At 57.1% G+C, this 103,653-nt stretch overlaps 1 protein-coding gene and 1 long non-coding RNA gene across 12 annotated transcripts; one reads left to right on the plus strand and one right to left on the minus strand.

The window, feature by feature from the left end:
• Positions 1–44,131: 44,131 nt before the first annotated feature.
• LOC103247479 (uncharacterized) lies at positions 44,132–59,023 on the minus strand. Of its 6 annotated transcripts, none has more exons than XR_012092434.1 (3): positions 58,918–59,023; positions 47,898–48,043; positions 44,132–47,376 (listed from the first exon to the last, which is right to left on the minus strand). It is a non-coding gene; the product is annotated as an uncharacterized lncRNA (long non-coding RNA). The 6 variants fall into 6 exon arrangements; XR_012092433.1 differs by having other exon boundaries at positions 47,898–48,051; XR_012092435.1 differs by having other exon boundaries at positions 47,898–48,035; positions 58,918–59,018.
• PPP2R3B (protein phosphatase 2 regulatory subunit B''beta) lies at positions 58,880–99,463 on the plus strand. Of its 6 annotated transcripts, none has more exons than XM_037986279.2 (13): positions 58,882–59,839; positions 80,927–81,112; positions 90,913–91,016; positions 91,253–91,355; positions 92,315–92,389; positions 92,804–92,890; positions 93,401–93,557; positions 94,956–95,004; positions 95,464–95,553; positions 95,708–95,883; positions 97,066–97,184; positions 97,252–97,364; positions 99,184–99,463. In XM_037986279.2, exons 1-13 carry the CDS (start codon positions 58,910–58,912, stop codon positions 99,332–99,334), a joined length of 2,340 nt encoding a protein of 779 aa, XP_037842207.2. In that variant the 5' UTR covers positions 58,882–58,909; the 3' UTR covers positions 99,335–99,463. The 6 variants fall into 6 exon arrangements, with proteins under 6 accessions (XP_072870321.1, XP_037842207.2, XP_037842211.2 ...); XM_037986283.2 differs by having other exon boundaries at positions 59,825–59,920; XM_037986282.2 differs by lacking the exon at positions 58,882–59,839 and adding an exon at positions 60,907–61,007.
• The last annotated feature ends 4,190 nt before the right edge of the window (positions 99,464–103,653 follow it).

Here is a 103,653-nt window from a genome sequence, read left to right on the forward strand (position 1 = left end):
GGAAGTTACCCGGTATGGCCTAAAAACAGGAGGCATGAGGCCATGGGCAGTGGCTCACGCCCGTCATCCCAGCACTTTGGGAGGCCGAGGCGGGCGGATCACGAGGTCTGGAGTTCGAGACCATCCTGGCCAACACGGTGAAACCCCGTCTTTACTAAAAATACAAATAAGTAGCCGGGCTTGGTGGCAGGTGCCTGCAATCGCAGCTACTCGGGAGGCTGAGGCAGGAGAATCGTCTGAACCCGGGAGGCAGAGGTTGCGGTGAGCTGAGATGGCGCCCCTGCACTCCAGCCTGGGCGACAGAGCGAGACTCCGACTCAAAAAACAAAAACGAACAAACTGAAAAAAACAGGAGGTATGAATGATCCAACCCTTGTTTAGCACGTCATCAAGAAATCATCATAAAAATGGGTAATCAGCAGGTCTCCGGGCTGCTCTGTCTATGGAGTGGACATCCTTTTATTTCTCTTTCTTTTTTCTTTCTTCTTTTTTTTTTTTTTTTTTTTTTTTTTTTTGAGGCGGAGTTTTTGCTCTTGTTACCCAGGCTGGAGTGCAGTGGCACGATCTCGGCTCCCTGCAACCTCTCCGCCTCCCTCTTTCAAGCGATCCTCCTGCCTCAGCCTCCCGAGTAGCTGGGACTACAGGCACCTGCCACCACGGCCGGCTAATGCTTGTATTTTTAGTAGAGACGGGTTTTCACCATGTTGGCCAGGCTGGTCTCGAACTCCTGACCTCAGGTGATCCGCCCGCCTCGGCCTCCCAAAGTGCTGGGATGACAGGCGTGAGCCACCGCGCCCGGCCACTCTACTTTCTTAATAAACCTTCTTTCTCTTTGCACCGTGGACTCACCCTGAATTCTTTTACGTGAGATCCAAGAACCCTCTGTTGGGGTCTGGACTGGGAGACGCGTCCGGTAACAGAAGGATATCGGTGTCCTGGCTCCAAATGAAACCGCACAGAGAACGAATCAAGCTGAAACCCAGATCCTGACACTCCCACGGCGGCTTCCCCGAGGACAAGCACACCCTGACCGGCAGATGCTCTCGCTCCTTCCCCGCTGGAAATAATGGAAGAGGGAAGAGACCTTCCCCCTGCCCCCCTTTTTCTTTCAGAGTTCCTTTCTCCGTCCTTTTCAAATGCATGTTAAGTCTCTTAAACGGATGAGTGAGCCTTTGCCTGTCGGGCGGCCGGGAAGGTCTCCTCTGGGACCTGGGAACCAGCTCTTTGAAATGTGATCTTTAAGGAGAAAAAAAAAAAAACACACAAAACAATGCTTCGCCTCCCTGTTTCTAGGAAGGATCAGGGTCAAACCTCAGCCAGTTTTGCAAATTCGCATCCAGAGTCCCCTAGATACGAGAAATTCTGTTTGTCTTGAGAACACGAATGGGTCAGGTTTTGTTTTTCTTGTTGTTTTGTGTGTGTGTGTGCGCTCAGCGCCACAAAAAGGCAACCTCCTCTCTGTGTTTGCACCTCTTCCCGGCTCAGCCGTGATGTACCTCTCCTCTCTTTTTGGTTTCATAATATTTAAATAACAAAACTGGGGCCAGGCGCAGGGGCTCACGCCTGTCATCCCAGCACTTTGGGAGGCCGAGGCGGGCGGATCTCCTGAGGTCAAGAGCTCGAGACCAGCCTGGCCAACATGGTGAAACCCCGTCTCTACTAAAAATACAAAAAATTAGCCGGGCGTGGTGGTGAGCGCCTGTCATCCCAGCTAGTCAAGAGACTGAGGCAGGAGAATCGCTTGAACACGGGAAGCGGAGGTTACAACGACCTGAGATGGAGCCACTGCAGTCCAGCCTGGGCGACAGAGCAAGACTCCGTCTCAAATAATAATAATAGTAATAATAATAATAAAAATAAAACTGTATAAATGAATAAACCAAAGCTTCCCTTTTCCCTGCCTCCCATCCTATTCCTAAAAAAGACAGCTACTAAGACCAAAAAAAAAAAAAAAAGCTACGTACCTCCCTCACGATGAATTTCCTTATGGGCAAAGGACACACAGCACTGAAAGGCATATCCCTGCGCTCACTGAGATAAATGCATATCTGATTGTCTCCTTTGGAGACGCTAACCACAAACTCAAAAGATGGTCAGGTGCGGTGGCTCACACCTGTCATCCCAGCACTTTGGGAGGCTGAGGTGGGAGGGTCACCTGAGGTCAGGAGTTTGAGACCAGCCTGGCCGATATGGTGAAACCTCATCTCTACTAAAAATACAAAAATTAGCCAGGCGTGGTGGTGTGCACCTGTCATCCCAGCTACTTGGGGGACTGAGGCATGAGAATTGCCTGAGGTCAGGAGTTCGAGACCAGCCTGGCCAACGTGGTGAAACCCCATCTCTACTAAAAATACAAAAATTAGCCAGGCGTGGTGGCAGGTGCCTGTAATCCCAGCTACTCAGGAGGCTGAGGCAGGAGAATCGCTTGAACCCGGGAGGCGGAGCTTGCAGTGAGCCGAGATCGCACCATTGTACTCCAGCCTGGGCGACAGAGCGAGACTCCATCTCAAAGGAAAACAAATAAATAAAATAAATAATAATAATAAAGACTAATGGAGACTCCCAAGGATCAGGACAAGAATAAATCCCTTGGAATATTAATATCCATTTCACGAAGCCTGAGTGTAAATGCCCCTTTTCAAACAAAACAATACCGGCTGGGCGCGGTGGCTCATGTCTGTCATCTCAGCCGTTTGGGAGGCCGAGGCAGGTGGATCATGAGGTCAGGAGTTCGAGACCAGCCCGGCCAACGTGGTGAAACCCCGTCTCTGCTAAAAATACAAAAATTAGCCGGGCGTGGTGGCAGGTGCCTGTTATTCCAGCTACTCGGGAGGCTGAGGCAGGAGAATGGCTTGAACCCGGGAGGCTGAGCTTGCAGTGAGCCGAGATTGTGCCACCGTACTCCAGCCTGGGGGACAAAGCAAGACTCCGTCTCAAAACAAAATAAAAAAGAAACCCAAAAGAATGCAACTATTTACGTTGCTCCTACCTATAACCTATAGCCAGACGTGGTGGCACGATCTCGGCTCACTGCAACCTCTGCCTCCCCGGTTCAAGTGATTCTCCCGCCTCAGCCTCCCGAGTAGCTGGGACTACAGGTGCGCGCCACCACGTCTGGCTAATTTTTTGTATTTTTAGTAGAGACGAGGGTTTCACCGTGTTGGCCAGGCTGGTCTTGATCTCTTGACCTCATGATGTACCCGCCTCGGCCTCCCAAACGGCTGAGACGACAGACGTGAGCCTCCTGACGCCTGAAATTCCCCTTCCTTCTTTCTTTCCTCCCGCGTGTGGCCCAGAAATCGCCACAAAGCTGCGACCCGTGTACGAAAACAAACACGTTTTCTTTGGAGGCCACGCCGGGTGCGTTTCAACCGACCCCACTGCCTTCTTTCCAAAGGGGCATCTGGAAGGAATATCCGGATACTTCGTTATTTAGGATACTATGAATTTTTCTTCCTTTTTTTTTTTTTTGGCTCTCTTTCCTTCTAAGATGACAGGGAGGCGGGTGTCAAGCCTAACAATGGTCCGTGAACGACTGAGTCTCATTGTTCCCCCGGGTTCTGCCTTCGAGGCAGGCTCCTCGCTCTGCCCCCACGCAGAGGTCAGGGGTCACCTGCTAAATCCTACGGCACATCCCGGATCCCAGGTGAACGACGCGGTTGACAAACGGCTGCTAATGATTCAACCATAAACTGCAATTACGGGAATGATGGATGGCGTGTCTAACGAGCGCGTTATTGCCACCGGTGACCTTCCGGGCTGAAGACCGTGTCAATATAAGCCACATCTCTCAGGCGGCCGGTGTGACGGCCACGTGCCTGTGCACGTGTGTGTGGTGTGTGCACAGGTGCGTGCCCACGTGTGCACCTGTGTGTGTGCATCTGCGATGCGTGCACCTGCCTGTGTCCTCTCTCTCTCCAGACCTTGCCTCGGATTCTTTGAACCACCGCATGGGTCATCTCAGGAACACCCTTAATTAGAGCATTTTCATCCACCGGTGCTGAAAATGCCCCACGCATAAAATACACACAGGGTTAAAGTTGAGTTCCAGGGCATGCGTGTCTTCGTCCTCCGTGGTGGGGAAAAAGCAAAAGGGACAGGAGACAAAGCGGGTGTGTCTCCGGGATGCCCTTCTGGTGGCTGAAGCCGGGGCTGAAAGACGAACTCAGGGGAGGGTCTCTGGAATGAAAAGAAGCTTTCTGCACCCGGGGAAGGATGGGTGGTCTCCGGGATGGCCGCGGTGCAGACCAACAAGAATAAGATTCCCCACGCCACCCAGCCCGGTGACCCCCACAGACCGACGGCTCAGCTGGACTTCGACACAGGGCCCTGCACCACGGCTGTTCCAGATATAGGACCCACGGGGGTTTTTGTGTCCTACAAGATCGAGACGTGGCCCGTCACAGCCACACCCAGGTTAGGCTGGACAGGGTGGGACACAGAAGCCGTCTGCGCGGGCGAGAGCCACGGCGGGTCCCCATCCAGGACACACGGGCACTTCTGGGGGTTGGGATGTGCTGGTCTGGCTGAAACGAAACGTCTGATTCGAGCCAACCAGCTTCCAAGAAACAGCAGGAGTCCCTGGCCGTCAGTGGACGTCTCTGCAGCAGTTCCACGTCAGACCCAGACCCAGCCCTTCCCACCTGTCCAGGCTCCAGGTCCCCGGAGGGAGCAGACGACCTAGGAGATGCTGAGACAGCACTCGGAGTCACATTCCAGAACGATGCTGTTTCTGCAGGCTCTAGGGGAGGCTCCTTCCTGCCTCTCCCAGGTCCTGGGGGCTCCAGGCGTCCCTGGGCTTGTGGCCACATCACTCCAGTCTCTGCCTCCGTCTCCACGTGGCCTCCTCCTCTGTGTCTGTGTCTCCTCTTCTGTCTCTTAGAAGGACTGTGAGTATCATGTCTGCTTCTTACGAAGACACCAGAAGAGAATGGAAAAAATAGAATGGAATGGAATGAAAAGGAATGGAATGGAATAGAAAACAACATAATTGAATGGAATAGAAAAGAATGAGTGGAATGGAGTCGAATAAAAAATAATGAATGGAATAGAACAGGAAATAATTAGTGGAATAAAGTGGAATAGAAAGTACTGAATAGAATGGAATGAAGTGAAATGGAATAGAATAGAATAGAATAGAAAACAATGAATGGAACAAAATGGAATAGAATGCAATGGAATGAAATAGAATAGAAAACAATGAGGCCAGGCACGGTGGCTCACACCTGTAATCCCAGCACTTTAGGAGGCCAAGGCGAGTGGATCACGAGGTCAGGAGTTCGAGACCAGCCTGGCCAACATAGTGAAACCCCCTCTCTACTAAAAATACAAAAATTAGCTGCGTGTGGTGGCAGGTGCCTGTAGTCCCAGCTACTCAGGAGGGTGAGGCGAGAAAATTGTGTGAACCCGGGAGGGAGAGGTTGCAGTAAGCTGAGACCATGCCACTGCAGCCTGGGTGACAGAGTGAGACTCCATCTCCAAAAAAAAAGAAAGAAAGAAAGAGAAAAAGAAAAAGAAAAAAATGGAAAACAGTGAGTGGAATAGAGCAGAATAGAAAATAATAGAACGGAATGAAATGCAATGGATGGGAGAGAATGGAATAGAAAATGGAATAGATGTGTGCCAGTATGAATGCTGGATAACATAGGTAAAAACAGGATAGAGAAGAATAGAATGGGAGAAACAGAATAGAATGAAATTGAAGGCAATGGAATGGAATGGAATAGAAAATAATGGAGTAGAATGGAATGGAATAGAAAATAATGATTGGAATGGAATGGGATGGAAAAAAAATAATGAGTGGAATAGAACAGAAAATAATGAATGGAATGGAATCGAATCGAAAATAATGAATGGAATGGAATGAAACAGAAAACAATGAATTGAATAGAATGGAATGGAATAGAAAATAATGAATGGAATAGAACAGAATATAATGAATGGAATGGAATCAAATCGAAAATAATGAATGGAATGGAATCAAATCGAAAATAATGAATGGAATGGAATCAAATCGAAAATAATGAATGGAATGAAACAGAAAATAATGAATGGAATAGAATGGACAGGAATGGAATAGAATAGAAAATAATGAATGGAATAGAACAGAAAATAAAAAAGGGAATTGAATCGAATTGAAAACAATGAATCAAATGGAATGAAATGAAACAGAAAATAATGAATGGAATGGAATAGAATAGAATAGAATAGAATATAGTGAATGGAAAAGAACAGAAAATAATAAATGGAATTGAATGGAATCGAATTGAAAACAATGAATGGAATTGAATGAAACAGAAAATAATGAATGGAATGGAATACAATAGAATAGAAAATAATGAATGAGATGGAATGGAATGGACATAAAATAATAGAACGGAATGGAACGGAAGAGAATAGAATGAAGTAGAATGGAATGGAATAGAAGATAGTGGAGTGGAATGGAATGGAATAAAATGGAATGGAATAGAATAGAATAGAATGAAATAGAATAGAAAATAATGAATGCAATGGAATGAAATGAAAAGAGATAGAATAGAATAGAAGGAATGGAATGGAAAGGAATAGAATAGAAGGAATGGAAAGGAATAAAATGGAATAGAAAATAATGAATGGAAATGGAATAGAGAAGAACAGAAAATAATAGAATGGAACGGAAACGGATGGATGAGAGAGAATGGAATGGATAGAAAATAGAATGGAATCGAATGACAATGGGAGGGATCGAACCTAATAGAATGGAATGGAATGGAACAGAATGCAGTAGAATGCAATGGAATAGAATCCAACACCACACAATAGAATGAGGGAAGGATACTCACCCAGGTTTTCCCGTCACAAACAGAACGAAGAGAGAACTGGGGTGACCCCAGAGAGCAGGACGGAATGCATCTATTCTGTCTGTCGCCCAAGATCCTTCCGGCAGGTTGAGATCCTGTTGCCTCCCAAAGAAATCCCAGGTAGATTGGAGGACCCTGCACCTGCAGGAGGGCCCGACTCACAGACACCTGCACCTGCGCTTCTCCCAGGTTCATTGTGTTTTGTTTTGTTTTGTTTTGTTTTGTTTTGTTTTAGAGATGGGGTCTTGCTCTGTTGCCCAGGCTGGAGTGCAGTGGTGCAATTATGGCTCACTGCAGCCTCAACCTCCCGGCCTCAAGCGATCCTCCTCCCATCTCAGCCTCCTGAGTAGCTGGGACGACAGCCGTGTGCCACCACACACAGTTAATTTTTGTATTTATTTTTTTGTAGCGATGGGGTCTTGCTGTATTGCCCCGTCTGGTTTCAAACTCCTGAGCTCAAGTGATCCTCCTGCCTCCTCCTCCCCAGGTGCTGGGGTTCCAGGAGTGAGCCAGTGCAGCCAGCCTGTTTGTGGTGGTCTGAATCACAACCCAGCTCCAGGGAATAAAGTTAACTTCTGTCTCTTGATCCTTGTTTTTCTCTCTCCCATTTAAGCAGTGAATACGTTCTCTGGAATAAACGATGTAAAGCCACACACTGGTTTACATATCTAAAAGTCAAAACCAACACCAGGGATGGAAGGATAACAAGAAAACAAGCAGGGACCAGACCCAGTTCAGACATTAAGGCTGCCACGTTCTTCCTGTGTGGCCACGGCCAAGCTCTCGACCTCTCTGGGCCTCAGCAACTCATGAACCTGAGACCGTAGCAGCGTCTCCGTCGTGACCCAGTTGAGAACCAAGTTCGCTGGAGGTGTCAGGTGCTTGGAGTAAAACCTCACGTCTACGGGGACTCGTGAAATACAAATACCTCCCAAGGCCGACTCGGAGAGACGCCTTAAAGAAGAGGTGGGTACATCACCTGAGGTCGGGAGTTCAAGACCAGCCTGGTCAACATGGAGAAACCCCGTCTCTACTAAAAATACAAACATTAGCCGGGCGTGGTGGCAGGTGCCTGTAATCCCAGCTTTGTAGAAAAAAATTAGATTTTCCCACCTTGCATATAGATATACATATATTCTATCCTCCAGGATAGTGACCGTATTACACATTACCATATATTATGTGTTATGTATAAAGTATGATATGGTATATGTTTAAATAGCCAATAGTGCAATTTGTAGAAAATATAAGGTTTTCCCAGTTTGCAATATAGATGTATGTGTATCTTTCTATATATTATATTGTCTACAATAGTTACATGTGCATAATAGTATATATAATATACATTATACACATAATGCATCATATATGTACACTTGACGATATGATAGAATATATAATAGTGGGCCAGGCGTGGTGGCTCACGTCTGTCATCCCAGCACTTTGGGAGACCGAGGCGGGTGGATCACCTGAGGTCAGGAGTTCGAGACCAGCCTGGTCAACATGGAGAAACCCCATCTCTACTAAAAATACAAACATTAGCCGGGCGTGGTGGCAGGTGCCTGTCATCCCAGCACTTTTGGAGGCTGAGGTGGGTGGATCACCTGAGGTCAGGAGATCGAGACCAGCCTGGCCAACATCGTGAAATCCCGTCTCTTTTAAAAATACAAAAAATTAGCCAGGCGAGGTGGTGGGCACCTGTCATCCCAGCTACTCGGGAGGCTGAGGCAGGAGAATGGCGGGAACCCGGGAGGCGGAGCTTGCAGTGAGCTGAGATCCGGCCACTGCACTCCAGCCTGGGTGACAGAGCGAGACTCCGTCTCAAAAAAAAAAAAAAAAAAAAAAAAAAGTAATTTTTTGTATGCGTTATGTACATTTTACTACAATTTGAAAAACACTGGGGGCCGGACACGGCGGCTCACACCTGTCATCCCAGCACTTTGGGAGGCTGAAGCAGGTGGATCGCCTGAGGTCAGGAGTTCGAGACCAGCCTCAGCAACCGGGGGAAACTCCATCTCTACTAAAAATACAATAAAATTAGCCAGGTGTCGTGGTGTGCACCTGTCATCCCAGCTACTCAGGAGGCTGAGGCAGGAGAATGGCGGGAACCCGGGAGGCGGAGGTTGCTGTGAGCTGAGATCCAGCCAGTGCACTCCAGCCTGGGTGACAGAGCGAGACTCCGTCTCAAAAAATAATAATAATAATTATTATTATTTTTTGCGTGCGTGATGTACATTTTACTACAATTTGAAAAACACTGGGGGCCGGACACCATGTTTCACGCCAGTCATCCCAGCACTTTGTGAGGCTGAAGCAGGTGGATCACTTGAAGCCAGGCCCTGAAGACCAGCCTGGCCAACACGGCGAAACCCCATCTCCACTAAAACACGGGGGGAAACGTGTCAGGACGTGGCAGATTCAGGAAAGGAAATGAGACGATTTTGTGGCTGGAAACGGGGAACCTCCACCCAGGACTCCCGGAATGGAGACGTCAGTGCCGACGGCCACATGGTCACCATCATCTCTGCGTAAACAGCTCCTGACACGTGTTCGATAGGGTTACGTTAAAACAACTGGGGCGTGATTGATAACGTAATATCCCGACCCCGTGGGTCATCTATCACCGGGAGTATATTAATTATTCAAAGGAACTCCCTTCTGTAAGAATCGATGTGGGAAACGGAGCCACAGGACGTCCAATCCTCTGCGGACTCCAACAACATCATAAAATACGAACGCGAAATCCCCTCCACCCGTCATCAGCGGTGTAATAACACCCATTTATTTGCCTGTCAAAGCCCGGGCACGATTTCATTTTGCAGAAGCATAATTGAATACATTTTCCAGTCCTTATTTTATCGTTGCACAAAACGACTTTGTGCGTGTTTTAAAGGAGTCGTGGACGCCGAGATGTGAAACCGACGTTTACGGGTCGACAGCTCCGTCCAGGGTGAAGAGCAGAATCTAATACAGGTCCTCGCCCACACGGCAGGGCCTTAAAGATGGTCACTGGGGTGCAGTCCAGCTGGGAGAACCCCGAATCTCTGAGAACTCAAAAACCGTGTTCAGAGTCATCATCTTTGCTTGACTTATTATAATGTTTTGTATTTTGTATTTTTTTGGTAGAGATGGGGTCTTGCTATGTTGCCCAGTCTCAAGAGATTCTTCCAATCAGGCTCCCGGTTAGCTGGGATTATGTGCCCAGGCCACCTCACCCACCTCATTTTATTTTATTTTATTTTATTTTATTTTATTTTATTTTATTTTGGGACACAGAGTCTCTCTGTGTCGCCAGCCTGGAGGGCAGTGGCGTGATCTCGGCTCACTGCAACCCCCACCTCTCAGGTTCAAGAGATTCTCCTGCCTCAGCCTCTCCCGAGTAGCTGGGACTACAGGTGCCCGCCACGACACCCAGTTAATTTTTGTATTTTTTGTAGAGACGGGGTTTCATCATGTTGGCCAGGATGGATCTCCTGACCTCGTGATCCACCCGCCTCGGCCTCCCGAAGTGCTGGGATGACAGGTGTGAACCACCGCGCCCGGTTCCACATTTCATTCCACGTCACCCCCTCGAATCCCAGAACAATGAGGCATTTGTCCATCGATCCCTGCAGTGTGGGAAACAGGCCACTCCCAAAGCAAAGATCTGTGGAACGCGTCTCCCAGCCGTCTCAGAGCCCCGGCCGCTTTGCTGCACACCTGGTTAGTGAAACCTATTCCTCCTCATCTTCCAGATTACCCCAGTTTGGATCAGAAAATAGAGCAACCCCCTCTCTCTCTGGGCTTGAGGGAAAAAAAATGATCCTCAAAATCCCATGTTTGTAATAAGCAGTAACCGATGTATTTTAACACGCTACAGGGAAAACTGTGTTAAACACAGTTTACTTCTTCAAACAAATTTTATAAGTTCTGGGATGCACGGGCAGAACGTGCAGGTTTGTTACGTGGGTAGACACGTGCCGTGGTGGTTCGCTGCACCCGTCAACCCGTCATCTAGGTGTTAAACCCCACATGGATTAGGTATTGGTTAGCATTACAATAGCATCCTAATGTTCTCCCTTCCCCAGCCCCCCACCCCACGACAGGCCCCGGTGTGTGATGCTCCCCTCCCTGTGTCCGTGTGTTCTCATTGTTTAATTCCCACTGATGAGAACATGCGGTGTTTGGTTTTCTGTTCTTGTGTGAGTTTGCTGAGAATGATGGTTTCCAGCTTCACCCATGTCCCTGCAAACGACACGAACTCATCCTTTTTCATGGCTGCGTAGTATTCCATGGTGTCTGTGCCACATTTTCTTTATCCAGTCTCTCATTTATGGGCATTTGGGTTGGTTCCAAGTCTAGGTTTTAAGCCCCACATGCACGTGTCCTAATGCTGTCCCTCCCCTAGCCCCCACCCGCCAACACGCCCCAGTGTGTGATGTTCCCCTCCCTGTGTCCATGTGTTCTCATTGTTCAGCTCCCACTGATGAGTGAGAACATGCGGTGTTTGGTTTTCTGTTCCTGTGTGAGTTTGCTGAGAAGGATGGTTTCCAGCTTCACCCATGTCCCTGCAAAGGACACGAACTCATCCTTTTTCATGGCTGCGTAGTATTCCATGGTGTCTCTGTGCCACATTTTCTTTATCCAGTCTATCACTGATGGACATTTGGGTTGGTTCCAAGTCTAGGTGTTAAGCCCCACGTGCATTAGGTATGTGTCCTAAGGCTCTCCCTCCCCTAGCCCTCACCCCCATGGCAGGCCCCAATGTGTGATGTTCCCCTCCCTGTGTCCATGTGTTCTCATTGTTTAACTCCCACTGATGAGTGAGAACATGCGGTGTTTGGTTTTCTGTTCCTGTGTGAGTTTGCTGAGAATGATGGTTTCCAGCTTCACCCATGTTCCTGCAAAGGACATGAACTCATCCTTTTTCATGGCTGCATAGTATTCCATGGTGTCTGTGCCACATTTTCTTTATCCAGTCTATCACTGATGGGCATTTGGGTTGGTTCCAAGTCTTTGCTATGGTGAATAATGCCTCAGTAAATATACGTGTGTGTGTGTCTTTATAGTAGAATGATTTATAATCCTTTGAGTATATACCCGGTCATGAGATGGCTGGGTCAAATGGCATTTCTAGTTCTAGATCCTTGAGGAATCGCCACACTGTCTTCCACGACGGTTGAACTAATTGACACTTACACCGATTCACCTCACATAATTGCTACAGAAGAGCCAGGCAGGAAAAAGCACATACAGTCAGCCGGGAAGGATTTGTCTAGCTCGTTTGTATGTTAAACAAAGCGAAAAAATAATCATAATAAAATCAAAATAATAAAGGACACAGACTTTAGGGTTGCAAATCTGTTTGAATGTGTCTTTGGGTTTTGTTGCTAGTTTGTTTTTTTTTTTTTTTCTCCCCACGTCCAATTTATGGCTGAAATCAGCCGGTTAAATGGTGACTCAAGAAGTCTGCCACGCAATTATCTCTTCCTTTCCTAACCAGAAACAACAGGTGTCCACCAAGTCTGCAGAGAGCATAGAAAAAAATACATATATATATATATATATATCCGGTCGTTTAAAAATTGTAAATCTAGGCCGTATGAATTTCAACCAGGCGTGCTTCAGCCGAGGGGCAGAGGCTGGTCGAGTACCAGGCAACGGTTTGCAACAATAAGGGCAAGAAATAGCTCTCATTACATTTCCTTAGCAGACCGTTCTCCCAGGAAATCTCCTCGCTTTAACGTGCGGGTTGCCCGTTAATGACAGTTGCCTTCCCCAAAGCCAAAGCGATTTTGCGAAAAGGACTGTGTGATAGTGTTTGCTCATTATTTTGGATCCGAGTTATCTTCCATGGCAACGACAAAAAACACACACACACACACACACACACTCACAATTATTAAAGCAACCTTTTAGGGATGGTTTGTCTGTGATTCATTTCAATTTTTTTTTTTTTTTTCCAGCCTCCTTTCTTTTCCTTAAAATCTCACAGACGCTCAGAGCCCTGGATAGACGCCGGCTTGCGGTCGGTGCACGGTACCTTAGTTGCATTTGACATGATTTATTTTCCGTGAAAGCCTGGCGCTTTCCACACAGTTCACCGAAGATGTCAAGAAGGACAAAGACCAGAGACAGCAAACAGGGCCAGTTTACCCAGCTCTCCTCATTCATCGCATCCACTGCCACTGTTTTTATCCTAGTTTTTGAGAATATTAAAATGAATGCAAAAACTTCTCTGCCCTCCCCAGACTGCAGACGTGTCAGACCCACAGAGGTACAAATGACATTAAAATGTTATGTATATATAACATTAAAACTATGTGTGTATTATACACATATATATACACATATATTTTAGGAGAGTTGTTATTTCAAACCCTGTCTCAGAAAGAAAAAACAGGGCTGAGTGTGGTGCCTCACGCCTGTAATCCCAGCACTTTGAAAGGCCAAGGCAGGTGGATCCCTTGAGGTCAGGACTTCGAGACCAGCCTGGCCAACATAGTGAAACCCCGTCTCTACTAAAAATACAAAAATTAGCCGGGCGTGGTAGCACGCACCTGCAGTCTCAGCTGCTCTGGAGGCTGAGGCAGGAGAATTGCTTGAACCCGGGAGGTAGAGTTTGCAGTGAGCTCAGACCGCGCCACGGCACTCCAGCCTGGGTGACAGAGCGAGACTCTGTCTCAGAAGAAAAAGAGAGAGAGTAACTGCAGGCCAAGCACAGGGGCTCACACCTGCAATCCCAGCACTTTGGGAGGCTGATGTGGGAGGATCACTTGAGTCCAGGAGTTTGAAAGCAGCCTGGGCAACGTAGTGAGGCCTCATGTCTACAAAAGTTTAAAAAATTAGCCACAATGGTGGCACGCACATGCGTTTGAGACCAGCCTGGGCAACATAGTGAGACCCCATCTCTACAAAACTGTTTAAAAAAAAATAACCAGGTATGGGCCGGGCACGGTGGCTCAGGCCTGTCATCCCAGCGCTTTGGGAGGCCGAGGCGGGCGGATCACCTGAGGTCAAGAGTTCGAGACCAGCCTGGCCAACTTGGTGAAACCCCATCTCTACTAAAAATACAAAGACTAGCCAGGCACGGTGGCGGGCACGTAGAATCCCAGATACTCGGGAGGCTGAGGCAGGAGAATCGCTTGAACCCGGGAGGCGGAGGTTGCAGTGAGCCGAGATCCCACCACTGCCCTCCAGCCTGGGGGACAGAGCATGACGTTGTCTCAAATAAATAAAATAATAAAATGAAAATAACTATTGCGCATACACAACGCAAGCGCCCACGACATCGCCAGCCTGCGGATTTTGAGTGGAACAACTTCTGTTTGTTCTCAGAACCTCACACGTGAACACACACCGCTCCCTGCTCCCGGCCTGTGTGTCCCTCCGTCTCTCTCACACACACACACACACACACACACACACAAAGGATGTGGTACTTTCTCCCGTCAATCCCCGGGCACTCCAATGAGACCATAGGAAACGTGAACACGTACGTGATCGATTCTGACAGTTCTTGGCAGCCGGGCAGCTGAGCCCTGGCGAGCTTCTCTCTCTCCCCATCCAAGATTGAGTTTGGACGGAAACACGGTCCTCATTGAAGCAGCAATTAAAGGGCCTCCTAGACTGCTGGAGAAATTGTGATTAATGCAAAGAGCCTTGTTTAATGGGGATATTAAGTAAACGGCGGCTTAAAACGTCCATTTATCATCCACCGGTTCCTAATTGCCTCCCTGTTCGGCCGGCACGAGCGTTTTCAGGACGCACGACGTTCGTTGAACGCGGCCGTTGCAAAGGCCATCAATCAAGCCGGAGGATTTTTAGCTAATTCTGAGGGAGGCTACATAGAACCCACAGCAAGCCCAGGGGGGTGGCCGTGAGCTCTCATGACAACCTGGGGATGCAGAACAAGGGACGTCGGGAAGGGAGTCCGGCCCCAGCTGTCCCCCGGGGAACACGGGGATGTCCAGAGCCAGGCCGAGGCGCTACTCCCCAGGCACCGTGAGGACCCAGACGGGCGGCTGCAGCAGCACGAGCCCCTGGTGTGTTCAGGACACAGCTGTTGTCCCTCACTCACAACGGCAGGGACGTTTGATTTCACCCCGGGGAAATAGGGAGCCACGGAAGGTTCTTGAGCAGGTGACAACGACAAGCAAGAAGGGTGTCTGTTCTCACACAGCAAGTCGCACCTGAACAAGGCAAAGAGAAACGTTGATTTTCTGTGAGGAAGGGCGACCCCCAAGATTTGTAGGTTGCAGCTGTCATCCCCCGGGGCCTTAGCATGTAACTGGATTTGGAGATAGATCTTAAAAGAGGTGATGAAGGTGTCCTTAGAGGAAGAGGGATTAAGACAGAGACACACACAGAGGGACGAGCCTGTGAGGACACAGGGAGAAGACGGCGTCTCCCAGCCCAGGAGAGAGGCCTCAGGAGGAACCAGCCCTGCCCACACCTGGATCTCAGACCTCCAGCCCCCAGGACGGTGGGAGAATGAAGCTCTGTTGCTTAAGTTCCCCGGTGCATGTGATTTCATTATGACAGGTGCACCAGAGACTCATCCACACACGTAACTATTTGAACGTCTCTGGAACATGTTCCAACTCTTTACACCACGGATTCGTATTTGCAACGCCGCCCTGTCACGCTTTTTAAAACTCCTCCGAGTCCGTCGTAACACTCAACTTGGATCTGAATTCTACACATGGAGGCGTTTCCAACTCACTCCATTTTCAAGTGTGTCCCCCTCAGACCTTTCTGGAGTTTTAGAATCCTTGGGGGTTGACGGCCTTCCCGAGTCTGAGTCTATCATTCACGGAGGAGTCACAGGGCCTTCCAACAACAGAAACTAGAGATGGGGTCAGGCGCGGTGGCTCACGCCTGTAATCCCAGCACTTTGGGAGGCCGAGGCGGGCGGATCACGAGGTCAGGAGATCGAGACCATCCTGGCTAACACGGTGAAACCCCGTCTCTACTAAAAAATACAAAAAACTAGCCGGGCGAGGTGGCGGGCGCCTGTAGTCCCAGCTACTCGGGAGGCTGAGGCAGGAGAATGACGTAAACCCGGGAGGCGGAGCTTGCAGTGAGCTGAGATCCGGCCACTGCGCTCCAGCCTGGGCCACAGAGCGAGACTCCGTCTCAAAAAAAAAAAAAAGAAACTAGAGATGAAGGGCCAGGAAGGACTCCCAGGATCATTCTCTACTTTCTGAGGGACAGACAGGCAGTTGTTATCATTATGTATTTGGTCAAGCACCTGCTAATTGTGAAAACGGCCTGAATGTTGGCCGGGCACGGTGGCTCACGTCCGCGATCCCAGCACTTTGGGAGGCCGAGGCAGGTGGATCACCTGAGGTCAGGAGTTGGAGACCAGCCTGATCAACATGGTGAAACCCTGTCTGTACTGAAAATACAAAATATATTAGCCGGGCGAGGTGGCAGGTGCCTGTCATCCCAGCTGCTCGGGAGGCTGAGGCAGGAGAATCGCTTGAACCCGGGAGGTGGAGGTTGCCGTGAGCCAAGATCGCGCCACCGCACTCCAGCCTGGGGGACAGAGTGAGACTCAGTCTCAAAAAAAAAAAGGCCGGGCACAGTGGCTCACACCTGTCATCCCAGCACTTTGGGAGGCCGAGGCGGGGGAATCACAAGGTCAGGAGTTTGAGACCAGCCTGGCCAACATGATGAAACCTCATCCTACTAAAAGTACAAAAATTAGCCAGGCGTGGTGGCAGGTGCCTGTCGTCCCAGCTACTCGGGAGGCTGAGGCAGGAGAATCGCTTGAACCCGGGAGGCGGAGGTTGCAGTGAGCCAAGGTGGCACCACTGCTCTCCAGCCTGGACGACCGAGCGAGACTCTGTCTCAAAAAATAAAAACACATATTTCAATCGTCGTCTTTATTTATTTTTTAAATCATGGCAACTTTTATTTGGGATTCAGGAGGTGCCTGTGCACGTGAGTGACGTGAGTATATCGTGTGACGCTGAAGTTTGGGGCATGAAGGATGCTGCCACCCGGGTACTGAGCGTGTAGCACCTGATAGGTTACTTTTCCACCCTGGCCTCCATCCCTCCCTCCCCCGTCTAGCAGAGCCCAGTGTCTGTTCTTCCCGTTTTTACGACGATTCGTACCCAATTTTAGCTCCCTCCCATAAGACCAAGTAGCGTTGGGTTTTCTCTTTTTGCTTAGAATAAGGGCCTCCAGCTGCATCCGTATTTCTGCAGAGGACACGATGTCATCCTTTTTCATGGCTGTGTAGTATTCCATGGTATAGATGGACCTTTTTTTTTTTTTTTGAGACGGAGTCTGGCTTTGTCGCCCAGGCTGGAGTGCAGTGGCCGGATCTCAGCTCACTGCAAGCTCCGCCTCCCGGGTTCCCGCCATTCTCCTGCCTCAGCCTCCGGAGTAGCTGGGACTACAGGCACCGCCACCGCACCCGGCTAATTTTTTTGTATTTTTTAGTAGAGACGGGGTTTCACCGTGTTGGCCAGGATGGTCTCGATCTCCTGACCTCGTGATCCGCCCGTCTCAGCCTCCCAAAGTGCTGGGATGACAGGTGTGAGCCACCGCGCCCAGCCTTTTTTTTTTTTTTTGAGACCTTTTTTTTTTTTTTCTTCTCTGTTGTCCAGGCTGGAGTGCAGTGGCACAATCTCGGTTCACTGCAACCTCCATATCTCGGATTTAAGTGATTCTCCTGCCTCAGCCTCCGGAGTAGCTGGGATGACAGGCACCTGCCACCACATCCAGCTAGTTTTAGTATTTTTAGTAGAAATGGGGCTTCACCATGTTGACCAGGCTGGTCTCGAACTCCTGACCTCAGGTGATCCACCCGCCTCGGCCTCCCAAAGTGCTGGGATGACAGACGTGAGCCACTGTGCCCGGCTAGTATTTATATTTATACTAGAGACGGGGTTTCCCCATGTTGACCAGGCTGGTCTTTAACTCCCGACCTCAGGTGATCCGCCCGCCTCGGTCTCCCCAAGTGCTGGGATGACAGGTGTGAGCCACCGCGCCCGGCCCCTGAGGGATCAGGTTTTTTAAGAGCCCCTTGGTGCGTGGTGGGTACGTCAGTGAGCGGAAGTGCTGACTGGTGAGAGGTGAAATCTTCTCACACTGAGTTCCTGGGTGCCGACGGCACGATCAGATGCATCACTTTATTCATCTGGGTGGGGTCAGGTGATCCATCAAGTCCATTCTCTGACAAATATGTCAAGCACCGAGATCTTAGCAGCTGTGTAGGGAGGATCAGAGTCTTGTCGCCAAAACCATCATTTCTAATCTTGGGGTTAACCTGTGGGTCTTGTAAAGGCAAAATCTCGTCCCCAGGGAAGAAGGAGGTCTGTTGTGGGAAAAGGTTGTTATCCTCTCGGTTTTAACCGCGATAAACTAAGGTCCTAAAGTTGGTTCATCCTATGCCCAGGACGAATCAGGACACCTTGGCCGTCAGAAGCAAGATCGCGTTGTCCATGTTGGCCAGGCTGGTCTCGAACTCCTGACCTCGTGATCCAACCTCCTCGGCCTCCCAAAGGGCCGGGATGACAGGCGGGAGCCACCGCGCCCGGCCTCAAGACTCCTTCTCATCCCCACCTCTTCCTAAAGCACCGTGCATCTTACACGGAACCAAAAAACCCCCAGGTTTCCGAAGGAAGTTGCTTGAGGTGTAACTTCTACCAAACGAAATAAGAGTGTGGCAGACGGTGACCCAGAACTGCGCATAAGCATATACGTCTCAGCACGGCGGGCACGTCCCTCGCCCTCCCTCCCCCGTTATTCCTCCTTTGGCCCCACTCCCGGGGTGTCCTGGGGAAGTCACCACGCCAGGGCCGGGGCTGGAGACGGCAGGTACCACAGTGTCAGAAGGAGAGAGCAGTGACGGCCCACAGGTGCCCGAGGGTTAGTCTCCAACAGAGCCTCCTCCTCCGGGAATGGACTTGGAGGAGCAGGTGCAAAGGTGAATACGGCCCACCACGGCGTGTCTGCTTCTGACAGACTCACCCCGCAAGCCTAGGAAGGGCAAGGATGGGAGGACCGGGCAGTGACGTCACACCCCAGACGCAAAAGAAAGCAAAGGGGGGCTGGGGGTGGCACTTCCTTCAGGCGAGAGGGGCCCTGAGGAAGGGCCTCCAACATACACGGACGTGCATGCACGCAGACACACACGCAGGCGTTTGCACACACAGGTGCACAGACACACAGAAACGTGTACACACATATGTACACAGGCATAGCTACACTCACACAGACACACATATACGGACAGGTGTGCACACACACACAGGCATACACACACACACAGAAGCATGTACACACATATGTCCACGGGCACACCCACACTCACACACTCTCAGGTGCACACACAGGCATATGCACACACAGATACACAGAAACACACACACATGTGCCTACGCACGCCCACACTCACACAGACACGTACACTCACATGCAGGCACACACACATACAGCCATATGCACGCACAGACACAGAAACACACACACACACGTGCACAGGCATGCCAACACTCACACACACACGTACACTCACATGCATGCACACAGATGCACATACAGGCATATGCACACACAGATACACAGAAACACGCACATATGCATGCATAGGCATGCCCAGATTCACATGCATGCACACACACACGTGTATGCACAGACACACAGAAATGTGTACACACATCAATGCATAGGCATGTTCACACTCACAGACACACATACACTCACATGCAGGCACACACACAGGCATGTATGCACAGACACATAGAAACATGTACACACATCAACGCAAAGGCATGTTCATACTCACACAGACACACATACAGGTGTACGCGCAGAGACACAGAAACGCGTATGCACATCAATGCACAGGCATGTTCACAGTCACAGACACACATACAGTCACATGCACACAGACACACAGACGTGTATGCACAGACACACAGAAACGTGTATGCACATCAATGCATAGGCATGTTCACACTCACAGACACACATACACTCACATGCAGGCACACACACAGGCATGTATGCACAGACACATAGAAACATGTACACACATCAACGCAAAGGCATGTTCATACTCACACAGACACACATATAGGTGTATGCACAGAGACACAGAAACATGTACGCACATCAATGCACAGGTGTGTTCACAGTCACAGACACACATACAGTCACATGCACACAGACACACAGACGTGTATGCACAGACACACAGAAACGTGTATGCGCATCAATGCATAGGCATGTTCACACTCACACACAGACCTACACTCACATGCATGCCCTGAGACACACACAGGCATATGCACGCACAGACACACATACACACACACACACGGACACACGCATAGAGACACATGCAGATGCCACACACAGATGCGCACACACGGGCACGTGTGCACACACGGACCCACATACAGGCAGACACCACACACACCTGCGAACACGTGTGCACACACACTCACAGACACACATACACTCACATGCATGCACACAGACACACACAGACATGTATGCACAGACACATAGAAACATGTACACACATCAACGCAAAGGCATGTTCATACTCACACAGACACACATACAGGTGTACGTGCAGAGACACAGAAACGCGTATGCACATCAATGCACAGGCATGTTCACACTCACACACAGACCTACACTCACATGCATGCCCTGAGACACACACAGGTATATACACGCACAGACACACATACACACACACACACGGACACATGCATAGAGACACATGCAGACGCCACACACGGATGCACACACACGGGCACGTGTGCACACACGGACCCACATAGACACACGCAGACACCACGCACACCTGCGAACACGTGCGCACACGCACATAGGGACACACCCACGCACCCTCACGCTGCACGGCGGCAGAACTCCGGCCTGCCCTTCCTGCAAACACCTGACACGCTGTTGCCGGAGTGAAAAAACACACACGCAAATGACTCTTAAAGTGGGGTTAGCGCGTCGTTTCTCCGCACTCTTTGCTGGAGTGAAAAACGCACACGCGCAAATGACTTTTAAAGTGGGGTTAGCGCATCGTTTCTCCACGCTGTTGCCAGAGTGAAAACCACACACGCAAATGGCTCTTAAAGTGGGGTTAGCGCGTCGTTTCTCCACACTCTTGCTGGAGTGAAAAACGCACACGCAAATGACTCTTAAAGTGGGGTTAGCGCGTCGTTTCTCCCCACTTTTGCTGGAGTGAAAAACACACGCAAATGACTCTTAAAGTGGGGTTAGCGCGTCGTTTCTCCACGCTGTTGCCGGAGTGAAAAACACACACGCAAATGACTCTTAAAGTGGGGTTAGTACGTCGTTTCTCCGCACTCTGCACCTGGCGTGGGGTTAGAACCCGGGAAGCCACGCGTGTGACGGGGCAGAGGGCGGCTGCCGGGGGCCGGAGGAGATGACGGTCGGCTGGGACAGAGCGAGGAGCCGTCGCAGGGTCGGGGGGCCGCGTGTGCCGGGTGAACCAGGGCCTCCCCCACCCACCGCAACCTCCGTGTGGGTTGACTGTCGATGTAATGTGTCATAATTTGGCCTCCGATTCTGACAGGCCTGGCTGACTGGGGTATTAAATCATCGCCTCGAGGGACTCTCAGTCTCGCAACACGGACTGGTACAGCTGTCATCTCCTCCCACACAGTACCTATCACTTTTGACATGATTGGATCAAAATTAGTCAGTGCATTTAGATGTAAATTATAGACATCCAAGAATAGTAATATGAGCGCACACACACACACACACACACAAATGCAGGCCCCTCTAGAGCCGACATGAGCCACGGCTTCCCCCCGCCCCGCCCCGCCCCGCGTCCCCACGGCTGATGAAGCAAAGCCTGATCACGAAAGTCGCGTGTCAAACAAAGTGAGGAAACTTTTTCGAGGGGGCGTATTTCACGACGCCTTCAATCCCCAGATAAGTCTGTCATGGGAGCTCACCCTGAAGTTCTCGGCGACCGCACGGCTCCCAACACCGACAGAGACGTACGTGTGGCCTCTCCTGCAGCCCGGCTGGGTCCCCGCACGGCTTTGCCTCTGTTCATGTATCTAAGATTCTTTTATTCGCCATCGCTTTTGGATTCCTTCCTCGTGCAGAATCCTCCTCCGAGGGACAAGGAGACGTTGTCCACGGGGGCGACTGACCCGGGCATTCTTGGGGTCAGGTTTGCCGGGATAGGACAAGTGGCCACTGCTTTCGTTCTCGGCAGGTGAACTCCTTCACTGGGGCAGGTGGGATGATCTCCTCGGTCCCTCCTTCCTCCTGGGATTCGCACTCAGCTGCCACAAAGCCTTCCCTAAGGAGCGCCTCGAACGCTGTCTGAATACCTTCCAGGCACTGAACAGGGCTCTGCCCCTCCAGCCTCATACTCCAGGCCGGACGTGTGCCACCTGCTGCAGATACAAACAGGTTTGGGGTCAGGACCTGGTAGAAAACCAGCATCTGCATTCTTTAAGCCGGCTTGTCCGCGATGACGGCATTATTCCGGCCCCAAACTGGCCCACTTTGCCAGCGACTGGTTTTAAATTTTGGTTTTTAATCTAGCCACACACACACACACACACACACACACACACACAGGCAAAAGAAGGAGGGGAACGCTTCTCACTGTGTGCCTCTTTAAATATTCCTTCATCAGACACGGTCGATAAAACTGACAAGGCTGTCCAGAGGGCAGGTGCGAAACGGTTTCTCCTGCAAAACCGTGGAAATCTCGGCGCGCGCAGGAGAAACGGCTCCTCCGGCTCGGGCGGACAAGACCTGATTTCCATTTGACATCCGGAGGTGACGACGGGGCACCTGTGTTCATCCCCGGCTCAGCCTTTCCACAGGCCCGGGCGGGCTGGAATTCAATTAGGTAATTAGTGTGTGTTGGGCCTGTCACCAGCGTTTAGGGCCATAGCCCAGTGCATGAAGCCGTCATTAAACATCACGGGCTGCGGTGACCGGGTGTGTGGGGGAGGTCTGGGGAGCACAGACCCGGGGCGGGAGCGGGGGGGGTGTCCCAAGGCAGGCCAGGGCTAGGGGAAAATAAACCAGTGTAGCATCCACAGGCTCCAGGAGCTCCCCGAGGTCTCCGCGACAAGGTGCTCACCAGAGCCGGAAGGTTAAATGGTCGTCACACTCCCCCCAGCAGGTTCACAGCATAAGGTAACATATGGGATATGCAGACAGAGCCCCCACGATCCAGGGTTTCACGGCAACATAAAGCAATTCTGGAATAAAGCAAACACATACCTGAGCGGTTTTTTCTTTATTTCTTTTTCTTTTTTTTGTTGAGACGGAGTTTCGCTCTTCTTGCCCAGGCTGCAGTGCAATGGCACAGTCTCGGCTCACTGCAACCTCCGCCTCCCAGATTGAAGCCATTCCCCTGCCTCAGCCTCCCGAGTAACTGGGATCACAGGCACCTGCCACCGCACCCGGCTAATTTTTGTGTTATTAGTAGAGACGGGGTTTCCCCATGTTGAACAGGCTGGTCTCGATCTCCTGACCTCAGGTGATCCACCCGCCTCGGCCTCCCAAAGTGCTGGGATGACAGGTGTGAGTCAACACATCTGACCTATTTTTTTATTATTATTTTATTTTTTTAAGACGGGGTCTTGCTCTGTTGCCCAGGCTGGAGTGCAAATGGCACAGTCTCAGCTCACTGCAACCTCTGCCTCCCAGATTCAAGCCGTTCCCCTGCCTCAGCCTCCTGAGTAGCTGGAATGACAGGCACCTGCCACCACGCCCGGCTAATTTTACTATTTTTAGCAGAGACGGGGCTTCACCTTGCTGGCCAGGCTGGTCTTGAACTCTCGATCTCAGGTGATCCACCCGCCTCGGCCTCCCAAAGTGCTGGGATGACAGGTGTGGGTCAACGCACCTGGCCTATTTTTTTTATTATCATTTTATTTTTTTAAGATGGAGTCTTGCTGTGTTGCCCAGGCTGCAGTGCAATGGCACAGTCTCAGCTCACTGCAACCTCTGCCTCCCAGATTCAAGCCATTGCCCTGCCTCAGCCTCCTGAGTAGCTGGGATGACAGGCACCTGCCACCGCGCCTGGCTAATTTTAGTATTTTTAGCAGAGACAGGGCTTCACCTTGCTGGCCAGGCTGGTTTCGATCTCAGGTGATCCACCCGCCTCGGCCTCCCAAAGTGCTGGGATGACAGGTGTGAGTCAACGCACCTGGCCTATCTTTTTATTATTATTTCATTTTTTTAAGACGGGGTCTTGCTCTGTTGCCCGGGCTGCAGTGCAGCAGCTCAGTCATGCCTCACTGCAGCCTTGAACGCCTGGGCTCACATGATCCTCCCTCTTCAGTCTTCCCGGTAGCTGGGACTACAGGCATGAGCTACCACACCTTTTTTTGTGTGTGTGTGTGTGTGTGTGTGTGTAAATGTGGGGTCTTGCTATGTTGCCCAGGCTGGTCTTGAACTCCTGGCCTCAAGCGATCCTCCCACCTTGGCTTCTCAAAATGCTGGGATTGCATGATTGCAGGCGTGAGCCACCAACCCTGCCGCGCTTGGCCATTTCTGACCTCCTGAGCTGAAAGAACTTTGGGAGCCTGACATGGGCAGATCCCCTGAGGTCAGGAGTTTGAGACCAGCCTGACCAGCACGGGGCACAGGTACGGCGGGCACCTGTAACCCCAGCTACTCAGGAGGCTGAGGCACGAGAATCGCTTGAACCCGGGAGGCGGAGGTTGCAGTGAGCTGAGATTGTACCATTGCACTCCGGCCTGGGGGACTAGAGCGAGACTCCATCTCGACAAAAGAAAACACAAAGCAAAACCAATGTGTTATTTTTCTCCATGAAGGGTCCTGTCCTTCCCGTATCACTGCTAAACGCATAATGGGCTTAAACCCATTGATGCCTAGTGTTCCATTATTGGAACGCTAAGCATGTGGGAGTCATTTAGCTCCTCCTGCTCAAGGTCATGGCCAAGGTCTGGGTTTTCACATGTATCTGCAAGGCCCTTCAGTTTCAACTCAGGACAAAACGAAGGTTTTATTTTTTATGTATTTATTTTTATTTTATTTTATTTATTTATTTATTTATTTTTATTTATTTTTGAGATCAAGTTTCACTCTTGTCGCCCAGGCTGGAGTGCAAAATCTCAGCTCACTGCAACCTCCGCCTCCCCGGTTCAAGCTATTTTCCTGCCTCGGCCTCCCGAGTAGCTGGGATGACAGGCATCTGCCACCACGCCCGGCTAATTTTTATATTTTTAGTAGAGACGGGGTTTCACCATGTTGGCCAGGCTGGTCTCGAACTCTCGACCTCAGGTGATCTGCCCGCCTCGGCCTCTCAAAGTGCTAGGATGACAGGTGTGAGTCAACCTGCCTGGCCTATTTTTTTATTATTATTTTTAAGACAGGGTCTTGCTCTGTCGCCCAGACTGGAGTGCAGTGGCACAGTCTGGGCTCACTGCAACCTCCGCCTCCCAGATTCAAGCGATTCCCCTGCCTCAGCCCCCCGAGGAGCTGGGATGACAGGCACCTGCCACCACGCCTGGCTAATTTTTATATTTTTAGTAGAGACGGGGTTTCATCATGTTGGCCAGGCTGGTCTCAAACTCCCGACCTCAGGTGATCCGCCCGCCTCGGCCTCCGAAAGTGCTGGGATGACAGGCGTGAGCCACCGCGACCGGCCCAAACCAAAGTTTTGAGGTGAGCAGAGGTCAAATGCGACCCTTAGACACGGTCCCTAAACTGTGTCGCTCCTACAGAAACTGTCACAGACTTAAGTTCTAGGGGTGCATGTGCACAACGTGCAGGTTTGTTCCATATGTATCCATGTGCCACGTTGGTCCAGCCACACACGTTTTTGCATCCGATCCAAGACAAACCCTCCAGGGTGCCCCCGACAGTGGGTTGACCAGGAACAAAAGCCCTCAGGAGGTTTTGCTGAAAGACGGAGGCGGGTGTGGAACTGAGTGATCTGGGGGCTTCTCGGGAATGCAGCCATCGGTGGTGGTGACGGTGTCGGTGAACCATGACACGTCACTGGAGAAGGCGGAAGGCGGGTCCCCGAAACTCACGTCTGTCTGGGACGGATGGTATTTGGAAATAAGATCTCTGCGGATGTAATTAGTTAAGAAGGTGGAGGTGAGATCGTCTTGGATCATCTCGGAGTAGGGTGGGACTCTGAATGCAATACCAGGTGTCCTTGTAAGAGACAAAAGAGGAGACACAGACACAGAGGAGAAGGCCACGTGGAGACGGAGGCAGAGACTGGAGTGATGGGGCCACAAGTCCGGGGACGCCGGGAGCCCCCGGGAGCTGGGAGAGGCAGGAAGGAGCCTCCCCTAAAGGCTCTGGAGGGAGAGTGGTCCTGAGACACTTTGATCTCAGACTCCTGGTCTCCAGGACTGGGAGAGAGTAAATTTCTGGGGCATAAGCCCCTCCAGTCTGTGGTGTTTGCAATGGCTTTCCTAGGAAACCAACCATCTATTACATTAAAATCATCTTTCTTCCATGCTAGTATTTATTAAAATAGATATTTCTAATCGCCTTTCCCCAACATTGACCCTTCTTCACGCTCTTCAGAAGCACAGGATAGAGGGGGCTGTCTTTGTTCCCTGGGACCACGTTTTGGCTCCAAATCTGTACGCCACGGAGAGACCAGAGTGCCAGCCCTTCCCACAAGTGGTAACGGCGTCCACGCAGCCCGTGATGTGTCTGACACACGAGACACGCGTGAACAGGAAACTATTTCAAAGCTTCCCTCAGCCGAGGTCCTCAGAGAGCTGCAGGCAGGCGTCAGACCAGGAGAAAGAGTCTATCATCGATGGGTTTGCTGCTGAGAATAACTTCCCGGTTGCCAAACACTGAGTGATGAAGAAAAACCCTGGGACTCATCTAGAAAGACGGCGAATTCAGAGAGCCGACATCATGGCGTGTGCTAAGCAAAGACGACGGGCTTTGAAAACCTGCTGGGAATAGCAAAGACTTGGAACCAACCCAAATGCCAATCAGTGATAGACTGGATAAAGAAAATCTGGTACAGACACCATGGAATACTATGCAGCCATGAAAAAGGATGAGTTCGTGTCCTTTGCAGGGACATGGGTGAAGCTGGAAACCATCATTCTCAGCAAACTCACACAGGAACAGAAAACCAAACACCGCATGTTCTCACTCATAGGTGGGAGTTGAACAAGGAGATCACATGGACACAGGGAGGGGAACATCACACACATAGATGATGGATGGATGGATAAATACATACAGGATAGATAGATGGGTGAATAGAGAGATACATAGGAGATAGATAGATAGATCGATCGATCGATAGATATTGATAGATAGAATAGATGATGGATGGATGAGAGAGAGATAGATGAGTGACAGATGATAGGTGGATAAATATTAGTTAACGGATAGACAGACGATTGATTGATTGATTGACAGATGGTCGATAGACAGGTCCCTCAGTCAGTGTCTCAGCCTCAGTTCTGCTGACATTCGGGGCTGGATGATGCCCTGTGGTCACACAGACCCCAGCGTGGTGTGTGGTGTGGTGCCGGCTTCCGTTGGTGCTCTGTGGACCCTCCGCAGGCCTGTATTTAGTCCCACATGGAGATCACGCCTGTCACATTGAAGTAACTTGTTCACGTCACGGCTCCCTGCCCTTTGGAAGGAACCCGAGGCCCACCTTCGACCCATGGTGGGTGCAATGTGAACCCCATGTGCCTTGGGCCACCTTATGGGCTGCGGTTGACGTGCACCTGTCATCCCAGCTACTCGGGAGGCTGAGGCAGGAGAATCCCTTGAACCCGGGAGGCGGAAGGTTGCAGCGAGCCGAGATCACGCCACCGCACTCCAGCCTGGGCGACAGAGCGAGACTCTGTCTCAGAAAGATGAAAATAAAATAAATGAAAATAAAAATAAAATAAAATGTCTATGGTAAATGAAATTTGCTATGAGTGCGGTGGGTACAACTTGGGAAGATGTTCGGTGAAAACGGAGCAGTTTCTCCTTTCTCTTGGCTGAGTGAAATTGAAGAGGTAAATAGCTTTTCTTTTTTCTTTTTTTTTTCCTTTTTCTTTTTTTTTTTTTTTTTTTTTTTTTTTTTTTTTTTTTTTGAGACGGAGTCTCGCTCTGTCACCCAGGCTGGAGTGCAATGGTGCGATCTCGGCTCACTCTGTCTCCCAGATTCACGCCATTCTCCTGCCTCAGCCTCCCGAGTACCTGGGACTACAGGCACCTGCCACCACGCCCGGCTAATTATTTTATTTTTTATTTTTCTAGAAACGAGGTATCTCTGTGTCACTCAGACTGGTCTCCAACTCCTGGTCTCAAACAATCCTCCAGCCTCAGCCTCCCTAAGTCGTAGGATTACAGGCGTGAGCCGCCGTGTCCAGCCAAATGTGCGTGCGTTTTCTTTTCCAGCCAGTCTGCGAAGGGCAATTTGTTACACCCACGGAAACAGCTTCGTAACGGTGAGGCTCGTATTTCCAGAACCGTTTACAGATACGCTGGGGGAGTGCCGTGGCTCACACCCACAATCCTAGCACTTTAGGAGGCTGAGGTGTGAGGATCACTTGAGCCCGGGATTTCGCGGCTGGATAAGCTACGACGATACTGCTGAACTTTGGCCTGGAAGACATAGTAAGACCCCGTCTCTACCAAAAAAAAAAAAAAAAAAATCACTTAAAAAAAATTAGCCGGGCGAGGTGGCAGGTGCCTGTTGTCCCAGCTACTCGGGAGGCTGAGGCAGGAGAACGGCGTGAACCCAGGAGGCGGAGGTTGCGGTGAGCCGAGATCGTACCACTGCCCTCCAGGCTGGGGGAGAGAGTCGGACTCTGTCTCAAAACAATACGATGCAAGGAACCTGATCACGTCACTGCACTTCAGCCTGGGCAACAGAGCCAGGCCCCATCTGTACGAAAAATAAAATAACGGGCCGGGCGCGGTGGCTCAGGTCTGTCATCCCAGCACTTTGGGAGGCCGGGGCAGGTGGATCACGAGGTCAGGAGATCGAGACCATCCTGGCTAACACGGTGAAACCCCGTCTCTACTAAAAATAAAAAATAAAAAAAATAGCCGGGTGCGGTGGCGGGCGCCTGTTGTCCCAGTTTCTTGGGAGGCTGAGGCAGGAGAATGGCGGGAACCCGGGAGGCGGAGGTTGCAGTGAGCCGAGATCGCGCCTCCGCAGTCCAGCCTGGGCCACAGAGCGAGACTCCGTCTCAAAAATAAAATTAAAAAAAATAAATAAATAAAAGCAAACCCACCCAGACCAAGCCCAGCTTGACCGAGGTGGCCCCTGTGGGAATGCAGGGGCTCAGGTGCCCCCCACCGTCCGTCCCCAGCCTCCTGGCCGGCCCCGGGGACCCCCCGCCGCTCCCTTTCTTGGGGACGGTTATGGGGACCGGGCGCTTTGGCTGTCATGAGCCTGCAAGTCTGTGTTCAAGCTGCCACCAGGATGCCAACGGCTCCGTCCCAGCGCACGGACCACACGTGTGTCCACCCAGGCTCTGCAAGCCCATCGGTGCCCCCGGGAAATGTACCAGCCACCGACCTTTGCTCCTCATCCAGGACCCCAGAGCGATGTCTGTGGGGTGTGTCGCCCTGCCAGGAGGATATACCCGGCCGGTGCCACCTGCACGGGCAGCCGAGGCCTCCTCCGTCCTCCTCCTCCCGTGTCCGCCTCGTCTGCACCCTCAGGAACCCACGTTTCGGATGCGACATCCCTCGATTTGCCAGTCCTGGGGTCATCCCTCGTCTCGTCGCACAGACACCCGGGCTTTGCGGTTCAATCATGAATGAAGGTCGATGTCAACACACACAGTCACCTGCAGGGAACCGGCTCTGATGGGGGACGACGGTGAGAGACGCCGGCCGCCTGTCACGGCCACAGCCGGGGCATGTGCTGCGCGTGGGGGTCCCCCGTGCCGCGGCGTGTTCTACAAAAGACGGTCGCCGTCTCCCAGGACGCAGCTCCGATCCCTGCACCCAGGGGACGCGCCTCTCTTGAAAGGCGTCCGCCCCACCTTGTGTCTGGGACCTGTCAGCTTCGCCTGCGGAGCGATGTCAGAAATCAAACGGCCGAGGCGGCGACGGGGCCGGGGACGCTGCACATGTCATGTCCTGACTTGTCGTTGGCGACGTTCTAAAGGAAGACGGTGTCAGGAGAAGGCGGGCGGCGAACACGGCGCTGAGCCGTGTCTCTCTCTTTTTTTTTTTTTTTTTTCTCTGCCTTTTAAAAAGAATAAAAGACAGACGCTCGACACGACGGGCTGGGAGGGTTTTGTGTGAAACGTGGGGCCACGTTCGGAAAAGCCGCCCCCGGCCTGGTGGTGAAGGAGGCAGGGAGCGCGGGGCTGGATACGGGGCGTCTCCGGGGGGCGGCGGCGGCCGGGGGGGTGCAGGACCCGCCGGGGAACCAGGGGGCTGGAGGCCGGGGCTTCGTCTGGATTCTCGGGGTTTTTCTTCTTTCCTTTCTGTCTTTTCTTTCCTGTCTTCCCCCCTCCCGCCCTTCGTCCCTCGCTTCCTTCTGTCTCTCTGTGTCTCTCTGTCTCTCTCCATCTCTCTCTTTTGGGATCTCTGTCTCTCTGTCTCTCTCTGTCTCTCTTTGTCTCTCTCTGTCTCTGTCCCTCTGTATTTGTCTCTCTGTCTCTCTGTCTCTCTTTGTCTCTCTGTCTCTGCCTCTCTCTGTGTCTTTCTGTCTCTCTGTCTCTTTCTGTCTCTATCTCTGTCCGTCTCTGTCTCTCTTTGTCTCTGTCTCTGTCTCTGTCTCTGTTTCTCTCTCTGTCTCTCTGTCTCTGCCTCTCTCTGTGTCTTTCTGTGTCTCTGTCAGTCTCTGTCTCTGTCTCTCTCTGTCTCTCGCTATATCTCTCTGTCTCTCTCTCCATCTCTCTCTTTGTATCTCTGTGTCTCTGTCTGTCTCTATCTGTCTCTGTCTGTCTGTATCTCTTTGTCTCTCCATATTTGTCTCTCTCTGTCTCTCTCTCTGTGTATCTCTGTCTCTCTCTCCATCTTTGTCTCTCTGTATCTCTCTATCTCTCTCTGTGTCTCTGTCTCTGTCTCTCTCTCCGTCTTTGTCTCTCTGTATCTCGCTCTGTGTCTCTCTGTCTCTACTTCTCTCTGTGTCTCTGTCTCTGCCTCTCTGTGTCTCTCTGTCTCTCTCTCCATCTTTGTCTCTCTCCGTGTCTCTGTCTCTCTGTCTGTCTCTTTGTCTCTGTGCCAGTTCATCTTCCTTTTCCCCTGATCCCTCTAGTTTTAGGGGACTTTGAGCAGAAGAAAAACTGACTCCCGGCCGGACGCGGTGACGGACACCCGTCACCCCAGCCCTTTGGGAGGCCGAGGTGGGCGGATCCTGAGCTCATGAGTTCGAGACCAGCCTGGGCAACACGGAGAAACCCGTCTCTACTAAAAACACAAAACACTAGCCGGGCGTGGCCGTGTGCACCTGTCGTCCCAGCTACTCGGGAGGCTGAGGCAGGAGAATGGCGTGAACCCGGGAGGCAGAGGTTGCAGTCAGCTGAGATCGCACCACCGCACTCCAGCCTGGGCGACGGAGCGAGACTCAGTCTCAAAAAATAAAATAAAATAAAATAAAATAAAAACAAAGGAAAAAAAACCTTATTCCTCCAAGACCATCATGTTCAGGTCTGTGTGTCTCGCTGGACCTCATTGAAACAAGTGGTCCTGAGGAGCCCGTGGCCCCAGCGTGGACTCCGGACACTCCGTCGACCCTCAGCCCAACTCAGCACCTGTAGAGGCCGGAAAACACCAGCTCTGCCTGCTGCAGACGGGAGTCCGGCCGCCCTCGTGGGCTCCGGCAGGATCCCGGGCACCGTCCGGACGCCCCTCGCCGTGGGTGCCCTGAGCGCGTTGTCCGCGTCGGCTTCGGAAGGGACTGGCCGGGCACCTGTGAAGGGAGCCGGCTCCATCGGCCACAGGAATCATCCCTGACGTCCAGGCCTCACGAACACCTGCAGGCCGCCCTCCGCGTCACCTCCCGTCACACCGGCGGCTGCACCCGGAGCCCACGCCCGGCGGGCCCCACGCTGCCAAATACTAACGAGGGATCATGAGGGCACCCGAGCTAGAAGCCGAGGCTCCCGGGCCTCCTGCTGCTGGTCACCGCCCCGGGGCAGTCCGGACACCTGCCAGTCCCTCCCGGCTCAAGCCGTCCTCCTGCCTCAGCCCCTCGGGGAGCCGGGACCACAGGCGCCCACCACCGCGCCCTGCTGGTTTCTGTGTGTCTGGCAGAGACGGGGTCTGGCTGTGTTGACAAGCTGGTCTCGGACTCCCAGCCTCAAGCCCTCCTCCCACGGGGTCTGGCTATGTTGTCCAGGCTGGGCTTCAACTCCTGGCCTCAAGCAATTCTCCCAAAGTGCTGGGATTGCAGGAGTGAGCCACCGTATCCAGCTATTTTTTTTTGTATTTGCTATAGAGATGGGATCTGGCTATGTTGCTCAGGCTGGGCTTGAACTCCTGGCCTCAAGCAATCCTCTTAAAATGCTGGAATTGCAGGTGTCAGCCACCGTATCCAGCTATTGGTTTGTGTTTGCTGTAGAGACGGGGTCTGGCTATATTGTCCAGGCTGGTCCTGAACTCCCGGCCTCAAGCAACCCTCCCACCTCAGCCTCCCAAAGTGCTGGGATTACAGGCTGCACTGCAGGGGTGAACCACCTTATCCAGCTATTTTTTGTGTGTGTTTGCTGTAGAGACAGGGTCTGGCCATGTTGCCCAGGCTGGTCCTGAACTCCCGGCCTCAAGCAACCCTCCCACCTCAGCCTCCCAAAGTGCTGGGATTACAGGCTGGATTGCAGGTGTGAGTCACCGTATCTGGCCTTTTTTTTTTTTTTTTTGCTATAGAGATGGGGTCTGGCTATGTTGTCCAGGCTGGGCTTCAACTCCTGGCCTCAAGCAACCCTCCCAAAGTGCTGGGATTGCAGGAGTGAGCCACCGTATCCAGCTATTTTTTTTTTTGTATTTGCTATAGAGATGGGGTCTGGCTATGTTGTCCAGGCTGGGCTTCAACTCCTGGCCTCAAGCAATTCTCCCAAAGTGCTGGGATTGCAGGTGTGAGCTACTGTATCCAGCTAATTTTTTGTATTTGCTGTAGAGACAGGGTCTGGCCATGTTGCCCAGGCTGGGCTTGAACTCCTGGCCTCAAGCAATCCTCTCAAAGTGCTGGGATTGCAGGTGTGAGCTACTGTATCCAGCTATTATTTTTATTATTTGCCATAGAGACGGGGTCTGGCTATGTTGCCCAGGCTGGTCCTGAACTCCCAGCCTCAAGCCAACCTCCCACCACAGCCTCCCAAAGTGCTGGGATTACAGGCGTGAACCACCATATCCAGCTTTTTTTTTTTTTTTTTTTTTTCTGTAGAGATGGGGTCTGGCTATGTTGCCCAGGCTGGTCTTGAACTCCCAGCCTCAAGCAACCCTCCCACCTCAGCCTCCCAAAGTGCTGGGATTACAGGCTGCACTGCAGGGGTGAACCACCTTATCCAGCTATTTTTTTTTGTATTTGCTGTAGAGACAGGGTCTGGCCATGTTGCTCAGGCTGGTCTTGAACTCCTGGCCTCAAGCAATCCTCTCAAAGTGCTGGGATTGCAGGAGTGAGCCACTGTGTCCAGCTATTTCTTTTTTAATTTGCTGTAGAGACGGGGTCTGGCTATATTGCCCAGGCTGGTCCTGAACTCCTGGCCTCAAGCCATCCTCCCACCACAGCCTCCCAAAGTGCTGGGATTACAGGCTGGACTGCAGGTGTGAGTCACCATATCTGACCTTTTTTTTTTTTTTTTTTTTTATTAATCTGCTGTAGAGACGGGGTCTGGCGACGTTGCCCAGGCTGGTCTCACACTCCATATATCGCCCCTTCCTGACGGCTGCCCACCGTGGCCCAGGGAGACCGTGAGCTTCCAGGGGGTGAATATACCCAGGGAGGTCCGCCCAGGCGTCCCCTCCTTCCTGGCCTGGGAGCCGTCAACCCCTGTGGGCTTCTGTAAGCCCATCGCAGACAAGCCTGGTCACCGTCTCTCAACCTCGCTGCGAGAGAAAAGAGGCTACACCTGCTTCTAATGGCCACAGATTCGATGCTCCAGTTTCCACGGCCCAGAGAAACAAGGAGGTAGCCCCTTGCGCTGAGATGGGGGCTGTGTCTGGTGGCCCCCAAAGGGCTGCTGTTTGCAATTTTTTTTTTTTTTTTTTGAGACGGAGTCTTGCTCTGTCCCCCAGGCTGCAGTGCGGTGGCCGGATCTTAGCTCACTGCAACCTCCGCCTCCCGGGTTCCAGCGATTCTCCTGCCTCAGCCTCCCGAGTAGCTGGGATGACAGACACCTGCCACCACGCCCGGCTAATTTTTGTATTTTTAGTAGAGACGGGGTTTCTCCCTGTTGGCCAGGCTGGTCTCGATCTCCTGACCTCAGGCGATCCGCCCGCCTCGGCCTCCCAAAGTGCTGGGATAACAGGTGTGAGCCACTGTGCCCGGCGGCTGCTTGCATTTTAATCCTTCAGTCCAAAGAAAATCCTTAACCACTGCCTGCACCTGTGACAGACTCAGTTCTTTTTTTTTCCCTTCCAGGTGACTTTTATTTTTATTTTTTATTTCCATAGTTTACTGGGGAACAGGTGGTGTTTGGTTCCGTGAGTTCTTCAGTGGTGATTGCTGAGACTTGGGCGCACCTGTCCCTGGAGCAGCGCACACTGTCCGCGAATCTCGAGCCGTCTTTCCCCCCCTCACCCCCCTTGCACCCTCTCGCCCCCTCCACGCTCTTCCCCCACGTCCCCGAAGTTCATTATATCATTCTTATGCCTTTGGTGATGGGCTGAGTCCTGTCCCTTACAAATGCACAGGTGGACGCGCTAACCCCAGACCCTCAGAATGTGACCGTGTTTGAAAACGGGGTCTTTAACGAGGCCATTCGGGGAAAATGAGGTCACTAGGGTGGGCCCTGATCCAAAGGGACTGGGATCCTCAGAAGAGAAGAGGAGATGAGGACACAGACACACACAGAGGGACGAGCCTGTGAGGACACAGGGAGAAGACGGCGTCTCCAAGCCCAGGAGAGAGGCCTCAGGAGGAACCAGCCCTGCCCACACCTGGATCTCAGACGTCCAGCCTCCAGGACTGTGGGAGAATCAATGTCTGTTGTTTCTAAGCCGCCCAGTCTATGCTATTCTGTCACCGCAGCCTGAGATGGACCAAGACATCCCCTAAGAAGTGAATTTTTCCCTTTCCTGAGGCCTCACCCAGACCTGGGACCTGGGGCCACAGTCCTGCCCATCCCGGCACCAGCCCCGACGTCTGTCCCTTCCCTGGCAAAGGAAGCGGTTTTTTTTTTTTTTTTTTCCTTCCCCCAGTTCATTTATTTATCTTAAGGCAGACGAGACACGCCCGTCACTGCACAAGAAAGCGCCTCCAATCCCAGCGACGCGATCCGGAGGGGTAATTAACACAAAGATCGCTGAATTAAAGATGTGAGTCTCCACAATCCGGCGAGGGGCCCGGGGACCTCGTCTCCCAGGCCCAAATTATGCCGGAGACGGACCAATTAACACGGCGTCACCGGCTTTTATGTTCACTTCAATTAGGACCTTCTCACCGTTTGGAAAGTTATTTTCTTCTTCGCCGTCTCGGAGGGTCAGGGCCCGGGAACCCCCCCCACGGATCACCGTAGGGTCCGCCTCGGGGAGCTGAGACCTGCAGGGAAAGGGCCCTTCCGAGGGGAAAATCCTGCTCCGGTGTCTGCGGGTTTCTGTCCAGACGCCAACCAGGCTCCGGCCGGCGGGAGACACGGTCACGTTCATTCGCTGCAGGTTTGGCTTGTTTTAGGAAATCTGGGTTTCTAGGGGGGCCAAAGCCACAAACAGACGGGGAGAAAACCATCTACGTCGTCTCCCGGGGGTGGAGAACAGAGGTCCGAGGGGCAGGTGTGTGAGGACGGGGCTCCCTCGGGAGGCCCCAGGAGAACAGAGGTCTGAGGGGCAGGTGTGTGAGGACGGGGATCCCTCCAGGGGCCCCAGGAGAACAGAACCCTGAGGGGCAGGTGTGTGAGGACGGGGATCCCTCCGGAGGCCCCAGGGGAACAGAGGTCCAAGGTGCAGGTGTGTGAGGACGGGGCTCCCTCGGGAGCCCCCAGGGGAGGACCCTTCCTGCCTCTCCCAGCTCCTGGTGAGAAGAGAAGCCGTTCCTCCTACTGTCTCCTGTCTCTGAGGAGGAAGAGGAGGAAGTAAAAGTTGAAAAACAACAGGAATGAAGTCAGTGGCAAGAGGGGCCAGCGCCACCGATGACCAGGCCTGAGGTTAAAACACTAACCCCCGACCGTGACCCCATGTGGTCTCCATCCATCGCCACCCCTTTCACGTGGAACCCCTGAGAGCTGTAAGCCCCTCGAAGGGCCGGGAACTCTGTCTCCGGGGAGCTCCGCTCTCAAGACGCGACTCCCGGCCGAATAAAAAGCTCTTCCTCCTTTAATCTGGCGTCTGAGGAGTTCTGAGGGCTCCAGGCGTCCCCGGGCTTGTGGCTGTGGTCGCATCACTCCGGTCCCCGCCTCCGTCTCCATGTGGCCGCCTCCTCGGTGTCTGTGTCTCGTCTTCTGTCTCCTCGAAGGGCACCTGCCATTGCGTTTAGGACCCACCCCAACAGCCAGGATGGTTTCACCTTGAGATCCTTCACCTAATTGTCTCTGGAAAGACCCCGTTTCCGAATGAGGTTCCATTCGCAGGTTCTGGGAGTTAGGAATGGAACAGCTCTTTGGGGGAAACGAGGGAGGGAGGGAGGGAGGGAGGGAAGGAGGGAAGGAGGAAGGAAGGAAGGAAGGAAGGGAAGGAAGGAAAGAAAGGAGGAAGGAAGGAAGGGAAGGAAGGAAGGAAAGGAAGGAAGGAAGGGAAGGAAGGAAAGAAGGAAGGAAGGAAGGAAAGAAAGGAGGAAGGAAGGAAGGGAAGGAAGGGAAGGAAGGAAAGAAGGAAGGAAGGAAGGAAAGAAAGGAGGAAGGAAGGAAGGGAAGGAAGGAAGGAAAGAAGGAAGGAAGGGAAGGAAGGAAGGAAGGAAGGGAAGGAAGGAAGGAAAGAAGGAAGGAAGGAAGGAAGGAAGGAAAGAAAGGAAGGAAGGAAGGGAAGGAAGGAAGGAAGGAAGGGAAGGAAGGAAGGAAAGAAGGAAGGAAGGAAGGAAGGAAGGAAAGAAAGGAAGGAAGGAAGGAAGGAAAGAAGGAAGGAAGGGAAGGAAGGAAGGAAGGAAAGGAAGGAAGGAAGGAAAGAAGGAAGGAAGGGAAGGAAGGAAGGAAGGAAGGAAGGAAAGGAGGAAGGAAGGAAGGAAGGAAAGAAGGAAGGAAGGGAAGGAAGGAAGGAAGGAAGGAAGGAAAGGAGGAAGGAAGGAAGGAAGGAAAGAAGGAAGGAAGGGAAGGAAGGAAGGAAGGAAGGAAGGAAGGAAGGAAAGAAAAGAGGAAGGAAGGAAGGAAGGAAGGAAAGAAGGAAGGAAGGGAAGGAAGGAAGGAAGGAAGGGAAGGAAGGAAGGAAAGAAGGAAGGAAGGGAAGGAAGGAAGGAAGGAAGGGAAGGAAGGAAGGAAAGAAGGAAGGATGGAAGGAAGGAAGGAAGGGAAAGGGAAGGAAAAGAGAAGGAAGGAAGGAAGGGCCGGGCACGGTGGCTCACGCCTGTAATCCTAGCACTTTGGGAGGCCGAGGTGGGCAGGTCACCTGAGGTCAGGAGTTGGAGACCATCCTGGCTAACACGGTGAAACCCTGTCTCTACTAAAAATACAAAAATTAGCCGGGCGTGGTGGCGGCACCTGTAGTCCCAGCTACTCGGGAGGCTGAGGCAGGAGAATGGCGTGAACCCGGGAGGCGGAGCTTGCAGTGAGCTGAGATCCGGCCACTGCACTCCAGCCCGGGCGACAGAGCCAGACTCCGTCTCAAAAAAAAAAAAAAAAAAAAAAAAAAAAAGACACAACTTTTGTAGAGATGGGGTCTCACTGTGTTGTCCAGGCGGGTCTTGAACTCTTAACCTCAAGAAATCCTCCCGCGTCAGCCTTCCAGAGCGTCTCAATGACGGGCATGAGCCGCTGTGCCTGGCCTATTTTTTATTGCTGTTGTTTTTGTAGAAATCATTTAAGAAGTAGCCGGGCACGGTGGCTCACGCCTGTCATCCCAGCCCTTTGGGAGGCCGAGGCAGGTGAATCACGAGGTCAGGAGTTGGAGACCAGCCTGGCCAACATGGTGAAACCCCGTCTCTAATAAAAATACAAAAATTAGCCGGGCGAGGTGGCGGCGCCTGTAATCCCAGCTACTCAGGACGCTGAGGCAGGAGAATCGCTTGAACCCGGGAGGTGGAGGTTGCAGTGAGCCGAGATCGCGCCATTGCACTCCAGCCTGGACGACAGAGCGAGACTGCGTCTCAGACAAAAGAAATCCTTTAAGAAGTGTCAGCAAAACCCCACAAAAACCCTGTAATTGTCTCTTCAGTTCGCCCTTTGTGGGCCCAAAAGCACATCCCGATCTGGACGTGAACGTTTTTCTGTTTTTAAACTGAGACGGAGTCTCACCTTGTGGCCCAGGCTGGAGTGCGGTGGCCCGATCCAGAGACAGAGACAGGAGGGCCGATCCAGAGACGGGACGGACACTTCAGAGACAAGACGGACACCCCAGAGACAGGACAGCCACCCCAGAGTCTCTGTGATGAGGCCGTCCTGGACACTGTGGGGTGTTGAGTCTGAGTCTGTGATGGGACCGTCCTGGGCCCTGTAGGGTGTTGAGTCTGAGTCTCTGTGATGGGACCGTCCTGGGCCCTGTAGGGTGTTGAGTCTGAGTCTGTGATGAGGACCGTCCTGGGCCCTGTAGGGTGTTGAGTCTCCGTCATGAGGCCGTCCTGGACACTGTGGGGTGTTGAGTCTGTCTCTGTGATGAGACCGTCCTGGGCCCTGTAGGGTGTTGAGTCTGAGTCTCTGTGATGGGACCGTCCTGGGCCCTGTAGGGTGTTGAGTCTCTGTGATGGGACCGTCCTGGGCCCTGTAGGGTGTTGAGTCTCCGTGATGAGGCCGTCCTGGGCCCTGTAGGGTGTTGAGTCTGAGTCTGTGATGGGACCGTCCTGGGCCCTGTAGGGTGTTGAGTCTGAGTCTGTGATGGGACCGTCCTGGGCCCTGTAGGGTGTTGAGTCTGAGTCTGTGATGGGACCGTCCTGGGCCCTGTAGGGTGTTGAGTCTGAGTCTGTGATGGGACCGTCCTGGGCCCTGTAGGGTGTTGAGTCTGAGTCTGTGATGGGACCGTCCTGGGCCCTGTAGGGTGTTGAGTCTGAGTCTGTGATGGGACCGTCCTGGGCCCTGGAGGGTGTTGAGTCTGAGTCTGTGATGAGGCCGTCCTGGGCCCTGTAGGGTGTTGAGTCTCCGTGATGCGGCCGTCCTGGGCCCTGGAGGGTGTTGAGTCTGAGTCTCTGTGATGAGGCCGTCCTGGGCCCTGTAGGGTGTTGAGTCTGAGTCTGTGATGGGACCGTCCTGGGCCCTGGAGGGTGTTGAGTCTGAGTCTCTGTGATGACGCCGTCCTGGGCCGGTAGGTGTTGACTCTGTGTCATGGGGCCGTCCTGGGTGGTGTAAGGTGCTGATCCGCGTCCGTGGGCTCCACCCAGCACATGCCAGATGCACCCCCACTTGTGACACACAAACCTGCCCCCTGATGTTGCCGAGTGTGTCCGGGGAGGGGGCCTGGATCTTCCCTGGCTGAGAACCACCCTGCACTAAGGCATTCAACAGAGGACGGCCGCACTTAGAGACACAGGTGCAGATAAGCTCACACCGGCTTCTCCAAGCAGGTCACTCCGAAATCCTATGGTTTTTTTTTTTTTTTTTTGAGACGGAGTCTCGCTCTGTCGCCCAGGCTGGAGTGCAGTGGCCGGATCTCAGCTCACTGCAAGCTCCGCCTCCCGGGTTTACGCCATTCTCCTGCCTCAGACTCCCCAGTAGCTGGGACCACAGGCGCCGCCACCTCGCCCGGCTAGTTTTTTGTATTTTTTAGTAGAGACGGGGTTTCACCGTTGTAGCCAGGATGGTCTCAATCTCCTGACCTCGTGATCCACCCGTCTCAGCCTCCCAAAGTGCTGGGATTACAGGCTTGAGCCACCGCGCCCGGCCCAAAAGTTTAAAACTGAGCTCAGCGCGGTGGCAGCACCTGTGGTCCCAGCTCCTCGGGAGGCTGAGGCAGGTGAATGGCTTGAACCCAGGAGGTGGAGGCTGCGGTGAGCTGAGATCAAATCAACAACAACAGAGCAAGACGCTGGACTCGAAAGTGTCCAGACACTGAGCCACGTACACGGAGAGTGGAGACCGTTCCGGTCGGCGGCACGGCGTCCTGCGCGCCCACAAGGACCGTTTTTCTCAGGGAGAATGACAGGAACGATTTTTGGGGAACTTTTGTGGCCACTGAAAGGATTTCTACAAAAACAAATAGAAACAAAACATAGACCCGGGGTGCGGGGGTTCACACCTGTCGTCCCAGCACGTTGGGAGGCCGAGGTGGTGGACGGCTGGATCCCAGGAGTTCCAGACCAGCCCAGGCAACGTGGTGAACCCCCATCTGTACAAAAAAATGAGTTGCGTGTGGTGACACGTGCTTGGGAGCCTGAGGCAGGAGGATCACCTGAGATCAGGAGTTCAAGACCAGCCCAGGCAACCTGGTGAAACCCCGTGTCTACAAAAAAAATACAAAAAAATTAGTTCGGTGCGGGGGCAGGTGCCTGTGGTCGCAGCTACTCAGGAGGCTGAGGTGGGTGGATCATCTCAGGTTAGGAGTTCAAGACCAGACCAGGCAACGTGGTGGACCCCCGCTCTACAAAAAATACCAAAAAAATTACATAGGCCTGGTGCGGTGGCAGGTGCCTGTGGTCCCAGCTACTCAGGAGGCTGAGGTGGGCGGATCATCTGAGGTTAGGAGGTCACGACCAGCCCAGGCAATACGGTGAAACCCCATCTCTACAAAAAATACCAAAAAAAAAAAATTAAATAAGCCTGGTGCGGTGGCAGGTGCCTGTGGTCCCAGCTGCTCGGGAGGCTGAGGCCGGAGGATCCCTTGAGGTTAGAAGGTCCACGACCAGCCTAGGCAACGTGGTAAAACCCCGTCTCTACAAAAAGCACACAAAAAAAGAGTTGGGTGTGGTGACACGTGCTTGGGAGGCTGAGGTAGGTGGATCACCTGAGGTCAGGAGTTCAAGACCAGCCCAGGCAACGTGGTGAACCCCAGTCTCTACAAAAAATACCAAAAAAAAAAATTAAATAAGCCTGGTGCGGTGGCAGGTGCCTGTGGTCCCAGCTCCTCGGGAGGCTGAGGCGGGAGGATCCCTTGAGGCCACAGGAGACGGAGGCTGCCCTGAGCCGAGATCGCGCCCCCACCCCGTGCTCCAGCCTGGATGACAGACGGAGACTCTGTCTGGAAAACACAAACCAAAAACTAACATCAATAAATCCAGTTTTTTAAGAAACCCGCAAGGGACGGCCGGGTTTGCAGGCAGAGCCGGGACTGGCAGAGTCTCCGTGTTCTGCCCAGATTCAGACCCAGGTCGGAGAAGCCGTTTTTCCGTCCTCGGAATGGGGGGCGTGTGGGAGGGAACGGGGGGCTGAGGAGACGGTGCTCACGGTTTTCATCTCATTCCAACAGCGTTTGCTTTGCAACGGGAGCGTCCGAAACGGAGTCATGCCAGGTTTTCCCCCGGGACACGGTCCCGGCCGTTGGGAAGGAGCTGGTTGCAGGTCTGGACGGCTCAGGGGGTGGCAGCTGGGGGAGGGAAGGGGCTCGATTCCGGTTCGGGGTGAATGGAGAGACCCGAAGGCCGGCCTGGGAGGCGGGAAGGAGGCCCCGGCGTGCGCAGCGGGGGACCCAGCGGGACGAAGGCCGTTCAGGGTTGAAAACTTGGCGAAGGCCCCGACGCGCGTCCCACCGTTTCCGTAGGTGACACATCGCCATCGTGTGGCCGGCGGGAAACGACGCAACGAAAGACACGGGTCTGGGGTGGTCGTCCCGTCTCTGGGGCGTCCATCCTGTCTCTGGGGTGGCCGAGCTGTCTCTGGGGCGTCTGTCCCGTCTCTCGGGTGTGTCCGTTTGGTCTCTGGGGCGTCCATCCTGTCTCCAGGGCGTCTGTCCTTTCTCTCGGGTGTCCGTGCCGTCTCTGGGGTGTCCGTCCTGTCTCTGGGGTGTCCGTCCTGTCTCTGGGGCGTCCGTCCTGTCTCTGGGGCGTCCGGCCCATCTCTGGGGGTGTCCATGCCGTCTCTGGGGCGTCCGTCCCATCTCTCGGGTGTCCGTCCCGCCTCTGGGGCATCCGTCCTGTCTCTGGGGCGTCCGTCCTGCCTCTCGGGTGTCCGTCCTGTCTCTGGGGCATCCGTCATGTCTCTGGGGCGTCCGTCCTGTCTCTGGGGCGTCCGTCCTGTCTCTGGGGTGTCCGTGCTGTGTTGAGGGAACCATTGCTTTTTGTCAGGGCCGTGGGCGGTCGTTATCTTTAAGAGATATTCAGTGAAATAGTCGAAGCCATTCAAATCTTCTCATGGTTTAAATACACAGATATATGTCACGTGTATCTATCCGTGCACAGATACCTCTACAGCTGTATGAATGCGTCTATACATACAAGGTGTGTGTGGGTGTGTGTGTGTGTGGGTGTGTGGAGAGAAAGAGGAGAAATATTCACTGAAATATTATCGCCACCAAAATCATCTAATGGTTTAAATATACATATTTATCATCTATATCTATAGATGCACAAATACCTCTACAGCTACATAAATACATATCTACAGACAAGGTGTGTGTGTGAGTGTGTGTGGAGAGAGGAGAAAAATATTTAGTGAAATATTATCAGCCATCAAAGTCGTCTTGTAATGGTTTAAATACACATCTATATCCTATATATGTATATATGCAAAAATACCTCTACACATATACAAATCCATCTATACATACAAGGTGTGTGTGTGTGTGTGTGTCTGTGTGTCTGTGTGGAGGGAGACGGAGAGTGAGAAAGAGAGAGCGGGAGGAGGCCTTGAGCCCAGGAATCCAACCCCGGCCTGGGCAGCACAGCAAAGGCGTCATGTCTACAGAACATGAGAAAGTCGGCCGGGTGTGGGAGTCCACGCAGGTGGTCCCAGCGGCTCGGGAGGCTGAGGCGGGAGAATCGCTTGAACCTGGGAGGCGGAGGCTGCGGTGAGCCAAGATCGCGCCATTGCACTCCGGCCTGGGAGACAGAGCGAGACCCTGTCTTAAAAATAAATGAATAGAAAAGAAGAGCACGGCAGGAAGGAAGGAAGGAAGGAAGGAAGGAAGGAAGGGAGGGAGGGAGGGAGGGAGGGAGGAAGGAAGGAAGGAAGGAAGGAAGGAAGGAAGGAAGGAAGGAAGGAAGGAAGGAAGGAAGGAAGGAACGAAGGGAAGGAAGGAGAGAAAGAAAGAAAGACAGAGAAAAGAAAGAAAGGAAGGAAGCAAAGAGAAAGAAAGAGAGAAAGGAAGGAAGGAAGGAAGGAAGGAAGGAAGAAGGAGGAAGGAAGGAAAGGAAGGAAGGAAGGAAGGAAGGAAGGAAGGAAGGAAGGAAGGAAGGAAGGAAGGGAGGAAGGAAGGAAGGGAGGAAGGAAAGAAGGCCAAGGCCGGTGGATCACCTGAGGTCAGGAGTTCGAAACCAGCCCAGCCAACAAGGTAAAACCCCGTCTCTAATAAATATACAAAAATGAGCCGGGTGAGGTGGCAGGTGCCTGTCGTCCCAGCTACTCGGGAGGCTGAGGCAGGAGAATCGCTTGAACCCGGGAGGTGGAGGTTGCGGTGAGCCGAGGTCGCGCCCGTGCACTCCAGCCTGGGGGACGGAGCGAGACTCCCTTTTAAAAAAAAAACAAACCCTCATCACAGGCAGCAGTTAGATACTATTTTCTTTGTCTACTCTCCTGATGTCTCCACTAGAGACGAGGGAACCTCACAGTCACCCCCTCACCCACCTGGCACCCGGCACAGCATCCCGGGCTCCGTGGACACTCAACAAGCAGCCACGAGGCCCAGCTCAGCCCGGGCAGGGCCTGGAGGCTGTGACCGAACGGAGAAAGAAAAGGGGTATTTGGGGACGGTTCCCCGGGGGTCCGTCCGTCAGCCAGAACCACTTCCAGTCTGTGTTTTTCTTCCCCGTCTCCGAGGCAGAGCAGGTGATAAATCTTTCAGCAACATCGGGGCCTCGCAGGCCCGAGCCGGCCGCCACCTACGTGGTGTGGCTCCCCCGGAACCTCCCCGCCGTGTCCCCGTCCCGAAATCCCGCGGCCTCGCCCCAACCCGGCCGCAGGTGCCTCGAACTCCTTCGTGCCTTCCTCGGGGTCAAACTAAAAAAAATGAACGGCAGCTGTGAAAACACTCATTTTATCCGGGTGGCGAAATACATGAGACGGGGCGGGGGTCCTGCCGCGAACGCCGTCCCCATTTATCGGGATCCCCGACAGGGCCTGGGAGGTCTGGACAGGGCGGGCTCCGGAGCCCGAGAACCAGGGCAGACGGGCGCCGGGAGCAGGTGGCGGCTCTGAGAGTTTTCAGAGTGAATATTTTCTCCCACTGAGGCGGCTGGCTCAGGACGCCCGGCCAGGCAGGGTGGGAGGCGGCTGGACCAGCCTGTGTCTCCCTTAGACGTTCCCTGGAACCCCTCACAAGACGCTGATGCCCTGGCCTGTGGGCTGTGTCTGCAGCATGAAAACAATGGCTTTTATTATCTTTTTTTCCCTATGTTATTTTTTGAGACAGACGTGGTGCTCTGTCCCCCAGGCTGGAGTGCGGTGGCCCGATCTCGGCTCACGGCAACCTCCGCCTCCCGGGTTCCAGTGATTCTCCTGCCTCAGCCTCCCGAGTAGCTGGGGTGACAGGCACCTGCCCCCACGCCCAGGTAATTTTGTATTTTTAGTAGAGACGGGGTTTCACCATGTTGGCCAGGCTGGTCTCGAACTCCCGACCTCAGGTGATGCACCTGCCTCGGCCTCCCAAAGTGCCGGGATGACAGGTGCGAGCCGCCGTGCCCGGCCTTGTTTTTATTATTTTTGAGGTGGCATCTTGCTCCGTCGCCCGGGCTGGAGTGCGGTGGTGAGATCATGGCTCATGCCAGCCTCCAGCTCCGGGGCTAAAGTGATCCTCCCGCCTCAGCCTCTTCAGGAGCCGGGGCGACAGGCACCCACGTCACTAGTCCCAGCTAATGTATATTTTATTATTTTTAGACACATGGTCTCCTTATGTGACCCAGGCTGGGAGACACTCAGACTCCTGGTCTCCGGAGATCCTCGTGCCTCGGCCTCCCAAAGTGCCGGGATTGCGGGTGTGAGCCACCGCGCCCGGCCCAAAACAAAATTTAGACAGCAAGAGAAGCACGGTGGCTCACGCCTGTCATCCCAGCACTTTGGGAGGCCGAGGCGGGCGGATCACCTGAGGTCGGGAGTTCGAGACCAGCCTGGCCAACATGGTGAAACCCCGTCTCTAATAAATATACAAAAATTAGCCGGGTGTGGTGGCAGGTGCCTGTCATCCCAGCTACTCATGAGGCTGAGGCAGGAGAATCGCTGGAACCCGGGAGGTGGAGGTTGCCGTGAGCCGAGATCGGGCCACCGCACTCCAGCCTGGGCGACAGAGTAAGACAGACCCCCTCTCAAAAGAGGAGAGGGGAGAGGAGCGGAAGGGAGGGAGCTGCTCATAAGAAAAATAGAGGGGCCGGGCACGGTGGCTGACGCCTGTCATCTCAGCACTTTGGGAGGCCGAGGCGGGTGGATCACGAGGTCAGGAGTTCAAGACCAGCCTGGCCAACATGGTGAAACCCCGTCTCTAATAAATATACAAAAATTAGCCGGGCGTGGTGGCAGGTGCCTGTCATCCCAGCTACTCATAAGGCTGAGGCAGGAGAATCACTTGAACTGGGAGGCGAAGGCTGCCGTGAGCCGAGATCGGGCCACCACCCTCCAGCCTGGACGACAGAGCGAGACTCCGTCTCAAAAAACTAAAAATCAAATAAAAGTTCCGCGGGGAGACGAGCCAGAACGTGTATATTCCCAACCGTTCTCTAGAGACCGAGGCTGTTTGGGCTGCGACGCTTCTCAAAGTCTTCTCGAACTCATTTATTTTTTTTCCTTTATCGCGTTCCAGAATTTTCTGACAGGAGCCTGTACGCCTTTCATTTGCCTGCAGAAGGCGCTCCCTTTTTTTTTTAATTTTTAAAATCGAACAGCCGGTTTCTTTCCGTCTCTGTCAGGAGGATATGCTACGGCGACCGGTCCCAGCGCTGCACGGACCCCGTTCTGTGGGGGCACCTGTGGGCAGAGCGGGTGAGACAGGAGGGCAGAAGGCGCCTCGGGCTGGGTCAGGGACAAGGAGCTGCCACGCAGTGCCCCGATTATTCCATTCCGTGGCAGAGCCGTGGGCAGGACCCCCTCACGCAGGTGAACCCCAGGTGAGCGGCCCCAGATAAGCCACACCCTGCCTCACCTGGCAAGCACGCCGGGGAGGCGACCCCACCCGCAGGTCACAGGCACGGCCGTTCTTACGGGAAGCCCGGAGCGTCCTGTGTGGCCAGGTGGCCTGGAAGGCGGTGGTGGGGGGATTAGCGCGTCCGGGCGTCTGCCGATCTGGCCTGACGTCGGCTCCCGGCACACACAAGTGGGTTTCTGAGACGCAGACCCTGTGATGTGGGAGCCGGGCGCCCGGGCTGTGCGGACGTTTCTCGGTAATATTTGTCCAGAAGCAAAGATTGAAACTCTTGGCTGGAGACTGTGAGGCCACTGTAGACAGACCACGGATTCTGGCTGCAGGGAACGTGGCAATTAGCAGGATTTATGATGTTTGCACGGCTCCCAGGGGCGGGATCCGGCTGGAGGCGGCCTCGGGCGGGAGCGTGGGGTCCAGACCGTGTCTCCAGCCCGGCTTCAGATCAGGCCACGTGCTGTCCGGGCGGACCCGTTGTTAGAGATCCTCGCCCGGAGACGTTACGGTTACCGGAACACACAAGGCCAGGCGCGGGGGGCTCACACACCCTTTGGAATCCCAGCACTTTGGGAAGCCGAGGCGGGTGGATTGCTTGAGGTCGGGAGTTCAAGACCAGCCTCACGTCTGGGAGAGACGGCGAAACCCGGTGTCTACTAAAAACACAAACATTAGCCGGGCGTGGTGCTGGCTTATGCCTGGAGTCCCAGCTACTCGGGAGGCTGAGGCAGGAGAATCGCTTGAACCCGGGAGGCGGAGGTTGCAGTGACCAGAGATTGAGCCATTGCCCTCTAGCCTGGGTGACAGAGTGAGACTCTGTCTCAGAGAAAAAAAAAAAGGAATAAATTAATAATGTTTACCGGCCGGGCTCAATGGCTTGCACCTGTCATCCCAGCACTTTGGGAGGCCGAGGTGGGTGGATCACCTGAGGTCAGGAGTTCGAGACCAGCCTGGCCAACGTGGAGAAATCCCGTCTCTACTAAAAAAATAAAAAATTAGCCGGGCGTGGTGACAGCACCTGTCATCCCAGCTACTCAGGAGGCTGAGGCAGGAGAATCGCTTGAACCCGGGAGGCGGAGGTTGAGGTGAGCCGAGATCGCGCCACTGCACTCCAGCCTGGGTAACGAGAGTGAAACTCTGTCTTAAAAAAAAGAAAAAAAAAGTATTTACTAAACAGACTGAGACTTGGGAGTGTCCGAATTAAAATTATTAATTAATAATTTATAATAATAAAATAATTTATTCTAATATATATATATTATATATACATATAGGCATTTCTAATTTTGCTCTCAACATAATACTAATTCTTGGCCTGGTGCAGCGGCTCACGCCTGTCATCCCAGCACTTTGGGAGGCTGAGGCGGGTGGATCAGGAAGTCAGGAGATCGAGACCAGCCTGGCCAATATGGGAAAACCCGTCTCTATTAAAAATACAAAAACTAGCCGGGCGAGGTGGTGGCGCCTGTAGTCCCAGCTACTCTGGAGGCCGAGGCAGGAGAATGGCGTGAACCCGGGAGGTGGAGCTTGCAGTGAGCTGAGATCCGGCCACTGCACTCCAGCCTGGGCGACAGAGTGAGTCTCCGTCTCAAACACAAAGAAACAAAAACAAACAAAAAACGTCGCAAAAGGTGAATTCTAGGTTCTGCCCGTGTTACGTACCGCGGTAAACGAACAGGAGAACAAGACCCGGACAGCGTTCATCAGCCACGACGTGAACACCAGGCCTTCATCCATTTTTTTATCACGAATTTCAGGTATTCGGTTGAAGAGCCGCGTGAGTCCACGCCACCTGGGGTGCTGGGATGCTTAATTGCTAAATAATTAGAGAAAATTGGTGACTTCTCTCATCTCTCTTTCATCTTTCATCTGCGGCTAATGAGAATTCTGCAGCTCGGAGGGTGAAAGTTAAAATCCAGACGCTTCCGGTTCTATTCTAATGAGGTTCCGGACGCCGCTGCCCGGGCACAAAGCAAGCTGACTGTTTTGCACCATTTGGACTTTTTTTGTTGTTTTTTTTCTAAATGTCATGAGGGAAATTTAATTCCTTTTAATTAAACGTCTTTAAAAGCCCATCCCTTTAGTCTTTCAGCTCCTCTGCTCGGGCTGCTCCCACGCTGTGCAATGTCCTTCCGTTCTCAATAAATCCCCTCATTCCTTCCTTGCAAAAAAATAAAAAATAAAAATAAAACAAGGCCGGGCGCGGTGGCTCACGCCTGTCATCCCAGCACTTTGGGAGGCCAAGACGGGCGGATCACGAGGTCAGGAGATCGAGACCAGCCTGGCCAACATGGTGAAACCCCGTCTCTACTAAAAATACAAAAACTAGCCGGGCGTGGTGGCAGGTGCCTGTGGTCCCAGCTACTCAGGAGGCTGAGGCAGGAGAATGGTGTGAACCCGGGAGGTGGAGGTTGCAGTGAACCGAGATCGCACCACTGCACTCCAGCCTGGGCCACAGAGCAAGACTCCCTCTCAAAAAACAAAACAAAACAAAATAAAAATTGGCCGGGCGCGGTGGCAGGTGCCTGTCATCCCAGCTACTCAGGAGGCTGAGGCAGGAGAATCGCTTGAACCCGGGAGCGGAGGTTGCGGTGAGCCGAGATGGTGCCACCGCACTCCAGCCTGGACATCAGGAGCGAAACTCTGTCTCAAAACTAATAATAATAAAATAATTTTTAAAACAGGCCGGGCGCGGTGGCCCACGCCTGAAACCCCAGCACTTTGGGAGGCCGAGGCCGGTGGATCGGTCACCTGAGGTCAGGAGTTCGAGACCAGCGTGGCCAACACGGCGAGACCCCATCTCCACTAAAAATACAAAAATTAGCCAGGGACGGTGTGGGCACCTGTCACCCCAGCTACTCAGGAGGCTGAGGCAGGAGAATCACTCGAACCCGGGAGGCGGAGGTTGTGGTGAGCTGAGATCCGGCCACTGCACTCCAGCCTGGGCGACAGAGCGAGACTCCGTCTCAAAAAAAAAAAAAAAAAAAAAAAAACCAAAAACCATCATTATCAAATAAATAAAAAATAAAAGGAGCCATTTCCCCTGCAACGGCTGTGACGTGCTTCTCAGTATGATTGTGGGCAGCAGCCGGCCCTTGCCCTGCAGTCCAGCTGCACCTGCTCCTGCCCCGGCCCCGGCTGACCGAGGTCTGTTTGTGTCTCCCCGTATCACCCAGCAACGGGCACCTAAACACAGCTGAGCCGCAAAGACAAGGGCTCCCGGGTGGTAACCACGCAGGTCCTCTTACTGCAGAGAAAAAGACCTAAGTCCCGGGGATTGGGGTTCTCCTCTGCTCTGCACCCCACACCCCACACCCCCAGGTCTCCGGCAGCACCGAGCTCGGCCGTGGGCCCTGGAGGAAGGAGGGAGACGCTGTGTCAAGGTTCCCCGCGGGGGGCACCCAGCGCCCTTCTCCTTCGGAAGGTGGCACATTCCCCAGGCCTGAGGTCATGCTGCCTACGAGGGGGGCTGCCATCCCCGTCCGGGGGCCTGGCTCGTTTATTGGAAGGGCAGGCACTGTGGAGGCTGGGGCTCCCGGCTTCTCCCCAGCTTCCTTCCTCCCTGACCAGCCCAGCGGAAAAGCAAAATTCCTCCTGCAGACCTCAGATGCCAAGCGGGATGTCTAAATCGGGCGCGAGCATTCCTGCCGCTCGGCGTGACCCCCGGCGAATCCCTGGCAGGGGGCGGCTGTCCCGGTCGTGGAATGTGTGGATGGAACGTTGGGGCCAGGAGAGCTGTTGAAAGCCCGTCCCCGGCGCCCACCCAGACTCCGAGACTATTTCTAGGATGGGGGGGCGGACACGGCCCCTTTCGGCCCTCGGAATTCCTGGCGGGGCTGCCCAGCTGGCTTTGCAGAGAGGCAGAACCACAGCTGTGCCTCCCTGGGTGCTCTCTCCATTCTTATTTAAATCTCACTGATCTAAAAGAAAACCCTTTTCTATCTTCCTCTAGGTGGCTTGAGACTGTGCCTAGCGGGTCCGTGGTCCCCGGGCTCTATTTTCACAGAGCATTGACTTTTTTATGTTTATTTTTTTAGACAGAGTCTCGTTGTCCCCCAGGCTGGAGTGCAGGGGCGCGATCTCGGCTCACGGCAACCTCCGCCTCCCGGGTTCAAGCCATTCTCCTGCCTCAGCCTCCCGAGTAGCTGGGACTACAGGCACCTGCCACCACGCCCGGCTCATTTTTGTATTTTTAGTAGAGACGGGGTTTCACCGTGTTGGCCAGGCTGGTCTTGAACTCCTGACCTCAGGTGATCCTCCCGCCTCGGCCTCCCAAAGTGCTGGGATTCCAGGCGTGAGCCGCCGCGCCCGGCCTAAAAGTAGCTGCTCTGAACACTATGACTAAAGCAGTGGGCAAGTGTGGTCAGCAGATTCCCAGATATAAAATCCAGGACCCGAGCTGTTTTCCAGAGCTCACCGTGGAACCCGCTGTCATGCCTGGGATCCACCTGGCCACCAGCTCCTTGCACCCCACAATCACGACAGCTGCCCTGGGTCCCCGGGACCGTGGAATTCTCCAGATCTGCCTATCTCGCCTGAATTGCAGTAGCTTTTCCCAGAAAACCTCTGCAAACCCCAGCCGAGGCCCTATTCAGCGGCCTGCCTGCCACGGGTGCTGAGAACCAGGTGTGCGCATGGAGGTGAGAGCAGGTGTCTGAAGGCAGCCGGGCGCGGTGGCTCACGCCTGTCATCCCAGCACTTCGGGAGGCCGAGGCGGGTGGATCACAAGGTCAGGAGTTCGAGACCAGCCTGGCCAACGTGGTGAAACCCCGTCTCTACTAAAAATACAAAAATTAGCCAGATGTGGTGGCAGGTGCCTGTAGTCCCAGCTACTCAGGAGGCTGAGGCAGGAGAATCGCTTGAACCCGGGCGGTGGAGGCTGCAGTGAGCCGAGATCGCATCACTGCACTCCAGCCCGGGAAACACAGCAAGACTCTGTCTCAAAAAAAAAAAAAAAAAAAAAAGTGTGTTTCTGCACGGAAATGCCTGACAAAGCCTTGAAGGTGGGGGATTAAGAGTGAATCGCATTCCTCGGATTCTGGAACCAGGAACTCAACGGCAGCAATAACGCAGCGCGTGGCCAAGGCTTCCTGAAATCTGCTGCTCCCTGACCTCTGGGGCACGAAGAACAGGCCTGAAAATAACCCCCGGGATCCGTGCAGCCAGAACGGCACCCGGACGGCAGCTGTTCTCCCCGGAGGCGTTCCTTCCACACAGGCTCCTTCGGGAGACAAAGACGGCAGATGGCGCCTGCCCGGCCAGCCCACGGCCGCTTCAGTCCTGGAGGGTGTGTGCGGGGGGCAGGGGCAGGAGGAGACGGCCGTGGTGACTGGGGCAGCCTCGTCCGGCCACTTCTCCGCAAGTCCCTCTGGGCCGTTCGACGACCACGTCCGGATTTTAGGCTCACACAAAGCACACGGACGCACAGATGGGTCCACGTCACCAGTGCATTCGCTGTTGCTCGTTGGCAGGTTAAAACAACAGGAATCGATCCTGTCCTTGTCCTGGACATATCATGAGTCTGAGATGAAGGTGTCTCAGGGCTGCGTTCCTTCCAGAGGCTCTAGGGAACAATCCCTCCTGCCTCTCCCAGCTCCTGGGGGCTCCCGGCGTCCCTGGGCTTGTGGCCGCATCACTCCAGTCTCTGCCTCCGTCTCCACGTGGCCTCCTCCTCTGTGTCTGTGTCTCCTCTTCTGTCTCTCAGAACGATGTCTGTCATTAGATTCAGAACCGGTCCTATTCCAGGACGATCTCATTTCCAGGTCCTTCAGTTAATCACATCTGCAAGGACGCTATTTCCAAATAAGAAGCCAGGCCGTGGGCGGTGGTTCACACCTGTCATCCCAGCACTTTGGGAGGCTGAGGCGGGCAGTTCCCTTGAGGTCAGCAGTTCGAGACCATCCTGGCCAACATGGCGAAACCCCGTCTCTACTAAAAATACAAAAATTAGGCTGGACGCGGTGGCTCACGCCTGTCATCGCAGCAGTTTGGGAGGCCAAGGCGGGCGGATCACGAGGCCAGGAGTTGGAGACCAGCCTGGCTAACATAGTGAAACCCCGTCTCTACTAAAAATACAAAAATTAGTCGGGTGTGGTGGCAGGTGCCTGTAGTCCCAGCTACTCGGGAGGCTGAAGCAGGAGAAGGGCGTAAACCCGGGAGGCGGAGCTTGCAGTGAGCTGAGATCTGGCCACTGCACTCCAGCCTGGGCGACAGAGTGAGACTCCGTCTCAAAAAAAAAAAAAAAAAAATTAAAAATATAATTATTTCAAAACCCTAAATGACTGCTTACAGTGTGATGACGTTCTGGGTCGTGGATAAGAGGAAGGTACTTATTAAAAGGATTCCAGGCTGCGTGCGGAGGCTCACGCCTGAAATCCCAGCACTTTGGGAGGCTGAGGCAGGAGGATTGCTTGAGGCCATGAGTTTGAGACCAGCCTGGGCAACATAGTCACAACCCGTCTCTAGAAAAAAAATGAAAAAAATTAGGCGGGCGTGGTGGTGCACGGCTGCTCAGGAGGCTGAGGTTGGAGGATCACTTGAGCCTGGGAGGTGGAGGCTGCAGGTGGGATCGTAAAACCACACTGCAGCCTGGGTAACAGAGCGAGGCCCTGTCTCCAAAGGAAGAGAGAAAGAGAGAGAAAAAGAGACCTCAGCTCCACGCATGACCAAGAAAAATAAGAGATGCACATAGGAAAACCTGTTTCTAATGAGTTCAATCAGAGACAGGCACATGACATGTATTACTACGATGAACACCACCAAAATACACGCAGTCAGTGGGTGAACTAAAGATAGAAAATGCTGGCCGGGCGCGGCAGCTCCTGCCTGTCATCCCCAGCACTTCGGGAGGCCGAGGCGGGTGGATCATGAGGTCAGGAGATCGAGACCAGCCTGGTCAACACGGTGAAACCCCGTCTCTCCTAAAAATATAAAAATGAGCCGTGCGTGGTGGCAGGTGCCTGTCATCCTGGGTACTCGGGAGGCTGAGGCAGGAGAATCGCTTGAAGCCGGGAGGCGGAGCTTGCAGTGAGCTGAGATTGCGCCACAGCACTCCAGCCTGGGCGACAGAGTGAGACTCCGTCTCAAAAAAAAAAAAAAAAGAGAGAGAGAGAAAAGAAAACGCCGTCTGCGTGTCCTCTGCAAACATTTCCTCCCGAAAATCTCCTAGAATATGATAAAAAGCCACCACAGAGCCCGGCCACCGCTCGTCCCAGGCTCACAGTCTTTTCATTTCTGGCCACCGATTCCCAGGCTTGACACGGTCCCACCCCCGGTTCTGAGTCCCGTCCGCACCCTGGAAGTCAGAAGCCTCATCCTCCGGGCTGGCGACGACCCTGTGTCGGTCATGATGGGCTTCTGATCCTCCATCACCTCCACAGATTCAATCTTCCCGTTTTCTAAATTCATCTTAGGAGAGAGTTGTCAGGTTCCCCTGGCCCAGCAGCTTCTGACAAGGCGACGTCACTCGTCCCTGGAATCTCTGCGACTTCATGTAAACAGCGGCACGTGGCGGCCGCCTCTGGCCCTCCCTCGGCCCCGCATCCGTCGCCCGGTCTCGCTTCCATTAATTCTTCATTGGTGACCACACGACCTTTTTTCTTTTTTTTCTCCTTTTAAACGGAGATGGGATGAGTAAGGTAATCAGAGAAGGCCGGGGCCCTCGCCACGCAAGGCACATTTCGGCGCCTGATAGAAAAGTGAACGGGCTTCCTTATTTCTTCAGGGAGTGGACGTCTGACGGCTGGAACCGTGGTATTTCCACACGCCATCCATCCATCACCGCGGCCGCGGCGGCACGCTGAATATTCAGATGAAATTGGAACGTTTTTCCCTACGAATAAGGGATTTCATTCAATCCTAGAAGATACACCGTCTCTGGGGAGAGGAAATTGCGTTGAAGGTTTTGCTGAACATCGTATTATCCAAACACAGACTGTCTTTTCCTCCTCATCAGAACCCGACACACAGCCGTGGGGAACCGACAGGTCAGCAGAGAATTCAATTAGAGATGAAAACGGAAAGCGGGGCTTTTTCCACTTACCTTTTATTTTGCCAAGCAAGTGGCGGCGGAGGCCGCTCGGGACAAAAGCGGGGGTCTGTGTGAACGGTTCCTGGTTTCTGGAAGACGGATGAGGACACGGCCTGAAGCAGTTACGAAGAGGTAGGAAGACCCTCACCGGGGTGCTCTCTCCCGGGAGCTCATGAAAAGCCCCACAGCTTGCAGACGTCCCTGGGAACCTTGACCCACAGCACCCTTTCCATCCTGTCTTCCGCAGGTTTGCGAGGAGGTATCCGTCACAGTGCCTGGCCTCCTCCTGCCACAGTTACGGTCTTTGTTTTTTTTCAGAGGGCGTCTCGCTCTGTCGCCCAGGCCGGAGAGCAGTGGCACCTTCTGAGCTCACTGCAACCTCCGCCCCCACCGGGTTCAAGCCATTCTCCTGCCTCAGCCTCCCGAGTACCCGGGATTACAGGTGCCCGCCACCACATCCGGCTAATTTTTGCATTTTTTTTTTTTTTTCTGAGACGGAGTCTTGCCCTGTTGCCCAGGCTGGAGTGAGTGGCGCCATCTCGGCTCACCGCAAGCTCCGCCTCCCAGGTTTACGCCATTCTCCTGCCTCAGCCTCCCGAGTAGCTGGGACTACAGGTGCCCGCCACCTCGCCCAGCTAGTTTTTTGTATTTTTTAGTAGGGACGGGGTTTCACCGTGTTAGCCAGGATGGTCTCGATCTCCTGACCTCGTGATCCGCCTGTCTCGGCCTCCCAAAGTGCTGGGATGACAGGCGTGAGCCACCACGCCCGGCCTAATTTTTGCATTTTTAATACAGACGGGGGTTTCACCATATTGGCCAAGCTGGTCTCGAACTCCTGACCTTGTGATCCGCCCACCTCGGCCTCCCAAAGTGCTGGGATGACAGGTGTGACCGCATCACTCTGGGAGGCCGAGGCAGGAGGATCGCTTGGGGTCAGGAGTTTGAGACAAGCCTGGGCAACAAAGCAAGATGCCCACCTCTACAAAAAGATACAAAAATTAGCCAGGTGTGGTGGCACATACCTGTGGTCCCAGCTACTTGGAGGGTGAGGTGGGAGGATTGCTTGAGCCTGGGAGGTTGAGGCTACAGTGAACTATGACGATGCCACTGCACTCCAGCCTGGGTGACAGACAGAGCAAGACCCTGTCTCAAAAATAAATAAAAAAAGGCCGGGCGCGGTGGCTCACGCCTGTCATCCCAGCACTTTGGGAGGCCGAGGCAGGCGGATCACGAGGTCAGGAGATCGAGACCATCCTGGCTAACACGGTGAAACCCCGTCTCTACTAAAAATAGAAAAAATGAGCCGGGTGTGGTGGTCGGGCGCCTGTAGTCCCAGCTACTGGGGAGGCTGAGGCAGGAGACGGCGTGAACCCGGGAGGCAGAAGTTGGATTGAGCCGAGATCGCGCCATTGCACTCCAGCCTGGGCGACAGAGCGAGACTCCGTCTCCAAAATAAAAAAGAAAAAAGAAAAAGAAAAGAACCTTCACACAAAACTCATTAGCTACTTTGAGAGAAAACTGACTTTACGTCAAACTTACATGCATTTGTGGCTGCTTTGGAGTCAACTGACAGAAACAGAGATTATTTCTGTTTGTTTTGTTCTGTTTTTGAGACAGAGTCCCGCTCTGTCACCCAGGCTGGACTGCAATGGCACGATCTCGACTCACTGCAATGTCAGTCTCCCGGGTTCAAGCAATTCTCCTGCCTCAGCCTCCTGTGTAGCTGGGACTACAGGCATCTGCCACCTCGCCTGGCTGACATTTGTATTTTTAGTAGAGATGGGGTTTCACCATGTTGGCCAGGCTGGTCTCGATCTCTAGACCTCGTGATCCGCCCGCCTCGGCCTCCCAAAGTGCTGGGATGACGGGCGTGAGCCACCGCGCCCGGCCAGGATTTCTTTCTTTCTTTCTTTTTTCTTTTTGTAAGTCATCATGCGGAACGCAAGCAGCAGATAGAAACTTGATCCCTGTTTGAGCTCTCACTGCATACGCCTAGCTGGGAGCTTTGGGCCAGCCCAGGGCTATGGTGTGAAGGCCGACTGATATCCAGAGCACGTCATGCAGGGGGTGAGTTTGCATTTCTGAGCAGCTGCAGGTGTGTGAACCTCACAACGTGGGGCCCTGTGGGCTGCAGAGGCTGTGGCCACACAGGAGACCCGGGTTCAGGTAGGTGAAGGGAGGAGCTGCTCTCCCTCTACAACCGTCATGGCTCCCACCTTCCTCACCTCCCAAGGAAGCTGACCCAGCTTTGTTCCTGGGTCTACATCCCACAGAGGATCAGAGTCTTCCGGGATCTTCCTCTCTACTCTTCCCTCCCCGTTCTCGCTTTTTATTTTTACTTATTTTTTTGAGATGGAGTCTCACTCTGCTGCCCGGGCTGGGGTGCAGTGGCACGATGCCGGCCCACCACAACCTCCGCCTCCCAGGTTCAAGCAATTCTCCTGCCTCAGCCTCCCAAGTAGCTGGGATTACAGGCGCCTGCCACTGCCCCCAGGTTTGCGAGGAGGTATCCGTCACAGTGCCTGGCCTCCTCCTGCCACAGTTACGGTCTCTCACCTCAGCTTCCCGAGTAGCTGGGACCACAGGTGCACACGACGATGTCCAGCTAACTTTCACATTTTCTCTAGAGATGGGGTGTTGCCATGTTGCCCAGGCTGGTCTTGACCTCCTGGGTTCGAACAATCCTCCTGCCTCGGCCTCCCAAAGTGCTGGGATGACAGGCGTGAGCCATTGCACCCGGCCTGCCCTCACTGTTCTCTCCCCAGGACGACTCCACTGGCCACCCAGCGGCCCTGCAAGACGGACACACCCGAACGGGCAGGGCGTCCATCCTGCTGTAGGGCAGCTTGGATAATTGGAGCTGGCCACATCCCAGCAAGCTCTGCACACCTCATGCCCTGCCGGCCTGGGGGCCCGACAGCACCTCTTTGTTCTCCCACAGCAGAGCCTGCGCCGAGGCCCCAGCGCAGACTGAAGAAACATTCTGTTTCTGCCCTGAGTTTATTTCTGTCCCGTTGGCCCTGGGCCTCACCACTGCGCCCCAGGACCCTGGCAGATAAAGCCCTCTTGTGCTAGCGTTGAAAGGAACCCTTTCCCCTCACAACCGCAGTGATGCCTCACACAGGGACTCAATGAACACCACGTTTGTTCTTTGAAAAGACGCCTGTGTAGGAGACACACTCTAAACAGAGATCTGTATTAATATATCCACTGCCCCGCAGAAATCACGGGGTCGCGCGCACACACACACACACACGTGTGCTTCCCGGTTAGTCAAAATAAGTTCACAGAATTCCTGCGTGATGCGGCTCTTCTGACCAAGAGCGCTCGGATTTTTATGTCCAGTCATGGCACACAACCTGAAATTGAAATCAGGACGGACGCAACACAAAACCATCGTTGATGACTGATTGACGCCGGGCGCGGTGGCTCACGCCTGGAATCCCAGGAGGCCAAGACAGAGGCAAAGGCAGGAGGAGGGCTTGAGGCCAGGAGTGTGAGACCAGCTTGGGCAACAGAGCCAGACCTTCTCCCTATCAACAACAAAATTAAAAATTAGCCAGGCATGGTGGCGTGTGCCTGTTGTCCCAGCTGCTTGGAAGGCTGAGGTTGGAGGATTGCTTGAGCCGGGAGATCAAGGCTGCTCTGAGCTAAGATCGCAGCTTGGGTGACAGACCAAAACCCTGTCTCAAACGAACGAAAAGAGTTATTTAGGCCGGGCGCGGTGGCTCACGCCTGTCATCCCAGCACTTTGGGAGGCCGAGGCGCGTGGATCATTTGAGGTCAGGAGTTCGAGACCAGCCTGGCCAACGTGGTGAAATCCCGTCTCTACCAAAAATACAAAAAATTAGCCAAGCGTGGTGACGGGCGCCTGTAATCCCAGCTGCTCGGGAGGCTGAGGCAGGAGGATCCCTTGAACCTGGGAGGCAGAGGTTGCAGTGAGCCGAGATCTCACCATTGCACTCCAGCCTGGGGGACAGAGCGAGGGTCCATCTCAATAAATAAATAAATAAACTTAAAAAAAGAGTTCCTTATTGAGTCTAGCTCGATTGATGCAGCTCAGAAGTAGGAGACCCTGGCTCATAAAAGACCTTGAATTTACTCTAAAAAGGGGCAAAACCAGCTAAAACCCTATGTTGATATAAACATTATTAAAAGGGTCGGGGGCAAGACGTAAAGGAAAGAGGTGCATGTGTGCCACAGAGAAGATAACGCAATGTCTTGACGGACACTCTTGAAAGCACAAACACACACAACTCCTGGGTCAAGTGATTTAAAGAACTAACGTCAGGTCCCCGGACGTAGACGATTTTTGCAATTTTCAAAGCAATGGACGCTCATCCCAGAACTGCAACGTTTACAGGGGTCCAACGCCTCCAACCTGTCTTTACTGTCTGATAAGCAAAGCTACCAGAAACGGGGCCCTGTGGGTCCCACGGAGCCCGTTATATTGAAAAGTTGCGTTGATTTTTCCCCCGCGCGCTCCCGCAGGCCGCACGCTCGCTCCCGAGCTCGGCGGGCGCGCACCCCGCATGCTCGCTCGTTCCCGGTGCCTCCCACTGCGCAGGCGCACTCCCGTCCCCCAGCCCCGCCCGCTCACACACCTTCCAGCCTCGGCCTCGCGCCCCGCGGGCAGGCACTGCGCATGCTCACCCGACCGGCCTCCCGGAGGAAGCGCCTCCACCGCTACGCACGGCGCATGCTCCATGCGGAGGCTGCCCCTCCCCTCGCTCTGGCAGGCACGCACTGCGCATGCTCGCATCTCCGCCGCTCTAAGGCCGCCTCGCCGCCATGGGCCGCACCTCTTAAATCCCAAAACGCAGAAAGAGCTCGGGCGGGACGGCCGCCAGAGCCCCTCCTCCGTCCTGACCGCAGCCGCTTGGCCCCACCAAAGCCTCCTGTAAAGGCTCCGAGGGCCGCGGTGCGCTCGGGGCCAGCGGCGGCGGCGTCGCCTCGTGATGACGTCGTCGCGATGACGCGGCGCAGTGACGTGAGCGCGGGCGCCGTTGTTTGGGAGCGCGGCCGGCGCGCCCGTTTTGAAGCTGCCCTGAGCAGCGCGGGCCGGACCGCGCCCCCTCCTCGGTCTCCCCGCGCCCCGCGAGTCTGCGCAGTTCCCGAGGCGCGGGCCTTGTTCCCTGCGCCGCGCCCCCTCAGCGGGCGGGGCTCGCATCACGCAGGTCCGTGCGGGCCGGACCGAAGCCCCCGGGGCGGGGTGCGGGCGTTCCGGGGCGCCCCGGGCCCAGCCCCCGCCATGCCGCCCGGCAAGGTGCTGCAGCCGGTGCTGAAGATGAAGGTGGACGAGCTGTTCCTGTACTGGCTCAGCGAGGCCAGCACGCAGCGGATGCTGCAGGAATGCCTGCGCCGGATCAAGGCGCCCGGGCGGGACCTGCCGACCGCGGGGGACCGGGAGCTGCCCGGGGCCTGGCCCGCAGCCCCGCTCGCCGCCCCCAGACCCGGCGGGCTCGACCTCGCGGCAACCCCCGGCCCGGGCCCCGCGCTGCCCCTGGGCGCCGCCTCCAGCCCCAGGAACGCGCCCCACGCTCGAGGCACCCGTAGATCCGCAGGGACGAGAGTAGTAAGTGACTCTTCCTTCTGCTGACACCTGCGCAGGTGGCTCTGGAAGCAGAGCGGACGCGTGGCTGCGCGGTGGAGGCAGGTGGGAGAGCGTCAGACCCCAAAACGGTTTCATACGGAGTCTGTTCCCCGCCCCGACCCAGCCCCCCCACACCCCACACACACAGACCAGAAGGTCCCACGTACTGAACATTCCGTCACTGACAGTTGTTAACCTAAATATCACACAATTTATAAAGGTAGAAAGGCTTTCTTCCTGTTTATTTTATTCTATTCTATTCCATTCTCTATTTTATTTTATTTTAATTTAATTTTATCGTGAGACGGAGTCTTGCTCTGTCGCCCGGGCTCGTGGTCCCATCTCGGCTCACTGCAACCTCCGCCTCCCGGGTTCAAGCGATTCCCCTGCCTCAGCCTCCCGAGGAGCTGGGATGACAGACACCCGCCACCACGTCCGGCTCGTTTTTGTATTTTTTAGTAGAGATGGGGTTTCACCATATTGGCCAGGCTGGTCTCGAACTCCTGACCTCAAGTGATCCGCCCGCCTCGGCCGCCCACAGTGCTGGGATCACAGGCTTGAGCCACCGCGCCCGGCCTCTCTTTATTTTATTTTGATTTAATTTTATCGTGAGACGGAGTCTTGCTCTGTCGCCCGGGCTCATGGCCCCATCTCGGCTCACTGCAACCTCCGCCTCCCGGGTTCAAGCGATTCCCCTGCCTCAGCCTCCCGAGGAGCTGGGATGACAGGCACCCGCCACCACGTCCGGCTCGTTTTTGTATTTTTAGTAGAGATGGGGTTTCACCATATTGGCCAGGCTGGTCTCGAACTCCTGACCTCAAGTGATCCGCCCGCCTCGGCCGCCCAAAGTGCTGGGATGACTGACGCGAGCCACCGCGCCCGGCCCGTTTTTCATTTATTTTAAATTTTTTTTGGAGACAGGGTCTTGTTCTGTCTCCTAGACTGGAGTGCAGTGGCACAAGCAGCTGGACTTACCGCCTCAGCCTCCCCAGTAGCTGGGATTACAGGCGTGCACCGTCACGCCAGGCTAATTTTTGTTCTTGTTTTTTTTTGTTTTTTTTTTCAGACAGGAGGTCTTGCTATGTTACCCAGAGTGCCACTGTATTTCTTGAACGTCATTTATTTCACGGAAGGTGATTATTCACTGCAGGTGAGAAGCACAGCCTCCGGCCAATGTGCTTGTAATCTCAGCTAAGCCGGGAGGCTGAGGCAGGAGAATCACTAGAACCTGGGAGGCCGAGGCTGCACCCTAGCCTGGGCAACAGAGCAAGACTCCATCCCGGAAAAAAAAACAAAACTAAACTAAAAGCAAGCACTTGGGGGAAAGAAAACATGAGACAGGAATTTATGCTGAGTGGGTTGGCCAAGTGTATGTATGCAAGAAGTTACAGGAAGCGCTATGGATATTCACCAAGGGAGTCCTGACCCATGGGTGTTGAACAAATATGCCTGTTACCTCCACTCCAAGTTGACCTTGGAGTGGAGACTTAACATTTCAATGCAGTATATATAGTTAGGCCCCCCCAGGTCAAAAGGTGAAGCAAGTTTGCAGCCCCTCTAAACCGGCCGGAACCAGTGTGTGGTAGGTGGTTATCAGGATAAAGTGATGGCAATCAGTCTCTTTTTTTTTTTTGAGACGGAGTCTTGCCCTGTCACCCAGGCTGGAGTGCAGTGGAACCATCTCGGCTCACTGCAAGCTCCGCCTCCTGGGTTCACGCCATTCTCCTGCCTCAGCCTCCCGAGTACCTGGGACTACAGGCGCCCACCGCCACGAAACCTGGCTATTTTTTTGTATTTTTGGTAGAGATGGGATTTCACCGTGTTAGCCAGGATGATCTCAATCTCCTGACCTCGTGATCCGCCCACATCGGCCTCCTAAAGTGCTGGGATGACAGGCGTGAGCCACCGTGCCCACCGACAGCAGTGTATTTTTTAAAATGCTTCCTGTCGTTTTATACTATGCAGTTTAAAGCAATAAAACATTGCTTCCAGATGTTTTAGACACACATATGGCTGGTGCGTCTTGTGACCCGAGAATACGACGAAAGCCTGAAATACTCAGAATGTTCCCTTGGAACTTGTTTATACCGTTTGAAATTTTTTCCGCTGAGCACCGGCCTTCCATCAGCAGCACTAATAAGCGTGTCATGAAGTGATTATTTATGTAGCACCATAGTTTTCCAGCCCCAGTGGACCAGCCTCTACTTGCTGAGTGAGAGGTGGGTGGCAGTCCGAGGTGAGCTCCTTGGGTTCTAAATTCCTGGTGGTTGTCCATGTTCTGATGGATCTAGAATGTTTTCCAAAAGTACGTGTCGACGAAAACGTGAACCAGAAATGGAGGCAGCTTGGAGACCGCCTGGCTCAGGCCCTCCCGATCCCGATCCAGGAAGGGACTCAGGGCCCCAGGACGTATCTCATGAGCTCCGGCCCAATGCACTTTCCCGGTGAGCTGCAAAACCTGAGCACCTTAGGAAGTCTTGCCCACATCCCTCATTTACTGAGGAAGTTGTATGTGAGGGGAGGGCCAGGACTCCAGAAGCGTGCCCTCGTGATGATGGTTTCCCCTCCACGGCTTGCTTCCTCAGTGGGATTGCCGATGAGCTGCCATTTTGTCATTAAACGTGTTGAATGACAGCCAGACACTAAGGTAAATGCTTGAATGTTGTGACTTTGCGTGAATTCTCCTAGGGCTGGGAATATCGACGGAAGGTCAGGTCTGTGCAAACAAGGCCATCTGGGTGCATGGGAAAAGATGATATATTCTGTAAATCGGGTAACAAGCCTCTAACAAGAGGAAATGAAGTTCCGAAGGTGTTCACAGCAGGGAGAGGTCAGTTCTCTCCTGGAGAAAGTTTTGAGGAGGAAGTGAGTAGTGGGACTTGGGAAATGCACTGAGTTTATTGGGTATGGGGGACAGGACCAAGGGAGGCTGTTCCAGGAGGGATGACGGGCAGAGTGTGAAAATGAGACCAGGCACAGTCGCTCACGCCTGTAATCCCAGCACTTTGGGAGGCTGAGGTGGGTGGATCGCCTGAGGTCAGGAGTTCAAGACCAGCCTGGCCAACACGGCGAAACCCCATCTGTACCAAAAATACAAAAATTAGCGAGGTGTTGTAGCGGGCCCCCGTAATCCCAGCTACTCGGGAGACTGAGGTAGGAGAATCACTTGAACCCGGGAGGCAGAGGTTACAGTGAGCCGACATTACACCACTGCACTGCAGCCTGAACAACAGAGACTCTGTCTCAAAAAAAGAAAAAAAAAAGAAAAAGGGTAAGATGTTCAGGTCGTGTTGAGCGACTGGAGTGGTCTAACGGGAGAAGCAGAAGGAAGGGTGCGTGTGGATCATGGCGTGGCGGCCGGGGTGCGCAAGGGGCCGGATTCTGCACTTAGGAGATGCCAGGAGTTTTCAGAAAGCAGTGACTGAGCTTGTCTGGGACCTCAAGTTTGCTTTAAACTTGTCTTCCTGTTTGGGACCCGTGGCTTACTTCAGAAGCGAATAACTTAGAAGGACGTGTCTGTTCATTGGGACAAAACGCATCCTGCCCGTTGTGAAAACGTTACGTGACGCATCCAAAGCGGACGTAACCAGCTGCTTGCAATGGCTCCCTCCCATCTCTGGGGAAGAGAGACCCGTCGTACAAATTAGCAAATGTGAGCATTGGCCGGGTGCAGTGGCTGAATCCCAGCACTTTGGGAGGCCGAGGAGGGAGGATCACTTGAGGCCAGGAGTTTGCGCCCAGCCTGGGCAACGTAGCGAGACTCCCCCGTGTCTATAAAATAATCAAATCAGCCAGGCATGGTGGTTCGTGCCTGAAGTCCCAGCTGCTCGTGAGGCTGAGGCAGGAGGGTCCCCGGAGTTCGAGGCTGCAGTGAGCTATGTCTGTGCCACTGCACTCCCGCCGGGGCAACAAAGTGAGACTCTGTCTCCAAAAAAAAAAAAAAGGAAAGGAAAGGAAATGCCAGTATCGATGGGCTGATGATGCAAGCCAGGGTGCTTCTGCTGGGGGCACCCTAAACGCACCTTTAAAGTAAGTTGTTATGAGGGGAAGTAAGAACTTCATGTCGATGACCTGCTTTTTTTTTTTTTTTTTTTTTTTTGAGGTGGAATTTCGCTCTTGTCTCCCAGGCTGTGGTGTAATGTCAGTCTTGGCTCCCTGGAACCGCCACCTGCCGCAGTTCAGATGATTCTCCCGCCTCAGCCTCCCAGGCAGCTGGGACTACAGACGCCCACCACTACGCCTGGCTAATTCTTGTATTTTTAGTAGAGATGGACTTTCACTGTGTTGGCCAGGCTGGTCTTGAACTCCTGACCTCAGGTGATCCGCCCGCCTTGGCCTCCCAAAGTGCTGGGATGACAGGCGTGAGCCACCACGCCCGGCCGGATGAGCTGCTTTTTCTACTACCTCTAGAACTCACCATTGTGCGTTCCGCCCTCTGTAGAACTAAGCATCGTGCGTTCCATCCCCTCTAGAATTCACTTTCGTACGTTCTCTCCCCTCTAGAACTCAGCATTGTGCAGTCTGTTCTGCTCTAGAACTCACCATTGTGCATTCCGCCTTCTCTAGAACTCAGCCTTGTGCGTTCTGTCCCCTCTAGAAGTCAGCCTTATGCGTTACATCCCCTCTAGAAGTCCGCGTTGTGTGTTCCGTCCTCCTCTAGAACTCAGCGTCGTGTGTCTGACACTGGACCTTGTGGTTGCATCCGTCTTGGTTCCTTTCGTACCTGCGTAGGGTTCTGTGGTGAGGATGGTCCACGGTGTGTCCATTGAACATGGACGGCCGTGTGAGTCGTTTCCTCTCTTTGTGTATTAGGAGTCAGGCTGTTGTGAACATGCACGTGTGGGTTCGTGTGGATGGATGATCTCATTCCTCTTGGGTAAGTGCCTCGGTGTGGAATTGCTGGCTTGTATGGTAAGCGTAAGTTTAAAGAAACTTAGCAACAAAAAAGCTTGAAGGAGCCCCGTTGTCTTCCAGAGTGGTTTTCCCATCTCACATTTCCACCCGCCACGTGGGAGGGTGCTCCCCCAGCTCTTCCACACTCACCAGCCCTCGATGCTGCTGGCCTTTGTGATTTCAGCCACTCCGATGAATGTGTGACCGTTTCTCTTGTTTGTTTCTTTGACTCGGAGTCTCGCTCTGTTGTCGGGCTGGTGTGCAGTGGCGTGATCGTACCTCACTGCAGCCTTCACCTCAGCCTTCTGAAAACCGGGACCACAGGTATGTGCCACCACGTCCGGCCGCTTTTATAACTTTTGTAGAGATGGGGTCTTGCTGTGTTGCCCAGGCGGGTCTCAAACTCCTGGGCTCAAGGGATCCTCCCACCTCGGCCTCCCAAAGTGCTGGGATGACAGGCGAGGGCAAGCACAGCCGGCCAGCATGGCACGGTTTCGATCGCATTTTCAGGTGCTTATTTTGCATTCATGTGGTTTCCGCTGTGAAGCATCTGTTCAGATCGTTTGTGTGCTTTTTAAATCGGGTTATGTTTTCACTGAGTTGCGAGAGCTCTTCACGTAAAACTGTGGGCGAGTCCTTGGTAAGACAATGTGGTTTGTGCGTATTTCTCTCGACTCCGGCTTGCTTTTTGTTTTCTTCAGTGTCTTTCAGAGAGCAGAAGTGTTTAGTTTTCCAGCTTTTTTCTTTTATGACTCTCATTTTTTGTGTCTTATTACAAACTGTTTGTATAGCCCAAGGTGTCAAAGATTTTCTGTTTGTCTTCAGAAAGCTTCGTGGTTTTACGTTTGCGTTTCGTCCTGTGATCCAGTTCAGGTCAGTTTTTCTACGTGGTATGAGGTGAGGTATGGGGAGGACCCCAGCACCATATGTTGGTGAGTCTTTTCCCCCCATGGAATTGTGTTGTTGGAAGTCAGTTGAGTACGTACATCTGTGTTCATTACTATGTTATTCCCATTGCTGTATGTGCATCCTCTCACCTTCATGGCCCTGTCCAGATTAGTGTAACTTTCCAGCAAATTTTGAAAGCCGGTAGTGAGAGTCCAAGCCTGTTCTTTAAAACTCGCTTTCCAGCAAGAAAAGCCTGTTGGAATTTTGATTGGGATTGCTTTGAATCTGTGGATCAATTTGGGTTCATTGATACCTTAACAATGTTTTCCAATCCAGGAACAAAGGACTTTCCATTTATTCAGGTTTTGTTCAGCTACGCTGTGTAGTTTCCCGGGTACACATCTTGCACTTCCTTGATTACATTTCTATCCGTTTATTTAGTTCTTCTCTCATTTCTGGAAGCTACTCAGTAGTTTTGGTATCCACCTAACCCGTGATTTTTATCAGGCCAGCTGCCTGCATTCTAGAACGTTAGAACTGGGTATTTGGAGATAAACATGCGTGCGTGTGCATCACACACACAGGTGCACACACACACACACAGGTGCATACACACAAACACACAGGTGCATACACACAGGTGCATACACACAAACATACAGGTGCATACACACAGGTGCATACACACAGGTGCATACACACAAACACACACACAGGTACACACAGGTGCATACACACAAACACACACACAGGTACACACAGGTGCATACACACAAACACACATAGGTGCATACACATACACAGGTGCATACACACATACACAGGTGCATACAAACACACACACAGGTGCATACACACAGGTGCATACACACAGGTGCATACACACACAGGTGCATACACACAGGTGCATACACACACAGGTGCATACACACAAATACATACACAGGTGCATACACACATACACAGATGCACACACACAGGTGTGTACACACACATACATAGGTGCATGCACACAGGTGCATATGCACACAGGTGTGCTTATTTTAATGTTTCATTAGAAGTTCTTAACAAACATGTCATAAGACAGAAAAGCACCCAGAACCCTCAGTGCAGGAGCTCAGGGTTTCTGAAGGTTTCGTGCGGGGGCCGTGAGCTTGCCTAGGGACCGTAGCTTTTGTATCAGGTGTGTGCCTGTCTGCGTTCAGTTCTTACTGCCCTCATAACAATGACCTATTCACGGTTTCATAGTCAGCACCGATGAGAGTCTCATTGTGAGGAGGAAGGAAGGTGTTCAGAACTCTTCTTGTAACCTTCGAGAATCTGCAACCATGGAAACTGTGTAAAGAGCCTCGTCCCTCCCTCCTCTTGTGTTGACAGAGAGAACCGTGCCGTTTCCTGAGATGAGGTGGACAGGTTTTGAATCCGCTGGAGCCTGTCCTCTCAGGGCTTTCAAACAGGGAGGAAGCCGCACTCTGCAGACGGCACCTGTGGGGTGAGGACAGAATTCTGAGCCATCTTCGTGTCCCACGGGTTTGCCTGTTACTAGCTATGCTGTTAGCTTTGCATGTTCAGAAAAACATTTTCTCACAAAGGGTAGGTTGCCTTCGTAAGCCTTTTACATCTAGGACTTCACAAAAGCCCTTGTGTTTGCCCATGGAAGACACATTTTTATTCTAAAACAAGCCATCGGAACACATGTGTGTTTAGTGAGAATGAAAAGTGAAGAGATCTGTATGAAAATTTCGCATAAAGGTCTTCTGGGCATTTTAGGAGCATTAGAGGTTGGTGGTACGATTGTGTCCCCACGGGAGAAGGACAGTGGAGATTCGGGTGCCGTGAGGGCCTTCCTTGGCCCAGATGGCAGTGTTGTCTCGTCAGCGTAGGAGTGTGGGGGACACAGGCTGAAAACAGGCCTCACCGATTCCCTGCTGGCCTGTGGTGCACACACACCTCTGTGACGGCCAGTCCCTGCACACAGTCGTGTATAGACAGCCGCATGGCGGCCCCGCCGGGTGTGGACGGCCCGTCCCTGCACACGGTAGTGGATAGAGAGCCCCGTGGCGGCCCCGCCGGGTGTGGACAGGACGTAGGGGTTCCAGGGAGGCAGAGTGGGGGCTGCATCTGGAGGGGGTTTGAGGGCTCCAGGTCAGAGTCTTTAAATCTCTGTGTTTGTGTGCACTTCAGGATGTTGAGGCTGTGTTCCGAAAGTCTTTTTTTTTTTTTTTTTAAGACGAAGTCTCTCTCTTGTCCCCCAGGCTGGAGTGCCATGGTGGGATCTCGGCTCACGGCAACCTCCGCCTCCTGAGTTCAAGCGATTCTCCTGCCTCAGCCTCTGGAGTTACTGGGATGACGGGCGCCCGCCACCACGCCCAGCTAATTTTGTATTTTTAGTAGAGACGGGGTTTCGCCGTGTTGGCCAGGCTGGTCTTGAACTCCCGACGTCAGGTGATCCGCCCACCTCGGCCTCCCAGAGTGCTGGGATGACAGGCGTGAGCCACTGTGCCCGGCCGTGTTCCAACAGCCTTGTACGGAAAGAGGAAACGTGGCAGTAAAGTCCGCAGGGGCGTGTGTCACCCGGCGTGGCCGGACGGGGCGTGTGGCCTGAGCGTGAGGATCGCACCTCCATCGGCTGGCTTCCCCCGCATTTCGGGTTTGATCTTTGGGAGGGAGATCACAGGAGGTTGGCTCCTAATCTGGTTCCCCCAGCTGCGTTTGGGAGGCCGTCCGTGTGTGGTGCTGGTCTGAACTCAAGGGGCGGCGCCTCTGCCTGTGAGTTTGCGCCCCGCATGGTGGGGAACTGCCTCTGCCCTGTGCCCTGTGAGTTTGTGCCCCGCATTGTGGGAGACTGGGCGGCGCCTCTGCCTGTGAGTCTGCGCCCCGCAACGTGGGGGACTGGGCGGCACCTCTGCCCTGTGCCCTGTGAGTCTGCGCCCCGCAACGTGGGGGACTGGGCGGCGCCTCTGCCCTGTGCCCTGTGAGTTTGCGCCCCGCATGGTGGGGGACTGGGCGGCGCCTCTGCCCTGTGAGTTTGCGCCCCACATCGTGGGGGACTGGGCGCACTTGTTTAAATCGTCTCCTGGTGGTTTGAACACACTCCCTCTGGGGCTGTCTTTAAGCTTCTGTTTGGAGACTTAGAGGGGGTCAGAGGCCGACTTCTGAATCCTCAAGGACAGTAGGGAAATGAGAAGGCTGGAGGGATCCAGGGACGGCTGGAAGGGAAGGGAAGGAGGTGGAAGAGAAGGACGTGGAGAGGGGCGTCCCCCTAAGAGGAGTGGGAAGGGGCGCTGAGGGTGGGGAGCTGTGGTGGGCGTGAGAGGTGGTGTGGAAGGTTGCAGGAGAAGAGGCCAGTCTGAGATGGCTGGAGACTGCTGGCTCCAAGTGTAGGACACTCGGGAAAAGGAAAACGATGGAGACAGGAAACAGATCGGGGGTTGCCGGGGTTACGGGGAGGGAGGGGTGCGTCGGTGCCACACGACGTTTTTCGGGGCAGGGAGACTCCTCTGCATGACCCCACAGTGGTAGATCCGTGTCATTCTGCGTCTTTGCAGACTCAACAGTGTGTGCGGCAGCGGGAGAGCCCCGTGCACGCTGCTGCCTCGGGGTGATAATAACCCGTCCAGGGAGGTTCAGTGACTGTAACGGGCGCAGGCGGCCACGCAGGACATTCCTGATCCGGGACCCGGGAGGCTTCTGCTGACAGCGTTCGGCCTGGCCGGGATGGGGCCAGTTTCTGACCGTCAGCCCGCAGGTGTCCTGTCCCCTTCCCGGTGGGAGGACGGTGCAGGCCCCAGAAGGTCAGCTCATCCTCAGTCAACATGGCCCGTCCCCCTTTTCCACCGCCCCTCTTTTCTTGTTCTGAATACGATCGCAAGCCAGTGCAGTCACCACAGTGGGCAGCGGCGGAGAAGACGGGATCCTGGGTGCCCATTGCAGCTTAGCTGGATTCTAGAAACTCCTCAAGTTTGGGAAGGGGCAGAGATGCAGGCGTGCCCTGATGCCGGGGCTCCCGGGCCCTGCCGTGCGTGTGTTTGTGGAGGCGCAGCTGCACCTGGCGCGCCCTGGGCTCTGGAGGGGCGAGCGGGAGCCGGCGCCGAGCCTGCAGCCAGCTCTGGTGTTGTCGTGGAGGGGGAACCTTATTTCTCGTGGGGAACGCCTTCGACTGGGTCCCCAGGCTCTCCTCCCGGGGACCTGTTGGTGCGCGCTCTGCCCGGGCTCTCCTCCCGGGGACCTGTTGGTGCGCGCTCCGCCCGGGCTCTCCTCCCGGGGACCTGTTGGTGCGCGCTCCCCCCGGGCTCTCCTCCCGGGGACCTGTTGGTGCGCGCTTCGCCCGGGCTCTCCTCCCGGGGACCTGTTGGTGCGCGCTCCCCCCGGGCTCTCCTCCCGGGGACCTGTTGGTGCGCGCTCCGCCCGGGCTCTCCTCCCGGGGACCTGTTGGTGCGCGCTCTGCCCGGGCTCTCCTCCCGGGGACCTGTTGGTGCGCGCTCCGCCCGGGCTCTCCTCCCGGGGACCTGTTGGTGCGCGCTCCCCCCGGGCTCTCCTCCCGGGGACCTGTTGGTGCGCGCTTCGCCCGGGCTCTCCTCCCGGGGACCTGTTGGTGCGCGCTCCGCCCGGGCTCTCCTCCCGGGGACCTGTTGGTGCGCGCTCCGCCCGGGCTCTCCTCCCGGGGACCTGTTGGTGCGCGCTCCCCCCGGGCTCTCCTCCCGGGGACCTGTTGGTGCGCGCTCCCCCCGGGCTCTCCTCCCGGGGACCTGTTGGTGCGCGCTTCGCCCGGGCTCTCCTCCCCGGGACCTGTTGGTGCGCGCCCCGCCCGGGCTCTCCTCCCGGGGACCTGTTGGTGCGCGCTCCGCCCGGGCTCTCCTCCCGGGGACCTGTTGGTGCGCGCCCCGCCCGGGCTCTCCTCCCGGGGACCTGTTGGTGCGCGCTTCGCCCGGGCTCTCCTCCCGGGGACCTGTTGGTGCGCGCTCCGCCCGGGCTCTCCTCCCGGGGACCTGTTGGTGCGCGCTCCAGGGCGAGCCACGTGACGGTGCAGAAAGCGCCCCCTGCCCTGCGGGACGGCCCAGCCCGGAGCGAACAGGGAGAGGAGAGGAGAGGACCGGGGGAGCGGAGGGCAGTGCAGGGAGCGGAGAAGGAGAAGAGGAGAGCAGCGCCGGGGGCGGCCGGGTCTGCACAGTCGCGGGTCGGGAGGGGCGGCCGCCGCCACCGCCGGCGCCATGAGCCCTCCTCAGCCTGAGGAATGCGCGCGGCGCGGGCCCCGGCCCCAGAGCGCCTGGCGGGCGACGCATGGAGCGCGCTGAGCCCGGGCCCCGCCTGCAGCGCCCCACCGGCCCCGGCCCGACCCTGCCCCGAGAGCGCAGCGCCCGGCCCGGCCCGCGGAGAGCCCTGCGCGCCGACGGCATGCGGCTCCGCGAGCGCTCGCTGCGCCAGGACCCCGACCTGCGCCAGGAGCTGGCCTCGCTGGCCCGCGGCTGCGACTTCGTGCTGCCCTCGCGGTTCAAGAAGCGGCTGAAGGCCTTCCAGCAGGTCAGCCCCGCGCGCCCCGCGGCTGCCCCCACACCGGGCGAGGCCTCCGGGCCCCGCGCGGGCCCCCCTCGCCGCTGCTGGCCGTGCACCCGCTGTCGCGTGGCGGGGCCGAACGCCAGATTTTCAGTTGCGGGCGCGGGGGACCCGCTCGGGCCGCACGCCGCCGAAAACCGGGTGCTGCTCCTTGGGAAGCGGTGCCAAGCTTGTTAGCAAACCCGGGCTTTGGAAAGAGCCCCCGCTTCTTTCCCGGGAGTTCTGGCTGTGAGTGCGCGACTCGCTGGGATCCACCAAGGCAGGGGGGTGGGGGGTGAGAACCGTCAGTGCCTGGGAGGGTTCGCTGCAGGCAGATTTTTAATGTAAATAACACCTTGCACCGCTGGTAACAAAGCCCGGGACACTCCTTCACCCTTTGTGAAGGCGTCCGGCGGGTGAAACCTCCCCGGCGTTACTGCGATACGCCGCATTCCTTCCCACTGGCTAACTGGTTTAAAAGAGTCGGTTGAGATATCGCTCACATTCCGTGCTATTTATGCAGCGTGGGTGTATTCAGTCACTTGCCGGCTTTGAAATTTGTTTTTAGTTTTATTTATTATTTATTTGTGTTGAGACGCTGTCTCTGTTGCCCAGGCTGGAGTGCAGCGGCGCCATCTCGGCTCACTGCAACCTCCGCCTCCCGGGTTCGAGTGATTCTCCTGCCTCAGCCTCCCGAGTAGCTGGCATGACAGGCACCTGCCACCAGGCCCAGCTAGTTTTTGCGTTTCTGGTAGAGACGGGGTTTCACCATGTTGGCCAGGCTGGTCTTGAACTCTTGACCTCAGGTGATCCATCCACCTGGATCTGGGATTGGGGGCGTGAGCCTCTGCCCCAGCCGGCTTTGAAATTTAATCGCAGTTCTCGTTAGCGCTCAGGGAAGTAACATTTGTGTCTGCACCCCGGGTATATTGTATAAGTTAGTTTTACGAGTACCATGTGGTTTAAACGTGGAAGAGTCTTCCCGGGACAGCCCCGATATAATTTGAGAACCTAAGGTTTTGCTGTGGCCGAATCTGACCCGAGTCTCATCCAGGCGGGCGCCTCACAGCCACGTGGTCCATCAGACCCCCTTTTCACACTCGGTTCCAGGAGTCTGGAGCTGGTGGCCTAAACCTCAGGTTGAACCGAAGCGTCCTGCTTGAAGGGGGAGGGAGACCCACGTCTTTCTGTTGATGTTTTAATTGAAATTTTTTCTCTCAGATCACATCAACTTTGACACTCCTTCAGAGTTTCTGTCTGACCTGTGTCTTCCAGGTTTTGACATTTTGCCTGTAAGTGGATAAGGGTGAGGCTGGATTTATTTAAAATGCTCTTAACCCGCAGACCATAAGAGGGAGATCAGCCTCGTGCGGAATTTGCTTTAGACGGTGGGAGGTGTGTGTTTGCTGGTTGCAGAGTCAATTAGGTGATGAACTCGCCCGTGGCTGGATGAAGCACCCCTTCTTCCCTGCAGCGGGGCCCTGGCTCTTCTGCGGGGGGCTGGGGTGACGATGCACCTGTGCGTCCACCTCCAGGAGGCAGAGCCCATTCCCCAACGTCTGCGTCGTTTTAGCAGGACTGTTTGTTTTTAACAAGTCACTTTTTGGGAAACCGTGAATTCCGTTTACAGAAGTTTGCTTCATTTTACAGAGAATCGGTTTCCGTGTTTTCCGGGAGTGAGGACAGACGTTGTGTGAAATGCGTGCTGTCTGCGGGGTGGTGGAGGAATCACGGGCTTATTTTGGGGTATTTGTGGGGGCAGTGCTGGGAGAGAAGCGGGCGTTGCCTGGCTGCGTTCACTCCCCACGTGAGTGTGGGCTCTGTCAGGTCCCCCCAGTTGGACACACCCTCAGGAGGGTTGTCAGGGAGCATCGTGTTGGAGCCGCTGGACGTATCTGGGGGCCGCGCCTCTGCCCTGGGACGCTGCAGGCTGGGCAGCACGGTGCTGTCTCAGGGGTCCCGTGACAGGCACAGCCTTCCGCGGCTAACGTAGACTCTGCAGCCACGAGCCTCTGGTGGGGGCTCCTGAGCTTGTTCTTCCGAATGTGCAGACGTCCCGCCTGGGCTTCTGTTCCTGCAAACCCCCTGGCGGATGTTCCCTGCCCGGCTGGTGAACCCAGGCTCCTCCTCCTCCCTGTCACTGCCCACTTCCCAGTCACCGGCATCCTTGCCAAACCAAACCGGGTTGGGGGGGGCGGGTCAGCGATCGCCGGCCTTGGGAGGGGAACAGCATGCATTCACGCCATGGGTTCCGGGAGGCGCCTGTGTGACGACAGCGTGTTACACGTCCTCTCGCCGTGGATCCGGGGAGCCCCTTGTGACGACAGCGTGTTACACGTACTCTCGCCGTGGGTCCGGGGAGCCCCGTGTGACGACAGCGTGTTACACGTCCTCTCGCCGTGGGTCCGGGGAGCCCCGTGTGACGATAGCGTGTTACACGTACTCCCACCGTGGGTCCAGGGAGCCCCGTGTGACGACAGCGTGTTACACGGCACACGCTCTCACTGTAGGACCCAGCGTGTACCTGGAGCGTGGCCGTGCAGCTGCCTGGCCGAGCTCTTCTTGCTGGAGCTACTCTGCCTGCGCCTGTGCCCAGGGATTCTCGGGCCTTCTGTCCCCGGGCAACAGCAGGACAGCTCAGACCTTGTTCCCAGCCCAGGACAGCTGTGCTGCCGCAGCCCGGCCCTCCCTACCTGGGGAGTGACTGTCCCGCTCCCCACACACTGGTTCAGCACGCAGATGCTCCTCGTCACCTGTCCTGGTCACACAGACACTGCCCAGCGTCCCCACGGGGTCCTTCGGGTGCAGGGAGTCCTTCGGCTGTGCGTTGCAGCCTCTACTGAGGGTGCCTTCTGCCGGCCCCTGCTGCTCCGGCACCTCCTCTGCGGCCTTGACCATGGTGTCTGGTGCTGCTGGGGTTGGGGCGAGGGTCCTTCCTGCTGGTCACCGCGCCCGGCCTGCCGTGCGCACCCTCTGCACACGCGGGGGTCCCGCCCGCGGCTGGTGTCCCCAGAGGACGTGTGACAGTTGCACGTGGCCTGTGTTCTCTGGGGACTCACCTGCACCCATGAAGCACACGCAAAAACAGGCGGCATCGGTGTTAGGCTCAGCCTTTGTGTTTGGTCGTATACGGACGTGTTTTGCAAAACTGTGGGTGTGCTCTGGGAGGGCCACACATATCTGTGGCTTCTGGAATTGTGACGAGTCGGGGAGCTGCCGTCGCAGTGCCCTCAACAGAAATAGCTTGTCGGGAGGCAGGGCCTCGCCTTTATCAGTGTGCTCTGGGTGGCAGGCGCTTGACGAAGCACTTTGTAAAGTACACGTGTGGAGGAGGATTTGAAGTGGGTGACCGGGCCGCCCGAGGCCCCTCTGGTTTGTCTGAACTGTTTAACGAAGAGGCAGCTGACTTTAGAATTCTTCTTCCACACACCGACAGCTGTTTTTGCTCCTTCTGTGTTTACCGTGGATGCCTGGCCTCCCCGGCTACGGTCGGGGCAGGGCCGCAGTCCCTGTGAGTCCTTCAGAGTCCACTGAGACCTGCTGCTCGGCCCGAGAGGCGGCCAGTTCCCAAGTGCGCTGTGCGTGTGGAAAAGAATGTGTGCTCTGCAGCTGTGCTGGGGCCGAGTCTATTTCTGTCCGTGAGATTAAACTTGTAAATCTCCAGTGCCCGCATGGGTGGTTGTGCTGTTTGTTGTTCCGTCTCTCGTCTGTTGGTGCCCAGGGTGGGGGCCCCAGCTTCCCCCCGTCGGTGCCCAGGGTGGGGGTCCCGGCTTCCCCATGTCGGTGCCCAGGGTGGTGGCCCCAGCTTCCCCCCGTCAGTGCCCAGGGTGGGTGGTCCCAGCCTTTCCCGTGTTGGTACCCAGGGCAGGGGTCCCGGCCTTCCCTGTGTTGGTGCCCAGGGTGGGGGTCCCGGCTTCCCCCCGTCAGTGCCCAGGGTGGGGGTCCTGGCTTTCCCCCCATCAGTGCCCAGGGTGGGTGGTCCCGGCCTTCCCCGTGTCGGTGCCCAGGGTGGGTGGCCCCAGCTTCCCCCCGTCGGTGCCCAGGGTGGGTGGCCCCAGCTTCCCCCCGTCGGTGCCCAGGACGGGGGTCCCAGCTTCCCCGTGTTGGTGCCCGGGGTGGGTGGTCCCGGCCTTCCCCCCGTCGGTGCCCAGGGTGGGGGTCCCGGCCTTCCCTGTGTCAGTGCCCGGGGTGGGTGGTCCCGGCCTTCCCCGTGTCAGTGCCGAGGGTGGGTGGCCCCAGCTTCCCCCCGTCGGTGCCCAGGGTGGGTGACCCCAGCTTCCCCGTGTCGGTGCCCAGGGTGGGGTCCCGGCCTTCCCCCGTCGGTGCCCAGGGTGGGTGGTCCCAGCCATCCCTGTGTTGGTGCCCGGGGTGGGTGTTGTCTTCCTTTCTGGCGTGGTGAGTTTGTGCCCAGTGGTGTTTACTTGATCAGTGCCAAGGCTGCATTGTCAGGCACGGATAAAGTTAGCATCATCCTGTCCTCCCGTGACCGACCTCATCAGCGTTCTGCGGTGGCCTGGCCGTCTCCGGGTCTGTCCATCGCCTTGTGTCACTTCATGGATGTTAGTACGGCGACGCCAGCTTTACTGTCTGCCTGCTCTGTCTTTTTCCACCTCAAAAAAAATGTGTAGCCTCTGGGTCCTTAAGCCACGTGTATCTCCTGTGTGCTTCTGTCTTCTGTATCTGCCGTATACACAAATGCTGTTTTCTTTCTGCAGCCCGATCTTTGCCTTGTAACCGGAACACTTGCTTCATTGATGTCCATGTCGTCTGCTCGTCCGTGTGATGGACTCTTACGTCTCCTCCTGGATCCCTGTCTCCCGCCCTTTTTCAGCTCCGTCACCTCTTCTCTCGTTTGGGGTACACGCTTTCTACGAGCTCTCTGTTTATCCCACAGAATCGGCAGCTGGCTGGGCACGGTGCCTCACACCTGTGATCCCAGCGCCTTGGGAGGCTGAGGCAGGAGAATCGCTGGAGGCCAGGAGTTCAAGACCAGCCTGGGCAACGTAGCGAGACCCCCATCTCTTTAAAGAGAAAAAAAAAAAAAAAAAGGAATATCAACTAAGTATTTCAAAGCCCAATATTAATCAATATCTTTTCCTCCAAGTCACAGTGACACATTCATCTAGTCACCATTTCACTGACAGGCTGTTGTGTTTTTTTTTTTTAAGAATTGAATGTACGTTGTTATCACTGATTTCTGTGGTCAGCGTGCCGAGGTTTTCCCACTTGTTACCGCTCTTCATCCCTTCTTTCAATTCCGACCTTCCCTTTGGGAGCTCTTGGCTTCTCCGGGCTGCGTTTCTTCAGCTTTTGCCTCACAGGGTGTCTGTTAACGGCATGTTAATGGTCTGTTAATGGTGTGCATACTGTGTACATTCTGGTCTAAACGTGTCTACCTGTTCATCTCTTTTTTTTTTTTTGAGACGGAGTCTCCCTCTGTCACCCGGGCTGGAGCGCACTGGCGCGATCTCAGCTCACTGCAACCTCCGCCTCCCGGGTTTAAGCGATTCTCATGCCTCAGCCCCTCAAGTAGCTGGGATGACGGGTGCCCGCCACCACGCCTGGTTAATTTTCTGGTTTGTTTTAAGACAGAGTCTCGCTCTGTCACCCAGGCTGGAGTGCAGTGGCACCATCTCGGCTCACTGCAACCTCCACCTCCTGGGTTGAAGCGATTCTCCTGCCTCAGCCTCCGGAGTAGCTGTGATGACAGGCGTGTGCCACCAAACCCAGCTAATTTTTTCTATTTTTTTTTTTTTTTTTTTAGTAGAGAGGAAGTTTTGCCATGTTGCCCAGACTGGTCTCGAACTCCTCAGCTCAGGCGTCCTGCCCCCCTCAGCCTCCCAAAGCGCCAGGATTGCAGGCACGAGCCACTGTGCCCGGTCGGTTTGAGGGTTTGCGCACCGTCCTGGTGACTTGTTTGGTTTGCAAACCTGCGGGAGAGTCGCAGCCGTAAGTTCTCGGGGGAGAACTCCGCCCTGCGCAGCTCCTACGAGCAGCTCCAGGTGAAGGCTGCAAGTTCCCTTTGCTTCCTGGGGCCGGAGGCGCGCTGGGGACGTCCTTGGAGTTCTTCTTCCCACTGCAGGTGCCGTGTTCTGGGCGCCGCACTTAGGGCGGCTTCCCCGGAGGACCCTGGGCTTTGCCTTCTCTTCCCCGGGGCCCTGCGAGACTGAGAGATTTCGGGTGAGCGCGCTCGGCCCACGCTTCTGCAGGCAGAGCCTGTTCGGGCTCCACGGGCTTCCCTGGGCTCCTTCCAGGCAGCCGTGGCCTGAGACGTCCTCCTCTCCTGCCAGCCTGGGGGTGCCGTCTGGAAGACGCTTGTGAAACACACCGTGCAGGGTTCCTGGCGGTTTTCAGTAGGGAGCTTGGTTTGTGTGCCCAGGTCATCATTCTATTGCCACAATCAGGAGCCCGAGAGCCCGCTGCAGAATACTCGCGGCGTCAGTTCCGTACCCCAAATAGCAGAGCGGTGGGAACCCGGCGGGATGGAGGGGAAGAGCCGCAGGCTCCACAGTGGGGCCCCCGCTGCAGGAGGCGGGAGGGAGACGGGAAGACGCCGCTGTGGGGACACGTCGTGGGCCCGGGAGGTGAGGTGTGGGCCCGGGAGGTGCGCCGTGGACTCTGGGAGGTGCACTGTGGGCCCGGGGAGGTGCGCCGTGGGCCCGGGGAGGTGCACTGTGGGCCCGGGGAGGTGCGCCGTGGGCCCGGGGAGGTGCGCTGTGGCCCCGGGAGGTGCACTGTGGGCCCGGGGAGGTGCGCCGTGGGCCCGGGGAGGTGCGTCGTGGACTCCGGGAGGTGCACTGTGGGCCCGGGGAGGTGCGCCGTGGGCCGGGGAGGTGCGCCGTGGGCTCGGGGAGGTGCGCCGTGGGCTCGGGGAGGTGCGCCGTGGACTCTGGGAGGTGCACTGTGGGCCCGGGGAGGTGCGCCGTGGGCCCGGGGAGGTGCACTATGGGCCCGGGAGGTGCGCCGTGGGCCCGGGGAGGTGCGCCGTGGGCTCTGGGAGGTGCGCCGTGGGCCCGGGGAGGTGCGCTGTGGGCCCGGGAGGTGCGCCGTGGGCCGGGGAGGTGCGCCGTGGACTCAGGGAGGTGCACTGTGGGGCCAGAGAGGTGTGCCGCGGGCCCGGGGAGATGCAGGGACCTCCTGCCCCAGGCACAGAGCTCACGTTCTGAATCACACGGGAAGGTAAAGGTCTGCGGAAGCAGCGCTCGGTCGGCACCTGCTGCGGGAAGCCTGCTCCGCCCCAGGTCACGGAGGCGGCCTCCTTCCTCCTAGGTGGGGATCAGAGAAAGGCAGCGGAGTCTCACCTGGAGTGAGGGCCCTGTGGAGACAGCAGGGTGGGGACCGTTGGGGCGCTGTCTGTGGGACCCTTGTGACGTGGGGTGAGGGTCCTGTGGGAGTAGCAGGGTGGGCCGTGTTCTCTGTGAGGACACTGGAGCTGGGACCCAGGCCTGCATTGATCCCGGCAGTCAGGACTGCGGCTGCAAAGGCCCTGGGCTGTGCTCCATTGAACCCTCCTCCCCGGCTTCCTCCCCGGACCCCTCCTCCGTGGCACTTGGTGGAGGGGGACGCAGCCCGTCCCCTGGGTGGTTGGTGGAGGAGGACGCAGCCCCATTCCCTGAGTAGTTGATGGAGGAGGAGGACACGGCCCCGTCCCCTGGGGGGTTGGAGGAGGAGGACGCGGCCCGTCCCCTGGATAGTTGGAGGAGGAGGACACAGCCCCGTCCCCTGGGTGGTTGGAGGAGGAGGACGCGGCCCGTCCCCTGGGTAGTTGGAGGAGGAGGACGCAGCCCATCCCCTGGGTAGTTGGAGGAGGAGGACGCGGCCCCGTCCCCTGGGTAGTTGGAGGAGGAGGACACAGCCCCGTCCCCTGGATAGTTGGAGGAGGAGGACACAGCCCATCCCCTGGGTAGTTGGAGGAGGAGGACACAGCCCCGTCCCCTGGATAGTTGGAGGAGGAGGACACAGCCCATCCCCTGGGTAGTTGGAGGAGGAGGACACAGCCCATCCCCTGGGTAGTTGGAGGAGGAGGACGCGGCCCCGTCCCCTGGGTGGTTGGTGGAGGAGGACACAGCCCGTCCCCTGGGTGGTTGGTGGAGGAGGACACAGCCCCGTCCCCTGGGTAGTTGGAGGAGGAGGACACAGCCCATCCCCTGGGTAGTTGGAGGAGGAGGACACAGCCCCGTCCCCTGGGTAGTTGGAGGAGGAGGACACAGCCCATCCCCTGGGTAGTTGGAGGAGGAGGACGCGGCCCCGTCCCCTGGGTAGTTGGAGGAGGAGGACACAGCCCCGTCCCCTGGATAGTTGGAGGAGGAGGACACAGCCCATCCCCTGGGTAGTTGGAGGAGGAGGACACAGCCCCGTCCCCTGGATAGTTGGAGGAGGAGGACACAGCCCATCCCCTGGGTAGTTGGAGGAGGAGGACACAGCCCATCCCCTGGGTAGTTGGAGGAGGAGGACGCGGCCCCGTCCCCTGGGTGGTTGGTGGAGGAGGACACAGCCCGTCCCCTGGGTGGTTGGTGGAGGAGGACACAGCCCCGTCCCCTGGGTAGTTGGAGGAGGAGGACACAGCCCATCCCCTGGGTAGTTGGAGGAGGAGGACGCGGCCCCGTCCCCTGGGTAGTTGGAGGAGGAGGACACAGCCCATCCCCTGGGTAGTTGGAGGAGGAGGACACAGCCCCGTCCCCTGGATAGTTGGAGGAGGAGGACACAGCCCATCCCCTGGGTAGTTGGAGGAGGAGGACACAGCCCATCCCCTGGGTAGTTGGAGGAGGAGGACGCGGCCCCGTCCCCTGGGTGGTTGGTGGAGGAGGACACAGCCCGTCCCCTGGGTGGTTGGTGGAGGAGGACACAGCCCCGTCCCCTGGGTAGTTGGAGGAGGAGGACACAGCCCATCCCCTGGGTGGTTGGAGGAGGAGGACGCAGCCCCGTCCCCTGGGTAGTTGGTGGAGGAGGACACAGCCCGTCCCCTGGGTGGTTGGTGGAGGAGGACACAGCCCATCCCCTGAGTAGTTGATGGAGGAGGATACAGCCCCGTCCCCTGGGTAGTTGGTGGAGGAGGACACGGCCCCGTCCCCTGGGCGGTTGATGGAGGAGGACGCAGTACGGTCGCTGATGCCGTTAACCGTTTCAGGCGGTGTTTTAGCATCACAGGATGAGATCAAATGTCCACCTCGCAGGCTGTGTAGAGATTGAAGCAGGGAACTTTGAGTGCGTGTTCTGGGGCCTGTGGACGTACTGGGTAAGGGAAGTCTGATGCTGAGTGGGTCCAAGAGCCCGTGGGCGCGGGTGAGGGGCTGGGTGAGGGGCTGAGGCGTGTCCATAGCAGTACCTGGTGGTCGACCCCTTGGCCTGGCTGTGCGGTTGCCCTGCCTGTGCCTCTCCAAACGTGAGTCGCCCGGGCTCCAGGGGCAGGGCTGCCTGTGGACGGCGCCTGGGCCTCTCCACGTCTGAGCCCTCAGATGTCTGGGGTGCGCGGCTGCCCGTGTCCCCAGGGCCCTGCCGGGTGTGGCGGGGGCTCAGTGGTGCAGAGCAGCCACCCAGCGTGGGGTCCGTGGCAGCATCGTGTGTCCTCCTGGGCGGACGTGGCGCCTGCAGTGCGGTACCCGTGTGGTCCCCGACAGGGACTGCGGCGTGTCCTCTCCCGGCCGGGGTCAGGCGGCCTCGGCACCGTCGGCCCCGGAGAGGCCCCTCGTGTTGTCCGGGTGGAGAAGGCGTTCGACGCTCCCGGGTTCTAACCGAGCGCTGTCTGTCACTCTTCAGGTTCAGACGCGGAAAGAAGAGCCTCTGCCCCCGGCCAGCAGCCAAAGCATTCCGACCTTCTACTTCCCCAGAGGACGCCCGCAGGACTCGGTCAACGTGGACGCCGTCATCAGCAAGATCGAGAGCACCTTCGCCCGCTTCCCCCACGAGAGGGCCACCATGGGCGACATGGGCCTGGTGGCCAAGGTGCGTGTCCCCCGGGTGACGTGGAGCAGCCGAGGTGGTCCTGCGGGCGTGAGAGGGTGAGGCGGAGCGGCCGAGGCAGGCGCATGTCACACGCGTGAGAGGGTGAGGCGGAGCGGCCGAGGCAGGTGCATGTCACACGCGTGAGGGTGAGGCAGAGCGGCCGAGGCGGGAGTCACCGATGTGTGACGGTGAGGTGGGGCGGCCGAGGCAGGCGCATGTCACACACGTGAGAGTGAGGTGGGGCGGCCGAGGCAGGTGCCACCGGCGTGTGAGGCTACATCCCCACGAAACGGGTGCTCGCCGTTTCCCTCCCCAGCCCCTGGCAGCCACCAGCCTGCTGTGTGTCTCTGCATCCGTCTGCCCTGGATTTTTCGGGCTCGTAAACGGAAGCCTTTGCCAAGTGAGCTCCGGGTCTGTTCGCCCTCACCTGGCGTGTGGTGCTGAAGGTTTGCCTCGCCGTAGCGGCTGTCAGGGTCCTCTACACAGGCACACCCCCCGCGGGAGGCCGCATCGCGTGGCATTCCGTGTGCGTGTGCGGTTCCACTGCTGGCTTTCTGGGGAACCTGCACGCCGTCGCCCCGAGTGGCCGCACCGTTTCCGGTTCCCACCGTGTGAATTTCAGAACTGCCCCTCCATGGCTACAGCAGCTGCTGGGACGGCGCTGGCATCCCGTTGACTCCAGATTAACTTGGAAGAACCTTGGCCATCTCGAGGCTTCCGTCTCGGGAACACGGTCCAGCTCTCCCTTATTTCAGGCGTCTTTTGTTTCTGTCGGGACACCTCGTCGTGTTTGGTCCTGTTCGCGGTTCATCACGTCGATACCCAAGCATTTCCCATTTTTGCTGACACCGTACGTGGCGTTTTTTTACTTTAACGTGATGTTCCATGGCGAGTGGCGAGAAGCACTGTTGGTTTTTATATGTGGACTCCGCACTTCTGACCGAGTTTAGCTCACTTGTCAGCTCTGCCGGCTCGGTCTTTACAGCCGGCAGAGTCTCTAACGCACGGTGAGGACATCTTCAGGCGAGCCCGGTTCAGCCTTTTCTCCTCTCGTGTGCGTCTGTGCCTCTCCCCTGACTTGCTGCCCGGCTCGTCTGGCCAGGGCGGTGCTGGACAGCCGCCGAGCGCACGCCCCTCCCTGCCTCGGGCTCACGTCGCCCCTGGCACAGCCCCGGCCTGGTTTCTTCACGGCGTCCTTCGTCAGACTCCGGAGACCCGTCCCTTTCTGTTCTTGTTTGCTGGGAACTCTTTTTTCTTTTCTTTTTTTTTTTTTTTTTTTGAGCCAGGTTCTCACTCTGGCCCTGGGCTGGAGTCCAGTGACATCATCTCAGCTCACTGCAGCCTCAACCTCCTGGGCTCAAGGGATCCACCCACCTCAGCCCTCCCGAGTAACCGGGACCCCTGGCACCTGCCACCACACCTGGCTGATTTTGTCTTTTTTTTTTTTTTTTTTTTTTTTTTGAGACGGAGTCTCGCTCTGTCGCCCAGGCTGGAGTGCAGTGGCCGGATCTCCGCTCACTGCAAGCTCCGCCTCCCGGGTTCACGCCATTCTCCTGCCTCAGACTCCCGAGTAGCTGGGACTACAGGCGCCCGCCACCTCGCCCGGCTAGTTTTTTGTATTTTTAGTAGAGACGGGGTTTCACCGTGTTAGCCAGGATGGTCTCGATCTCCTGACCTCGTGATCCACCCGCCTCGGCCTCCCAAAGTGCTGGGATTACAGGCTTGAGCCACCGCGCCCGGCCTATCTTTTTTTTCTTAGAGACAGGGTTCCGCTATGTTGCCCAGGCTGGTCTGGAACTCCTGGGCTGGAAGGGCCCTCTTGTCTCAGCCTCTTGAAGTGCTGGGGCGATGACGGGCGTGAGCCACCATGCCTGGCCTCAGTTTTACTTTTTAAAATTGCAAATGTGCCTTGAAGTTTGTCTGGTATTCTAGACATGTATTTTTAGACGTGTATTTCTGCGTGTACTGAGGGGGGTTTTCCTTTGGTCCTGTAAAAGGTGAATGGACCTGACGGACATCTGAGTGTGAAGGCAGCCCCGGTCCCTGGGTGAGTCCCGGTCTCGGGGTGAGTCCCGGTCTCGGGGTGAGCCCCGGTGTTTGGCTGAGCCCCGGTGTTTGGGTGAGCCCCGGTCTTGGGGTGAGCCCCGGTCTTGGGGTGAGCCCCAGTGTTTGGGTGAGCCCCGGTCTCGGGGTGAGTCCCGGTCTTGGGGTGAGCCCTGGTCTTGGGGTGAGTCCCAGTGTTTGGGTGAGTCCCGGTCTTGGGGTGAGTCCCGGTCTTGGGGTGAGTCCCAGTGTTTGGGTGAGTCCCGGTCTTGGGGTGAGTCCCGGTCTTGGGGTGAGCCCCAGTGTTTGGGTGAGCCCCAGTCTCGGGGTGAGTCCCGGTCTTGGGGTGAGTCCCGGTCTTGGGGTGAGCCCCAGTGTTTGGGTGAGCCCCGGTCTCGGGGTGAGCCCCGGTGTTTGGGTGAGCCCCGGTCTCGGGGTGAGTCCCGGTCTTGGGGTGAGCCCTGGTCTTGGGGTGAGTCCCGGTCTTGGGGTGAGTCCTGGTCTTGGGGTGAGCCCCAGTGTTTGGGTGAGCCCCGGTCTCGGGGTGAGCCCCGGTCTTGGGGTGAGCCCCAGTGTTTGGGTGAGTCCCGGTCTTGGGGTGAGCCCCAGTCTCAGGGTGAGTCCCGGTCTTGGGGTGAGCCCTGGTCTTGGGGTGAGTCCCGGTCTTGGGGTGAGTCCCGGTCTTGGGGTGAGTCCCAGTGTTTGGGTGAGTCCCGGTCTCGGGGTGAGTCCCGGTCTTGGGGTGAGCCCCGGTCTCGGGGTGAGCCCCAGTGTTTGGGTGAGCCCCAGTCTCGGGGTGAGTCCCGGTCTTGGGGTGAGCCCCGGTCTCGGGGTGAGCCCCGGTCTTGGGGTGAGTCCTGGTGTTTGGGTGAGAGCGCCGGTCCCTGGTCCACCACACGGTGCCACACTTCTCCTTTGTGTTGGGTGCAGATGGCCTGGCCTTGCAGGGGTTGTGTCTGCGCTCGAGAAGGACTGGCCTGTGGTCTCGTTTTCTTGTCATGGCTTGGTCTCGGGGGATGCTGGCCTCGGGGAGTTGCTTGGGAAATGTCCCTTAGAATTCACTTTTTCTGGAGCCGTTTGTTTCCACTGGGTGTTATTTTTATGTGAGTGTTTGCTGGAACTCATCAGCGAAGCCATTTGAGACAGAGTTTTCTCTGTGGGAAGGTTTTTAACCACAGCGTGAATTGTTTCAATAGACACAATCTGTCTGTTTCTTGTTTGTTTGTTTTTGACACAGAGTCTCGCTCTGTCCCCCAGGCTGGTGTGCAGCGGCACCATCTCTGCTCATTGCACCTGCCACCTCCCGGGTCAAGCGATTCTCCTGCCTCAGCCTCCCGAGTCGCTGGGATAACGGGCGCCCGCCACCACGCCCGGCTAATTTTTGTATTTTTAGTAGAGACGGGGTTTGACCATGTTGGCCAGGCTGGTCTCGAACTCCTGACCTCAGGTGATCCACCCGCCTCGGCCTCCCAAAGTGCTGGGATGACAGGCGTGAGCCACCGCGCCCGGCCACTGCCACCCACTTTTAAACCATCGGATCTCACAAGAACTCAGTATCACGAGAGCAGCCAGGGGGCCGTCCACCCCCATGACCCAGTCAGCCGCCAGCAGACCCCAATGCAACACTCAGGGTCGCGGTTCCCCATGAGATTGGGGTGGGGGCTCCAAGCCAAAGTCCAGCCCGGCTTCATGTGACCCTGAGGACTCATCCGGCTCCACGATGTCATTTGCTGGCATCTTTCCGTGTCTGCACATTTCCCTTTGTCCTGGCACTGAACTTGTGCTGAACTTGCGAGCCGTGGCTGTGGCGTCCTCCTGTCTCCCCTCAGACCTGTCGGTTGGTGTCAGCGTGCCCCGTGCGAGTGTAGACGCTCGGGTCTTGGTCCTCCTTGCGATGCCCCTGCTGCAGCACCATCACATGGCCTCGGGGCCGGTGTGCTTCCTGCTTAGGGAGCTGCTGTGCAAACACCAGAGCCGTAATGGAATGGAATAGGATGCAGCCGTACACGGGCCGACGATCCACACAGAGCAGCGTGCCGGACTCCTTCACGCGGGCACTGAGCGAGGGAAGCCAGGCCTAGAAGCTCCAGGTCCTACTGCCGTGGCCTGGAAATGGTGAACCGGAGCCCGGGGCAGGAGGCCTGGGGGCTGTCGCCGCGGTGGGGTGCGGAGGGACGGAAGGGACTGTCAGGGCTGGCGGCCTCCATCCCGGTCCTGGCTGTGCGGTGGGCGTGCCACGGCTCGGCCTGGCCCCACCAGGAGTTGTTCTTTCTGTGCGTGGATCCCAAAAAGACTTTTAGAGTCAAATCAGGTTATCCGGTGTGTTACTCCCTTTCTGATAAGGATTTTGTAACATTTACGATAAACTCCTTTCCTTTGTATCTTTTGCATTTTGGAGTTGATTATCTCCATTTACTTCAGGATTTTTTTTTTTAATTGTGAGCTAATTAGTTTGGAGGTAATTTTCGGGTTTGGTGTGGTGAGGGGGACTGTGTGCCCAGCACTCCCACGCTCAGTTCTCATCACCCGGACGCTGGGGATGCAGCTGTCTCTGGTTGTAGTGTCAGGCCTGTAGTCCCAGCACTTTGAGAGGCCGAGGCGGGAGGATCACTTGAGGGCAAGGGTTCCAGACCAGCCTGGGCAACATAGACTTCACTCTACAAAGTAAAAAAAAAAAACAACAGCCACGCATGGTAGCACGCACCTGTGGTCCCAGCTACTTGGGAGGCTAGGGTGGGAGGATGGCTTGAGCCCGTGAGGTTGAGACTGCACTGAGCTGGGATCACACAGTGTGCTCCAGCCTGGGCAACAGCAAGACCATGACTCAGGAAAAAAAAGGATCACCGTGTAGCCAGCCTGTAGGACTGGGTAGATCTGGCTGTAGCCTGTAGGACTGGGTAGATCTGACTGTAGCCCGTAGGACTGGGTAGATCTGACTGTAGCCCGTAGGACTGGGTAGATGTGACTGGAGCCCGTAGGACTGGGTAGATCTGACTCTAGCCCGTAGGACTGGGTAGATCTGACTGGAGCCCGTAGGACTGGGTAGATGTGACTGGAGCCTGTAGGACTGGGTAGATCTGACTCTAGCCCGTAGGACTGGGTAGATCTGACTGGAGCCCGTAGGACTGGGTAGATCTGACTGGAGCCTGTAGGACTGGGTAGATCTGACTCTAGCCTGTAGGACTGGGTAGACTTGGTGCTAACCTGTAGGACTGGATACATCTGATGCTCTGTCCGTGCCACCTGGTCATTGCGGTGTGTCTTGCACACCGTGAGGAGCACAGATGTGAAGGCTCACACATCCCCACATTCCTGGGTGTTGAGCGCTTGGGGTCTGAAATCTGCATGGCCCGTGAGCCAGAACGGCCTGATGAGGTCAGAAGCGTGAGACCAGCAGCAGCCCAAGGGCCCAGTGCCCGGCACCCAGCTCGTTCCCTCCCGCCGCACCAGGGCACCCTTCAGGCGGCCAGGGCTGAGCTCCCTCGGGATCCTTGTCACGGGAGCCGGCACGTGCCTGTGCGTCCTGCAGGGCCTGCCCCTCCGGCTCCACACGGCTGCCTTCGCGTCATGCACACGTGCACCAGCCGGAGAGCATCTTTTCCCGTCGCCGCACTGCGCTCTGTGCTGTGGCGTGTAGCCCCTCCAAGTTCCCCCACGCCCCCTGTGGTCACTCCCGCCCCGCACCTGTCCGGACGCCGCTGCCACAGTTTATTCCTCCAGCCCCTGCTCTGGCATCGGGCTCCTCTCCCCGGGGGCACCGTGCATCAAGCAGCCGACGTCCACATCCGTGCGGCTGTCACGGGCATCGGCCGTCTTCCCGCTGGTGTGCTTCTGGGAGGACGGATGCCCCGGCCGGGCGGCGGGCCTCATGCTTCTGGGAGGACAGATGCCCCAGCCGGGCCTCGGGCCTTATGCTCAGCCACCCTGTGGGCCGCTTTCCCGGCAGCTGTGTGGCGTCCCGGTTCCCCCAGCAACGCGGACGCCCGGCTGCCTGGCAGCCTTGCCCGACCTGGCATCTTCAGGCCTTTCTGTCTCAGCCGCGTGTCGTGCTCCTGTTGCCACCGCTCCGTGCCCCGTGAACCCTGCCCTCCCCAGCGCCAGTGCCGGGTGCGCTCCCCCTTGTTTGCCGGCCGTCGTGCGCCCCTCTCTGGAGGGCAGTGCACGTCCGGGCTCTGTCTGTTTGGGCCTCCTTCTCAGTGGCTTCTCTTGTCATTCTGTTCACCGTGCCGGGCGCTGAGCCTGAGTCCCGGGCCGGGGGGGCAGCTGGCCACTGTCTTCCTTCAGGGGGTGCACGTGTGCCCCGTTCAAGAAACCCTGGCCACGGCAGAGCCTCTCATTTCCTTCCAGGAGGGCCGCTGTCTGGCCTTTCACCCTTTGGGCTGGGATCCCCCGGTATTCAGTGTGTGAAGTGGGTTTGCTCTGCCCCAGCTCACTTCCTTCCTTGCTCCCTTAGCCCACTGGTGCCTGAGGGAGACTGACTTCATGGCCCTGACTTTACGGGAAGGGTTGAAATGGGGCAGTGGGACTTACCTCCACCAGCGTGGTCCCCTGGAAGTTCTTCTGTGTTCCCTTATAAGTTTTCACGTGAGCCTGTCAGTGTATACTGCACACCCCAAAACAACAAGCCCTCGGTGCATGTGGGTGGGGGCTGCATGGACTCTGTGGGTGGGGGCTGCGTGGACTCTGTGGGTGGGGGCTGCGTGGACTCTGTGGGTGGGGGCTGCGTGGACTCTGGGTGGCGGCTGCGTGGACTCTGTGGGTGGGGGCTGCGTGGATTCCGTGGGTGGGGACTGCGTGGACTCCGTGGGTGGGGGCTGCGTGGACTCCGTGGGTGGAGGCTGCATGGAGTCCATGGGTATGGGCTGCGTGGACTCCGTGGGTGGGGGCTGCGTGGACTCCGTGGGTGGGGATTGTGTGGACTCTGTGGGTCAGCAGAGTCGTCTGGAGGAAATTGTGGTCTGTAAACTCAGCAGTGCAGTGAGGTCCGCCTCACCACGTTTAGGTCGTCTTTGATTTCACCCAGCCGTGCTCTGTAGTTTGCTTTGTAGACATTGTATGTGATTTGTTTATTTTTTTATTTTAGACAGAGTCTCTTTCTGTCACCTCCTGGGTTCAAGCGATTCTCCTGCCTCAGCCTCCTGAGTAGCTGGGATTACAGGCACCCACCAGCACGCCCAGATAATTTTTGTATCTTTAGGAGAGACGGGGTTGCACCATGTTGGCCAGGCTGGTCTCAAACTCCTGACCTTGTGATCCACCCGCCTCCACCTCCCCAAGTGCTGGGATGACAGGCGTGAGCCACTGCGCATGGCCCTGTGTGTGATTTTTGTTCCATTTTTTCATAGATTGATTTTTTGTAAATGCTCTTGATAGATGGCATTATTGAAGATTTTATTTGCTAGTTGTTTGTGGCCAGTACATTGAAATAATTTATTTTTGCATATCGTCCTTGGATCCAGCAGCTTTGCTGAAGATGCTTATTAGTTCCCATATTGGGTATAAGCGTTTGGATTTGTTGCTTGTGAATTAAGACGGTTCTGCCTCTTCCTCCCCGTCGTGGCGTCTTCCAGCCTTTCTGTTGCCTGCTGCCCTGGCTCGGCCGTGCAGGCGGCTCGGCGGTGACACGGTCCTCTTGTTTCCGGCGCAGGGAGGAAGCGTGCGTGTGTCATCGCTGTGTGAGAGCAGCGGGGGTGTTGCGTAGACGCCCCGTGTCTTAGAGCACAGCCCGGCAGCTCGCCAGCCGCACACGTTCATTGCTCACAGCTCTGCAGGCTGCACGACCACGGTGTGAAAGTGGCGAGGACCTGCTGCCTGGTCCATCGACACAGGGGGGAAGGGGTGACGGAGCTCTCGGGGGCCCGTTAGAAGGAGACTCATCACGTTCATGAGGCCCCACCTCCCAACACCGTCGCCTCAGGGGAGAGGATTTCAACACGCAGATCGGGACCCGGCAGTCAGGCCATAGCACCCTTTATTACAATCAGAGTGTCCGTCCTGTGTCTGGTTTCCTGGCTGATGATTATTGTGGTTTTTCAGTTACTGCCGAGTTGGACTTGCTCGTGTGTGTCCTGCGTGGGATTTCTGCCTCTAGGGATAACCGGCCTGTGACTCCCTGTGTCCTTGACTGCGTGCAGGCTGTGCCAGCCTCGGAACAGACACTGGGAACGCCCGTCGTGTTTATTCTCCGGGGTAACGCGCGTGGGATTCCTTCCTTAAATATGTTAACACACGTGGGATTCCTTCCTCAAATGTTTGGTCCACTCATGGGAGCCGCCTTTGGGGGCTGGAATTTTCTTGGTGGGACAGTTTTAAATGATGGATTCAATTTCTTGCAGAAACAGCCCTTTCAGATTTTCTGTAGTTGTTTATTTTCTGATTTGAACTGTTCTTCAGGGAGGTCTGTTTCAACAGTCATCTGACTTACAGGCATAAAGAGATTCTGCAGAATCCACTGACTCTGATGTTTGCAGGGTCTGTAGTTACAGCTGACGTGGCTAATCTGTTTTCTCTCTCTGTTTTTTTTTTTTTTTTTTTTTTTTTTTTTTTTTTTTTTTGAGACAGAGTCTTGTTCTGTCACCCAGGCTGGAGTGCAATGGCGTGATCTCGGCTCACTGCAGCCTCCGCCTCCCAGTTTCAAGCGATTCTCCTGCCTCAGCCTCCCGAGTAGCTGGGATCACAGGCACCTGCCACCACGCCCGGCTAATTTTTTATTTTTAGTAGACACAGGGTTTCACCATGTTTGGCCAGGCTGGTCTCGAACTCCTGACCTCGTGATCCGCCCCCCTCGGCCTCTGAAACTGCTGGGATTACAGGCCTGAGCCACCGCGCCCAGCAGGGTTAATTAATTGTTAAGAATCTTTCAAATCATCAAGTTTTGATTATCTTTTTTTTTTTTTTTTTTTTTTTTTTTTTGAGACGGAGTCTTGCTCTGTAGCCCGGACTGGAGTGCAGTGGCCGGATCTCAGCTCACTGCAAGCTCCGCCTCCCGGGTTCACGCCATTCTCCTGCCTCAGCCTCCGGAGTAGCTGGGACTACAGGCGCCCGCCACCTCGCCCGGCTAGTTTTTTTGTATTTTTAGTAGAGACGGGGTTTCACCGTGTTAGCCAGGATGGTCTCGATCTCCTGACCTCGTGATCCACCCGTCTCGGCCTCCCAAAGTGCTGGGATTACAGGCTTGAGCCACCGCGCCCGGCCAAGTTTTGATTTTCTTGATTTTCTGTTGACTGTTTTTCCTTCCATCTCTGCCGTGTGTGTGTTACTTTGAGGTAGAAGTGCAGACGACTGATGTTAAACTTTCCTTCCTCGCGTGTGTATTGAAGGCTGGGAACCTGCCATGGGCTCTGCTGCAGGCCTGTCCCACACGTTCCATAAGATGTTTCTGTCGCTGTCGGACTCACCACCTGCCTGGCTGACGGGGCCATTTCTTCCCGCACGTACTGGTTCTTAGTCTGCGCCGCTTGGTTTCCAGACACTGGGGACGCAGCCGCCTCTGGTTACAGTGCCCGCGTGTGGTCTCTGGTCGGGGGACCGCGTGCCCGGACTCCATGGCTCAGCTCTCCTGACTCGGTTCCAAGGCCGGAGCGAAAGCCACGTTGAGTTTGCAGATACCGGGACGTGCCTGGCTGAGTGTGCTGCGTCTTTCCGCGCAGAGGGTCTCCGGGCAGCGGCGGTCAGGCGCCAGGAGCGCAGCAGGCGCGCAGCAGGAGCGCAGGCGTCCGGGCCCCGCTGACCGCCCACTCCTGCCCTCTGTGCCCCAGGCCTGCGGCTGCCCCCTGTACTGGAAGGGACCGCTCTTCTATGGCGCCGGCGGGGAGCGCACGGGCTCCGTGTCCGTCCACAAGTTCGTCGCCATGTGGAGAAAGTGAGTCCCGGGCGGGCACGGGGCTGTGTCGGGAGGGCGGAGGCGTCCCCGGGTCCCCGTGGCGTCAGGACAGGTGCCCCCTGCGGCTGCCACCGTGAGAGGAGAAACCCGCGCGTGGACACAGGCCTGGCCGTCGTGCGTGGCTGCCTGCTCTGTTGTTTCACCCTGCGTCTGCGGGGTCGAAGCCCCGCCCCCCCCGCCTGTGAGGGTGGCGCGCAGTCATCCTGTCCTTCCAGAATCCTCCAGAACTGCCACGACGACGCGGCCAGGTTCGTCCATCTGCTCATGAGCCCTGGCTGCAACTACCTGGTGCAGGACGACTTCGTCCCCTTCCTGCAGGTGAGGGCCGGTGTCCACACTGCACGCCTCACCCCTCGCGGGGGGGCCGGTGTCTACACCACACACTTAACGGGAGGCCCAGGGCCGGCGTCTACACCGCACGCCTCACCCCTCACGGGGGCCGGCGTCTACACCGCACGCCTCACCCCTCGCGCGAGGGCCGGTGTCTACACTACACACTTCACAGGAGGGCAGGTGTCTACACCGCACACTTCACGGGAGGGCCGGCGTCTATACTGCACGCCTCACCCCTCACAGAAGGGCGGGTGTCTATACCGCACACTTCATGGGAGGGCCGGCGTCTACACCGCACGCCTCACCCCTCGCGGGGGGGCCGGTGTCCACACCGCACACTTCACAGGAGGGCCGGCGTCTACACCGCACACTCCACGGGAGGGCCGGCGTCCACACTGCACGCCTCACCCCTCGCGGGGGGCCAGGGCCGGCGTCTACACTGCACGCCTCACTCCTCGCGAGGGGGCCGGTGTCTACACCGCACCCTCCACGGGAGGGCCAGGGCCGGCGTCTACACCGCACATTCCACGGGAGGGCCAGGGCCAGCATCCACACCGCACGCTTCACCCCGCGCGGGAGGGCCGGTGTCTACACCGCACACTTCATGGGAGGGCCGGCGTCTACACCGCACGCGTCACCCCTCGCGGGAGGGCCGGTGTCTACACCGCACACTTCACGAGAGGGCCAGGGCCGGCGTCTACACTGCACGCCTCACCCCTCACAGAAGGGCGGGTGTCTACACCAAACACTTCATGGGAGGGCCGGCGTCTATACCGCACGCCTCACCCCTCGCGGGGGGGCCGGTGTCTACACCGCACACTTCACTGGAGGGCCGGTGTCTACACCGCACGCCTCATCTGTCACCCGGCGTCTACACCACACGCCTCACCCCTCACGGGAGGGCCCGCGTCCACACCGCACGCCTCATGTCTTCCCACCCACAGGACGTGGTGAACACGCACCCGGGGCTGTCGTTCCTGAAGGAGGCGTCCGAGTTCCACTCGCGCTACATCACCACGGTGGGTCCCCGGCGGAGGGGCCGGGGTGAGCCCCGGGGGCGGTTCCAGCGCGGGCCGGGGCAGGCGGGGTCCGGGTCTTGAGCTTCCGGAGGAGGCAGCTGTTTTCTGGGAACGTGTCTGCCGTGCCCGGGAGCCCGGCGTTGGGGAGACTCGTTTTCCGGGTGGCCGCGCCCCTTTCCCCGCCTGTCCTGGGCCCGCGTAGCTCCGGGGCGTCCCCGGCCAGACCCTCCCCGCTGTCCGCGGCCTGGGGCGGCGCCTCCCGCAGGGCCCTTCCCGCCGCCCCCCGCCCGTCCGACCCCTGGCGAGCCTGGTGCGGCTGAGACCAAGGCCGCGCCCCTCTCCCCGGCTCCGGGTCTCCGTGCGGGGCAAGGCTCGGGAGTCCGCGCACCCAGCGCACTGATGGCGCCCCCGCAGGTCATCCAGCGGATCTTCTACACCGTGAACCGGTCCTGGTCCGGCAGGATCACCTGCGCCGAACTGCGGAGGAGCTCCTTCCTGCAGGTGCGCGGCGCGCCTGCCCTGCCCTGTCCTCCCGTCCCTCCCTCCCCTCCTTTCCTCCCCCTCCTTTCCTCCCCCTCCTTTCCTCCCCCCTCCTTTCCTCCCCCCTCCTTTCCCTCCCCCCTTCCTTTCCCTCCCCCCTTCCTTTACTCCCCCCTCCTTTCCCTCCCCCCTCCTTTCCCTCCCACCTCCTTTCCCCCCCCTTCCTTTCCGGTCCCCCGCACTCCCACCCCAGGCCTGTAAGCGCCGCCTGCAGTTTGGGGTCCATGGTTGATCTGCGAAGTGGGGGGGGCCCTACTGGGCACCAGGGGGAGCCGAGCCCTGATTCCCCGAGAGCTGCCCCCACCCCCACGCCCGCGTAGGGAGCCGCCCCCATGCTGGAGCTCCCCCCACCGCAGAGCTGCCCCCACTCGGGGCGGCCCCGCCCCGCCTTCCCTGCCCCCGCCCGCAGCCCCCCGGATTAGGGCGTCCCCCCAGAGGCCCCGCGCTCAGGCCGCCTGGGTCCTTTGGCAGAATGTGGCGCTGCTGGAGGAGGAGGCGGACATCAACCAGCTGACCGAATTCTTCTCCTACGAGCACTTCTACGTCATCTACTGCAAGTTCTGGGAGCTGGACACGGACCACGACCTGCTCATCGACGCGCACGACCTGGCGCGGCACAATGACCACGGTGCGCAGGGGCAGAGGGGCGGGCGGGGCGCGGGGACTCCGAGCAGACCCTTCTCTCCGGGCCTCCCGGGTCTGCAGCTGCCTCTCCTCCCCCACTCCCCGCTCCGTGTCTGGGTCCCCGCGTGCGCCTCTGCACCAGGCCTCCGCCCCCGGCCGTTTACAGGGTCCGGGCGGGCCTGAGGCTCAGACAGCCGCCCCGGCCCGAGGGCCTGCAGCCCTGCGCGGCTTCATTGTTAACACCCGAGCAAGGGCGGGCAGACCAGCCGCGTCCCTCAGGAGCTCCAGGTTCCAGCCCCCAAGGCCGGGAGCAGTTTCCATCCAATCCTAGACTGGGTGGAGCGCAGGCTTAGAGGTCGGTCAGATCCCTCCGCGGAGCGGTGTCCTCACCCTGCTCCTGTAAGAGTCGTCCAGCCTTCCAGGAACCAGAACCTGCCTGTGGTTTGTGGGGCTGGAGTTTTCTAAAGGATTCCTTGAAGTCTGCTTCCTCCCCCCTCCAAAAAAACCGTATAACCAAGAGTATTTCCCAGTCACGGTGGCATCTGTTGCGCGCGGCCGACTCGCGTGCCTGGTGCCCGGAATGTGGGCTCCGCCCGTCCGCCTCTCCCGGGGCTGGTCCTGGGCTGCGCGGGCCGCCGTAGACCCCCGTCCTGCGTGCGTGGGACGCGCCCCTGAGCAGACGTAGCATTCCCTGCGTTTGTCCTGTGCCCGGTTCAGGGAGCCACCTGCGCCCTGGACCCCGTACGTAGCTGCGAGAAGAGCCCAGCTCGGCACAGCCGCCCGTGTGGCCCGAGCAGCGCCTCACCGCGGGGAGTCGGCCCCGAACTAGGCGTTCGCTGTCCCTGGGAGCCCCGGGCCCGCCCCGGCTGTCCCTGTTCCGCTGGTGCCCACCCTGGGTCTCCGGGCAGCATGGCCTGTGCGGCCGGGCCATGGCGGGTGCGGCCGGGCTGGGCTGTTTCTCACGCAGGGCGGCCTGAAGCGGGGGCATCTTGGCCCCCGTGCGTGCCGGGGACGCGGGTGACCGCAGGGATGGCCGCCCGGGCTGCGGGACCTCGTGGGCCGGAGCTGACGGCGACGGTGCCTCCGCTGTTGCCCCTTGTTAGCGGAGTTTGGGCTGAAACGTGTTTGTGTTCGGGATGGCACTGAGGCCTCCCTCGCTCTGCGTCTGGAAGCGGAACCTTTGAGGCCTGAGTGTTCCGCCCTTTAATGAACCACGGTCAGCTCCGTGCTCCCCTGGTCCGCTGGAACGGCAGGGGTGGCTGCACCCGGGAGGGGCCTGTGCGGGGCCTCGGGGCCGCCTGTGGGCATGTCGGTCCTTGCCCCGTCCCCGCTCGGCTCTGGGGGTCGTGACATCGGGGCCGAGGCGCGGTGCGCGCTGCCCATCAACCCCCTTCCTTTCCAGCCATTTCCAGCAAGATGATCGACAGGATCTTCTCGGGAGCAGTCACGCGGTACGTGCGGCTCAGGCCCCGCGAGGACCCGGCTCCTCCTTGCCTGACAGGAGCTTGTGGAGTTCCCACAGCGAGTGGCCGTCACCCCAGGCCCTGGGGAGGGGACAAGTGTCTGTCACCCGAAACCCTAGTGGGGGGCGCGAGACTCTGTCATGTGAGGTCTGAGGAAGGGGGCGGCCCGTGCCCCAGGTCGGGGGGTCCTTGTCGGGCGCTGGGCCTGAGCGAGCCCCGGGAAGGGGACGTTGCGGGCATCCAGGCTGCTGTGGCCGTGGTGCAGGTGCACTGACCCCACCTGGATCTCGGGAAGGCTCTGGCCACGGGGCCTCCACGCTCTCCCTGGAGGGGCAGGAGGAGGCTGGGCCCGGGGACCCTCTCGCCCCCGGTCATGGGCAGGGGCTCCACGCGTGGGAAGCTGCCCCTGACACCGTCTTCGTGTCTCCATCCTGGCCTGGGGTCTAGAGGCAGGAAAGCGCAGAAGGAAGGGAAGATCAGCTACGCCGACTTCGTCTGGTTTCTCATCTCTGAGGAGGACAAGAAAACGCCGACCAGGTGGGTTCCCGCCGCGGTGCGGGTTTGTTCCGAGCCGGACCGGGAGCCGCCGTGTGACGTGTGTCCACGGGTGGATGGGCGCGCGCCCGGTGGGGGCTGCAGGGCACGGGCTGGGAGGGTCCGGGGCGGGGGCCGACAGCTCGCTGTGCCGCAGCATCGAGTACTGGTTCCGCTGCATGGACCTGGACGGGGACGGCGCCCTGTCCATGTTCGAGCTCGAGTACTTCTACGAGGAGCAGTGCCGGAGGCTGGACAGCATGGCCATCGAGGCCCTGCCCTTCCAGGACTGCCTCTGCCAGATGCTGGACCTGGTCAAGCCGCGGAGCGAAGGTGACGCCCCGGGAGGGCACGGCCCAGGGTGAGGGCACGGCCCAGGGTTAGGGGACGGGTGGGTGAGAGGACGGGACAGGCGGGAGAGGACGGCCCAGGGTGAGGAGACCCTGGGAAACGGCCGCTCCTACTCTGAGTGGGTGACCAGGGCCAGCACCGCAGGTGTCCGGTCTCACGGGGCAAGAACCTGCTACTCGGGACGTCGACACCCCCGCCTCCTCCCCTCTCACCCCCCTCTGTCTCCTCCCCTCACCCCCCTCTGCCTCCTCCCCTCTCACCCCCCTCTGCCTCCTCCCCTCTCACCCCCTCTGCCTCCTCCCCTCTCACCCCCTCCGTCTCCTCCCCTCACCCCCTCTGCCTCCTCCCCTCTCACCCCCTCCGTCTCCTCCCCTCTCACCCCGTCTCCTCCCCTCACCCCCTCTGTCTCCTCCCCTCACCCCCCCCCCCGCCTCCTCCTCTCACCCCCTCTGCCTCCTCCCCTCACCCCCCTCCGTCTCCTCCCCTTAAACCCCCTCTGCCTCCTCCCCTCTCCTCCCCTCATCTTCTGGCTCCTCCCCTCAACCGTGTTCCCTGCCACCCATCACAGCTCCTCCCGTCCCCCGGTGCAGGAGATCCTGGGTGGGAGGTTCTTGCGCCGTGAGACCGGACACCTGCGGTGCTGGCCCTCGTCACCCACTCAGAGTAGGAGCGGTCCTTTCCCAGGGCCGCTAAGGCACAGGGGAGCGTGTCGGCTCCTTGGCTTCCTTGTGCATCTCGGACCCCAGCTCTGGGACTTTCACTTTGGAAATGGCCCCGAGGCCGGGCACCGCCCTGCAGCCGTCCCTCGCCCTGACTGGGGCCCTCCTGGTGCTCGGTGTCCCGGGGACACCCTCCGGCCACGGCCTGCATGGGGAGCTCCGGGCTCTGTCATTTCACATCCAGGGGCGCCTGCAGCACGTCCCAGTTCCTGCGTCCTGGGGGCACAGGTGGCCCCGAGCCGCCTCCGCACCGCGGCCCTCCACGCCTCAGTCCCCGCCCAGAACCACGCGCGTGTCCGCCTGTCCCGTCAGACCCGTGGCCGGGGAGCCCGGAGCCTCGGGCCGCGTCCTTAAGCCCGTGCGACCCGAGGCGCGCAGCCCACAGCCCACAGCCGGCCCGAAGGTGAGGCCGCGCTCACGCGTGGGCCACGTCCCCTCCCCGCAGGGAGGATCACGCTGCAGGACCTGAAGCGCTGCAAGCTGGCCGGCGTGTTCTTCGACACCTTCTTCAACATCGAGAAGTACCTGGACCACGAGCAGAAGGAGCAGATCGCGCTGCTCAGGGTGAGTGCGGGGGGGCGCGCGGGCGGGGCCGCGGCGGGCGGGTGCGTGACGTGTGCGCTTCCCCCAGGACGGTGACGGTGACGGCGGCGGCCCCGAGCTCTCAGACTGGGAGAAGTACGCGGCCGAGGAGTACGACATCCTGGTGGCCGAGGAGACGGCGGGGGAGCCCTGGGAGGACGGGTGAGCGCGCGGCGGGGGGACGCGGGGGACAGTGAGGGGGTGCGGGGGACAGTGAGGGAGGTGCGGGGGCGCAGGGCACAGTGAGGGGGGTGCGGGGAACGGGGGCGCGGGGGACAGTGAGGGGGGTGCGGGGAACGGGGGCGCGGGGGACAGTGAGGGAGGTGCGGGGGCGCGGGGCACAGTGAGGGGGGTGCGGGGAACGGGGGCGCGGGGGACAGTGAGGGGGGTGCGGGGGCGCGGGGCACAGTGAGGGGGTGCGGGGAACGGGGGTTCAGGGGCGCAGTTAGGGAGGTGCGGGGGTGCGGCGGACAGTGCGGGGACACCGGGGACGGTGAGGTGGGGCGCGGGGTGTGACCAGCCCACTGTCCCCCGCCCCACTTTGGGGGTGTAAACGGTACTGTACTGTTAAGATTCCCGTTTCCGCTGGTTCGTTGGCGGCGATGGAAATACCATTGGTTGACCTTCTGTTTTTAACTTGACGCCACAGACTTAGGAGATCTGAACGCTCTGTAGGTTCTCTGCGGTTTTCTGCACGGACGGCCCCGTGTCCGTCAGTGGGTCCGTGTCTCGTCTTCCTTTTCACCCCCACGTGTCCGTCTCTCGCTTTCTCTTGCCCGCTGCGCGGCCTGGACGCTGCTGGGTGGGGTCAGGGCCGACCACGTCCAGCCTGACTGAGCTGTGCGGGTTTGTGTGGGGTCCTGGTGCCCGGTCCTGGCGGCGTCTCCCCTCCCCCGGCGGTCAGCGCGCTCACTGGGGGGATGCTCGGGCCTCTTGCTGGTGGGCGGAGGTTTCCCCACGCGGGGCTGAGTGTCTCAGATGCTTTCGCTCCGTGTTCCTCTGTCTGTCCGTCCGTCCGTCCGGTGAGTGACACTGGGGCGTCTTCAGCCAGCCCTGTGTTCCCAGCATAGATCTTCCTCATTTTATCCTTATATAGGATTGGATTCTCCTTGCAAACATTATCTGTAGTACTTTATTATTTTTTTGAGACAGGGTCTGGCTCTGTCACCGGGGCGAGGGCAGTGGTGTCATCACAGCTCACTGCAGCCTGCTGGGCGCAAGCGATCCTCCACCCTCAGCCTCCTGAGCACCTCGGACTACAGCGCCCGGCTAATTACTACAGGGGGTGCCCCCACCCCCGCACCCAGCTAACTCCTCCAGGAGTGTCCCCCCAACAGGCCCAGCTAATTATTACGGGGGTGTCCCCCCCCACACACCCGGCTAATTACTATGGAGGTGTCCCCCAGCGCCTGGCTAATTTTTTACTTTTTTAGAAACAGAGTCTTGCTATGTTGCCTGGGCTGGTCTCAAACTCCTGACCTCGGGGGATCCTCCTGCCTCGGCCCCCCACAGCGCTGGGATTGCAGGCCTGAGCCTCCGCGCCCGGCCCGCGGCTTTTCTAGGCATGTCTCGGTCTGCTTTGGGTATCAGGGTAATGCTGGCTCACGGAATGGGGGGCAGTCTGCTCTCCCCTTCGTTTCGGGAAGAGTTTGTATACAGCTCCTGTTACTCCTTCCCTCAGTGTCTGCTAGAATTCGCCAGTGACCCCATGGGGGCCTGGTTTTCTTTATTTTAGACACAGTCTCGCTCTGCGGGTTTCCACCTGCCCGGCAGGCCACTTCCCCGGGCGCGTTCGTGGAGCCGCCGTCTTCTCAGCCAGGAGCTTGTTCCTGGCTCAGCGGCCGCAGCTCGGCGTCGGCTCAGGGGACTTTCTCTCGCTGGAGGCAGGGCCCGGGCGGCCTGCGTGTCCCGGAAACCACGCGCTGTCTCCAGGGCCTGGCTCTGCGCCGCCGGCCCCACCGTCACCATCCCCTCGTTGCAGGTTCGAGGCCGAGCTCAGCCCTGTGGGGCAGAAGCTGAGTGCCCTGCGGTCCCCGCTGGCCCAGAGGCCGTTCTTCGAGGCGCCCTCGCCCCTGGGCGCCGTGGACCTGTACGAGTTCGCGTGCGGGGACGAAGACCTGGAGCCGCTGTGAGGCCGCCCGGGACCCCACCACGGGGTCCTCTGCACCTGCCCCGCGGCCACCGCGGCTTGTGTAAAAACTCTTGTCTTTTGTGGAAAGTGAGTGCGTTTGTACGGAATGGTAAATTTTTATTTATTCACAGACGCATGTGGTGTGAATTCGGGCGCGTGGCCCGCCCCGGACAGGAGCCTCCGCCACAGCCCGCGTGTTCTGTGTAAACGGACAAGAGCGTTTCTGGCGATCGCGCTTGTGTGTTTGAACGAACGTTGGGAGGATTTTTCAGTCGCGGGCTCGGCTGCCTCAGCCACGGCGTGGGCGTCAGTCCGGATCTACAGACGGCAGCGCTGGGTGGGGCCGCGGCCACGCCACGGGCAGGTGCAGCCCGAGCCTCCTCCCCAGCCCGGGGGCCACAGCCTCGGCCGCTCCCTCCCAGCCCGGGGCCCAGGCCGCGGTCCACCAACGACCCGGGAGAGGAGGAGCCGGCGCCGAGTCGGGGCCTAAACGAGGGGGTTCGGAGGCCCCGCCGGGCGCAGACCTGTGGTCACGGGGGACCACGAGCCCTCCAGGGACCCCGAGATGGTTGAGCCCAGGCCCAGCTCTGCTCCCTCCACAGGCCAGGAGAGGGTCACGGGTGGTGACCATGGGACGACCCCCTCTCCTCGCACACGACAAAATGCTCCCCCCAGACAGGGACGTGGCCACACGGCGGGAACAGGCGGGTTGGGGGGGGCGGGGAGCACCCTGAGAGCTGCGCACAGACCCCCACCTGGGTCTGCGAAGGGTCAGGGCCCCCCCAACAACAGGGCAGGTGCCGGGCAGGAGGGTCCGACTGTGGCCGCCGCAGGGAAATGGCACCGGGAGCCACGGCCTGGGGGCCCGCCCTGCCCCGCGCTCGGGGGAGCCCGTCTGGGGTGGGCAAGTCCGCCCCCCACCACCTCAGGGCCCCCCACAGCCATGGTCATGGGACTGAGGGGGCCGAAGTGGGGGTTCACCTCTGACCGGAACCCTCCGCCTCCCACGCTGACACTTGGCGGCCCCCAGTGGGGGTTCAAAGCTGGGGGTTCAAGGCTGAGGCAGCAGAGGGCTCCCGGGGGCCGTGAAAGGAAGGACGGCGTCCCCCACCCCCCGTCCCTGGTGAGGCCCCCGCACAGCCTCCGACACCCCCGTACTCGCCGCATCCCCCAAGCGCCCCCTCCTCCCCCGGCCACGCCCCCGATGACCGGGGCCACGCCAGGGCCGGCCGTGCACGCTCAGCCTAGGCTGGGGAAGTGGGGGGGTCCCCGTGGACGGCGGCGCGGTGGGGAGACCCGGAGCCCAGCAGTCCTGCCCCCACTTGGTCTAGGGGTCCGTTCCCCTGACAGCCCAGGTGTGTGAGGGGGGGACGGGGGCCCCCCACAAAACAAGCACCCCACCCCACCCCTCCCTCGCAGGGTTCCTTCGTGTCAGATCCCAGCGCGTCCACGGGGGCAGCCCCGGGTTCACCCAGCAGCCCGGTTCCCGGAGACCGTGAAAGGTGCCCAGCCACGGCCCTGAGGTCCCCGGGCGCGTCCTCCGGGTGCAGCGGGGGTGACGGGCACCCCAGGCTCCCAGCACTGGCGCCAGAGCGGCCCCCAGAGCGCTGTCCCCAGGGGCGGCAGGGACGGGGCCTGGGAACACGGGGCTCCCCCGAACGAGGGGACCCAGCCTGGGGCGGGGGGCGGGGCCTGGACGGCCGTGAGATGGGGAGACGGAGACGGAGACGGGGCGTTGGGGGAGAACTGGGGGCATCAGACGCAGGAACTGGACGGAGCCGGACCCAGCCGTGCCAGCAGTTCCCGGAGGAGACACGGCCCCGGGGGGAGCAGGGAGGCCCTCGGGACTCTCAGAGCCCGGGAAGAAGCAGAGGCCGGAGGTCGTCCCCCAGCACGTGCCCAGGAGCCGCCCCGCCCAGGCCAAGGGGTTAGACCCCACGTGGCACAGGGGCCCCGTCTGTGGGTGACGGGGACGCAGCTCCGGGGCCGGCCCAGACCCCGCGTGGCACAGACGGCCCTGCCCAGCCCGAAGCCGCAGACGAGGCCCCTCACCCGGCAGACGCTGCTGCGTGGCTCCCGCGGGGCCCTCCAACCAAGTTCCCCGTGACCCGCGGGCCGACCCCGGGACCCTCTGTAGAAGCCACAGCTCCCCCAGGCTTGGCCGCCGCACCACACACGCCCTCCCGGAGCCTGGGGCAGCCGCCGTTCTGGTGTCCGGGGACAGCACCCGACCGCACCCCGGCCCCCAGGCCGTGTCCTCACGGGGCATAGCTCTCTCCACCCCGGTATCGGGTCCCACAGCAGCCCGGGCCGCCCGCGAGGGGGTCCTGCCCACCCGTATCCCCCGAGAACAGCCCCTCTGCGGGGGACACAGCTGCCCCGTTTCCCCAGCACGGCCCGGCTGGACCTCAGGGAGCAGCCAGAGGAGGGGGCGAGGCCCCGGCGGGAAGGGAGACCCCAGAGGTGCAGGGACAGCAGGTCCTGCTCGGACAAGCCCCCCCAGACCTCCCCCCACAGGCCTCCCGGGCCTGGTCCCTGAACCCCCATCACACAGACCCCTGCCCCGTAACCAAGGCGGGCCTGAGCGGGTACCTACGGCCAGCAGCTCACAGGTGCGACCACGGGGGTGACACGGAGGCCCCCGTCCTCCCCGCCAGGGCCTCGGCCCCCAGGGACTCACACAAACCCCGCAGGACACTCAGGGACCAAGGGCAGGAAGCGGGGCTTAGAGGGGCGGCCGCCTGGCCACAGCGATTCCACAAGGGCAGGCTCCACGCTGCACCTGTTTTCTGTGTTTTGAGACGGAGTCTTGCTCTGTGGCCCAGGCTGGAGTGCGGTGGTGCGATCTCGGCTCACTGCAACCTCCGCCTCCCGGGTTCACGCCATTCTCCTGCCTCAGCCTCCTCAGTAGCTGGGACTACAGGTGCCCGCCACCCACGCCCGGCTAATTTTTTCTATTCTTAGTAGAGACGGGGTTTCGCCGTGTTGGCCAGGCTGGTCTCCATCTCCTGACCTTGTGATCTGCCCGTCTCGGCCTCCCAAAGTGCTGGGATGACAGGGCGTGAGCCACTGCCACCTGACCCTTTAATAGAAAACTGGGCCCCCCCTCTCCTGCCCAGGCTGGTCCTGGGCTTAAGTGATGCCACCCTGGCCGCCCAAAACGGTGGGATGACAGGTGGGAGCCGCCGGGCGCAGCGCAGCCGCCACACGACCTGTGCACACAGGGGTGCTGACCAGGAACTCGAGCAAACACACCTGCCACATGTGACTCTAGAAGTGCCAGGGGGCCGGGCACAGCGGCTCACGCCTGTCATCCCGGCACTTTGGGGGGTCGAGGCGGGCGGATCCCCTGAGGTCAGGAGTTCGAGACCATGCTGGCCAACATGATGAAACCCTGTCTCTACTAAAAATACAAAAATTGGCCAGATGTGGTGGAAGGCACTTGTAATTCCAGCTACATGGGAAACTGAGGCAGGAGAATCGCTTGAACTGGGAGGCGGAGGTTGCGGTGAGCCGAGATCACACCACTGCACTCCAGCCTGGGGGACAGAGCGAGACTCCGTCTCAAATAAATAAACGTGCCACGGAAACCTGCTCCGTGCTCACCTCCTCCAGTGTCAGAGTCAGGGACACAGGCTGTGCCTCACAGGGTGGGGTGACCGGACGTCCACCCGGGCCCTGACCCTCCTGACCTCCCCTCATCCAGGGGTGCCCTGACCCTTCGGGACTGTGGGGTGCCCTGGACATTAGGGCCGTGGGGTACCCTAAACATGAAAGCTGTGGGGTACCCCAACTTTAATACTGTAGGGTACCCTGAACATGAGGGCCATGGGGCACCCCAACCCTGTGGGACTGTAGGGTGCCCTGAACATGACGGCTGGGGGGTACCCCAACCTTTTGGGACTGTGAGACACACTGACTTCTTAAGACCACGGCTTACCCTGATGCTTAGGGCTCTTCGGTGCCCCGGACTCCCCAGGCTGGTGCCTACGGGACGCCAGGCCTACGTGGGGAGGGGGCAGAGGCAGAAAAGCGATGGGGGAGGTGGAGGGCATCGGCTGTCCCTGCCCTGAAGGACAGGATGGGGCCAGTCAGGTAGGAGTGTGGCCAGGACCACCACCCAAGGACTCAAGGGAGAGACGGGGCGCGGGAGAGGAGGGGAGGCGTGGGGAGAGAGGAGGGGAGGGGCGGGGAGAGAGGGAGGGGAGGGGCGGGGAGAGAGGAGGGGAGGGGCGGGGGAGAGAGGAGGGGAGGGGCGCGGAGAGAGGAGGGGAGGGGTGGGGAGAGAGGAGAGGAGGGGTGGCGGGTATGGGGGGGATG

This window comes from Chlorocebus sabaeus, unplaced genomic scaffold (genome assembly GCF_047675955.1).
Source record: "Chlorocebus sabaeus isolate Y175 unplaced genomic scaffold, mChlSab1.0.hap1 unalloc_scaffold_464, whole genome shotgun sequence".
Lineage (NCBI taxonomy): Eukaryota > Metazoa > Chordata > Mammalia > Primates > Cercopithecidae > Chlorocebus > Chlorocebus sabaeus.

Bases quoted from the DNA above. Each gene is read 5' to 3' on its own strand.
- PPP2R3B (XM_037986279.2), top strand. From the start codon at position 58,910: ATGCTCACCCGACCGGCCTCCCGGAGGAAGCGCCTCCACCGCTACGCA. The intron at 81,113-90,912 runs GTGCGTGTCCCC...TCTGTGCCCCAG, and splicing joins ACATGGGCCTGGTGGCCAAG to GCCTGCGGCTGCCCCCTGTA. The intron at 95,554-95,707 runs GTGGGTTCCCGC...GCTGTGCCGCAG, and splicing joins GACAAGAAAACGCCGACCAG to CATCGAGTACTGGTTCCGCT.